The following is a 144,179-nucleotide window of genomic DNA, read 5'->3' on the forward strand; positions in this document are numbered from 1 at the left end:
CTGGTCCATCTCTTGCATACCCAAAATCTGACAGCTTTGCTTTGAAATTCTATACCATAAAAAACAAAACTAGTAAGAAAAATGAACCAAAGACTTTAAAGATCGTCAGTTGTGAAATGAAATGAAGAGTCCGAGTAATTTAATAAACCAAAATACCATACTAAGTCAAAGTTGAAAGAAAGTTGAGAGCTTACAGAATCTAAGAGTATATTTGCAGCCTTGAAATCCCTCAAAATCACAGGCTTATTAGCTTCATGTAGGAATGCAAGGCCTTTAGCAGCCCCGAGCGCGATTTTCATCCTTGTCAACCATGGTAAGGCAACAGAGCACCCTGCATTCATATCAAAATGTTAGAAAAATATACAAATTTTGAATTTAGTGAATTACTGGCTGTCCAAATATTATATACTTACTTCTGAATAATTGGTTGTCCAAATTACCCCTAGCCATATATTCATAAACAAGAACTCTTTGTTCATTTTCACAGCAATATCCAATCAATTTTACCAAATGAGGGTGCCTCAACTGACCAAGAAATATAACTTCAGCCTGAAAATCAATTTTAAAAACTATGTATTAGCCAAATGTTATAAATATAAATGTGACATATATAATATGATTTTTTTCCGGTGGTAAAAATAAATTACCAGCCACTCTCTATGTCCTTGAGAACCTTCCAAATCCAAGACCTTAATAGCAACAGTTTGAGCTTTTAAACCGGGTCTAAGCTTATCATCAATAAACCCTTTATAAACCGCTCCGAAACCGCCTTCTCCAATGAAGTTGCTGGTATAAGAGAAGTTGTTAGAGATAATCCTGAGTTCATCAACTGTGAATACTTGAAGATTTGACCCGATCAACGAGCTCGAAAGATCGTTGATCGAGATCTCCGAATTCGGGTTGCTAATGTCTGAGATGGATAGCCTTTGTGGAGAACTTGGTACTACTCTTTGTGGAATAGTTTTAGTTCTTGTTATGAGTTTAGGTTTTGATTGTGATCTTTTTGGTTTAAAGCAACTAGGTAAAATGGTGTGCCATGTAATAATCTTCTTAGAACTCATTGTGTGTTTTTTTTGGAATTTGTGTTGATTTGATGCTAATTTTGATGTGAGATATATATGATTTTGGGTAATTGGTTTGTTTGTTTGTTTTTAGAGTAGTTATGAAATATGGTTGTTGAAAAAATGCACCTAATTGTGCTAATATTTATAGACAAACAAGTTGTGAAAGGAGAAACTTTGTGCGCCTATAGGTTTGACTTTGGCCTCCTTCCTCTTCCCCCACTCCCTTGAATTTCTTGTTGATCAAGCTGGATTAAGTGTTTAATTAATCAACAAGGAAATTTAAATTATTACTAACAAGCTAGGTTGGTATATAGAATAAGATCGAGTGAAGACTGTCATATAGATATCACTAATATTATTGGGTGAATAGTCTATTTATGTAGGTTTTTTCTCTTTTTTGTTCCGAAGAAAAAAAACTAATTGTAGTTTGTTTTATTAGCTGCCTAACTTGTTACTCCGTATGTAGATAGACTTCTTATACAATAAAATATTAAAGTTAACTCTTTTCCTACATATAAAAAAACTATTTTCCATCTAATATCGATATGTAAAGGTCATTAAATAAAGTATTTTCATTTTTAAAATTTGTATGGTACATGATGGAGCAACAAGGATACTTTCTCAAAGCTAAGGTGATGATGTAAATGTGATGGTGTGTGAGAACTCTTGCTAACTAGGTGTGTGAAACGCAAGAATTCTCACCACCAATTCAAAACGAGGTTTTCTTTATTTAATTGTATGCATGGCAGATTAATTAATTGAACCTACTTACTAAAAATTAAACCATTTTTCAAAAATTAATACAACACGTTCATAACATTTCAGTCATATGATACTCAAATCCACTTAATAATATCTAGCTTTGCAATTGCCAGCTATTGAGCTTCAATGCTTCATTCATCTACATACTCCGTACATATATTATATTAGTCACTAACATTAATATATTCTTGTTTACATGTAGAAGTAATTGTGCTTAAATTTGCAAATGACCTAGTCTCATTCAATTCAATTTTATTGATTAATATATTTTGTTTTCTCCTTATTTTAGGGAATTTGAGAAAAATACTCCAACAAATAAGACAAATATAGTATTTATACGCGTATGTTAATGTTAAAGCCAAACAAGCTTGAGGAATAATAATGTCTAAAACAAACTAAAATAAAGCCAGTAAATATAATAGAAGTTTCTAATGATAAGTAATGGCCCATACAATTATAGCTAAAAAAATATAGTTGACTTTGACTGGCTACTTATCCAGAAATATTGAGTCTAAAAATTGTTGCTAAAATAAAAAAAAAGTAGTCAAGTGCAATATGAAATCCCGTGTAAAAATAGTGCTTACTTTCGTTACCATGTGGCATTTGGATATACACGCTAGTTGCTTAAGAAAAAGTTCTTCTGCCTGTAGTTTTGTCGTTAAATTATTGCTCAAAAATTTAAAGTATGTAATCCAATTAAACTTTCCAAAATTATGGTGAAACCAATGTTCTAACTAATGAAAAATTGGTATTAACACTTTCCACTTGCAAATTATTATATCTGAAATTCCTACATGGCAAAATCACAAGAGAGATAGAGTACAATATTGATATCCTCGGAAATGTATATATTACTCTCTTTGTCTCAAATTGCATGAAAATTTTATGGTAGTCGTCCTTAAATTAACAATCATAGAATTAATTTTTTATTGGTTGTATATATATTTTTTAAATGTCAAAATTAATACCTTTTTTTTTTCTTCTTATTTATATATATATATATATATATATATATATATATATATATATATATACACATTCTTCCATAAAATGGTTTAATTATTTGTATATGTCATTATAAATGTAGATAGTATTGACCAACTATTGATTTGATCAAGGAATATAACTTTGTATCACTATTAATAATAATACTTCGTATGTAGTTCAATCATTTTCTTTCTTCTTCTAGTATTTTTGTCTTTCTGTTGTTATGTTATGGTTTTCCTTTGCCTTTCCAATCAACAACAAATAAATAAATAAATGAGGAAAAATAAGGACGGTTAAGCTAATACTGCATTAGTAGCTCAATAATTTGGACCCAAACATTTTTAATTAATTGCTAATTAGCTACATATCAACTAAATTCATAAGATGAAGCTAAGTATTTGGTTCCTCATCTACTTTGTCCGAGCTCCTACAGACAAAGGAACAAATAGGATGACATCCTATAAGTTAACAAGATGCAGGCCATATGAAATTTTATTATCAAAATAATTGACATATAATCCGCTACTAATTAGATAATTAGATGTGTATTAAACAATAATTTGTGTAATAATTATCTAATAATATAAGAATGTATGTGTATGTAAATATATGACGAATGAAGGAGGCAGTTGTTCACTAGGATTGCTTGAGATTTTAGATACTCTTAATGTGACATTAAACATTATTGTAGCATATGCATTTAGTATAATATAAGGTTTTTTTTTTTTTTTTTTTTTTTTTTTTTTTTTTTTTTTTTTTGGTTTCTTTATATGTTTTTATGTGATCATTATTATAAGTGCTTCGTGAGCATATATTAGTGTAATATCATTATATCAACCGTCTAAACTAAAAATTAGTACAATATGTGTTATATAATTATTTAATTTGGTATGATCTCATCGGTATATATACTCCTATTTTGGTGTATTCAAACTATATACTTGGAATACGACTAATAAGTATTATGTCTTACCTAAATTATCAGTCTAGTCATCTAGCTGTCACACCTGCCAAGTATGAGCATGTTGGTCGATGTATATATATACAAATCATTCTGTAACGTTATACATGTAGTATGTATAAAGACTTAGTCTACTAAATTAAAAATTAACTCTCCTAATAGAGCTACTACAAGTCTAAATTTAACATACAACGATATTTCATCAAGAGGGTACTAAATGTCCTACATTAGTGATTTTATAAGGGTTATGTTTAATAGTGAAACCCATACATACTCAAAGTTAATGTGTAAAAAAAAAAAAAGTTAGTGTTTTAGAGGGCACTAAATATCCTATATTATTATATAACTATATTATGGTCTGTTCACTTCAGCTTAATTTCAGTTCAGTTCAGCTCATAATCTCATTCTCTCATAAAATATTCATTTCAGCTCTATTCAATTCAGTTCAGCTCCAATCGGTTCAGTTCAGTTCAGTTCAGCTTCAATCAGTTCATTTCAGTTCAGCTCCATTCAGTAAATATGAACAGACCCTTAGTGATTCTTATAAAGGTTATATATAATAGTGAAACCCAGACATGCTCAAATGTAATGACCTATTTAGGGTGTTTACGACAATACTATTTAGATCAATAAATAAAACATATAACATACTAATTTTTTTTATTTCCAAATTAACATACATGCTGCGAAAGTTACACTAGTCAACTTTTTATGTTGTCTGCTTTTTTTTATTTTTATTTTTTTTATTTTTTTTTGGTTTATTGGACTCATGAATCATGATGATATTTAATTACTAACTCTCTCTTAGGTTCATATTAAACTACCACAAGAAAGTTTAAATTTAACTTTTGTTGCCTGTCAAAAATAAAAGGAAAATTTGTCAGAAAAAACCTATTATAACCCTCTTTTTGTCAGAAAAAACCTTTTAAAATTTTTTTGGCCAAAAGAAACCTGTTTCTAAATTTTTTTTGTTGATGACAGCCAAAACCTCTAATTAACCTAATTAGCCCCTGATTACCCCTAATTAACTACTTAATCTTATTTAATTATTTATAAATAACAAATAAATTAATAAATTAAAAAAACAAAAAAAAACTTAAACCACCCCCAACCCCATCACCACCTGCCACCCTCCCCCTTCCACCTCCCCTGGTAGGAGCCACCCTCACCCCTACCGGCGAACAGAATCCCTACCCCCCGCACCGGAAAACCCCCGCCCTGCGCCTCCCTCTTCTTTCCTTGAACCACCACCCAACTCCGACACCGACCAAGCCTCCTCTCCTAAGGCTGGCCTACCCAGCCCAACCCCCTCCACTACGTCGACATGAGACCTAGGCCATCCCTCTCCCTTTCACCCACCACGACAACCAGAGACCTAACCCGCCCCTCCCTTTCACCCGCCGCGACCACCCACCCCTTTATAAACCCAAACCTGAAAATTCCACCCCTCATTTCCACAACCATAAACAACCCCCTCCTTTTTCTACACCCATAAACGACCTCCCCTTGTCATTTCAGGGTGTGGAAAATGGAGTGGTGGCCGTTTTTGGGATTAGGGTTTAGTGATGTGAGGGTGGTCGCGATGGTGGTTCATCAAAGGAATAGGAGGGGTAGGGGGGAGGGACTTTAATTTGCCGGCACTGGGGAAGGGGAGGGGTGGGGGGTTCTGGTGGCCGGCGGGGGTGGGGGCAGTTGCTACCAAGGGTGGCAGCTCGTGGTGGGGTTTGGGGGTGGTGAATGTTTTTTTTTTTTTAATTTATCAATTTATTTATGATTTTTAATTAATTAAATAAGATTAAGTAGTTAATTAAGGGTAATCATGGGCTAATTAGGTTAATTAGAGGTTTTGGTTGTCTTCAACAAAAAAATTTAGAAATAGGTTACTTTTGGCCAAAAAATTTTTAAAAGGTTTTTTTTGACAAAAAGAGTGTTATAATAGGTTTTTTCTGACAAATTTTCCAAAATAAAATAAAATAAAATAAAATAAAATGTTTCACATCCAAAAAAAATACAAAAAAGAAAAATTAAAATTGTAATGCCAAGCAGGCCACTGCTTTGCATTGAATTGCAAGTTCGCAACTAATCAAAGATTCCTCGGGAGCAAATCAAGGGACCATAAGCCAATTAATTTCCTATTTGCAAGCAACAATATAGTTTAATATATAGCTCGTACGTACCAAACATAATTAATTAATTAGCTAATACCAATAATTTTTATTAATCGAAGTTTAAGTATGATCTTATACATACATTGCATTTCAGACAATAATATAACATAAGGTAAATTATTCATGTATATGTATGTCCAACAAATATGAACGTGTGTACCCAAAACATTCTTAAACAATCACAACAAAGATTTATTGGTCAGTGGTTCTCCTGAAAAAATCACATTGAATATCTTTAAACGGATTTGTTTTTTGAAAGATAATAATTATTAACCCTTTCTTCGTGTGGATTAATTCAATAATCATGGATTAATAGAATTTCAACTTGTTCATTCCGGCTAGATTACGCAAGCAGAATTGTTTTTAGAAATTTTGTTTACTCATTTCTAAAATTTTCAAATTCTAGCTACCATTAACTTTTTATTGTTGAATGAGAATGTTTATGTATGTGTCATAAACTCATAATTACAATTTGAATGCTATTTTTGGTCTAAGTTAAAAGGTAAAATTTATCTTCTACTATATTGTGTTTGGTAGCCCCTTTCTATTACAATAAAATATTAAGGTGCTGAAAATATTAAATACTCCTTATTATGATGTACTGGTATATTTGTACTTTGTATGAGAATGCCTTTAAACTTAAGGTGTTAAATGGACTTAAATTTTCCATCTAATCTATCTTTACAAAGAAAAGGTTTTGCGTGAGACCGGTCTCACGCGAGTCCAGTCTACACGGCAACAAATATACAACAACAATAACAACACAACGCAACAACCTGCACGGCTGCACCACCATTGTTGGCTTGTTGTTATCACCCACCACCGTCACAAACGACAACCAAACATAGCCAGCACAGCAAACCTAGCCACAGAGCCACTGCACGATTCCTCCTCTCTCGCTTCCATGCCTCCGACGCATCGTCGCCGTCCCACCACTACCAAAATCAATGAAAACCTTCCAAATCTACCGCTGACAGCCAAAACTAACCACGGCAAGCCCGCAAATCAATTTGAAAGATGATGATGATGGAGGAGAGAGAAAGGCATATGGGGGGTTTCGGAAGTGATGCTGCAACAAACTAGGGTTGCTACTGTCATTGATTATTTGAGATAGGAATTGAGGAGTTGTGATTGCCGTTCGATTTGATTTTCACCATGGACGATGGTGATGATGATCGATGTGTTTGGATAAAATGTGAAGCAGAACAATATTTTTACCAGTCAGGTAATGTTTAAGAATTGTATTTTTTATATCAGGTATAAGAATATTTTAGTCAGGTATTAGAGATTTTTTTGTCAGGAATTACAAAATTTTAGTCAGGATAAAAATTTGTCTATTCTTGATAAAAATAGTCTTATTCCTGATAAAAATAGTCCAATTCCTGACTATAATATACTAATTCCTGACTATAATATTTTTATGTTTTTGACCTGATAAAAATTAGTATATTCCTGATGAAAAATACTCTATTCTTGATGAAAACTACTCAATTCCTGATGAAACGTACTCTATTCCTGACTATAATTTAATAATTCCTGATAAATTTGATAATTAATTATTCTATTCCTGATGAAAAGTACTCTATTCCTGATGAAAAGTGTTCTATTCTTGATGAAAAGTACTCTATCCCTGATAAAAATACTCTATTCCCAACTATAATATATCAATTCCTAACTATAATATCTCTACTCTGATAATTGACCGGACTCATGCATGTGAGTCCGTTCTACACAATACTTTTCCCTTAACAAAGGATATCTTTTTATTTTTTCCTAATTAGAAAATAAATTCTCAGTTAAAATCTACCAACATTTTTAGGCTATAAACACAATTCTTAAACCAAAGCCCAAAACACAACAACGGAAACATAAGTTCAAATATTATTTTTGTTTAGGTGCAAGTGTGAGTGGTGTTTGTTTGTCTCACATTGAAAAAGAAACAAAGGGCTTTCAGTTTATAACCCAAGTGGGCTACTCCTTTTACTGCCAATTGGTTTTTAAATAGAATTAACCTCAGTATGGGCTCTAGTTTATAGGTTTCTAACAAACTGATATCCGAGCTAGGCTAGTTGCATCGTATGATAAGGGGCACCATCTGTGTTAGGCCTTATGACATTAAGGCTAAGGACCGTCTGCCTCTAGGTTTCTCTCACAATTAATACGATAGTTCTAGGAAGGAGGGAGCAACAACCTTGCTCACATAAAATGTGAAAAAAAAAAAATCATGAATAACCACTTTTGGTAATAGTATCAAAATTTTGAAAGGAAGTCCAAGACTAAGTAACCATAAAAAGCCTTTTGTTGATTTTCCATAGTCCTAAAAGGTGTATAGACTTGCTTTTTAAGAAGAAAAGAAAGTGTTTATAGATTATTGTTAGCTAATAAACAAGTATTGCATATGTATATAGACGATAGCAATATAATCAATGGTGGTCCGTCCAAATTGCGTACTTGAACCGCAGTAGAATTTATGTGTATAATTCATTGTTATATTAAAGTAGATCACAAAAATGGAAATTAGAAAAATATTACACACAAATTTTGCAGCTTTTTCTATATCTACCAACTACACCCAATAAGATTTTACAAGAGAAAATAAGAAAGATGATTTTCAATTTTTCATATGACCAAGACTTGGTAGTTGATGATGGATTAGTATGATGGTAGACTGGTTGTGTGTTTCATGTATTGTGTTCTCAATATTCCTAAATATTTACTAGTAAAATAATAATTTTGATTTATAAATTTAAAAAGGTTGTATGCTTTTAATATAAGAATACAATAACCCCACCATTAACAATCATTTATATAATAAAACTAAAATAAAAGTATGTTGCAATTTTATGGATGATTTTCTTTTTCAAAGACTCAAAGTGGAATGGTATTATGGTCATGGACCCAGGTCATATTATAGATAGTCTCATAAACATTCACATCTATGTATGTATGAACTCCATATCCATTATTACTCTTAACTTTTTCTTTTTGTGGCTTGACTTGAATGTGATTGAATAAAACTTAGTATGAACTATGAATTGACCAAAGCAAAGTATGAACAAATCTTATGTGATTATTATTATTGATATCACTAGTAAATGCAAATAGATAAAGATATTCTATTGAAGGTGCTCTAATATAGTATTAAGTAAATTAAGTTAGATAATTTGTATTATTAATCAAAATCAACAATAATTATAATGGTGGGTGTAACACCAATATAAACAACTCATGCATCAATGATTGCTATGGAGGGGTTTGATAACCCAATAAATGATTCTAAATAACTACACTTCAATACAACCCCAATATGTCTAGCTAGTTGGTGATAAGAACTATCTAATGTATAACTCGACAACCATCACACCAGGTTTCCTAAATAGTTATATAATTGTACCAATCAAACTCATTTTTCGGGATTTTATAGACCATTAGGTATGCATGTTATTGTTTCAAACCAACTTTTAAGTCTTTTAAAGGACAACCCTACACCCAATTCAATTTTAGAAATTTTTTAGAATTGCTACGATATCATGGATTAAGCCCTCCTAATTTTGAACAATTTAAAAAAAAATTCGGCCTGTAATTAAATGAGACTGAGATTAATATCTATGAATCCATTTGGGGGATTGTAACCATTTATTTTGCCTCTTTTTTGTTAAATTAACTAATTTATGTAAGAATTTTCCTTGAAAATGACTCAACACGAGCGTTTATGTGATCAACTTATGGTCATATATGTCTTTAATAATATTATTATTAGGGCTTGTTGTCATTGACTGAACTCAGCTGAACTGAGCTGAACTGAACTAAACTGAACTGAAATGAATATTTTATAAGAAAATGAAATTAGGAGCTGAAGTGAACTGAATTGAGCTAAACTGAACTGAACTGAATTTCAACGTATCAAAAGGGGCCCTAAGTATAATGTATGTTTAAAGAAAAATAACTATTAGATTAGACTCTTTTACATGATACAAAATTAAAATCTAGACTATTATTCAACAATAGAAGAAGTAATTTTGGTAGTTTAATAATGTTAAATGGTAATCATGATCTTTATTTAATTGATAGGGTAGTAAGGGTACGTATGTAATTTTAGTATAGGGTCCTTTCAAAAACGAAAAGGTGATCAATCGAGACAAATTTAATTAAAAATATGTGGCTCATATAAAACTAAATGCAGAAAATAGTTTTCTTCCTCTTAGCTAATTACTCTTGACTAGATATTGAGCGAGGATATCTAATTGAGGTTTGTATGACAATCGAAGGCCAAGATTTTCCACATTGACCTCCAAAAAATTATTAGGGCAAATCCCACATAAGTTGGACTAGTATGCCCAAAATGACTCATGACTCGTGTGAGCCATGTATTTTATGATCTTTCTTCTTGGTTTCTTAAAGTAGTAATTTTTGATTTGGATGGGTGAGAAAAGACACCAAATTAACCAAATAAACGTATGTAAATAATGACTTTTACCCTTGAAAGCTGTCAATTTAATGCTTTTTTTTTTTTGTTCTCCTTTAGTCCTTTACTTTATCTTTTTGTTGTTGGATTTTGATTTTTTATTTTTTATCCTAACTTGTGAAACTTCAAGTCATAAAAAATTGTTATAATTGTTTTAGAGTATTCCCACATATTTTTAACATGCACATTAGGAAAGTTACGGTCTGTTCGAATTATAGAGTAATAAAGTTTTATGTAAAGCATATGTACGCTAATTTTATTATAAGATGGTCAATTTGAGGATAGTTTTAACTAATTTTATTGTAACTTTATTAACCCCCTTAAAAGTTAACTTTTAATTTGTCGTTAGTTTAAATTTTATTTTAATTGAATTTCATATAGATTCATGATTACATACTACAAAGAATAATTTGATTAATCTAATACATTTTAAGTTTTATGCATGTACAATAAAATTTATTATTAGAAAGATTATAACTTTTATAGTATAAAAAAATTACTTTAAATACTTTTAAGATAACTTTAAACGGTCTTACAAAAAATTAAAGTACACCATTTTATTTTATTTTTGAGAAAAAGTGATTATAGAGAGGTGAAACATGATGTTAGAATTCAAACTAAATAATCCTTTATTTCATACTATATGAGATAAATTAGATACTTGATAATACCAATTTCTAGGTTGTGATTTATATAGGTGAGTGAGAAGATTGATCTTTCACATTTTTATTAGGCAAAATTGGCTAGAATAATACAAATTATTGTTTGGCTGTGCGCAACAGCACAAACTTTAAGAGTAACAATAAACAGCGCGAACTTTAGGGATTTGGTGCGGTTAATGACATAAATGATTTCCGGTGCCTGAGATTCCACCATATATTCTGGCTACTTCTTTTAAAAAATAAAATCAAACCCCCCCTTCCTTTCACGTATTCATTATAATATTTGTAATTGAGATTTATTCAAAGTTAGTCCCACCAAACACAAGATTTATCCATAAATCAATCAACATTAATCCATAAATCCCTAATAATTCTTTCTTGTTTGTATCCTATGATTCATATTCTAGATCAAGCAAATAAAGAAAACTTACTAAGTGTAGAAAACAATAATGGATGAGTGGCTTTGTCTACAACCTTCAACTTAGTCTTTATTAAGGAATATAGTAACTTACCATGACCTATATATTTCCAAATTTGAGTAGAATTAATTATCAAGTTTAGGGACTATATAGAAGTCACTTACTCACTTGAAGAGTGGAAGGAGTGGGGGTGAATTTTATTTTATTTTTTAAAAAAATAAATAAATAAATAAAACTGCTTATGATAGAATACTTTGTATCACACTATAATGATGAGTTTAATTGTGAAATCAAATTTTACTACGGGCCTTATAGTAGTGAGGAATTTCTTATCCTTACATTCAAGTCCAAAAAAACCTTGCCAATAAATTTAAAACAGGTTTTTAGTGTGAGGTTTCAACCTAGTAAGATTATTAAATCTACTTACCACATGAAAATTATGTTTCACTTTCTATATATCATTCCCGACAAAGTAAGAAGGCAATTTCCAAGCATAATTGCAAAGATGATGATAATTGAATTGAGTATTGACATAAATCAACTTCGACTCACTTTGGTACCACATGAAAATTATGTTTCACTTCAATTTATCAAAATAGTAAAGACGACCCACTCTACAACATACTTACATACCAAGTGTAAGTGTGAATTTAATCATACTCGTAGTTTTTCCAAGCACACCGCGCAAGTCTACCTTGGTCCCACACATTAGATTTTTTTTTTTAATTATTTATTATTATTTTATTAATGACATTCTACTTTCTTTAAATGAAAATGATGTTTACGCTTTCCAATTTGGTCTTCATATAAAGATCTTTTCAATAGTGTTGCCTACTACATACATACTTCGTATAATTGAACTATTCTTAGCTTTCTTTTTCCTATCAATTTAAGAGACGATCTTAATAAGGCTCGAAGTCAAGGATAAGTGAGCCTCTTGAAAGGGCGATTGTGATGTCTTGTTTGATTGGAAGGATATTAATTAGTTTGGAAGTAGTAAAAGCATAGATTTTTGTTAAGGAAAATCTAAATATGATGAGTTAAGAAAAATTAATTCCTCCGGGTTTTTTAAATGCATTACTTTGACTTTTGCACTTTTCACATGTCATGTTTAACTTAATTTTTTTGCTATTATAAAATAAATAAATAAATGTTATTATATAATTCAATACATCATAGATTCGTTACAATGTCTACTTTTATAATAAGTATAATTTTATTACAATTTTTACAATTGAAGAATTAAAGATATTAATTGTTAAAGTTACGTCATGACAAATGTGCAGATCAAACTGATGCATATAAAAAAAAAACCAACGGGAGAAGACGACGCGAGTAGTTATTTGACAAAAAAAAAAAAAAAAAAAAAAGAAAAAGAAAGAACAACTAACATACAAATTTCGTACGCTACACCATCACTTAGGGCCCGTTCTCTTACGTTGAAATTCAGTTCAATTCAGTTCAACTCAGTTCAGCTCAGTTCAGTTCAGTTCAGTTCAGTTCAATTCAGCTCCTAATTTCCTTCTCTTATAAAATATTCATTTAAGTTCAGTTCAGTTCAGTTCAGCTGACTTCAGTCGATGAGAACATGCCCTTAATACTCACATGCCTATTAGTTTTATGATAAAACTGCAGACTTCAATAATGATTTCATACATCCATCATGTATGTGCGTCAAAATATAATCTTCCTACATACTGGTTGAGTACCAGAAAGGTTTATTAATCAAAGCAAATATGTTAGAGTCCTACGACATACGATATCTTTTTAGATTTTTAAATTCTTATTATTTGTTTAAATTATCACCATGAACCCTGCCCAAAACTTCGAAAGCTAAACAAATACTCTAACAAACCACTTATACAGCGGTAATATATATAGTTAATAAAGTAGAAGTTTTCATTATTATTAAGTAGTTATAACAAATAGGTAATTGTAATCTTGATTGAGTGATAGGTCTAGCAACATTAGAAATTTTTTGAGAATTAGTATTATTTAGTTATTTTAATACTAGTAATTAAATTAAAACTATACATTAGCCAAACTTTAAGAAATAAAATCAAAATTCTTATGTATATATATGTCAATTCCTTGTCACCCCTCTCTCCATCATAGAAATAAACTCTTGATTTTTATATTTAATTACTTTGTATTTCAAATTTATAATGTAGTAAAAATGAGGTCTTCATTTTTATTTATTTTTCCCAGTTCCTAGTCACCTCTCTCTTCATTTTTATTTATATTAAGCATTTTTCATCTGATAAAAATATATATTTTGGCACTATCTATACGATAGTACTTACTTTGTAACTACTCAAACCACAACATTTTTTTTTCCGAGCAAACCACTACATATTATCTAATCTCTTTGCCTTAAATTAAATTAATGATCTTTATAGGACTCCTTATTGATCATAATTTCAAGACAAATAGGTAGAGCCCACTTTTAGCAATTGAATGTATGAAATGTGCATTATTTTTCCCCAGGAAGTCTATATATTTAGCAATTGTTTTGTACGCATATTTGCGTATGTATATATGGTGACACACTAATAGATAATTATATCATTTATCTCTATATGTTGATTAAAGTCAAAAGAAATATATCAGTTTAAGAGAGGAAATATAAAATTATTAATTCTAAAAAAAAGAACGTTCCATTAATTATAATGATAATACAAAATAATTAGTATGAAATTAACGTGGGGTTACAAAATTCCACTTCTCACCAACTTAGCGTAGATTTTGTGAACTTACTGAGCCATGCAAATCCGACAGCCGCTATTACTGTCCAATGTTGTCTTCCCTCTCTTAAAGGAGCCGAGTACACTTTCACGGCGTCTCCACTCTCCCTTGACTTTTTCCTCCTAGCTAAAAGTCAATGATATTGGTGTATATTACTATTCTCGATCTCTGCTCTACTTACTATTTTAAAATGTCCAGAAATTAAAAAAAGGTTACGGTGTATATATTTCTTATTACTATGAGGTCGCAATAGTTTTAGTTGCATGTAATAAATTAAGTTTACTAACACCAAGTAACATAGTGTCACAGAATGAGTAACAAAGTCGTTTAATGAATCTTCATGTTAAATTTTGTCGATGCATGTACCCAATTGCTTCGTATGGCTATGACTTGTATATATTGTTGATATTTCCACACACATTTCAACAAAATTGTTGAAACCCATTGTACTCCACTTATGAGTGTCCCACATTGGAGAAAGAGGAGAGATGGTTTCACTTTATAAGGTAGAGGAGTACCTCCTACTATTGCCAATTGGTTTTAGTATGGAAGCTCCAAAACCTTGTTTGTGGACCAAACTCTCCTCCTCCTTGTTTGGGTTGCCCAGGCCCATTTCATATTGTTTTTGAAATTTAACAAAAATGGCCTTTAAAATCAACATCAAAAGTTCTGGAAGCTGTTATATAAGCATATGGTGCATTGGTTGAAGGGTTAGTAGCGTTACAGTTTAACTACTAGTAAGAAAACATAATTGAGGCAATTTGTTCTATAATTATACATGTCCAAAAAAAATATTTAAAAAAAAAAAAAAAAAAAAATCAGCACAAAAACGACAAGGAGAAGAAAAAGAGGAGAAATTTCCATGCAATGTAATGTTCAAAATTTTATTTCAATGTAAGACAACGATGTTATACCTTCTCCAATTCGATCCCTTAAGAGGAACCCTACCTCCATCTCTATCACCATTTTTGCTTAACACATCCGCAATTCCCTTAAGAGATTCCTCTATTGCAGCTAAATCATGATTCATTAATTAGTTACGAAGTATGATAATTATTAATCACGTAAATCAATTTAGAATGCATATCATGAAAAAATAAGCTTTATCAATATTATTATACTCCGTAATTCATAAGTAGATTTTATTATATCGTTCATAAGATCGTTATTGACCGAGATAATAATTATCATACTTCGTATTTTATAATGTTTTAGAAATGATACCCCAATATTCCGTATTAAAAATCACAGGACTACATTAGTATGTCTACATCATAAGCTATATTAACATCAAAAAAAGTCTATCTCTGTAATTAATACAAGTAGTTCAAAACAGACTAATGTATAAGATGTTTTGTACTAATGTGCTATTAGTGGGCTGCATAACTTTCAATAGTGGGCCATATGTTATAGGGCCTTAGCAGATTTGCCGAGTTGTTTGAATTTTAGTTATAGCAAAACACTGATTGAGTCCAACTTTTTGGCCCACTTCTATTCATTCATTGATGTGAAGTTGAAGGTATCGATTATTCTTGCTTATAATCTTCAAACCTTAACTTCATCTTCAAGACCTTCAATGTGTTCTCCATCTAATCAATCTAACATGACACCTTTCCATTTTCTTCCTCCGTTGTAAGTACTTCTCACAATTCAACACTGTTGTTCGAATAGTAAAGAGACATGTAAAATGGTTCATTTTCATTGCGAATTTTAAGTAGCACATTAAGATTTTTTTTGTCGGCTTGCAAAACTAACATGATCAATCATTTTAGGCTCGTTTGGTTGCATGTAAGAATTGCAAATTCCTTGAAAATTTAATTTCCCATGTGATTGAATTTTTTAGGAAATTCAAAAACATGTTTGGTTAACCAAAGAAAGTAGAATTTAATTACCTAGGTCTCCTTAGGTAATTAAATTCCTTTATTTTGTGAAAAGTGAAAATTCATGAGAATTTCTACTTCCTATGGATTTGCCAACCAAACATCTCAAAAGAAATCCACTTTTTAACTTCTCATGTTTTCATTTGTCAACCAAAAGAAACAACCTCCAAACTCTTAGTGAATGCCGTCGAAGATCGACACATCTTGTACTATTTTCACAAATCAGGTGTCATCCCCCTCAATCTTAGAGAATGCTATCGAAGATTGCTACATCACGAGCCATATCATCTTCTCAAATTAAATGAAAACCTCCACAAACTTATTAGCCATTAGCTTATAACATCTATACATGTTAATCTCAAACTTAAGTTATCTAAATTTATAAGCATAAACTTCTCAAATATGAAATTAATATTTAAAACTCATATAATACCAATTTGTTAGGTCTGAAACTTATTTTATCTGAACTTACTTCGTAATAATTTAATATGTGATTTGAAAAATGCAATCTACCCTATAAACTACGTATAAACTTGGTACAAACTTCTATCACGCAGTCCAATACACACATGTGTAATGCGGATCATGAATCAACTCTACTCAATGAACAACTTGAATTTAATACTCCATATCACTAGCAACAAAATAAGAGATTCGAACACTGTATTCAGCAAAGTTAACTGCTGATGATTGATGACTATGTAACGCGGCTTTGAATATATAATACCAAGTATATACTAGTATAAGCAATTTATCCTTTTTATTTTTTTCATGTGACATGAAATATGGGTGAAATTTCAAAAAGCAAACTTTTCAACTTTAAGAGGATGAAATTCTGGGCAAATTTTGTTTGTTTTAACAATCCTGAAATAAAACAAAAAGAAAAGAAAAAAAAAAAAAAAAAAAAAAAAAAAGCACTGAGTTTCAGCAAAGTGACATGTGGCCCACTTAAAAAGTATCACTGTTAAAACCCACTAATGTTTATGTGGGCCCAAGCCCAGCCAAAAGCTCTAATGGGCGTAGACTATTGGGGCTCACCATTTTTAGAATATTATTATTCTCCGTCTCTTTATGTTCTAGAAACATAAGATGATACTTTATTTTATTTTTTAATACGAAGTAGAAGATACTTTACTTGTTATTATAAGCTCAATCAAACCAAACAATTATATCAAATTTTGTATGATTAAAAAATTGACAATATAATCTAAGATTAATAAATTTTTAATATGTGCATGTAAAGTTGATTACACTAATAAATTTTGTTTGTTAGATGATTATTAATATATGACTAGAGTACACGTAAAATATAAGTTCTATGGAGTAGATGTTGACTTTATGAGAAATTCTACTTTTGATGAGATACTCAGTATTAAGAACTTTTGCTCTTGTATGTTCCACCTAACTAAATTTAATATTGGTGAAGAAGTTAAGAAGTGAAATTATAAAAAAAAAAAATCAGAATGATTTACACTCTTGAATTATTTTTTCTTATGCAAGTATTTTAATTCAAGAAAACTAAAGATATGTCATATCATCTTCATTACATAGAATAATTTATAATAAAAATTATTAAATTTATAATCTTTCCTAAATAGTCATATCTCTTTATTTACATAATAGTTTGAAAATTGAAATATGATTTCACTTATAATAATAAAAATAACTCATGCATGACATAGAACAACAAAATAGTTTATTAAAAAAATTTAGAATCACAAGTTTAATAAACCTAGCATAAACAACACTTGCCTTTCAATTTTTTGGTCGGTAGGTCTTCCCTACTTTAAGTAACCCTTTTAAAAAAAGGGTACTCTTCCAAAACCACAAACCCATTTTTCCACTTATCTTTTCCATTCACATCAATTATACTATTTTGCTTAATCTTCAAGCTCCTCCCATAAATTGGAGGAGATTCAATCAATAAACCAAAAAAAAAAAAAAAAACACCCAAAACACAAAACCAAAAAATAACAAAAATATGGCACTTAAAATGGCCATATGTTGTTTTACCAATACTCTTGACACAAATGATGAACTTGTTCATCCTAAACAAACACCTTCACCTTCTCCTCATAGAGTCTCCCATTTAGGTATAACCAATAAACTTAACATTAGCTCGGAAATCTCGATCAACGAGCTTTCGAACTCGATCCCGGGATCAAACCTACATGTTTTTAGCCATGATGAGCTTAGGTTGATCACTAACAACTTTTCATCGAGTAACTTCCTTGGTGAAGGTGGATTCGGCGCGGTGTATAAAGGTTTCATACATGATAGTCTTAGGCCTGGCTTAGAGGCTCAAGCTGTTGCTGTTAAGGTCTTGGATTTGGAAGGTACACAAGGTCATAAAGAGTGGTTGGTAAGTTTTTCATACAAGTTTGTAACAATAATATGAAAACTTTATATTATATGATCAAGAAAAATAAACAAACATTTATAATAGCATACTAAATGATTTATGCACATTTTTTTTTTCCTAGGCTGAAGTGATATATCTTGGACAATTAAGGGACCCTAATTTGGTGAAGCTAATTGGGTATTCTTGTGAAAATGACCAAAGACTCCTTGTGTATGAATACATGGCTAGGGGTAATTTGGACAAGCAACTTTTTAGTAGTAAGTATATCCCTCTTTTTTTCAATTTAGATTAATAATTGAGGAATAATTTAGATTGTTTGTTTTTTATATTCTATCTTTATTGCTTATGTTCCAATTTTGGACCTACCTAATTAAGCTAATTAATTTATTTCGGCTTGTTGTTATTTTGATGATGTGAATGTAGGACGTTCAATTCCGTTGCCATGGTTGACAAGAATCAAAATTGCATTAGACACTGCTAAAGGCTTAGCTTTTCTTCATGAACTTAATACACCCGTCATTTTCAGGGATTTCAAGGCCGCAAACATACTCTTAGATGCAGTAAGATTATATCAATTCATTTACGACTTCTGTCAAACTTTAATTGTCACGTTACTAGTTCAAATTATATCAACTATCACGTAATGCCTAAAAGTTGTACATTTCCCGATTATAGTTACTAAAGGATTGATCTTGTTTGTGTAGGATTATACAGCTAAACTTTCAGATTTTGGGTTTGCTAGAGATGGACCAGATGAAGATAAGACTCACGTTTCTACCAAAAATATAGTGGGCACTAAAGGCTATGCCGCCCCAGAGTACATTATGACAGGTAATTTATTAAAGTATTCTTTCATCACAATGATTCTTGTTTCCCTTAGTGTTACACTGTTACATTGCGCACTTGTTCACTTTACCTTATTTCCTTACCTTATTTTTAAATGAATAAAATTGATTTCTATTGATAATCGCGAATTATATGCTATTTTCACTAGTAATATCTAATTTTGGTTAAAACTAAATTTTAGGCATTGGCCAAATTTTAAGGCATCTATGTTTTGAAGCAAGTTACATGAAGTAACACATTTATTGATTGCTTGAATAAATTACAGGTCATTTGACAACTATGAGCGATGTTTACAGTTACGGGGTAGTCCTATTAGAGTTGCTAACCGGAAGAAGATGCATGGACAAGAAGCGCCCGAAAAAAGAGCAAAGTTTGGTAGAATGGGGAAGGCCACTACTAAAAGATCCTCGAAAAATCGAAGGCATAATGGACCCAAGACTAGACGGGCAATACTCGATCGAGGGGTCTAAAATCGCGGCAATGTTGGCATACCAATGCCTAAACAAGCATCCCAAAACAAGGCCTAAAATGAGTGTAGTGATCAAGGTGTTGGAACCACTTTTGGAACTCAATGACATGCCATTTGAGGGACCATTTGTGCATGTTGTACCAAAAGAAGGTCAGGAAATAACCAATAGTAATAAAGAGCAATCATTATTGTGTGATGCTAAAAAAGAGGATAACATTAATAATAATAATGTTAATAGTGAAATAAATGAAGTGGTTAAAGTTGAAATAGTGGAAGAAAAGGAGGTTGAAAGAGAAGAAAATCGTGAAGAAAAACAAAAGAATGGACATCAAAGAAGAACACAAAGATCTAGGGCAGTCAAATCTGATTCATCTCTTTGTGAAGTTCTATAGGAGTTTTTAATTTGTTCTAATTATGTTTGAATTACAGCAAGTGTACAAAATAAATTTTTTTGTTTGTTAATTATAAAGTTTTATCAATTGTAAGTTTACTCAAATCTTTAGAGTATTCATTAAATAAGGACAGATAATGGAGTAATCAATAAGTTCTTTTACTACTTGTGTAACTAATTGATCTAAATATCCAACAATGCAATTTGTTGACTCTTTTCTATCAAGAAATTTTATAAGGCTCATATAGTCTGTTTTGAAAGCAAACATGTTAACGTATCTATATCAATGATTATGTACATGAGATGATAAAGAAATATTTATCACCGTCACTTTCCCACAATTGATTACAATATTATTCTCTAGTGCACCGTTATTGACTAGTGAGTCTACAAACCCGCAATAACCTTTGATATATTTTAAATACATGTTAGTATATATTTGTAAATTAATAATTGTGGAGCTGGTTTTCTAAGAATCTCATACTTCAAGGGCAAAGCAGATTTTTGATGCATAAGTAATTGCATTTTAAGACTCCAATTTCACAATTATTTCTAGTTCTTTAATCGATCCAACTCTTCATTGATGATGTCTCTAACACAAATAGTTTTAAATCTACATCGCTTGAGAGGGTAAAAATATAAGAAAAATACCACAAATGAGGCCTAAGATATATGATCCTTAGACCACAATGATATGAAATTAAAAGGGGAGCAGTGTCACCACTCCACTAGCTCAACCTCAAATAGCCCTTCTTCATGCCTAAGATGAAAGTGTACGTGCACAAGCAGAATGATATAAAGCTTAAGGTAGCCCTAGCTCGACGACCCTAGTCAACGTCTAACTACACTTATTTGAACTTATTAATTGTATTTAAAAGGATTTTTCTTGAAACTTTTTTCTTTAGCGTGAAATTGAAAACAAAGTTGTGTTACATTTAGTAAACCAGTCAATCCGAACGACGTACTATGAAATAATTAATGGTCATTAGCTTAGTCAACCTAATTGTGACTTTGTAATTGTTTAGAAACCAAATATATATGTCAATTCTTACTTGAGTTTTCAATAATCTAAAGCTTTCTAAGCTATAGAACTTTCAAAGTTGTGCACCAAAAATTAATTAAACTTAACTAAGAAGTAAGAAGCGACAAATTTGTGCTTGCTTACCTACCAATAGAAGGTTTTAGTGTATTAGTTAGTCAATTTACATCTTCAATTTGTCAATTAGAGTGGTTTACAGCAAGAATCAATATCTACAAGCATTAATTAATTGGATAAATATCATTCCTAATTCATAATATAAGTAAAGACTAGAAATAATTATGAGCAATTTCAATTTTATGTCATCACTTCTAACTTTAAAAACCCTTAAATGGAAGTAGATACTCCGTATACACCTAAAGTTAAGTAAATGATTAGTTTTCCTACCAAAGTAAACACATCTTTTTATGTTACCTTCTAATGGAACTTTCTTTAAGCTCTCCCATTATAAACTTTTCATTACAAAATAAAGTTAAAATATTATGTTATAAAGGTGTGAAGTTTGGGTGTTTCATAATATAGCCAATCCCATGAAATGCATTTAAGATTAGAAATTGCCAATAATGTTGTTTAAGTATTCATAAGAAAGTAGCTTTGAGAGCCCACGCTTCAGTTTGCTTTTTCCACTACTAAAGTACTAGAGTTAACAATAGGTGCACAAAACTTTTTGGGATATGTATTTTAATTTAGTTGGATAACTTATTGAGAGATACCAATAATTTGTAGCAATCCAATATCGTATACACTATTAAATAATGATAATGATTGTGGTTAAGTTGTAGGTTATGGTTAGTGCTGATACTCTATACCCTTTAGGCCTTTATCTATCAAGATTATGCTTATATATTTGATTTGAATAAACCGAAAGTGAGACGATTACCATATATGTTAATTGAGGTTCAACAATCTACAAATTAAATCAGATGGTAATAAGAGGAGGTATTCATAAACCTTATAAACTAATTATGTTTCTACTTTTATTATGGCGACAGTTATTCTAATCTACATTAACACGAGTAACTCATAAAAAGGATATATTCCTCCATTCCTCCTAAGGCCCTTTTTTTTTAAACTTAATGGAATGGTATATTCGAGAATTGAGATAAAAGGTGGTCCATGAGTATTGGACAGCACAATGAAAGAAACATAGAAAGACATGTACTGATGTACTAATGTACATGCATGAGTCACATGAGTAATAGAGGCTAGTAGTAGTCAAGGTTGTAGGAGTCGTGGCCTTACCTTGCACATCCAACACCAAAAAAGAAAGGCAAACATGTTATGGGAAAGTGGGAGGGTAAGGGTCCTACGCCAAACGTCCTTGCTAAGGGATAAAAGATATAAAAATCCCCAAAAAGTCTAATTTCATCGATGCTACTAAGTGCAAAATCTAACAATTAGGTCATTGCATGTGTTCAAAACATATAATTGTGCTACCATGCCAAAATTGATTTGATGCTAGCTTGATTATTGTATGCGTTGTCCTCAATTGGCCAGTTTCATTTATTGAATAAAACTACACCCTTTCGTTTCTAAGGCTTTATCAAACACCAGTCTTCACATATATCCAACAGTTGACATTCAAATATAATACTCTCTCTGTTTCTTTTTTATTATTGTTCTATAGAGCAAAGCTCACTTTATTGAAAGTAAGGTAAACACACTGCACACAGATTGATTGTTTGCAACTGGAGGCCCTGGTATAGTTGTATAGTACGAGTCTATCTCAAATGAATCACCTCAAAGAGTAATATAAGGTGAGAAAACAGAAACTAAAGAAGTATTTAGATAGGCAAAGTATATATCAACAGTTCAACAATATATCACTTTCATCGACGTATCTTTTTTTTTTGGTTCTTGTACGTATAGAGTTACTTAAGACATATTATGTAACCAAAATTTGATCACAAATTTTTTGTATCATCTCCATTCTAAATCTTTGACCGATGAAACTAATCGTTTTGTCAGCTTCCAGCCGTCCACTTGTACTTTGTGCATAACAATAGACAATGGTGTTCTTTCACTATTTAAATGTACAAGATACCAGTATACCACCGCTTAAGACACTAGATTTTTTATCTTTACAAACTCAAATTTTAATATTTTCACACCTAAACCACATACAAGTCGTTTATATACTAAACATTCGGAGATTTAGGATCTGGGCACACTACTCTAAGCTACTTAACACCCTTCTTATTGAAACTAATAATTATGGTGTCATTTTTACACATAATTAATGTTAATGTTTGCTTAGTCAAATGATCCTACTACAGCTAATAGAGTGGGGGTGATAGCTTGGTAGGTGGCTTCAACAAAACTACTTAGCATTCATTTCAGCAACAAAGAATGCAATCTGAGAAGACAAGATGTTGACTATGTAGTGTGTCTAACTACTCCTTCATTTGAAACCGTCTAGTAACTTAATTACTTGATTAGTGACATCCTGGTTCCTAGTACCTAGTAGTAAATAAATAATTACTCTGTGTTCAAGAAGATCGAGGAGTGTAATAAAGACAAAAAAAGGGCATGTGTTATAAAGAATAGAGATAAAGAGAATCATTAGATAACTATTGTATTGTTGTAATTGATTTTACAACTTTCCAAAGAGATATATATATATAGTAAAGTATCTTGTGATTAGAGCTGTCAAAAGTTGACCAGACTTGAAATACCGATTCAAACCCGATTATTTAATCGACCTATCTAAACCCAAAAAAATGATGACCTAAACCCGACGTGAAACCCACCCTAGACCCGAGTTGACCCGATTATGTGAGACCCAAACATGAACATGAACAGACCTAGATATGACCAGACCCGAATGTAACCCATAAATTATTGACCTGAACCGAACCCGACTTGAATCGAAATTGACCCAAACCCGTTTTAACCCGTCAAAACCCGAATTCAACCTCACTTGTTACTAACCTAACCTAACCTAACCTGAATTCAACCCGACCCGAATTTAACCCAACCTGTTACAAACTCGACCCGAAATCAACCCGACTTGTTATTGATCTGACCCAAATTCAACCCGACATGTTATGACCTGACCCGAATTTTACCAGACCTATTACTAACCCGACCTAAAAATTCAACCCGATCTACTGTTACTAACCCGACTTGAAATCAACACGACTTGTTATTGACCCGACCTAAATTCAACCTAAATTGTTTCTAACCCGAGTTCAAATCACCTTAAATGCAATTTAGACCACCTTATTATTGTTGATCGAAGCATTTTATCTAGGGAGACCAAGTCGGTCCACGCCAGCAAAAGAAAGGAGCATCATCCTCAAATTTAAGAGTTAAATATAGTATATATTTGTTGTATGGTCAAAGAAGATAATTATCTTCCTAAATTATAGACTATAATTCCCTAGTATATTGCCATATATATTATAGTCAAAGGAAATAATTAGCTTCATAAAAATGATAAATTATCTATTTATAGTTAGTTAAACTCGAATATGACCTGACTTGGAAATGACCCGACTTGATTGTAACCTGCAAATTATTGACTTAAACATAACCTGACTTGAATTCGAGAATGACCGACTTGGAAATGACCTGACCTAATTATAACCCGTAAATTATTGACTTGAACCGAACCCGAATCAAACCCGAGAATTACCCTAACCCGTTTTAACCCGTGAAAACCCAAATTAAACCCGACCTATTATTCACCCGACCCGAATGTAACCCGAACTAAACCCGACCAAAACCCAATTAGAAAGTACGACCCGACGTGACCCGACAACTTAAGCATGACCAACCACCAAACTCGACCCGCATATGTTATGGAATTAATCCGAATTGACCCGACCCGAATTGACCCAACCCACTATTACTGACCCAAACCCGATTCGTTTATCCGAATAGACAGCTCTACCCGAAACATCCAAAATTTCTTAAAAAGCGTGGATATCAGCCTTCAATTTTAGATTTTTTCGACTTTTTTTTCGCCCGTTAATAAAAGTTGCTGAAATGTTTACCATGGTCCCTAACATCCTCTGGGAGTCCAATTGGTTGGGTAGAATCATCCAATTTGCCTTTAAACGGCCAATTTACCATTTTACAACTTACAACGATTTCATTAACTCAAGCCTACCACGAACATTTATGACAAAGTATAATGATCATATATGATTTCAAACGGCATTATACGACCCCGAGATATATCTCCAAAAATCTAATGGATTTTTGACACCGGGACACGAAACCTCCAAAATTTCTCAAAAAGCGTGAATATAAGCCTTCAATTTTGGAATTTTTTGACTTTTTTTCGCTTGTAAATAAAAATTGTCGATATGTTTACCATGTTCCCTTATACCCTCCGGGAATCCAATTAGGTGGGTGGAACCATGCAATTTGCCTTTAAATGGCGAATTTACCGGTTACACATTGCACCGATTTCATTAACTGAAGCCTACCACGATCATTTATGACAACATAAAATGATCATTTATGGTTTAAAACAGTATTATATGACCCAGAGATGTATCCCCTAAAATCTCAATCCTTTTCAACACCGGCCCCGAAACCTCAAAAATTTCTCGAACAACGTGAATATTAGCCTTCAATTTTGGAATTTTTTGACTTTTTTTCGCCCAGAAATAAAAATTGCCGAAATTTCTAGCATGGTCCCTAATACCTTCGGGAGTCCAATTGGGTGGGTGGAACCATCCAATTTGCCTTTAAACGACCAATTTACCGGTTTACAACTTGCACCAATTTCATTAATTCAAGCCTACCACGAACATTATGACAACAAATAATGATCATATATGGTTCCAAACGGCATTATATGACCCTGAGATGTATCCCATAAAATTTCAAGACTTTACGACACCGGGCCCCGAAACCTCCAAAATTTCTCAAAAAACATGGATAATTAGCCTTCAATTTTGGAAATTTTTGACTTCTTTTTGGCTCGAAAATAAAAATTGCCGAAATGTTTACCATGGTCCCTTATACCCTCCGGTAGCCCAATTGGGTGGATGAAACCATCCAATTTGCCTTTAAACGGCCAATTTACCTGTTTACAACTTGCACCGATTTCATTAACTAAAGCCTACCACAAACATATATGACAACAAATAATGATCATATATGGTTCCAAACGACATTATATAACCGCAAGATGTATTCTCTAGAATCTCAAGGCTTTTCGATACAGGGCCAAGAAACCTTCAAAATTTCTCAAAAAGCGTGGATATTAGCCTTTATTTTTGAAATTTTTACACTTTTTTCGCCCGGAAATAATAATTGCCGAAATTTTTACCATGGTCCCTAATACCCTTCGGGTGTCCAATTGGGTGGGTGGAACCATCCAATTTGCCTTTAAACGGCCAATTTACCGGTTTTCAACTTGCATCGATTTCATTAACTCAAGCTTACCACGAACATTTATGACAACAAATAATGATCATTTATGGTTCCAAACGACATTATATGACCCCGAGATTTATCCCCTAGAATTTCAAGACTTTTCGACACCAGGCCCTGAAACCTTCAAAATTTCTCAAAAAGCGTGGATATTAGTCTTTATTTTTTGAATTTTTACACTTTTTTCGCCCGAAAATAATAATTGTCGAAATTTTTACCGTGGTCCCTAATACCCTTCGGAAGTCCATTTGGGTGGGTGGAACTATCCAATTTGCCTTTAAATGGCCTATTACAGGTTATAACTTGCACCGATTTCATTAATTCAAGCATACCACGAACATTTATGACAACAAATAATGATCAAATATGGTTCCAATTCAGCATTATATGACCTTGAGATGTAACCCCTACAATTTCAAGACTTTTCGACATCAGGCCCAGAATCCTCAAAAATTTCTCAAAAAGCGTAGATATTTTCCTTCAATTTTGAAATTTTTTACTTTTTTTCGCCTTGAAATAAAAATTGCCGAAATGTTTACCATGATCCCTAAAACTATCCGGGAGTCCCATTAGGTGGGTGGAACATCCAATTTTCCTTTAAATGACCAATTTACCGGTTTTCAACTTGTACCATTTTCATTAACTTAAGTCTACCACGAATATATATGACAACAAATAATGATCATATATAGTTCCAAACGGCATTATATGACCATGATATGTATCCCCTAGAATTTCAAGACTTTTCGACACCAGGCCCCGTAACCTCCCAAATTTCTCAAAAAACATGGATATTAGCCTTCAATTTTGGAATTTTATAGACTTTTTTCGCCCAAAAATAAAAATTGCCGAAATATTTACCATGGTCCCTAATATCCTCCTGGAGTCGAATTGGGTTGGTGGAACCATCCAATTTGCCTTTAAACGGCCAATTTATCAGTTTACAATTTGCACGGTTTTTATTAACTCAAGCATGCTACTAACATTTATGACAACATATAATGATCATGTATGGTTCCAAAAGGCATTATATGACTCCGAGATATATTCCCTCAAATATCAAGACTTTTCTAACTAGGCCCCGAAACCTACAAAATCTATCAAAAAACGTGGATATTAGCCTTCAATTTTAGAATTTTTTGACTTTTTTTCGCCCAGAAATAAAAATTGCCGAAATGTTTAGCACGGTTTGTAATATCTTTCGGGAGTCCAATTGGGTGGGAGGAACCATCCAATTTGCCTTTAAACGACCAATTTACCGGTTTACAACTTGCACCAATTTCATTAATTCAAGCCTACCAAGAATATTTATGACAACAAACAATGATCATATATGGTTCTAAACGGTATTATATGACCCCGAGATGTATCCCATAGAATTTCAAGACTTTTCAACACCAGGCCCCGAAACCTCAAAAATTTCTCAAAAAGCGTAGATATAGCCTTCAATTTTGGAAAATTTTGACTTTTTTTTGGCTCGAAAATAAAAATTTCCAAAATGTTTACCATGGTCCCTAATACCCTCCGATAGTCCAATAAGGTGGGTGGAACCATCCAATTTGCCTTTAAACTGCAAATTTATCGGTTTACAACTTGCACCGATTTCATTAACTCAAGCCTACCATGAACATATATGACAACAAATAATGATCATATATGGTTCCAAACGGCATTATATGACCCCGAGATGTAACCCCAAGAATTTCAAGACTTTTCGCCACCGGGCCCGAAACCTCCAAAAATTCTCAAAAAGCGTGAATATTAAGCCTTCAATTTTGGAATGTTTTTAACTTTTTTTCGTTCGAAAATAAAAATTGCCGAAAGGTTTACCATGGTCCAAAATACACTCCGGAAGTCCAATTGGGTTGGTGGAACCATCCAATTTGCATTTAACGGCCAATTTACCGGTTTACAACTTGCATAGTTTTTATTAACTCAAGCATGCTACGAGCCTACGAACATTTATGACAACATATAATGATCATGTATGATTCCAAACGGCATTATATGACCCCGAGATGTATTCCCTCAAATATCAAGACTTTTCTAATTGGGCCCCGAAACCTCCAAAATCTTTCAAAAAACGTGGATATTAGCCTTCAATTTTGGAATTTTTCGACTTTTTTTCGCCCGGAAATAAAAATTGCCGAAATGTTTTGCATGGTCCCTAATACCTTTCAGGAGTCCAATAGGGTGGGTGGAACCATCCAAGTTTCCTTTAAACGACCAATTTACCGGTTTACAACTTGCACCAATTTTATTAATTCAAGCCTACCACGAACATTTATGACAACAAATAATGATCATATATGGTTCCAAATGGCATTATATGACCTCGAGATGTATCTCATAGAATTTCAAGACTTTTCGACACCGGTCCCGAAACCTCCAAAATTTCTCAAAAAACGTGGATATTAGCCTTCAATTTTGGAATTTTTTAACTTTTTTCGCCCGGAAAGAAAAATTGCCGAAATGTTTACCATGATCCCTAATACCCTCCGGAAGTCCAATTAGGTGTGTGGAACCATCCAATTTGCTTTTAAATGTCCAATTTACCGGTTTACAACTTGCATCGATTTACCGTTTTACAACGGCCAATTTAATTAACTTGCACCGAGCCCGACTTGAACCGAAATTGACCAAAACCAGTTTTAACCCGTCAAAACCCGTATTTAACCCGATTTTTTACTAACCTAACCTGAATTCAACCCGACCCGTTCCTAACTCGACCCGAATTTAACCCTCTCTGTTACAAACCCGACCCGAAATCAACTCGACTTGTTATAGACCTGATCCAAATTCAACCCGATTTGTTATAGACCTGACCCGACCCAACCCAAATTTTACCAGACCTTACCTGATCTAAAAATTCAACCTGATCTGTTACTAACCTGACTTGAAATTAACACGACTTGTTATTGGCCCAACCTATAAATTCAACCCAAATTGTTCCTGACCCGATTTCAAATCACCTTAAATTCAATTTAGACCCCCTTGTTATTGTTGATCAAAGAATTTTGTCTAGGGAGACCAAGTCGGTCCAGGCCAGCAAAAGAAGGAGCATCATCCTCAAATTTAAGAGTTAAATATAGTATACGAAGTATATATTTGTTGTATGGTCAAAGGAGTTAGTTATCTTCCTAAATTATAGACTATAGTTCCGTATTACATTGTCATATATATTATAGTCAAAGGAAATAATTAGCTTGATAAAAATGATAATTATCTATTTATAATTAGTTGAACCCGAATATGACTTGACTTGGAAATGACCCGACTTGATTGTAACCTGCAAATTATTGACTTGAACATAACTCGACTTGAATCTGAGAATGACCCGATTTGGAAATTACCCAACCTAATTATAACCCGCAAATTATTGACTTGAACCGAACCCTACTTGAACCAGAGAATGACCCAACTTGAAAATGACTCGACCTGATTATAATCAGCAAATTATTGACTTGAACCGTACCCGACTCAAACTCGAGAATAAACTAACCTGATTCTAACCCGCAAATTATTGACTTGAACCGAACCTGACTCGAACACGAGAATTACCCTAACCCGTTTAAACCTGAATTAAACTCAACCTATTGTTCACCCGACCCCAATGTAATCCGACCTGTTATTAAACCGACCTAAACCCGACCCAAACCCGATAAGAAGTATGACCCGACGTGACCCGACTCAAGCATTACCCAACCCTAACCCGACCAGCATATGTTATGGAATTAATCCGAATTGACCCGATCTGAGTTGACCCAACCCATTCTTATCCGACCCAAACCCGATCCATTTATCCGAATTGACAACTCTACTTGTGATTTAAAAAAGAACGGAGGAAATAATTTAGCATCAGCGTGTACATAATGCACGTCAGATAATGTTAAGCAACGTTAGATGTGGTAGGGAAGCAAAATTCACCTAATTTCCTTAAATCTCAGTTTAGAATGACTTGGTAGTCTTGGTCATCGTGGACTATGTCTAATTTTAACCAAACCCTTCATCAAATGCACTTGAACACGAAGATGGTGACAAAAACAAGTATGATAGATGATAGATGATAGATGATAGATGGATATACTTAGAAAAGATATAAGCCGACCACAACTACAACCACAAAATTGAAAGCTTTGATGACATAGTTGAAAAGACATTCTGTTGAAATGCGTAAAAGTGTAACACATACTTTTCTCCATTATTCTTTGAGATTAGTACATGCATAATGCAAATCTTCTATTTTGATCCATAGATTTCTAATGAAGAAAAATTGCATCCTTAGACCATAGAACCTGTAGGGGCGATTTTGAAAGCAATGTTTTAACAAATAATGTGAGTATGATCCACATGTGTATCAAGGTAGTGCGATGGCCGAGGTAGAGGAGAGACTTAGACAGTGACAAATCTATCTTGCTATAAAAATAAGGGTAATGATATATCATATATGTAACCCTAATGGCTATATAAGCATTAAAGACACTATTGGAAATTGTATAAAATTAAAAATTCATGACAAAAACATGCGTAAATCAGTGTAATTAGTGTTATATTTTTATGATTTTTGAACTTTTTACGATTTTAAAGTGTAAATTTAATGCTTATATTTAGCCCTAAGGGCTTTGTATAGCATTTTCCTAATAAAAACAAGGAAAATTTGACAATTACCACCTTCTGTTATGTCCATTTTAGCAATTACCACCTTCTATTTTTTATTTTGAAAATTACCACCTTCTATTTTCAAAAACATCAAAAGTTACCACCTTCTTGCCTCCCAACTACCACATGACGTCATTTTAGGCTCATTCTTTCTCTTTCCTCCCTATTTCCCTCACATTTCTCATTCCTAACTCGATTCTCATCCCCCCCTTTCACTTTTTTTTCCCCCAAACAATCAAAAACACTTCAATTCACTCCTCCAAATCAAAATTGATGAACAATTATTGGTGGTTTGGGGGAAAAAAAAGTGAAAGGGGAGATGAGAATCCAAATAGGAATGAGAAATGTGAGGAAAATAGGGAGGGAAGGGAAAGAATGAGCCCAAAATGACGTCACGTGGTAGTTGGGGGGCAAGAAGGTGGTAACTTTTCATGTTTTTGAAAATAGAAGGTGGTAATTTTCAAAATAAAAAATAGAAGGTGGTAATTGCTAAAATGGACATAACAGAAGGTGGTAATTGTCAAAATTTCCTAAAAATAATCATAAGAACACTTTTTATATTTCTATCATATATAGAAGCCATAAAGGTCATGACCTCATTTATAACACTTGTTTTTTTTTTTTTTTTTTGAAACAACCTCATTTATAACACTTAAGTTGTCGGAAAAAAAAAAAAAAAAAAAAAGGGTTACAAACTCAATTCTTAAAAAGGAAATTAGCACAAGAAACACCGTATCTATTACTATCTCCGTTGTATATTATTTGCAACAATAAGCCATTTTCAATCACTTTATGTCAAATTGTTTTAAATAATATAAAACAGAAGTAATATATTAACACCTCTTAAAAGTTAAAACTCACGAATTCTATTCTTCAAAAGTTATTGCGTAAAATTCTATAATAATAATAATTATTATTACTCGTATATGAACATATCACAATTATAAAATTAGACATAATCGTATCATCACTCCACAAGGGAGCAGTGGAAACACTAGTCGAAGGAGGATGACATTTATTTTGTCCTCGCCACTACTTTATAAGAGAATATAACGATCTCCCAGAAAGAGAAAAATGAGGTACAATATAAACCTAAGAAAAATTGAATCAATTAAGGCAGCTGCAAGAAGGTCAACACGCATTGATAAATGGCAAATACCCTCAACATTCTATGCTTTATGAATGTATTCGTTGAATCTCTAGTCTCTACACAACAAACAACACATTTTCTAAAGACAATGGGACAAATAAACAGGAAAGCTCAATGAAGCGATAAAGGAAGCACGGAACACTCTTACCAGATTGAAAATAATGAACTGGTAGAAAAACGCGATGAAAAACAGAGTGAAGAAGAGAATGCCAATGATGTTTCGTCTTTGGCAAGATGGCCACCTATTATACATGCAATACAGCATGCTAGGTACAAGAACCTAGCGCCTCGTTCAATCCATTATAGAACCTAGGCACAAAGAGAGGGTTACCCATACTTGGACTGAAGCTTATAGGCAACTAAGGCAAGGGGCATAACATGCAAGGCTAATTGGCTAGCAGTGTGAAATAAGAAGTCATATATCAAAATCCTCACTTTTTTTCATACGTCTATCCATCGTGCAAAGGTTAAAATGTCACTTGGTTCGGTTCATTAAATGTCTTCCAACATTTATGCATTAGGAATTCTCTTTATATGCGTAGTGTAACTAAGGTCCATGCAATAAGAATGGAAATGAAGATAGAGATGAAAGATAGAGCAAGGTTAAACATAAGATTAATTCAACTATACTACATTACTATTAATAGTCTAATGTAATGAACAAAATTTTTTTATGGGATCACATATCCCACAAATACAAAGAATGCCTTCTATAACGCTATTTTGCACTTTAAAGTCTCATCAGATGAATACAGATCCTACTAGCCCAGAAGAACTAAAGCTGAAATATATTGCTTGCCCTTTTTTAAAAAAAATTATTACTTTTCTATTCCTTTTTCTTTCAATGCCCAAATGGCACAACATATTGTAGACATATAAACAAAACACCCAACCTAGCTAATCAAATATTCGAGTTCTTGCTAACTCACACTGATGGATATATGATAGGTTGATTCAGCTTGGGATGAAACTTCAGAAGCGTAAGTAGAATAAAATGCCACTTTCACATACAATGAGCTTCACGCTTTCCATATTAAAACAACAAAACTGCTTCCCGGAATTTACACCTGTTCAAGAGAAATATCTAAACTAAGTCACATAATCTAATTTTTTAAGACCTGTTACTTATACATTACAAGACTGATAATTGGCTGTTTGCTTGACAAAAATGAATGTCAACTTACCTCATGATCCAGTGAACAAATACCATAAATATATACAATCACAAAAACCTGCAACATGAAAAAAAGATCAAGAGGTGTAAAAGGATACGGAGTATTTGTCAAACTATAAATCAGACAAAAATGACCAAACATAACCAGATTCGGAAAACAACTTACCTGTACGGACAAAAGAAGGAGCTATAATTGGGATAAAATGAGATAAGAAACTTCAATAGTCATATCATCCTTCGAAAATGCTATCTGAAAACAAGACTTCCATTCTGATGCTGTCTTAAGTTCTCTATGAGGGACTGGTAGAATGATTTAAGAGCTTTGGATTCGTTGCTCTGTGAATTAAAGTCACCAACACAGGCATAACACATTAAAGTAATTGCCAACTCATGGAAACCAAAATGCAAAATAATGTTGTCTAGGACAACCATTAGAAACAAAGCCTACTTGACTAAGTAGAACTTCCAATTCAAATATCATCAAAGTTCATAAGCCTATGCAATATACAAAAGCTGTAAGGTTTGGAAACGTAATAGTAGCAGAGTTTTTATCCGAACCTGCAATTTCTGAAAATACTGCTCAGCCATTTCTTGGGAGCAGTGTTTAGCTTGTAAACCCTTGGAAAACTCAGAAAGAAAGTTATCACCAAACTTCTCATATATGACCTTCTGGGCTGTTATGATTTCGCCCAACAATGCATGCTGGCAAATAAAAAAAAGGAAAGTACTGTTACAAAACAGGAATAAAGATCCTAGGTAAAAATACAATCAGTTGAGGAACAATGGAAAGCTTTCTTTTGGTCATTTACAAAACATATCAATCTTTACAAACCTATGGAAATACTTAATTAATTACATTAATAAATCATGAATGGAGATAGCATTGACACTTAAAAGCCTCTTGTAATAAAGCACACACACGTAAATGTACAACTGGAAGATTTGAGAATAAATTTGCAGCATTAAAAGTCCTCAGGCTTCACAGAACAATGGGCCAGCTTTTCAATGCTCCTCTAAACTTGAGCGAGTTGTTATTCAACACTAAAGAAATGGCATAAAGTTAATGACATATTATTGTCCTTCCCACAAATGTTGGATCTCATAGAAAAGTACAAGCAAAGTACAGCTTTCTCCATCTTCAATAAAAGCTGGTATCAAGACTTTCCATTCTCTCCTTGCTAGACGGAAACTTTTTTTAAGGATGCAAAAAGAGACACAAAGGACAATTGGGCAATGGTGTCGACAGGGAATTGATCCCATGGGTATCATTCCTGAGACTTCAAGGAATTAAAATAATTGGCATCCATTACCTGATGGAAACTTCAGCGAACCTCCAAACAGTTATGGTTAATTCCAAGTATACAGTGAGTGAGAACTTTAACAAGGGAGAATAGAAGCCTATGCGACAATTTTAATAACTGAAACGGTAAATATAAGTAATATACCACATGAAAACCTCTGGAGTACATGCTTATAATTGTCCCAATCCTATTCATGTGATCATATCAGGTTAAGTCAAGGAATCCCTAGAAACAGAGATGAACACTAGCAAGATTCTCTAGAGTTGATACTTAAAATCCTATTCATATGACCATATCTGAATTCAAAATTTAACAGGATCCCCTCGAAACAGAGATGACCGCTGGAATGGTATAACCTACACAGCCCTGAAACAGCCAACCCAAATCTCTGTTATCAAGATGATTGATTAGCATTGAATTTTCAGCAAATCATACTCTCCAGAAGCATCCATATGGATAAAGCTGCCACCTTACTAGCTGAATCGTGAATTATCTGATACCATAATATCATAGTTTGTTTGGAAACGAAATAAGGAAGGAAAGGGGGGCACGGAATGAGAGGGAAGGAGAAGCATTTGAGGGAAATGGGAAGAGAGGAAGGGGCCATTTACCATTGGATAAAAATAGGTTTTGGCAAGGAAAAGGATTATAAGGAATACATTTTTCTTCCTTGATGAGCAAGTTCTTTCCACTTATTCCAAAATCGGATAGATTTGGAAGGGAACTTATAAGGTCCATGTTTAGTTTAGGCATATGTCCTTTCAATAACAAAATGCCTACAAGGATATGGAAGAAATAGCACAAATGCTGGATTTCTATTTGCATACCTTGGATATTTGCTACTAGGGTTCATCAAGCTTCAGAACTATTGCCAATTCTGTAAGTTGAGTGAACCAATTTTGAACAAATACATGTCACTGCAAGTATGGGTGTAGTGATGGACTGGTGGGGATATCTAAAGACAGACTACAGAACTTAAAAAATGGTGATTCTGGCAAGAAGCGTTTAGGTGACTGGTTTACAATGCTCAGTATCTCATCAGCCTTTTCAGCTGTTGTATCTATTGCACTGGCATTTACTAAAATATCTTTGCTTAAAAATTTCAAATCCTTATGTTTCCCTTTCCCAATAATACTCAATCAACAGAAGGAATGGACCCCATTTTCCCTCCCCTCTCCTTCCCTCCATATCATTCAGGTAAAAAAGTGAGGCAATTGATAATATAGCACATACCTCAAACAAGCCTGTCACCCTCCCATCACCAATTAAAGGAATTTGATTAAAAAAACAACAATGTAGCAACGCACCGCTCTCTCCCCAAAGAAAAAAAAAAACTGCCCAATCACCTCATGTTTGGCATTGCCTAACAGGCTACAAGAGATTACTATTATGATAATAAAATGTCTGGCTAAACCACCCACTTCAGTATTTCAGCAGACACTGTCTAAAATAGGGTCATAGCTCATGAGAAACAACTGAATAGCAGGAAACCAGTGTTATACAATGATACTTAGATATATATATAAATAAAAAAAAACCCTGCAAAATCGCAAAAAATATTGCAGCACAAGGAAATCAACAGAATACCAAGATACCCAGTACTTCACAGACACTGATAGAAAAGGAAAATTTGAAAAGAACGGTCTCAACTTTTGTCATTCCGATATAAACAGTCCCACTTTTCTATTATCTCTAAACCGGTCAAACTATTATACCAATTTTATATAAATGGTCCATGAGTAAGAGTAACCTACTATAGCAGGTAAATAATTGTCACGTGATTTCCACATGATAATTTAGTGACTCCGTTTTTATTTTATTAATTTCATTACCTTTTCATTTCTTACTTTTGACTTTTGTATTAATTTGCTCTTTCCCAACCACCAACACCGTAAAATTACAATCTTCTCTCTATCTTCCCTTGTTGTGACACTTACACCATTAAAGGATTCCTATGTGCTTACTGTAAAAGCAAACAACCAAATATAAAGCAATTATCTTCTTGGTGGGTAGGTATATGTTGCGCATCAAAGAAGCGGCAAAAGGGTATTGATTTCCTCGGTAACAAGGGTAAGTTGTAAATCTTGAAATTATTTTGCTAGAATCAAATTGATGTCGGTATATGAAGCCTCCCAACAAAGGAGTTAACATAATTAAAGTGCATATTGAATGGTTAATTAATTAATCGTATGAGCATGTGATATTTGTGTCAATTTTATAATTATTATAATTTAGGTTTGTGAATTTAGTTGAATTGTATGACTATATAATTGAGTAATTCATCTAATTTGAAATAGGTATACATATGCAATTGGGTTGTGGTTATTAATGGATGAACTAGTGTCACTCAGATTTTGGCATGGGGGGTTTATAAAAAGAATGCAATTGGGTTGTTAAAATATGTTGGTGGAGAAGAGAGAACGTTTCCCGTTGATCCTGATGAATTGTGTTGGTGGTAACTTGTAGAATTGGTTCAGAAATGTGGGTATAAAAAAATTGATGTATTTTTTTTTATTTAGTACCAAATATGAGTTTTGAAGATGGGTTGAGGTGGGTTTATGCTGACAAAGAGGTGTTAGATATGGGGGAATTAGCAATTAAGTACAAGGAAATTGACTTGAACGTGCAACTTGGAGTGGATGAGCCAGAGATGATACCTATCCTCCCTTCTTCAAATGCATCAGGTGTTAATAACACAACTAAAAAAAACCCCAAAGAACCTTACATAAAAAATTCTGAAAAATTGACTCCGACTAGAAAAAAGTGCTCCCACCTAGTGACCCACACATGGATAAAAAATCCACCCCAACTGGTAATCTTAGATAACCCTAACCTTAACGATTTCCCCACTGCCTCCCAATCAAAATCTTGTAAAACCAAGAACACTTCAATCCTTTTCTCCCAACCAAAATCTATCCAACTCAATAACACCAGTATTGTTAACTCACCAGCAGAAGCAACTTCACAAATAACCCCCTTACACAAGAAAATCAAGATGAGGAATATTATAGGTGGTATGACCCTAGACCAGATAGTCCTATACCTCTTAATGAGCTAGTCAGTGAATCTGATGAGGAACAAATTTCTGACCCATTGTATGAGCCTTGTGATGATGGTTATGGAGTTGCAGAATCTGATGAGGAAGTGGAGAAGGAGCTAGACACATTAGATGTGCAAATAGAAGAAGAGTTAGAGGAAAGATCCGAGGAAGAAATAATTGTAGATGAAGCTGAAAGTAGTGATGATGAATTAAAGGTGGCTAGAGATAGGGTTAGGAGTTGTAATAGTGAGTTGTTTGAGTTAGCTCAAACATTGCAAAGAGAAGCAGCTGCTGGTAGGCTTGGTGTAATTGAAAAAGATGGTTCAGTTGCAGCGGAGGATTAGGATTTTTTATTGCTGCGGATGGAACAACAACAATAAATGTGAGTAGTTCTTTCATATTTAATTATTGCTCACGTTAATTTATTTGTATAAGTATATAATATTTATAATTATTTTTGGCAGAATTCTGGATAAAGAGATCGACAAAGAGATGATCAGGGAGAGCTCACACAATCCTCATTATATTAAACTGGCTATGTACCCTGCAAACAGTCAAGCTTCAACATCATGTGATTAATTATGGAGTTGATGTCATGACAAATGATATATTTAGTACTCAATTTTTTTCTTTTTTAATGGTAATCTTTTTGGCATGCTCTTTTGAACGATGTCAAGTAATATAATTTTGTTTCGGATAGATGTATTTTACTTTGATGGTTTTCAACATTATATGGCATATTCAATTGGAAACACAAAATGTCTGATCATTTGATTAGGTGAAAAAATCAGTAATCAGGGTAATACATATCCAAATATTTACCCTCACATTCTGTTGCAATCTATAATCATAATTCATCACAATCTAATTAATACGTACAACTATGTAATCAATCCTCCCACTAACAACGTACCTAAAGACTATCAATATAACAATAGCAAACATAATATATGACACAACTAAAGTAGTATGTAATACAACTGTGAGAAAACAAAGTCAACATAGAAATTAAAAGGTATGAAATTAATAAAATAAAAATGAAGTCATTAAAAATCATGTGGAAATCACGTGACAATTATTTACCTGCTATAGCAGCTTACCCTTACTCATGGACCATTCATATAAAATTTATACTACCTCCGTTACAAGTTATGTGCAACGATTTAACATAAATCAGAGAGGGGAAATGTCTAATCGTTGCACATAACTTGTAACGGAGGTAGTATAATAGTTTGACCCGTTTATTGATAATAGAAAAGTGGGAGTTGGGGCTGTTCATAGCGGATTAACAAAAGTTGGGACTGTTCTTTTCAATTTTTCCTTTAAAAAAAGGGTCATAACTCATGAGAAACCAACTGAATAACAGAAAACAGAGTTATATCACATAGATATTAAAAATAAGGAAGACTGCAAATCGCAAAAAATGTTGCAGCACAAGGAAATCAACAAAATACCAAGATACCTAAAATTAAACAAAGTGTGAACAAATTCAAGCATTGCATACCGCATGCACAAGGATTCCAAAAAAACACAATGACAGTGGAAAATACAACAAAGCATCCAGACACAAAAGCTGAGATCATCGAGCTCAGAACAAAATGGGTAGAAATTGTCTAGTAAAATGCTAAATTTACTACAATGAGTTAATGACAATAAAGTTGGAGGGAAGTAGCCAAACAAAGCAAATAACCCACTAAGCGTCGTCATAATATGAGAATGAACCGTTGATAGAACAAAAAAAAAAAAGAAATATGAAGCAATCAGATATTTGGTAAGAAATAGTGTGCATAACAAAAGCAGTAAATAGACCATAGTATATCAACTCACAGAATTTGCATCTCGAAACTCAAAAGACTTATCCAACACGCTGTTGAGGCAGCATTCTACTGCAAAGGTTTCCACTATAAAATTCTGAAAGCCATGTACCTGAAAGACAGCAGCTTAATAAAGATCTTTAATAAGATAGCATTACAAGGGGAAATTTAAAAACAAACCTTCTCGTCTCCATATGAACCAGTGCACCAGTCTTTGATTAATTGGATAAATATCTGCACACATGCCTAATTGGCAGAAGCTTGGTTTAGATCATACTAACTTACCACACAGCCAGTCAAGTGCAATCAGTAAGAAAAACCAGTTGAACTAGAGTGGAGAGAAGAACACACCTTTCTCACAGTAATATCCTTATGTTTACAAGAGGAATGCAATAGCAGCGGCATTATTAAATTTAAATACTCTCTGGCATTAGGAGAGATGAAAACTGAAGACAATTCATGTGTGGCTATGACATTGAAAAATGTGAATAATGTTCTCTGAAGTTCCTGCTTTTCACGAACATCCTGCAATAAAAGGAAGTAAATTATACAAGGATATAAATTTAGTCTTCAAAGCATTCTTTATTGGGTTGTAGAGCAAAAATTATTAACACAATATTGCATGCATTCATAGCAGTAAGCAACTTGATATGGTAACAATCATTCTGTATACAAAATTACAAACCCAGTTTGCCATCCTCAGCCATTATAGTAATTTAAGAATCACTTTTTACCGTGACTATGGGGTGAGATTTAAAAGGACCACATCATTGTGAACATACCTCTGTAATGCTACCTGGTCCACAAGGAATTTCATCCAACGGAATAACAGAAAATACCCTCGCAACAATAGTTGGAAATACTTCATCCACAATGTCAAGAACCTTGGTGTTGAATTTGCATATAAGTTGATTCAGTAACACAATTACTCCAACCAGCTCCTTTGGCTGCAACAAAAACGTAGTAAAGTTAGTCAAATAATCAAAGGAAACTTAATGGCTGCTATACAAATACATAAAATGTCATACAAATACACAATGGATCTTTCAGTCCTTTATTCTTTTTGCTACCTTACTCAAAGCAGTGCACAGTAAACTAATACAACCAAAAAAACAATATTTTTTATTTTATTTTTTAAAAGGTAACATTGAAAGGCAGAGAGAATGCCCTTCCGCTTTCCACCGCAAGAGCCATCTCCAACTCTTGAAGGAAGCCAGACAAGCAATTTAGACATAAATTATGAAATTGCTGCACGACCAAATACTTCTAACTGGTTAATGTGCGAGTGGCAAAAAAACCTTTTGTTTCATCATCATCCCCATCTCAACAAAGTGGCCGACATCCTTATTCAACTATGAATTCTTGCATTAATGTTTGATGCATCGATTATTTTCTTCTAGTAGCCTTAGTTAGAAAAGGTATTGTAATCATATAATTAAGTGCACTACAGAAAATGCAAATTAAAATCATTCTCTATATCGAAATTAAGACACCGGGAAAATCAGGATTGAAAAATAAAAGGGTAAGAATGCAAAGAACAGAGAAGCGTCAAGCATGTTCATTAGCAAACGATAACCTGATCATACTCAATCCAGAAAAAACAGTACTATTCTAGAGCAATCCATATCATTATACAAACCTCAAGCTTGAAGAATGGGAGCCATCTCAGTACAGCTTAAGGAAGCAAAAGAGAGTATTAATTCACACGTTTACCTCAATCTCTGCAAGCAGCTGCTCCAATGCCTTTGGCAAGTAAGGAAATACAGACACGCCCAAAGTTTCAACCATGCGATGGATAAATGATGTTACCTAAGAAAAAAAAAAGGCAAGATTTAGCAAAGAACAAATAAATAACACCTTGACAGAATAATATGACATATACTACATACCTTACTGCGCAAGGACTCCACTTTTGGATAGACAACAAGGATTTGGAGTAGTATATCTAATGTCTGTACCACAATAAAAATAAAAATAAAGTTACATAACTGGACAAAGCGAACACTCAAAGGGAAAGTATTTTTAAAACCAAAGCATTTGTCTTGGAGAAAACGGGTGTCAACAGCATAAAGCATGATCCAGGCATTTAAGGAAAAGACAGGGAAGTAGGGAACATAGACTACAATGGTTAAAAGAAGAGGCATTAAAATTTCTTTTAGAGACATCACAGCCAGTCAATATCACAGAGATTCGATTACAGATCAAGGAGCCAAGAGTCAGATACAAAGATGTGTTGAGAAATTTCAAAATCCTTTACCATGGACTGAACAGACAGTTACCAGTGGAGGTTTATTAAAGAAGAATTAAGTAAACAAAAATATGTCAATATCAAGTGTGGCTGTTACTTTTTAGCACTCTCTGAATTCTAACTTCACATACTCCAACACATAAATCTATATTCATATCATAGTGTAAAACATGCAAAAAACTGAAAAAGAAAATTAGCAAACAGTAATGAAAAATATTAAACCTGTTTGAACATATAACCAATGTCTGGACGGCTGGCAATTACAAGACGTTCATTAAAACCCTGCATGCAAAAATTAAGATGAAATCAGATCAATAACACTAAATACAGGGGAGTCTAGAGTGCCAAATCAATTCGACACTTAAGCTCAAAGATTAGATATAATTACACATATTACATCTATGTACAAGACAAAAACACAGTTACAAGCCTACAACTAGCAAAGACTAGGCTTTTCGAGCATACTATTTCCTGCCGAAATTCACTAGCTTTAGCTCTAGAAAATTTAGACTAAAACAAGCACATTCACAGCACTAAGTACTTAATTGATGATCTTCTCTAATACGAAGCCAGTTCAAAATCTGTAATCAGTATCACAACATATGCATGTAGCAATGTAGCATGCATCAAAGGGGCAAACCTTGCTGAGTGCATTTATAGCCACAACGATTTGCTGAATGATTAAAATATTTGTTGCAGAATCTTCTGGATTTTCTATTAATGTCTTCACCTGCACACGTAATATTTCCAAAACAAACGTCAAATAGTATTTATAAAATATAGCACTTAATCAATGCATCAAAAAAGTACATAAACAGCAAAAATGATATATTTAGACATCATGACCACAAACTCTTAACCTGCTGACATAAGGGTGTGAGTAATGAATTGAGGTAATGAGTTTGCTTCTCATGGGGCACTGAGTCCATCCCAATCAGAATGCCAATTGCCTATGAAACATACAGAAAGCAATATAGTCTTCAATTCAGGAGCAAAAAGAAAAAAGATGTAGTGGATGTACAATCACAACAACATTGCATATACAGCATAGATAGCATTAACAACCTCAAATATGTGACTTCCATCTTCAGCTTCAATCATCACCTTATCTGAGAAACTTATGCTTGTAAATCGAACAACGACATCATGCAATTTCTGTGGGTAAATTCAGAGAGAAAATTAGGCAAACAAAGGAAAAATAACAGATCCTATCCACATGATAAACTCATTTCATTAGAAAGCAAAGTCACCTGTAAAATTGTCTCAATAAAAGGAGCTAGCTTTGATTTCAGCAATTTCACAATCCTCATGAAGAGATAGCTTGCTCTCCGGCTCACAATAATATTGGGGTGACGTATACCTCTTTCATCAAGAAAAGCTTCCAGGGCCTCGGGTATAGATTTTTCTTTCTCCTGAACATACTTCATGTACCTCGTAATAGTCTCCAAGTAAGTAAGAGCAACCAACCTATTAGAATGGCATGGGAACCTTGTTGATAAAAGCGTGAGCACTACTCCTAAAAGCCCGCTCCCTGGTTTCACTGCCTCATCACTCAGAGACTCCCCAAGCGCATACAGAAGCGAAAGTGCAGCTTCTACCTCCTCGACATTTCTCTCAGAAGTAGGATCAACAGCTTTACCAAGTGAATTTTGGATAAATGAATAAGTAACTTCAGGAGCTACACGCCCCACACTACGGAGCAGAACCAGTAAATCCTTCCTATATTCAAGCATCCTGTCCTCTTCTTCCATCCCGATTTTATCCAACACATCAAGGTGATGACAGTAAATGGGATCATAGCAAATCTGTGCTCTAATCACTTCTAAAATCTGACTCACATGAACCAGCTGCTTTTCAGTTAGTGGAGACAGATTCTTCATTGTAGCTACATAACCAGAAAGAAACTGCACTGTATTGAATGTTGCATCCACCTCAGACCTTCGCATTACATAAAATACAGACGGCAATACCTCTTCCAAAAGCTCAGACGAAACTCTCTTTCCTTCCTCAGAGTTCAATCTCTTTGCACATTCCAAAACCTCAGCTGCATAACCAGTAAGCAAAGTGGCAATGCTAGACAACAACTCAACATCAGTCTCCTCATTTATCAAACCAAATACACGATTAATCTGCAAACTCTTTAACAGATTAAGCTTCGCTTGTGAATCCATCCGTTTCATCACCACAGCCAACACACAACCCGCGGCAGCACTCCTAAGTTGCTCAGGAAACCCGTCAACCAAGATTAACTCAAACAACAACGGAATAAACATTTGATTAGCAATCAAACCTATATCAATCCATGAAATATACCTCCTCATCGAATCCAATACACTAGCACAAAGCTCAGAATCCGAATTCTTATACGTCATAATAATTTGATACCAAACTCTCACAATCTGAGGAACACATTGTTCCCTCATTTTATCCTTAACTCGGCCCGCAACCGCCACTTCATCGGCATTACGGGGATAGTCCAAACTAATCAATTCATCATCTAATGCAATCAACAATCTACAGAACATATCAATAACTACTGTCCCTATAGGCAAACGATTAATAAAATCCTCAAAAACAGTAGGCCAAATTAAAGGGTACTCATAATAAATCAAATTAACCAAAACTTGTGCAAGTTTATTCTTAATAAAAGCAGGACTATCTAAAACCTTAACTAAATTCTTACTATTATCATCAAAACCGTCATAAGTAGCCATTGCGAACACCAATTTACGGATAAATTCCTTCTCTTCGACACTCATCGACGACGAGTAACGAACTCGAACGGCATCGTGCAAGCATTGCAAGCACCAGAACTGAACTTGCGCAAATTTACTGGTAAACAAATGTTGAGCACAAATGCAAGAAATTGTCTGGGTTTCCTTAATTCGTTGACAATACTCAATTGCTTGAGACTTTAACACAGAATCAATAGTCCCAGATTCATCAAAAGTAATCAAAATCGCTTTTTCTAGGTCATCCATTTCTGGATTAATCAACAAATTCATCACAAAAACCCTACAAAAAATAATCAATCTTAAACCCTAAGTTCCGAGTTTTATCATGAATTCAAACTGTATTTAATAAAACATTAACAAAATTTCAACTTTTTAGTGTGAAATTGAGGGGTGAGAAAGGGATCTGGTGAAGTACGAAACTAACCTGATTAGGGTTTATAAATGTTGGGAAATTTGAGGAAATTAAATGGGTTTGTTGGGGGTAATTTTGAGAGAAAGAGGAGAGAGAAAGATGTGTTCTTGTTGGGTATTTATTAGCGTTCCATTGGTGAGAGTGAAGGTAGAGGAGGTTTGAAGGAGAAGAGAATATTGGGTTTTTAAGTGTGTTTTTAATTACGAAAATAGCGTGATTGTGGTGCAAATTGATAATTTTTGTGAATTTATATAGGGTTCTTGCTGTTATACTTGGCCGATGGATATCGTCTTTGAGCTGGGTTTTGCGATTTATGAGGTGTCATGTTATTCATGTAACCTAGGTGTGTTTTATTTTTTAAAGTGCTATCTATACTTCTATTATAACCTAATTATATTTTATTTTAAATACAAACGATCCATTATTCTTAATTTATATAGTATAATCCTTAAAAGAATAGCTGATGATTTTTTTTGTTGGTAGTCTATAAGTAGCAGACTTTGTTAGACATAGACAATTATGGCATAATTTTCTAAGATTATTCCACTTAAAGGAATTTATTTATGTTTTTATGACTTAATTTCTTAGGATCATTAATAGCAAAATAATTAATACGGCTATCTCAATAATTAATGGGTATCTCTTTCATAAACTCTTTAGGGAAGAAAATTGTGAAGTAATTAAATTTCTTATAATAGTAAAGCATAATGTATATAATACCCAATACATTGAATGTAAGGTTGAGCAAAATTGGCTACTATAAGGTTCTGTTCTAAATTTGTCTAAATTCATGTAATTGAAATTTATATAAAACATTAATCATATCATAACTTATTTTCAACATATTAAATTATCAATACCTATTGAGAAATTTGTGTCGTTGTATGTGTGCTAAAACTTATCTTTGTGATAGCAAAACTGATTTTATTAGGCATAACTATAAGTCAATATACCAATTGGTTGTTGGTGACTTGGTGTAGTGGTGATTGGGACTACACTTAGTAGGGAGGACTCGTGTTCGATCCCCCGCAACAACAATCGGGAGGGGACTGAAACCTAACCACCCATAACTGATCCCCGAATCCGGATTAGCCCAAAGGGTGAACCGGGTGAAACACCAAAAAAAATATATCAATGGGCCATATAATAAACTCTTTGTGAATTTACAAGGCAGTTTAGAGAAAGCCCAGTGTTAACATTTTACAAGGCCTACTAGTTGAATGTTACCAATAAACAACTCTCAGGCCCATATGTTGATTGATTGGGCCTTATGAAGTCTGAATAATAAACACCCATACCAAATCCAGTCCAATATCATAAACTCATTATGCGATTTTGCAAGTTGGACTGATATTTTAGCGAAACATCATCATCATGCCAGAGCATGCTATCATGTTGGGAAAAAGTTTAGGCATAGATGTAGAAATCAGTACTTGTGGAGTACGTCGATGCAATGTTTAATGCAAATCAATACAAATTACGAAATATGAATTAAGGAAAATGATAAATGTAGCTCTTTAAATGATTTTATTTATTTATTTTTTTTTTGGACAAGCTCTTTAAATGAAAAATTAGTGCTCTTACGGATAAAAAAATATTAATTTACACGTGATTTCTCATAAATTGTTGACTTTATTCTATATTATTAGAAAGTTGATCTAATCCTAATATGCTATCAACCCATCATTACCATTGCATGCAGCCATGCAAAGTTCAACTTTTGACAAATGTTGATTTTTGTATAATATGAAAATTTATACAATTAATCGACTATGATTCCCAAAATATGGTAAATAAGATTGTATTAGAAGTCTTAAATTGGATGTGCTGGTGTGCTAATATGGAGTAGTCTACAGGAAAATATTATTATTTGTAGAGAACAATTCATATTCGTACTAGCTTAATTGGGGTACGGTCTTGGGGAGCTTGTACATGTTATTTGCGAGTTTTTATTGCGACTAGTTCTTCATGAGTTACAAATTTGTATTCAAGTATGTTTGATTTCTTTGGACGACAATTGGACATACCTGCCTGAGTGCCTCATTTCATCGTCAACTCTACATATGAGCAAATTGTCAACATAGGTGTACACAAATATTTTAGTTTTAACAAAAAAGTTCATAACAATTTATATAGTAAGTTTATATTTTACTCTTGATTAGTGAATCTTTGTATTATATATATAAGAGCTGTGAAATTATTCAGATAAAGTATATGAGGATTGTCTTCACATTCATGATAAATCCGAGTGTATATAAACTTACATCGCAAAATCCCCATTACACTTTAAGCAAATTCTCCACGTGTCCATTTAGACAATAACCTTTGCTCAATAAGACAATAACCATACAAATTTGTCAAAGGTATGCGTAGAAGTTAGATTGAATAAAAAAATATAAAAAAGAAGAAAACGGAATCGTCAAATAGAAGTGAGAAACATAAACTCTTGAAGCAAAATCAATTGTATTGTTGTGACAATAGTTTTGGCATTTAGTTTTTGGTATTAGCAATTAGGCAAATAGCATCAACAACTTATGAAGACATGTTAAAAACGTTAAAAGAGGAACAGAAGAGAGTGAGGCAGTGGCAATTGTAGCAAAGGCGTGTGCGGACTGCTTACTAATTGTCCAACTCATTACATGCACGCGGCTTCCTTGTTGCTTGCACGCTATTAATGTTACTAGTACGGACTTCTTACTCTGCTACGCCACGCAATTTGCTTGCGCTTTTCTTTTCATTCCCTTGTTTTTAGAGGTCCCTTTTACATACCTACACCACCTTGATTATTTTAAGCTTTTGTTTATCGTGGCTTGTTGGCACGTGGTTTAGATCGCTAATGATCAACTTTAGAGGTTGTGGGTTTAAGTCTTGATACACATTTAAATTGAACATTTATTAAATTAGGGAGGGTGACACGTGATGAGATGAAAGTTATTTGTTTGGGTTTTAATAATAGTACGAGTATTGATAGATAGGTGGACTAATAAATGTGTGTTTTTGTCCAAGTATTACTGTCATTAGTACAATATATTCGGATATTTATCGATTACTTCATAGTAATTAATCATTATTTTTTATAAAATAAAAAATATTAAGTAATCACAACTGTAATAGTTAAATACATATATAAATGTAAAGAAGTTCATTAAATTATCAACAACACCTTGGATCAATTTGATTTGGACGAGCTAATTAAGTAGACGAATCCTTTAAGGGAGATTGAAAGGGTCTGGCATACTCACTCCCCCAAAGAGCACTAAAGTGTCATCCCAAAATTGTACGGAGTAACATAAAAACCTCATCAATTAACACAATAATTATTAGATTTAATAAAATGGTTGATTAATGACAATGAAATCATACCAATTACATGTTGTATTAATATCTTTGTCTAACAATAGTAGTTTTCAATAACCAAAAAAAAAAAAAAAAAAAAAAATTAGTAGCTGGCTTTTGACTATTATTAATAATATAAACCATTTAAAAATATAAATCAAAAGATAGATATTTACTCCCGTCACAAAATCATACATTAATGTCGCGCATATATTTGATTTGATACATGATTAGAAAGAGAAAAATGTAAAAGTCCACCCTCAAAGACTAGAATGGTTCTAACTCTTGCAATGCTACCAACCTTAAATAAAAGATCCAAGTGTTTAAAGAATAGTACTCCCTGTTTTTGGTTAAGCAAGTTGCAATTGATTTGACTGAAAACCATTCTAATTAGAATAAATAGACCAAAATAAAGGAGGAATATGCATGCACCCTCACAAATCACAATCTAATATAAACGACAACAGTCGACATACATGGACTCTATCAACTATTTTGAACGATCATATATATCCCGTCTTACGTGGCACACTACTGTTGATTAATCTGATTTATTGAGTGGGGTTGTGAATTTGATCACTGTCCCACCTTCAATTTATGAGCAATTACTGAGCATTTTTAGTTTTTATTTTATTTTATTTTATTTTGGTTACTGTTGGCGGCCTAGTTGATTACGTGTGTTGTTGGTAGTAGACTAGTAGGAGTACGTGGCATCGAGAGGGTTTCCACTGACAGTGACACGTGCAGATCACGTGTTTCTTTTACTAGGATTTATTTCAATTTTTATTTTTTTTTGGTGGAGAAAAAAAGAAAGAGATTTCATTTGGAGGGGTAGCTTAAAGTAGGAAGCCGTAATTAGGGGAGGGGGGATTAGTGACAAAGTGTCCTTATTCATTCTTCCAATTCTAGAGGAACTACATAGACATATACTTGTAGAGTTGTAGTAGTATAAAAAAATTGACAACAAATAACTATGGAGTAACTAACTTCGTACAAGGCTTTGGTATGCTATTGTAAATTTGTAATGAACACTAGCAACTATTTTGTTACTAATAAGGTCTCGTTATTATCTTCGCTTTATTCAAAATCATATTTAGTAAAAATAATTTCATTTTAACGAGAGTAAGTTGAGTTTACTATACTTATTTAATTTAAGTAATAATAATTTAAATTCAACAAAAATTAGCAAGTGAAAATAACATGGCATTAATTACCTGCTATTTATATATGTTCCATGACTACCATCTTCATATTTATGTCAAGCGGTCAAACTAATATATAATTTTAACTTTACGTCAAGTTAGTAGTTTGAGAATAATAAGAGTTAGGGCATGTTCTGTTCATATTATTTTCAGTTCAGTTTGATTTTTATTTCCTTCTCTCATAAAATATTTAGTTCAGCTTAGTTCGGTCAATCAGAACATGCCCTTATATACAAAGTATATTATATAATACGGAATACTCCATACATATATGACATAACGCTCACACACCTCTTTTAACAAAATTTACATATAACTAATTAGCTAAACAAAGTGTAATATACAATGGTAATTAGTAGAACATTCATAAATATGATTTGACCAATTGCTCATTCCTCATTGGCTAGCCAATAAATTTAAGCTTGATAATTAATAAAGAAACCAAAGAAAATCACATACTCTGGTAAAAGCGACACTTAAACTAGCTAGTAGCCACGCATTAGCCAGCACGGCAGCAATTAGCATGAAAATCCTGGATTTTTCTAAAATAACTCAGCTAAATTGAAAACAATCCCAATAGTAGTGGTATTTTGGTTGGATACTTTATCTTTGAAGGGATTCTACTTTGTTTCCCTAGCAATTAGGAGAATCTTCTTTTGTCACAAGTCATGAACTTAGACAAATATGGTTGGTCCCATGCATATGCATATGCCCTTGCAACTTGTTTGCCACCAATTTGGCAATTGGAGTATGGACTACCATGCATCTTCCATATAAAAGACTACCAAGTACAAGTACTATCTTGCTTTGATTTCAACATGTTTAGTTATACGTCAAGATATGTACCCGCTTTTGTATACACCTGCCGTGCAATTTTTAAAATCTCGTATATTCGTATTTGTAGAAGTATACATTAATTAATAGCATTATACGATGTAAGATGTACATGAGGTTTCGGTGTTGGAGTATTGACATCGCTTTCACTTCCTATCCATTAGGTTTAAGGATCAAATTTTTTAGGCTTCGTTTGAGGGATTTCCCTTATCTCCCCCCCCCCCCCCCTCCCTTAAATGAACCCCCTTCTTTTTACCAACAAAAAAATAAAATAAAAAAATGATGTAGATTTTACAGCTTAGTCAATACACGCAAGTGTATTTAATTATTATGTACGAAGTATGTGATATTAGATATTACGACACTTATTGTATTTCGATTATACAAGACTCTCACTTCACGTCAATTTCAAACTCAGATACTTCTTAGTTGTGTTAAAAGGATGGAGTTTCTATCATTGTATTGGTGACTAAACATGTTAAAAACATATACTCCTTATTTAATAACTTACTCAAAAGTTGTTGATTCTTTTTAATACAAGAAAATTTAAGGGTTTATTTGGTTCACCTTATTTTTGCTTATCTGATTAGATCTGGTCTAGTCTAATCTGATCAGAATGTCATATTTGACCAAACTTTGACCTTAGATATACGATAAACTATACGGAAAAAAATACATCAAGTGAGGTATTGATAGTAGATTCTTAATAAATAATAATGTGTATTGTATTAATATGTGATTTTCATAATTTTCCATCACGAAATTAAAGATATTTAGCTATAAAAAACTGCACATAAAACGATTATTTGATATGAACTTATTTTTTATAATATGATCTAATTTGAACTTATTTTTTCTGAAATATGTAAAAATAAGGTGAACTAAACAAGGCCTAAGTCAACGATTGCCTTAAACATCAAGAACTAGCTAGAATTTCTTATGCATTATAATAGCTAGTGAAATAATAATGAATGATTAGTGTTCACTAGAGTACTGAAACGAATCAACGATGTGATTTTAACTTTAATTTTTTTTTGTAATGGTTTGGTAAATCTATTAATATCAATTTTTACAGCATTATAATTATGGTTAGCATGTCTATAAAAATATTGTTTTTTTAGGTCAATAAAACGATTGTTTATCATCCTTCAAAAAAAAAAAAAAAAAAAAAAAAAAAGATTGTTTATAATTCGCATGAGTTTTTTATTTGAAGATAAATATTAAAGATCAATTTGCCTATTAAAGATCAAATAAATGTTGAATTATAGACGATATAAAAAAATACTCCGTACTTATTATTATTGTTGTTTTATTTGGAGTAGCACTTATTATGAAAGGTTTTATGACAAAAATTTTTAATCAAGTCACAAACATACTTTTTCTTGTAATATCTCATTTTCTTAATTATTTATTGGGTAATGCTATACAAGCATTTAATATACTTCCTTTTTTAGTATTAAGTTGGGAATTTATCGACAATTTACGAGTAAATCGGTGTAATAAATGTTTATTAATTGTCAATTCTTTCCATTTTTAGCTTCTTATATGCAGCCCTTAGGGTTGCATATATCTTTTTCCTTTATTTATTTAAGAAAAAAAAACTTGCAACTATTTAATTTAAGAATATCTTATAAATTATTTGCAATACATTTTAGCCTAAAACATACTCCGTAATACACATTGTCAAACATGAGCAACATTCATAGGCCTTGTTCACTTCACCTTATTTTTGTTGAAGTAAAATTATTTTAACTGAACTAAAATTATTTTTGATGAACAAAAATTATTTTTACTGATGAACTGAAATTAATTTTACTAAAGTGAAATTTTTCTTACTTAATGTATTTTATATTTCTTCTTTAAGTTTATTGATTTTTACTAAACTGAAATTAATTTTATTGTACTGAAATTATTTTTACCGAATATTATTTTTTTTTAAGGTGAAGTGAACAGGGCCATAGTAAAAAAAAAATGTATTGACAAATTTAGAGTGTATTATATTCACCTGATTTTCACTTATCTAAACTTAACCGAACTTATTTGAGCTTAACTAAACTTATTTTAGTTGTAATTTGAATTTGGATAACTCTTATCATAACTTGTACTGAATTTCTGAACCGAACATAATTTATCTAAACTTATTAGACCGGAAATAAATAAAAATAAAGTGAACAAACATTACCCTTAATCTATCAAAAATACAAAATTTTATAAAAAAAATTAGAGAGAAGTTAAAAAAAAAGTTTCATCTAAATTCCATAACTAATACTTCATCAGTTTTTTTATTGACACCATTTGACTTTTATACTATTCATACAACACTTTTTGACTCGCTTTTGTGGTTTATAAATAAGACAAAACATATTCATGTGAGATCTTGTTTGAATCGTTTCAATGTATATTTTATTAATATTCACTTTTTATAATTTTACAATGTTGATAATTAGAGATATTAATTGTTAAAAACAAAGGAAGTAACTAATATTCCCTTCGTTCTTTTATTAAAAGTAGGCAACCACTGACATCATCCTATCCTAAAATTAGACACATGTCATGTTATTATTAAAAATTTCCTCTCCAAAACTATATATGATGTCATCATAATATAATTTTCGTTTGTTTTCAGCTATATTATTACTAGCATTAATTTTCGAAAACATTATATTCTTTATTTTTTCTTTCCCATGTACCCCTTTGATCATTCAATATTTCTATGATCTTTAAATTTGTTTTTATTCTTTTTAATATTTGATTTATTATTTGTTCCAGAATATTTTTAATTTTAATTTTGGTATTAAAAAAAAATTCTGGTTCGCACGAGACTAATTTAGTACAACTAATAAAATAATAATTGTTCCGCTTAACTTATCCACTACCTCCTCCATTTTTTTTTTGCTGCCAACCTCCTTCATTATTATAGTGAGTAAACTTATCCTTATCCACTCTAATATAAAACTAATGTAAAAAATCAAATGTCTGAAGAGATGGACATCTATTTTATCTATTAATTTGCCTAATTGGACACTAATCAATTCTTTAATCTAATCATTACAAATACAATATTACTTTTTTTTTTTTTTTTAAATAATACATTTATTTATAATTACACAAAAACAATATTTTAATCAATTCAACCGTGAATTACGGTATTATCCAAGGGCAATTTGGTCTTTACACTGTCTCCGTCCTCCTGGCTATCAACCAAAATAAAAGAGGATGAAGATTAAACAAGCAAGCAAAGTATCTGAATATCGTAGAAACCATTATAATTCATTTAAATTTTTATTTAAATAATTTAATAATATAAAAATAATTTTTAAAAAGTTAATTGAAATAAAACCCCCCCTCATTTAAAGCAAATCTTCTTCTCCACACATACGCCATTTCTTCTCTCTAATTTTCTCTCTCCTAAAATTCTAGGTTTAGGGTTTGTCCTCCGTTTCCCCCAATTTACATCGACTTTTCTTCAATTTTCAACTTCAAATTCAATCGCCGCTTAAAAAATTAGATTTATACTGAAATTTCGATTCGAAAAACTGTAAATTTCTATTTTAGTTGTTATAATTTGACTTTTTGATTGTTCTTCATCTTCATTTGTTTTTACCCTAATTCCAAAAGATTAGTCATCTTAGATCTACCTAATTTCAATCTTTTCATTGTATATATTGAGCTCGAAAATCTGAAAATTAGTAGAAGAATCTTTGAATTTCAGCTCAAAATTCGGTTTCAATTGAGTTTTTTGAGCTCCATTAATGGCGGTTTCAACGATTGCGCTGTATGCGAGTCCACCGAGTAGCGTGTGTTCTACACCGCATCCATGTTCAATCAATTCTCATTCATCTTCTTATGATTTCGATCTCAGCGGTAGATCTCCTTCAACGAGCTCGCAATCATCATCTTCAAGCTCTCAACGGCCGATAATCGGCGGTTTATCATGTCTTCTGAAACACTCTCCTACTTCAGTAAATGAGGATTTCCAGAAGGTAGGATTGGATGATCATCATCTTCATCATCAATACAACAATTTGAGTAGCTCATTTCGGTATTCGAATTGCTCGTCGTTGAGTTCTTCGTTGAAGAGAGATCTTCAGAGTCCTGTTTCGGTGTTTCAGGGTCCTGTTTCGGTTTCCAGTAGCTGTAATAGTGTTGCTTCGGGATCGTTTTCGGGTTCGGGTTCTTTTCGGGTTAATAATACAACGAATGGGTTGTTAAATGGGTTCGTGAGGAATTCGTTGGGGTCATGTTTGGATCGTGAAGTGGAGGAGCTTACGTTTAATATGGAAGATCATTTTGTGTTTGGTGGTAGTGTTGAGGAATTGTTAGCAAGTGCTCAAATCAGGAATAAAATTTTCTATGAAGATTTTGTGATCAAGGCGTTTTATGAGGCTGAAAAGGCTCACAGAGGGCAGGTAATTCACCCCCTTTTTTTTGATGTTCTCCGTATAATTTTGTTACATTTTGTATTATTTCTCTGTTTAAATTCAATGAGAAAAACTAATGTTAATCTGCAGTCGATTTTTTTGATGCTTTTATATGAATTTGTATGATTGTTATATTTGATATTTGAGGATGAACTGATGAAGAAACTTTTTTGAGTAGTGTGAAAGATGGTAAAAAGTTTCTATTTTTAGTTATATATATGGAATGCATAGTCATTTTTTTTAAAAACTAACTATCTAGTATTGGATCATATGAATTCTATATGATTGTTCAAGTTTTTCTTTTTCTGTAAGTTTATCATGATTATAGCTAATTAGAAAGTAATGTTGGTCATATTTGTTAATGAAATTTATGTTTTGGCTTTTGTTTGTGTAGGTGAGAGCAAGTGGACATCCATATTTGCATCACTGCTTGGAAACTGCAGTGCTTTTGGCAAACATCGGGGCGAATTCAACTGTTGTTGCTGCTGGTTTATTGCATGACACAATTGATGATTCTTTTGTTACTTATGACTATATTTTAAGCATCTTCGGATCTGGGGTGGCTGATTTGGTTCATGGGGTAAGACTTCCGAGATTCAATTTTAATACTGTGCTTTATCAGCTGTGAATCTGTGATGATTCTGTTTGTTTCTAAATTGCGTATTTATACTTGCTGTATCCATTTTTGTGAACTGTGAATTACTTGCCTCAGTTGCCTTTTTTTCCCCCTTTCTCTCTGTTGGTAAGAGTGCTCTTGAGTGACATTCGTTGTATTCATATCTTCTGTGTTTAGAAAGTGTGTTTAACGTTGCTGTATACAATGATCTCCATGGGTAGCTTAGGTGATGTATGCCTAAACATCTGAACTTTGTTAAATCCTATAATTGAGAAGGATGTATTTGTTTTTTTCATGCATGGTGTACAGTTGCAGGACAGTTGTGTTTTATTTTAAGCAATAAGGGGGATTCTTTGACATTTTTATCTGCACTCAGTGCACATGCCATTTGAATATGTTAAATGTGACCAACTAGGCTGTAGGCATAGGGATTTTCTACAATTCGTTCTATTGATGGCTTATAAATTGTGGATGCCATTGTTTCAGGTGTCAAAACTAAGCCATTTGAGCAAGCTTGCACGTGAAAATAATACAGCAAATAAAACCATTGAAGCAGATCGGTTGCATACAATGTTTCTTGCTATGGCTGATGCTAGGGCAGTCTTGATTAAATTGGCAGATAGATTGCATAATATGATGACACTTGATGCATTGCCATCCCACAAGCAGCAGAGGTTTGCTAAGGAGACATTGGAGATATTTGCACCACTGGCTAACAGACTCGGTATCTCTACTTGGAAAGAACAAATAGAAGACTTGTGCTTCAAGCATCTATATCCAAATCAATATAATGAATTGTCCTCTAAGCGTATGAAGTCATTTGATCAAGCAATGATCGAATCAGAGATCGGGAAACTTGAAGAAGCTCTCAAGGGTGAAGATATATCTTACCATGACTTGTCTGGTCGTCACAAAAGCTTATACAGTATTCATCGCAAAATGTCGAAGTATGCTCTCTGATCCTCTTATGTTGTTTGATAGAATTTTCTCTGTGCTAGTCTTCCAGATCTTTTACTTATTCTGGAATGATGGCCATGTGTCCTTTATATATGCTCTATTTGGCTAACTGTATATATAATGATGTGTAGGAAGAAGCTGACAATGGACCAGATTCATGATATTCACGGGCTGCGTTTGATTGTTGAGAACGAGGAAGACTGTTTTAGAGCTCTTAAAGTTGTTCATCAGTTGTGGTCTGAAGTACCTGGAAAGTTCAAGGACTATATTCATTGTCCAAAATGCAATGGGTAAGCACCATAAGCTATTTGTTATTTTGTTAAATGTATGAGTATGACAAGGTAAACATTACGGAGTATTTTTGCTGATTTATTTCTTAATTTATATTCTTTGTTGTCTGTAGATACAAATCCCTTCATACAGTTGTGGTCGGTGAAGGAATGGTTCCACTTGAAGTTCAAATACGTACTAGGGAAATGCATCTACAAGCAGAGTATGGATTTGCTGCGCACTGGAGGTATAAGGAGGGTGAATCTCAACACTCCTCATTTGTGCTTCAAATGGTGGAGTGGGCCAGATGGGTCGTCAATTGGCAGTGTGAGACAATGAACAAGGACAAACCATCAATCGACTATGCTGATTCCCTCAAGCCACCCTGTAAATTCCCAACTCATGCTGAAGGGTGCCCATATTCCTACAATGCTCAGTCTAATGAAGATGGACCTGTATTTGTTATCTTGATAGAGAATGAAAAGGTTTGTCTTTTGATATTCCACCTTCTATCTTTTCTAGTTTGGACAACAATGTCGTATGCTTCCCATGTTTGTGATTAATTTAGTATGTGGTGTTGTGGTCTGAAAATTCGAAGGAGACTGTAAGGGGTAGTCATATGGTTTGGAAATTCTAAGCTTTATTGGCACAATCAAAACTCTTTGTCCTCCCTCTACATTGCATCAAGCCTGTAGCCGAATATAGCTTTCCATATTATGTGTCATCTTAGTAGTTACTATAGTATGTGGTCTGAACCATTTGAAGGAAGACTTAATTTGGTTAAAAAGGGTATTCTAAGCTGATATCGGTTCACTCAAAACTCCCCTGTCCTCTCTCTGCATTACATGGGGCCTATGGGCAAAATATAGCTTTTCCATGTTACTTCTGTGTGTGTTTCCGATTTGTTTGGGATACTCGAATCCCAGTCGAAGTTGAACCTAAATAGAGAGTTGGTATTTTTGATAACCGACCTGGATACTTGGTTGTATTGAATGATGGTATGCGTGTGTGTGTGTTTTTTTATTATTTATTTATTTATTTTTTATTTTTATTTGTGGGAGTAAAATATCAGTTGTATGCAGAGACGGGAAGCTGGTTATAGAGTGATGCTAACTTAGTGTGTTTAGAATGGCATAGCTGTATAGGATGTGTATAATTGAAACTGTTATTCGGATTAAGCTCCCTTTACTGCATTGCAGTAACTGCTTGATGTATCGTTATTTTTCTGTTAGTTCTCAGTTCTGTGCATTTATGAGTTTGGCATGTTTCTTCATTTCAGATGTCTGTTCGCGAATTCCCCCCAAACTCCACCATGATGGATCTATTAGAAAAGACAGGCCATGGTAGCCCCCGTTTGACTTATGGTTTCCCCATGAAGGAAGAGTTGAGGCCTCGGCTGAACCATCATCCTGTTAGTGATCCGACGTGCAAGCTGAAGATGGGAGATGTGATTGAGCTAACTCCAGCGATTCCTGACAAGTCTCTGGTTGAGTACAGGGAAGAGATTCAGCGCATGTACAATCGAGGTCTATCGGTATCAAAACCTGCCTCTGCTGTCACAAGTGCCAGTGTGGTTGGCTGGAGTAGTTGACGACGAATGCTGATGTATCTTTAGTTGTAGACTTGTAGGACTACGGTTGAATAACACAATCTGTTCATGTAAATATATCATCTGTACAGAAAAAAATTTATGTTCTTTAATTTGTATTGTGGGTATATAAAATTGTGGCTAACTGAATCTGATTAATTGAAGAAATGAAAAGACTGAAAAAAGAAATTATATTCCCACACATTGCATGGCATTGTCTTTATTATTCATTTCCTCTATATGATTCGGTTTATTGTTACGGTTTGTTTGGTGACTTAGATAACACAGTGACCCTTTTCCAGGCTTGAATACTACATCACAGGGTATGCTAGTCAGCTGCTGAGAGGAAATTGCTATCTGATTATATGGTACGTCTAACTAATGACCGAGATCGTGAGTATATACTATAAATAGAAGTGTATAAACATGGGTATTAATACCGCCCATACCGGGCGTAGTATTGACCTTATTGTAACGAATCAGAAGTTCTTATTGGCAAAACTCTTGAAATCGTTATGTTGGCTAGTAGTTACTGAAACCCCCATATGCATGTCAGCTGCGGAGAGTTGTTCACTAATTCCATGATCGATAAAATTTTGTTTTTCGAGTTAAACTGTGTATTAGCTACAAATCATAATTCTCTTTCAGATAATCTGATAACTGAAATATAATTTGCTTCTGAATTCTGATAAGAACAACAATGAGCATGATCAAATTTCCATAATTCTGCAAAAGAAAACTGTATATTACTGAACCTTTATATATTTAGACTTACATTATGAAGTCACTAAAATAGACAGAGTTATTGATCTGAAACAGAAAACACAAGAGTAGCAGGCATTCAGGCAGCTAGCCACAGTACAGTAGTGTTTCCTCTCATTTCCAAAGAAAATGTTGAACAGAGTCTTGCCATGACAATACAAGCATCAGCATGACTAGGACCCCAGCAAGCCCCCACGACGAACCCCCAACCCTAAACACAGACGAAGGATCTGATGACAGGATTGTTCTTCGCAATCCTGTCACTGACGAGGATGATGGTGATGAGGTAGTTTTTATCGCGATTATAAGTCCTGCTAATACCATAGGCAGAACAAAGCCAGAGTTCCATCTTATGTCATATCGTGTATCGTTGCTCTTTGTATTGTACAATGGGGATAGCACCACAGCTGAAACTAATGCTAATGCCATAGCTATCGGTCTTTGGGATGAAATTTGGCTTGTATACGCGTAGGTGCTAGTCGTACAAGCCATATTTGGTGGTTCTTAACGCGTAAGAAACACCAAAAGATGAAAAGATGAATGATGAAAGAGTGGAGGAGATTAAGAATGGTGAAGAGGGGCTTATATAGAGGATGAGAGGGGGTATTAGACGAAGGAATATGGCTGTAAAGTATGGAGTTTTGGGTGGAAAAAAGACATAAAGTAGCCGTCCATAAAGTTGGAAAAGGAGGGAAAGGTAACGAACATATTGATTGACATTGGGATGTGAGAAGGATTTGAATTAGAGAAGTTTTGGAGGTAAGGTATATACTTCACTTTAGTAGATTCTAGAATTCTTGCTTTCACATACAAGTAAACTCTTATATAGTGCAATAAGCCACGGCAAGAGTTATTAGTGAATCGTGTTAATACATAGAGTTGAAATACCCACGATGAGATTCTTGTACGGATCGTTTGGATTACATCTTATATATAGTAGATTTGCTCATACAACATCATCTAACCATGACAAATTATTATAATATTTGTAAACATAAACTACGTATATAATTTAAAGTTACCAAATATATATCCATCTTTAATTATTCTTAAGTTACATGTTAAGCTTTTTCAAGCCACAAAACTGGAATTTAGAAAATAACTATAGAGGGGGTTGCTGAACGCCTAAACCTAATAAGTTCAATTATTTATGACCAATAAACTAAAACTTAAATTAGGAGCATATACAAGATGAGACTAATGGAAGCTTTATATTGCTATGCGCCTATGCTAATTAATTTTTATAGAGTACATAAATCAAATTTGGACTTTAACTGTAGTGTCAACTCTAGCTTTTGACGTATACTCTATCAAAATATCACAATAAGAATGAGGAAACATGACATAAAATTAAAACTTGTGGAGCGTAATTATCGCTATGGTGATTCATAGGTATGGACAACGTACATGATAATCTCAATAAATTAATTAATTGTTATGTAGTCCTCCTATATTAGATACCATCAACCTTAAAATTTTCAGAACAACCTTCATTTCGAATTTAAAATATACATAGATCTATCTTTTTTATCCATATCACTGTTTCTTTTCCCCAGCTTTCTTCATATTAAAAACTAATATAGTGATAATATGGTTCCAAAACTTCCAATGTAACAATAGTAGTTTAATACTACGCGTAATTTGCCAAAAGCAATTAACAGACTAAACAGAATACAACACTCACAAAGTCACATGCATGTACTACATAAAAGTTATCACTTTTTGGACGTTAAAGCTACAAAACTACACATTCAACCGTCATGTTTATGCCTTTAATTTAATGTTTGTGACTTTAGTTTACACTTTACAGTATAAAAGAAGACACTTGCTTACACAATACACCTCATTTTTAATCTAAATTATTCCCAACATAAGCTTAAACCTCGCTTAAGAAGTTACAAACTCTCACCTTAGGCTTATTTCATGGGATCAACTGATCATACTCCTTCATCATCATATAATTAGTATTATATTTTTATAATGTAAGGTTTTTTCATTATATATATATATATATATATATATATATATATATATATATATATATATATATATATATATATATATATATGTAACAAACAAATTAGACTATATTAGAATCATTGAATCAAGAAGAGATACTAAAAGTTTGGAGAGTAATAAAATGGGTTATGCTAAGGATTTTGGTCGATATCTCATCAACTTGTTCATAGTTTTACAAAATATTATCTACAATGTAATAAAGCTTAATAAACCGCCTATATTTTATCCCATAGGCCTTTTTTTACTCTCTAAGTACTACTATTATTGTGGCCTCTCTCCATGCATGGTTGATTTAGATGATCAAACTACTATGCATTTTTGGATCTCGAATTATAGACGTCATGATCGTCCTAACTTAGTCCTCGTCCATGGTTGTGGTGGTGAAGCGCGGTGGCAGTTTTGCCTTCAGGTTTGTATGTTAAACTATGTGCTTAATTTCTTGCTAATTATTCTTGATTTCAATCCTAAAAAACCCTCATATTCACTTTAAAGGATAAATTTTGTGACTTGGACAAATTTATTAGATGAATGTACAAGTTATTATATTTTTTCTAATAACAACAATTTGCTATTTGATTACCTAGAATTTAAACTTGTGTTACCTTATTATAAACACAAAATTGAGCTTGTTTGTCTCGAACTTTATAAGTAATGTAGTAAAATCTTTCCAAATCATGTTTGAGCAGATAAGAGAACTATCCAAATTATTCAACATATACATACCAGATTTGCTATTCTATGGAAAGTCATACACCACAAACACAGACCGAACGCCTCGTTTCCAAGCCAAGTGTGTGATGGAAGGGCTAAAGAAAGGGTTTGGTGTAGAGAAGTGCACAGTTTACTCAATTAGTTATGGAGGTTGGGTGGGCTACTTCATGGCTGAGATGTACCCTGACATTATAGAGAAGAACGTGATCGTTAGCTCCGGCGTAGGAACGACCGATGATGAGAAGGTTGCGCAGCTAAGTAGGGTTGGGAAACAACCAGAGGAAGTGATTAAAACGGTTGTACCAAAGGACCCTGATGCTATTAGATTGTTGGTTGAAAAATCTATATACAAATATGATCTTACACTTTTAGTTCCTGATTTTATACTTTGGGAGTTCATCAAGGTCAGTTATATTTTACTAATCATATACTTCATCTTTTATTGCACCATTTGCTTTTTACCGTCTTCAATGCATTAATTTAATTGTAAAAAGTTATTACTTATATACATATTGAGACATTTTTAACAAGAATTACTCGACAATATTTTCTTTTATATAATAGCAAGAATTTATGGGTCAAAAATTTTCAAGTTTGACTATTTAAAGAGAAATGGTGCAACCATTATTTTTAGTCATGCTGAAAATGATATAGTATTATAAATCATGTAGTTATTAAATTTGTTGCATTTTAGGTAACAGAGCATAAGAACAGGGAGGAAAAGGAAGAGCTTCTTAGAAGTTTGATATCTGGAGAAGTAGACTCCACGGTTTCTGCTTTGCCACAGGTAAATTAATTGAAAACAAGAAATGACATTCTATATTTTGCTCGAACTCTTCTTTTTACCTTAAGTTTTCGTGTTAGAATTTGTCACATCAACATAAATTTTTTGAAACAACGGAATTTGGTGCATCATATGTTTGTCGAGTACCCTTTGAGTAATCGTATGTGTTTGGTAATATTATATTGTAGGAAACACTTCTTGTATGGGGCGACCAAGACTACTTTTTTCCCAAAGACATAGCTCATCAGCTACAAAGGTCAATCACTAAACTAGTAAACCCCTTAGTTATGTAGTAATTCAAGAATTTTATAGAAGACTAACTAGTTTATGATTGTGATTATATAGGCTAATAGTAATTTATGAATGTAAAATTTGCAGGAAATTGGGGCCTAAAGCAACGTTAACGATCATTAAGGAAACCGGGCATGGAGTAAACATGGACTCACCAAATGAATTGAATGACTTGATCAAAACATTTGTATTTGGTCAATTACATAAATAGTAGAATGAGCTGCTGATTAGTGAATTGATTTGGCAATTTCTACTCAAATTGTATTTATCTACTCAACTATTTATGCTTTTGAAATGATTAATTTTTAATTAGCCATTTCTTCAATGAGATGAACAGTTGACTTAATTACTCAATATGATATTGGCCCTGTTTGGTAGTAAGCTTATTGGGGGTATATTAGCTTATTTGACTAACTTTAGCTGGTTGACTAGTCAAACAAGCTAATACAATTGTTTGGTAGTAAGCTTATTGAAAGAGCTTATTTTACTAAATAATCTCTTTTTGAAAAAGCTCATTTTAGGAGCTTTTTCAATTAGCTTATTCATTAATTATTGTGAAATGACACTTATAACCTCATTTAATTTAAAATCCTATCTAAACTACCTACCCCACAATTAGCTTATTGGTCATTTCACATACTCAATCACCTTTAAGCTATCAGCTATTTACCAAACACTTTTATATAATCAGTTAATACAATAAGTTAGTCAAATCACTTAATAAAATCAGCTAGTCAAAATCAGCTTACTCAATCATCTTCAGCTTTCAGCTTTTTTCCAAACAGGTTATTGAGTTGTCTAATAACTTTTGTAATTTTTTCTATACAAACATCTTTCTCATAAAAATGTTCCCTAATTGCTACGTAGTACTCAATTAAGTATATATACACGTATTATTCACCCCTACTAACGCACATAATTCATCACAATTTTGTAAAGGAAATCGACGTAAAAACTTAAAAAGTTATGCAATTTTATTATATTTTCATTTTATAGTACTACATAACAAAAGAGGTGCACATAGAAATTGGAGACTATAGTTTTGGAGATTCGTGGTTGGAAGTTAGCAAAATCATCGTTTTATTATTACGAAATACTGAAATATAAAGATTTGCTTGATCAATTCAAAGAAAAAGAAATTTTTTATTTTATTTTATTGGCTATTGGGCTTTAAAAACTAAGCCTTAGCATTTAAAACTTGGACCAAGCAAATCATATTTATTGGACCAAGTTAATAATTTGTACTACAATAAATAGTCATGTTTTCATTTCTCCTACTTTGATCCAAACTTAGCCCATATTCATCCAATTATCCACTTAATAAAATTACGAAACTGCCCAAACCTCCGACCGGTACATATTTATCTCCGACGACTTCACTTTCTCTCTCATCACAAATCAACCAACAATGTCGGCGGGAGACCAAGCAGCGGCGGCGATTGCGGCGCAGCTACTACTTGCCGGCGACGGCGCGTGTCTAGGTTTAGCTCTAGGTTACGTGGCAGTTCGAAGTCTCACCAAGTTCGCCGCCACGTCATCGGCGTTCCGGAAAATACGGGAAGCGCCTTCCGTACAAGTGTCGGATCTACGGTACTTGATTAAGGATGATTCAGATGAAGGAGAGAGAAATTCCGAGGTTTTGGTGGTTGTACGAGGTTTGGTTGCGTCGAAATCGGCGGTTAATGGAAGTTGGAAGAGTTTTTGGCCTGATGTTCTTGTTTCTCATGAATCTGGTGATCGTGGTGTTGTTCTTCAGCGATCTCAGAAGGTATAATTCATCATTTTCTGAAAGTTTTTGTGAATTTTAAAATTGTTGATGGTTTTAGTCGAAGAATTTGTGGGAAGTTTTCGAAGTTAGTATGATTTGCGTTGGAAATTAAATTTTGTGAAATTGTTGATTTTATATGATTTGATGATTGGCAGAATGAGAACTATAAGTATGATTGGTTTATTTTGGGTGTTTTTTCTAGGATGAACTGTTATTATGAATTAGAGATTATATGTATATATTGTTTTATCACTTGAAATGGGATGTTTGATTACTTGTTAGTTTTAATTATGGATTTGATGTTATTGTTTGGTTTAAATTTAAATTGCAATCGACTATTTTAGGGAATGTAGTGGAGTACTGACCTTGTTTGGATTGTTAGTATTCTTAGAAATGACTGATAATGGTATTATTTTAGTCGACCTGTGTGCTAAGTGTGACAAGTATGTTGGATGTAGGATAGTCATTTTGAAGTATCATAAAATGAAAAGTTGGATTAGGAAGTTAGATTGGAGGATGAGTTTGGTAATCATGAGTGTACAGAGAAGAGGAAGGATGAGTTTGGGAATTATGAGTGCACAGAGAAGAGGATTGAGATCATAATGCATTCAGAAAATTGATGCCAAGGTCTTATAGATTTTGCTGTGATGGGGTGGTTGCGAGGCAAGACAAGAGCGAGTTTAGAGGAGTAAATAGAAACTAGTTACCATAACAATTTCAATATCGCTACTTTGTATGTATGCTACTCCATTCAGATCCTTGTTTAGCCGTAGGATTTTATCTAATAAAGAATTTATGGAGGTTAGGTCCATAATACTCTGAGCTTTCTGCTGATGCTTGTCTTGCTCCCATTGCATTGTAGTTAATCTTCAGTCATCAGCAGATGTTTCAGTCAGTCACTAACAGTCTATGACCTAGGACGGTAGGACCTACTGCTGGGGGATATTGTTAAGGGTTGTTAGTAGTGTTGGCCCCTGTTCATGATAGTTCTGTAGTAATAGAGACTAGAGGTAAGCAGGGATAATACTGTTTCTTGTTGCTGCAATTTTGATACGTTGTCTGGTGCAGATTTAAATTGAAAAGATGGCAATGAAGTTGACAATTAAGTGTATGTAGTTCCCTTATTAACTTACTAACCTTAGGTATAATGTACTATCTTGTTCATTGCACTGCTTTAAAGGTGGTCACTGATCAGTATTAATTAGTGCTATTGGTGCTTGTAATGATTTGAGTTTGTGTTATGGAGCTTTAGAGAGCCAACTGGATCATGAAATTGACGAAGAGGTGGTATCTTTTTGTCATCATAGTATGCTTTTGCTATTCTTGGATGTGATCGTGGCCGTTTCGTAGGGTTGTTTTATGGAGAAGGTGTGCATTAAGTACTGAATAGTTTAGTTAGGCTACAGTTTGATGGCATTGCGCATGTAGCAATTACTGTCGTGCCTTAGCATTGGTGAGGAAGTAGCTTGTTGTGTCTTGTCATTGGTGAGGCAGACACTTGCATGGGCATATAGGCATATGTGTGGGCAGTAGATTGGTGCAATAGGTGGGTGAACTATATGATTCCAGTGAAGAATTACTTTGGCCTTGCATGAAGTACCAGATTCAAGCTTGAAGCCCACAGTTGCCCTAACTATGTATCATGTACTTGTGGTATTTAAGAAGCCTCAAGTTTTACTTTCTCTTTTCTTTTCTCTATGTAATTGACAGTATATTTCCTTGCTCTAGTAGCTAGTTATATCCAACTAGGACTCCCCCCCCCCCCCCCCCCCCCCTGGTATTTACTGCCATATTGCCCATATATAAGGCCCATAGCATGCTACATTATACAGTTTATGCAATTTTGGCATCTTATCTCAAAAAATAAGATCTAATATCTCTGCAAACCTGTGCTTTAAGTTTGTTTATTATTTGATCCTTTTGATTGTTTTTTTTTTTATTCCATCCAATTTTATCAATAACTTTTACCGGTTTTGTTATCTCTGTTTGAGATTAGTTAAAATCCTAGCTTGTTTTCATTGTCAGTTTGTATGTATCTCTTCATTCCTCTTTGAGTTATATGGAAATTTATGGAGGATTTTTTAGCTGTTAAGTTACAATTGTACAAACATTTTTGACATACTAATGTGGTGTTATGTGCTAAAAAAACCTGTGCCATAAGAAGTGAATTTTACTGTTCTACTGAAATATTGAAGATTGATACGGAGTGAATGTTCTTCTTTACTTCTTTTGAGGTAGGCATAAATAGGTGTTTTTTCTTTTTCGAAAGAAATGAAGATCTTTCATTTTTTTTTTTAGTTTAGTTTTTTTTGCAAATGTTGCGATGCTGATGCTGAATTAATATAAATCACACATGTTATCCTTTATGTGCTTTCCACTGTAGGAGTTTAATGTAATTATTCCAGATCTGCTACAATTTTTGTTATATGCTTAAAGCTACTGTAAACTCAACAATTTCCCACTAGCTGTGGTTTTATGAAGATTCTTTTTATTTGTCCCATTGGATAAGAAAAAAAAAGGGGGGGGGGGGGGTCATGTTTGGGTCTCTTTATTAAAGCTTGAGAGGAATTGGGTTTTATAGAGTTATGGGCAAGTTGCATCTTGATACTTCCAGTCAGCTATTTGGCATCAGTGACTTGTATGTTTGACGATGCAGCTATATTTATATCTTCACATCGTGCAAATTTAATAAAATTATCTCTTATGTCTATGAGTCTATCATTTTATCATATGATTGAAAAGAGAGGAAATTTGTTTGTGAGATTTCTCTTGAATCTAGTGTAGTATAATTTCCCTTTTTCGTGTTGAATCTAATTTGGTCATTACTGTGATGTGAAGTGTATATACAACGAATGGAGAGGATTTTTTGGATGGTATCCTGATTTACGCGCTGTCTTGGCCAAAGCCTGGAGAGAACCGGGAACAACATCCACAAGAACGGTAATTTTCAGTTGGCCCTGTGATTCCTATATAGGGTAACTTTTTCTCTGCTTTCTTTCTCATGTGGATATGTTTAGATCGGAAATCTCAGTCTTGGCCAAAACAGGAATTTTGCTTCATGATTAGTGCTGTTTTTGTTTTGCAATAGTGTTTGTATTGGTACGAAGAGTGGAAGAGTGGGATCATGGAGAGGTTAAACGAGGTAGAGGGAGACCAAAAATGACTTGGTTGGAACTTGGAAGGAGTTAGGAAGGATATGAAGCATATGGATTTGCATGAGAATGAGGTATTTGATCGTAAAGGATGGAGGAAGATTTTTGTGGATGACTATTTGGAATGATCCTTTTGGTATATCTAGCCAACCCCACTTATGAAATTGAGGCTTTGATTGATTGTATAGGTTTGTATTAAGTATTAAGTATGCAGCCGGATGAACAACTCATCTATTAGTTAACTATGGTGAATTTTTGGTAAAGCCTTACCATGACAAAAACTGCGAAACGCAGTAAATCGAATTATCGAAATGCAAATTTTAGGATATTTAGTGACCTTTTTCGGGAATGTAGCAAGCATATTTTCAGCCATCTTCATGCATTTTATGTTCTGATTTTATCTAAAAGGTCAAATTTGAACCATACCTAGGATCTAAGAATTCCGGGTTAGCTTTTTCTGGTGCATTTCTTTTGCTCTATATGTAGATGCATAGATTAACAAAATTTCTAATAAAGTGAATGGATGTAAGAAAAATGTTGATATAGTAGCAAGATGGAGTAAAATGGTAAGCAGGTGTTAGAAAAAGGTAGATAAAGTTAGAGGGAGTGGCATTATGGGTAGTCTAATATTTATAAGCTGTAAAACAGAGACTAATTGACAGTGTAAAAAGTGAGACAGTGTCCAATAGTGTGGGCGGCTCGGCGCTAATGAAGATGCAATAATGTTTTTAGATATAACTGTGCAGCAACCTGAAATATGTAAGCATAACATTGTGCAGCTAATTCAAATGAAGAATTGTTTTCCTATCTTATCTTTTTAAGAATGTTACATCTTTATATACTGAAGAATATGACTATTGAGTTCATCCTAATGACTACGTTAAAATGAAGTTTGTCATTGGTTTTTTTTTTTTTTTTTTCCAGATCCCTTTTGTTCTTGTTGATGGCCGTCAACAGTCACACTCTGATTATGTTGTGGTTGACTTGGATGATTCAAATCATCCACTGCCTTTAACTACAGTCTACCATCATATGGAACCAATTCAGGCTTCTCCATATACCTTTCTCCAGGCACTTTTTGGGCATGAATACCCTGTAAGTTGTTAACTTTGCTGTTCACTTGATTATACTTTTCATTTCCCCTTTTCTTTCTCCCAATCTTCAACTTCTATCAACCCCCCACCCCCTGGCCCTCCTATTTTTAAAATTAATAAACTGGCCCTCTTTCTCTTGCTAATGAAAAATGATATTGGGTTGAAGGTTGGCGTGCTTGATGAGGAGAAAATTCTTCCTCTTGGAAAGGAAGTCACTGCGGTTGGAGTTTGTTCCTCGAAAAGTGGGGCTCTTGAGATAAAATCATGCAGAGATCTTCCTTGCTTTCTGTAAGGCCAACAGCTCTATTGCTGTATGTAGTTTTGTATCGATCATTCCATATACTTGGACCTTGTGGGCAGGGTTTTAATAATTCTCATCTGCTTTAGACTATGGTATATGAAATGAAAAAATGAACGTGCTTTTAAATTTACAGATTATTAGTTAGTTTCAGGAATGTTGTATACTTGTGTGCTGCTAACTGGATATTATCTGGACTACAGGACTAAGTTATATTTTTGAAGTGTTTTTATGTTTTGAACTGTTTTACATGACTTGTTGGATTTAGTTTATTTATTTGATTAAATTATGCTTTATCTTTCTGCAGGTCTGAACTGACTAAGGATCAAATATTAGTACAACTCTCTTTCAGGACGAAGATCTTACTATGGAGTGGTATTGTTATTGGTTCAGTCTCGATTGGCGTACTTGGTTATGCGATTGTTAGGTATTGTTACTGTTGTTCATTTCTTTAACCTATGTGGTTGCTTCTTTTATGTAAATAGCATAGATTGAAATTGATTTTGACGCTAACAAGATCATGAGGTTGTGTCTTTCAAGATTTATGTGCCTATGGCCATTGATGCCATAATTTTTAATCTAGTGCTATTATTATGAGTTGATGAATTGTAACATTGGTTGAAAGCATTCTATTTTATATAGCTGACCGCCTGACTCAAACATACAGATTTGTTTAGAGTAGGCAAAGGCATTTGACTAAATTTTTAATCAGAAACTCTTTTAAACTTTTTATTTTAAAATCCTGTAAGTGATTCAACTTTTCCATTTGAGATTGATTTATCACTGTAGATTTTTGGCCTAATTTCGGTTGCTTGCCCGCTGATCATCTGCAGGAACTGGAATAAGTGGAAGCAATGGCGGGAGCAAAGGAGGGCGCAGCAGCAAAACCATTCTGGAGTTGCTCCTGAAAGTGGCAGCAGCAGTCCCGAATCTGAAGTTGAAGATGAAGAAGTTGGAGATGTTCCTGACGGGCAGTTGTGCGTAATCTGCCTAATGAGGAGACGGAGGTCTGCATTTGTACCGTGTGGACATCTGGTTTGTTGCCAGAGATGTGCGTTTTCAGTTGAACGAGATTTAGCTCCAAAATGTCCTGTTTGTCGGCAGGTTATTCGTGGTTCTGTCAGGATATATGACACTTGAGGTACCCAACGAATGTCTATATTTAGAAGTACCGGAGAGGAAGCTTTTGTGAATATGTCTCATAGACGTCAAACGTCATAGTCACTAAAAAACTTCGATTTTTAAAGAAGGCAATATAGGAAGATTGTTCTAGCAAATGTCTGAACCCTTTGCTTCCTGATATTTATACGTTCACTCCACCGTTATATGTCTATTATGTTTCAATATCCTGACGCAGGAGTCGATTTTGCCATGTACATAATTTTCTACTCTCCTATTTCTGATCTTAAATTAATCTAATATAGTGATATTACTCCTTTCTCTTTTGTCTTCCTTAACATTTATGAATATTTTAATTTTTGAATGTTGGGCAGTCCAACAAAATTCAAAACTGCTGAGACTTGTTTTTTAAATGAACTCTGTCACATAGTTTGATTTACTTACAGAATATGCAGAAACAATTGACCTTGGCACTGCGGGAGAATCATGTTACCCAGCAGGTCAGGAGCTGCTATGCCAATCCCAACACCAACCCCCTTTCACGATCCCTGCGTCTGTGTACACCTTCAGAATTCCCTTGCTGCTGGTGGCTGTGATGCAGTAAATGACACTGCAGCAAGCCAGACACTGCTGCTTGGGGCTCATTGTTATTTGTTACAGCTTGCATAAGATCTTGTATTCTCCAAACCATCTTGGATGGCTCTCTTTAGAATTTACCACCATTTCAGGTTCGGCTCATCAATGTCATTTTCTTTTTTTCTCTTGAAGAGGATTACACAGGGTGGACAATTTTGCCTATTTAGTAAATATTTGCTCATTTTGGAAAAGAAAAAAAAAAAAGAAAAAGAATAAACTACCTTTGCTGCACCTTAGCATTTGTTATAAACACTCGGGTGTACCGTACACCCATAAGTATTTTGTTCTCATTTTGATGATTGTTTTTCATATAATCTCAAATGGAGAGCAAAAACTAACATTAGATGTATGATACACCCGGGAGTATATAACTATCACTCGCTCACCTTTTACATTAAGGGTTATGTTTATAAACAAATTTATTTAAAAAAAAAAAAATTAAAAAATCTACAAGATATATTTAACTATATCCCATGAAAATTATACCCTAGGAAAATAATAGTACGAGTAGTAATTAAAATTTAAAAAGATAAATAAAAGAAAACAATATACAAATTACAACGTATATCTTATCATTTATCAACTATACAGCTATATTTCCTATATTTTCTCAATTTCTTGACTAGAAAGTCATCATAATTTCACTTCTCCCTTCCTCCAAAACCCTCAATATCTCATATTCAGTGTCTTCCAAACAAAACAAAAAAACACAAAACAAGAACAATGTCAGTGATATTATCAACCATTTCCTCGGCTGCCCTAGCCTATTTTGCATCATTAGAAAAGGCTAAGACTCAGCAAGCCTATGACACAGTCGAAACCCTTCGTGATATACCGGAATATTATGTGTCCGGCTTACAAACACTCATAGGCAGTCTTCCTCACCATGATATCAAAAAAATTGTCTTCCTTCGCGGTGTTGTTTTGCCGAATTCCTTACTTAATAATGTAACTAATAGAGGTGAAGACCAGGGCTCATCACCGTCTCATGCATCTGATACGGTCCAAGGTGTACCGGAACCGGAGACATCGGTGAATATTCTTGAGTCCTCTAAGACCCATCAGCAAGCTGTTGTGGTTGAGAGAAGTATCATTGTGAGTATGACCTTCCTAGTTTCTTTCTTAGATAAAATAATATGTCATTATAATTTTATTAGGGTTTTATGTTAGGGTTGTGATTATATTTCTAAATTATGTCATGAATTTTAATTATATTTGCTTAATAGATTGTTGGAATGAAGTTGTTAAAGTTTAATGATAATTATATTTATATGATTATATCATTTTTTTATGATTATATGAGTGTATATTTTGACAAAATAATATTCATGTGAATTGTTGGTTAGCCTCAAACTTCATTCTATGTTATGTTGTTAGTAAGTTGTTTTGATCCTAATTGAAAATTAAACAATATTGACCATAATTTTTGCACAAGTTCTTCAAATTTGACTGATTTGATTTGATTTTTTATTTTTTATTTTAATTGAAGCACGGATATAATGAAAAATCTAATTTTTTGGGCATCATCGACAAGAAACAAGAGGGAAAGAAAGTTGTCTCCAAGGAACGCAGACAGGTAATTGCCATTCTCATGATCTTCATTTGTATACTCTACAATGCATTCAAGCTAGCTCAATTCTATTTTCGTCTTGACAATAATAGTCCTTTGAAAGGGAACCTAGCCCTAGTTTGTGAGGATATATATCAAAACATTAGCAAAAAGTCGAACATAAGATTGTAACTTATTTTGTTTGTATCCATATAATGTGGTACTTTCTCCGTCCCTTATTTACATGTCTATGAAATGCTCAATCTTTTCGTCCCACAGGTTCCCTTCGTCATTGCAGAGAGCACAAATCACAATATATCAATTTTAAGCGGCAAATACGTTGTGATCAACTTCGAGGATACCGATGTTCAAATTCCTCTACAAAAAGTCTCTTCTGATAAGAGAGAAATTTTTAATCACAGTGACAATAATGTAAGTACTTGTACAAATGTTACATAATTATTTTTCATCGTCAAATTTATATATATATATATATATATATATATATATATATATATATATTCATAATCCTATAATATATACTTTCTCCGGTGTTTAGTTGACACACTTCATGTGAGACATTTGAATCACTCAAATGTAACTTTATTATACACTTTTTATAATTTTACATACAATGACAAACGTGATAAAAGAAAGGTGTCAACTATAAAAGCAGAGGTATTATCTTGATTATTATTCGACGGTAATATACACGTATGCATATACTAAATTGTCACGTGTTACAGGGCTTTAAACTACAAGTTGATGAGATTACTGAAGAAAAAATCCTTCCAGTGGGTGTTGTTATTAGCGCTATTGGCATCTTTAGCTTGGAAAATGGGGTTCCAAATATTAAACCTTATAAAGAACTTCCATATTTTCTGTAAGCAAATTTTCAGCTCTTTTTTACGTTTTTTCTATGATATTAATAAGAAATATGTAATGAAACTAAAACGGGTTAATTTCGATCTTGTACTGTAGTACATCCAAGAGCAAAAAGGAGTTGGTTGCGGAATTATCTGCTCAGTTAGAGAACGCAAAGGACTGGTCGGAAACACTCTCGAATTGGTCAGTTGGTTTAGCTGGTTTCGCCGCTGGTGCTCTTTTACTACGCATTGCCTTAAGGTATTATTCACTTCTCTATTGACTCTACATACAAATTGTATACAATCCTTAGAACTTATAGGATTCATGCATGTATGGTGTATTAGCATGTTCGGCAAATTTAGTTGTTGAAATAATGATTATTTCTGATCTAGCTACTACCTAGATTAGTATGTACAATTCGAATTAGTAATTTAGTACTAGGGTTGACGTGGTTGAGTCTATCTATTACATAATGTTAATCTCATATTTAGTTGATTATTGCTATGGACGTACAAATTGTGGTAATATGATTGTTGTTATTTTTTGTTTGTTCAACTTTGTGTTATATAGGGCATCAAAGTGAACAGAGGATTTTGCATGCTTGACAGCAACCACGCACATACGAAGTAAGGACTATATTATATGAAGGGACATCTTTAGTTAGTAACTTAGTACCACACTATTATTCCTTAATTTCTAATCTTATTTAGCGTACTTTGTCAAGTGTCATTATGAGAGATTAGACTATTAATTCTCTTTTTCTTCTTTATAAGATCAATAAAAGTATGAATAGCAGAGATAGAGTACTTGTAAGATTTTATCTTTATGCATGGTTAATCCTTTTTTAATTTATTTATGTGATTATGTCCACACTATTTGCTTCATCAATCACCACTACTTAATTAAAATGTATTGATCTAACTCATCACTTCTCACCTCTCTCGACTTTTTAATTATGAGAGATTGTGACTACAGTGTTATAATTTCGTGTTTTTTCACATTTTTTTAGTCTTCACCTATAATAACCAATATTTTTTGGACAAAACATGCCCGACGAATGGTCACCTTGAGACTTTAGTAGATGGTAAGTCTTGGTCTAAAGTGGAATCAAACAACTTGATACATAACAAGACAATTTTGTAGGGATTATGTGCATATAGTACATAACAAGACAATAAATAAAGGATTTATCGTTGCATTTCAACGAATATATGAGTACTAATAAAACTAACTCAACTAACTCAATGGCTAGTTCCTACCAAACTACTAGCTTGGTGTAATTGAAATGTCATACTTTGTCAATTTGTCATATTCTCTCAATCATGATTCAACCAATATAGCCGTGCAATTTGAGTACTTAGCTAGAATAGCCGTGCATTACTATTATTGTACATGATGTTTTGTGGCAATACATACTTGACCACTTATCACATGGGAATACATGCTAATTTACCTAAGCAAAGCAACAAGGGAAGGGCCGTTCATTATCGGGTGTGGAGATGTTAAGTACTATCTTTAATTATTATGTGTAACTTTGGAATATTTTATATCTCACAAATAATACCTTAAAGTTACACATAATAATTAACGGAGGTAGTAATACACTTCTTCTTACCATTAAAAAATAGTATATTAACTCGAAAATATTTAAACTAGAAGTGTAGAAGTATCAAAGAATTGAACCACATGCAAGTTTGGGAACATTTAAATGTTTAATACCTTTTCGGCTTTTCCTGTGTTTCAAAAACATCTTGCTAATATAAGAAATTCTAATATATACTTCCACAATGTAACGCAAATATCACCTTATAGTCTTTTTCTATGCTTCTATGTGGGTAATTCACACAGCTTTTAGGGTCTCCATCCATGGAAACACTTCATCGGTTATATCTTATTAGTTGACACACTTAATTTAGATATGCATTTAAATGAGGCGTGTCAAAAGTAATTAAGTTACAAATCAATTTAAAGTCATTAGTAAGGATAAATAATTATACATTAAGCAATTAAACTTACTCAAAAGAAAAACACGTTAATTAAAAATAGCTTTTTTAAAAAAAGAATACATTTCAACTAAAAAAATAAAGAAAGTTTAAATGATTAGAAAAAGGTGTAAGAATGAAACTCCTATGTAAATGAGGGTAAGAAAAGAAAAGATTTACGAAGTTTAAACCCGTTCATTATTTTATTCTCTTTTCTTAACTTAATAAAATCACAATTCCTTGACATACATGTAGGTGTCCTCCTAGAGATTGCTCAAAATGAATTACATCTTTAATAATCAATACATACATTAAATTATTGTTTTTATGGTACTTTTAGTCTAACTATTACATGCATCTTGAATTAAAATTCTTTTATGACAATAATTAAATCAAACCTAAATACAGATGAACCAAAACATAATTCATTTTACAGATATTCACAATTACTCTGAATCACATATCCAAAAATGTGAATAATATCGAACTTACTTTCCCAATGCAAAAGTGTATTGAAATGTATATTAAGCCATCTACCGACATAAACATGCGGTGACAAAACATACATGGTACTATGCTAGTATCGTGTCATATTGTACATTTCATTATTATTATGTTGTGTACAAATTTTTTTTTGGTATACTTTAACTTTGCATTTCATTTCAACCTCTTAATTTTTGGCAATGCTTTGATTAGATGTGATTTTATATTACTAGCTCAATCATATTCATTGGTAAACAGCATCTATTTTTTTTATTTTTGAATGTTGTTTTTTCTAGTTTTAAATTAGTCATGGCAGAGCATCGAATCTAAAGAGATTGCAGAAGGAAATGCAAAGTTAGATAAGATGCGAAAGTATCCTTTGTTTTGCTATATCAAAGTGGTAACCAAGTAGTACTACCAAGGACTAATTATAGCTCCTTTGGTAAAGTCTTGCTTGAGTCGGTGATAAAAGTCCTGGTAGAGTATAAAATCAATCCTGAGACATAAATTACTACGTAATAAAGTTTTAATTAAGCTAATTCTTTTACATGGTATCAGAACTAAACTAGTATGAGTGTATAACAATATGACTAGCATGTTATGGGTTTAAAATCTCATCCACCTCTTTCTTTCATCTAAAGTGAAATTATTAGCAGAGAATATGAGAAAATTCATGCTGCATCTAAAAATCAAAACCATAGTGAACAAAAATATAAGACGGTTTATAGACCAAATCCGACGATTTGATCTGAAAATCTCATCCACCTCTTTCTTTCATCTAAAGTGGAATTATTAACGTGAGGAAATTCATGCTGCATCTACAAATCAAAACCACAGTTAACAAAAATAGACCAAATTCGACGATCTGATCTGAACTGAAATGATGAATTTGCCACCTGGGCCGGCGTAGCCTTTACATCTCACAACCGGGGGTGGACACGTAGCGACAATGACAATGGGGGTGAGTCAGTGTGGTATATGGTCTCTCTTCCAAGTGTAAGAGTGGTATAATGAGATTGGGAAGAAGTAAGCAGGAAAGAAAATGTACCAATAATGAATAATCTCTGGTGTTATTTTTTCCTGAAACAAACATATCATTATCAGAAAGGGCACCCTTTTCTAAGTAGTCCCATGCAATTCTACAGTCCTGCTTTTGTTCTTTTTCTTCTTCTTAACTCCGTGAAAGTGATTTCTCTCACACCAACTATTGTCCTCCTTTCTCCATCCATTCATACATTCTGCATGTGTTTATTATTGTATGTAACCTAACATTTTTATTTGTGTCTTAAACATTCTATGTTCCAAATTAATAGTTAAATATATTTAATGTTCGGGAAAAAAGTATGTTATATACTTGTATGCCGTATGTCATTACTTATATTAAGGGTTTGTTCTGATTTATTGAACTGAACTAAAGTAAATTGAGTTAAACAAAATTGTTTATGAGATCAGGAAATTAGAAACCGAACTGAAATTAAGCAGAAGATCAGAGAAAATGTCTTAAGTGATTGATGATGGTAGAATGGACGACGTGGTTCACTATTGTTGTATGGAGTAGCTGACCTCTATTATGGAAACTAAGTACTTTGTATCAACCTAGCTAGATAACTTACTAGGTCCATCATCTATGTTACAAGTGGTAACATGCATAATTGATTATTTGATATGGTAGGTTAAGTTAGTGGCTGTAATGTATTAAAACCAGTGAATCTATATGATTCTAGTTTATAGTATATGTCAATAATATGATTCAATTCTACGTATTATATGATTTAATTCAAAGTATGTGTCGTAATTTTATCATAAAATCATCTTCAATAATCTAGATCTATAAACTTGTAAAATATGTATTATATAAGTGTTATTAATCTTATTATAGATTGTTTTAATTGGTATGTTGCCTCCTTTCATTTGCACAATAATGTAAACGTTGTACTTTCTGTACATTTGTGAAAAGCAATTTTAGAAGACAAGATAGGGGAGGAGAGGATAAGTATTGGAACATTAAAAATAAAAAGAGAAAAAAAAAATTAATGGTGATAATAATAAAAAGTGATGGGAATAAATTGTTGAGGTACCAGAGGCTTCTAGGTCTAGCTAGTCAGGGTAACGTTTTTCATATGTGCTGTATCATGTAAATTGTAAGGTATATTTTCATAGATAAAGGGACAATAATGAGTCGTAGTGACCTCGTCTTGAAGTTGAAATATCCAAAATGCCTTTTGTATATGCTTATCCGTCTCTAAATTTGGTTCCTTAATCCCTCGATAATAAGAGTAAGGGACGGAACACATCACCCCCTCACACGCAGGCAAGAACCGCGACATCTCTTAGCTTGAATTTATTTTTTTAATCAAGTTTTTTTTTCTTAGAAGTTAAGCGTAAATTAAATTTAACACTTTGAACCCCCCCCCCCCCCAAAACATTTAAATATTTATTTCCTCTTTAAAATAATTTTATAATTTTACCCTCCGGCCCCTAAGTTAGAATTTGTTATATACAGTCGGGTGTACCGTACACTCAATAATTAATCAAGGTTGATTTTTGCTCTTCATCTGATGAAAAATGAAAAACAATTATCAAAATGAGAACAAATACTCATGGATATACGATAGACTCGGGTGTAATAACAACTTCTCCCCCTAAACCTAATAATGGTACATGAAAAAAAAAAAATCAAAAAAAATAAGAACAGACTGCAGACTGCAGACATACATCTTATATTTCTGAGGTCTAGTAATACACAGCCAGCCAGCACCTATATTAAACTAGTAACATCAAATGTTATTATTACATACAATCTTCATAACAGTTCATCATTCACACAAAAATAATTTCTGAAAAAATAAAAGCCCAAATAATAATACTATTCTGCAAAAATTCCACTGATAAAAAAGAAGTTTCAGAATTCATTCAGTCCCACTATTTATATGCTTCTCTCAAAAATAATCTTGAAACAAAACTAGTGTATAAAATTCCCTCTCCTTTAGAAAAAAGAAAAGATGATGATATCTGGAAGAAATAACCATAAATCTCCTTTCCCTTTCACAGCAAGTCAATGGCAAGAATTAGAGCAGCAACTTCTTACTTTCAAATATATTATGTCAGGAATTCCTGTCCCACCTGAACTCTTCTCTACTGTTATCAGAAACCCATTTACTTCCTCTTCTTCTGGACTCTTCTCTAATCAACAATCTATTCCATGTAAGCTACTTACCCTTTTATTCTCTGCATCTAATCTTGTTGTTGCCTTTTTTTTTTTACGATAACAGGTCTTGTATACAACAGGTGCATATATTTATAGTACTATATATTTCATTTCATAATATTTCGTAGAAGATAGTTTTATAATTTGGCGACTTTTATGTTATTTGAGATGACTAAGTCTGATAGATATATGTGTAGATATATTTGATTTATGGTTTGTTGGATATGTATGTGTTTATTATAGATGTGGTTAGACACTATTTATTGGTTTAATTGCTGTTGGGGCTAAAAATAGGAAGTATCACTTCACTTTAAAATCATTGTCATCAACCCTAATTAGGCTAAACATATTCTAGATTATGTTTTTAATGTTTTGGTTTATATGTCTATGATTGTGGTGGGCTCAATGTTGTTGTTCAATTGTGAAGGGTTATGGAGACAATGAAGGGTCATGCCTTGGCCTAGGCCAACATTGTAATGATTATGGCCAATATATATTAAAGTACTACCTCCATTACACATTATTTGCAACGATTTGACATAAAGTAGAGAGGGAAAATGTCTAATCGTTGCAAATAATATGTAACAGAGGTAGTATATACAATTGGGTTCAATATTAGAGATCTATATTAATATCTAGTCAAACCTTATCTTCAACCATTCATTGAATTCTTATGAAATTATTGCTAAGGGTGGATGGATAGGAGATAGGATAAAGTGCATCTATCAGTGTGTGCATCACATACAGTACATCTCTTACGTCGGTTACCTATGGAGATTTTACATAACTGATGGCATTATCCGCTAACCCATTTGTTGAAATCTTTGTGTCATGTAGTTGGATGGGGTTGTTTTCAAATGGGATATGGAAGAAAAATAGACCCAGAGCCAGGAAGGTGTAGAAGAACAGATGGTAAAAAATGGAGGTGTTCAAAAGAAGCATGCTCAGATTCTAAGTATTGTGAGAAGCACATGCATAGAGGAAAGAACAAAACTAAGAAACAAAATCAACAAGTTTTTTCCAATACAACACCAAAATCATCAACAAATGACTCCACTTTTTCAACATCATCACCCAAAATTAATCTAAAAACTTGCATCCCAAATTCCCCTGCAATTTCTTGCTCAATTTCACCATCTAATAATGATATTGCTACAACTTATCCTTATATTATGGGTCAAAAAACTCAAGCTCACTCTTATCAACCCACCACTTTTTACCCTTTTATGTCTCCTCAATCTGATTCTACTAATTTTACTCAGTCAACTCAAAATTTTACTGCCCCTCACTGGCTATTGGACTCTGAGTCATATGATCAGCCTAAGAAAGAAATGAGGTTTGACTCTTACTTCTCTACATTATTGTACATTTGCTCAAGTAGATAGGCCGTTTTCGAGTTTCTATGTTTGTTTTTATATGTTACTTCCTCCGTTCTTTATTACTTGACCCGTTTTGACTTTTACACTATTTACCACCTCTCCTTTGACCTTCTTTTGTGAATAATATGTAAGAAAAAATATATTCATGTATGATCTTTTTAGATTGGTCTCAATAAGTACTATCATAATATATAACTTTTATAATTTTTACTTATGAAGAATTTAAGTTATTGATCGTTAAAGTTTTGCATTGGCAAGCGTGATGAAAGAAACAGATCAGGTAAAAAATAATAGAGGGAGTAAAAGATTATTCCGGAAAAAAAAAAAGTTCAGATAAGATATAATAAAACTATTTAATTTGGATAGGTCGGGATTTTAGGTGGAAAGAGCTCACCAGAATGATGGATAATCTTAACCAAATCCTTTCATTTAGATGGTGTTAGGGTGGCAAATTTATCTTGAGAGAGGCCACTAGGGCTAGCTAAAATATTCAATTTTTTTATGATTATTTTCTCATGTGTGGTTATTAGTCACCTAGTAAAGATGATCTTTGTTAGATTAAAAGTGAGTATTAGTGAATAATAATTTTATACTACTTTAAATAGTAGAACATATTGCTTGAAATTTAATTTTTGGATGCAATATCAACTTTTGTAACACACACCTATACAAAAACGCGACTACTTTTTATATTTGCAACATGTTTTGATTATTTTGTGATTGTAAATATCGATTTTCTTATACTACAGGTACTTGTAGATGAAAGAAGCAATTAGGGAAACAAATGGAGTCCATATCAAGATCTATTGTGCGAAGACATCTAATGGGAGTAAGAAATCAAAGATTTGGACTTGATAAGACGACGATGGACCCATAACTCATAAGCTATTCCACAGACGATTGTTCGTGACTAACTAACTAGATATCGTGATTAATAATGAAAATCCTCATTTGATAAAGGAGGAAAAAAAAATAGAACGAGTGATCATCTTTAGTTAATACGAAGGTAATAACCTTATAAGCATGCATCACATGTAAAACATGTTTTGATCTTGTGGCACTCAACTTTCTTGTATGTAGATGTTTTTGAACGAGCAACCACTTTTAATGTTCCATATGTTTGTCAATAATCCTTATACAATGGTCTCGTGTGTGCCTTCATACAATTTCAATACTTATGGAGTACACAGGTTTAATTTGGTGTACATTATTGGGCACTTGTAGTGATTTGAAATCGCGATAATTTTGTACAGGTTTGATCATGTTCAAAATCTCTATTAGAATATCACTGCTTAGGCTTGTAAGCTGTAACATATCTATGCATAAACAATAAATGATATTTTTCCAATTTTTAACTACAATCCTTCATACTCTTAATTCTAAATTATACTCCTAGAGTCCTGGTACTTGCATCATGTTATAATGGGTACATTTTAGCACTTTTAATGCAATTGTATAAGTTTGGTTCGACATGTTGCAAAAACTTTAGATTTGGCCCATTTAGTTAGGCAGAGCATCATGCATAAACTTTAGATTCGACCCATTGAGTTGGACATAAGCATCATGGCCCCAAAATTACTGGACTTGTACCAAAGAATTTTAGGCCAATGTACTCTTAATAAGGAATGCATGCATCTTGTTTGTATCCAGTTATTGTGCAAATTCAATACCACGTAGTAGTATTACATAGAATTTGTTTTACTTTTAGGTTACAAAAACTAGGAGAGCATTGCTTTTCCCAAAAAAAAAAAAAAAAAAAAAAAAAAAACTAGGATAGCATTAGATATCACCGGAAAACCAATAAGTAGATCATTAGCCTAATAAAGTGTTAGACATTTGCATGTGTTATTTGAAAAGTTTATAATTCTGTATACACCCTCAATATATATGGAACTATACATACACAAAAAAAATCATGCTAGCTTTATATTTTAAACCGTTAACTAGACAAATACGTAGTTCTTAATAGCACCTTAAAAGCCCTATACTTTTTTCATGTTAAAATATAGTAAGTAATATTTTTAAGCTCCAAAATAGCAATCATATAATTACATACAAATTTAAGTATTATGATCCAAAATATGGTTGATCATGTATGTTTTTTTTTTTTATGCAAATGGGGGCATAGCCCAAAAGACACAACAACTAAGAAATAAAACGAGGAGTAGTAACTCCTAAGACATCCTCCCTAAGAAGTTCCTTTATTTCGATTGGAGGATTCTCGAAATAAAGGGGACTTCCTTCAAGATTGATGCCTAGATTAGCTAGTTTATCAGCTACCTTATTACCCTCACGAAAACAATGAAAAATACGAAAATTACAATTAAAGGTTTTGATCATGTTGCGACAATTGTTGATCATGTGTAGTCCTTCGCCACCATGAGTCTGATCATCTTGAATAGCCTCAACACAAGCTTTGTTGTCCATTTGTACCACAAGCTTAGTTATTCCTAAGTTAACTGCCAACTTCAAACCAATTTCAATGGCCATTAACTCAGCCCTGTAAGCGTTGCATATACCAAAACTAGCTGCAAATCCCTTGATGAATCTGCCGCAACAATCTCTTAATACTCCACCTCCCCCAGCAAGTCCTGGTGAGCCACGAGCAGCCCCATCAGTATTGAGTGCCACCCAGCCAACTGGTGGAGCAGACCAGCTTACAAGCACTTGTCTTTTTAAAGCATTGCGTTTGAAAATAGAATTCACATCATCACCCATCATCACTCTCCAAGTCTCCTCTGCCTTCTTTCTAATAAACACCCCTTTATTGATTGGGATGTCATTGACTCTTGCAAAAACCTCACAGTTGCGCCACTTCCAATTCCACCATAGTGCAAGCGCAAAGCACACAGGCCACTTCTCAGAGTAAATCAGTCCTTCAGCCTTAAGATTCTTGCTCATCCAATCCTGCAGGTTACCAGTGTAAAAGGAAGGGTAGAAGGCTGCACCACCAATTGATTTCCAGACATCCTTCACAGCAGGACAGTCACGAAGCATGTGTAGCAGGGTCTCATCCTCACCAGAGGTGCATCTTTTGCATCTAGGATCTTCGGTTAAGTGTCTCTTAGCTCTATTTGCATTGCAGAGCACTCTGTCATGCAAAATTAGCCATAAAAACACCCTGATTCTTTGTTGCACTTGAGCAGACCAAGCAAGATCCCATTTTGGATCTGTTGAAGTATGGCTATCATCTTTTATTAATCTCAAGGCCTTCTTGACAGAGAAAGCGCCAGAATTTGATCCTAGCCAGAAGCGAGTATCATCAGCATCATTATCTTCAATCACTCGGTGTGCAGCAATTTGCTTGAGGACATCCGGGGGTAAAATATTAGCAAATACATCCCAATTCCACCCCTCACCCATAGACCACATCTCTTCTACTATTGCTCCATCAATACTGTCTGGAATAGGAGCAATAATCAAGTCACGGAGAGGCCTTGAGGTAGCCCAACAATGATCCCAAAAAAGTGTTTTGCGTCCATTACCAATAGCTACAGCAGAGCCTTTAGTAATCCACTTCGCATTATCTGTAATACCCCTCCAAACATTCGACATATTTGTGGTAGGAGCAAACATGTCAATGTCACAGCGACCTTTGCAATATTTGTACCTTAACACCCTTGACCAAAGTGAGTTTGGTTCCGATAAGACTCTCCACCCAAGCTTGGTCAAGAAAGCCGAATTAATTTGCCTAGCTGATCGAATACCAATTCCACCTTTGTCTCGAGGCAATTGCAATGTTTCCCATGAGAGGAGATGAATTCGGTTTTTCTCTTCACTTCCTCCCCATATGAATATCCTCGCTTTTTTGTCAATTTCATCGCAAGTGAGTCTAGGAATTTTGGCTGACTGCATAGAGTAGTTTCCTATGGTTGTGAGAGTCGACTTGGCAAGAGTAATCCGCCCCGCAAGGGACAAATATTTTGTTTTCCAACCAGATAGCCTTCGGTCTATTTTTTCACATAGGTGTGCATATGTTTCTTTAGTCACCCGACTAGTCAATGTCGGCATCCCAAGATACATACCCAGATCTTCTGTTGATTCCATCCCAAGTGCTTCATTAATCTGTAGTTGAGAATCGGGATCAACATTTTTAGAATAATAAACACGAGACTTTGGTAGTGAGACCCGTTGCCCAGACGCCTCACAGAACCTATCCAAACAATCCCTTACCACCTCAGCTTGCTGCACTGATGCTTCTGCAAAAAGTATCAGGTCGTCTGCAAATAAAAGGTTGGATAACATGGGACCTCCACGGCTGGCATAAATAGGTGACCAACGATTAGCAACAATCGCTTCCTCAATAACTTGATTAAGCCTCTCCATGCATAAAACGAAGAGGTATGGAGATAAAGGGTCGCCTTGACGAATACCTCGAGACGGGTTGAATGCTTCTGTTTTTTCTCCATTCCAAAGAACACGCAACGAAGAGGAAGTTACACATTCCATAATGACTTCCACCATCCGAATTGGGAGGTTCATCTCTTGTAGAGTGTCTCGAATAAAATCCCATTTAAGGCGGTCATAAGCCTTTTCGAAATCAATCTTAATTGTCATGTATCCCTTCCCACTTTGCTTTCTCTTCATGGTGTGGATTACCTCCTGTACAATAACAATATTGTCGGTTATTTGTCTCCCCGGAACGAAGCTTGATTGAGCACTTGAGATGATCTTCGGAAGCAGGGGTTTCAAGCGGTTGACAATAGCTTTGGTGATGATTTTGTATGTGACATTGCAAAGTCCAATGGGACGGAATTGAGAAGGCAACTCCGAGCAGTCAATTTTCGGGATCAAAACAATGAATGTTTCATTCAAAGAGTCAGGGATACCTTTACCTTCCAAAACAGAAAGTGCCATAGCATAAACATTGGGAGCAACAATTTCCCAATTTTTTTGATAGAAGAGTGCTTGAAACCCGTCCGGCCCCGGAGCTTTAAGAGCACCCATGTTCTTGATCACAAAGTCGATGTCCCTAGCAGTATAGGCACGATTCAGAGAGTTCCAATCTTCGGTGGATATTGCAGCACATACCCCCGTTGGGATGTTATATCTAGTTGTCCCCCCATCATCTTTAAAGAGAGAAGAGAAGTAACTCACAACTAGATTTTTAACAGCCTCCTTATCATGTTCCCAATTCCCAGCATCATTTTTTATTGCAACTATTTTATTTTTCCACCTACGAATTATAGTACTTAGGTGAAAAAAAGTAGTGTTGCGATCACCATTTTCAATCCAGTCCACCCTTTCCTTTTGATACCACAAAAGCTCTTCTTGGTGAAGAACTTCATCGAGGTCCCTCCGAAGCTTTGCTTCTAATTTAATCAAACCTGACTGCTTATTATTTGAGAGGGAGGATTGAATCCCCTGTATTCTAGCCATCAAGGATCGTTTTTCTCGAAATATATTGTGGAAAACCTCTTTATTCCACTCTTGCAAATTTTTAGAGAAAGAAGAAAGGAGAGGGATAAGAGGAGCGTCTGGATTCCATTGGTTACTAAGGAAATCTGAAAATTTTTCATGAGATAACCACGCTGCTTGAAATCTGAAGGGTTTATCCAATGAAACCAACGGAGCAAAACCGTTTGAAGATATAAGCAGAGGGCAGTGATCAGACTGAAGGGCAGGGAGATGTTTTACCCTAGCCTGCTCGAAATTCATACTCCATTCAGAGTTGCACAACGCTCTATCCAATCTCGCACTCTGTCTGGTTTCAGGGGAATTTCCACGGGCCCATGTATGGGCCGATCCAGAGAACTCCACCTCAATTAATTGAGTATCATTGACCCATTGATTGAACCGAGTACTACGACGTGTAGTTTCATTGCAGCTAGCACTACGCTCCCACCCAAACCTAGTCTCGTTGAAGTCCCCCGCAATCAACCAAGGCTTGTTGTTGCGTTGGGCAAAGTCAGAGAGGTTTGTCCACAGATCCTGTCTATTTGCCGGATTAGGACTTGCATACACTGTTGACAGGAACCAAGGTTCTTCACCATTTCTAGTAATGGTCATGGTAATGTATTGATAGGATTTTTCAATGGGGTCAACGCTCACCAGCTCTGGCTTCCAGTACACCCAGATTCCACCACTAAAACCATGAGCATCTACTCTCGTATGACCATAATAACCAAGCATTGTAGCAATTTTCTGAGCATGATCTCCACCCATATGGGTTTCAATTAATGCAAAGACACAAGGTTTATTTATCCGAATCACTTCTCTAAGCACAGCTAGAAAATCCCTACTACCAGCACCTTGCACATTCCACACCATACACGTTATGGGAATGGAATTGGGGAGTTGAATGTTTGCACTATTCATAATACCATTGGATAAGGGAAAATTGGCCTTAAAAGACTCATCAATCAGTCTAAAAGCATGCTTAATTCTCAGTGGTAACCTCATAGTCACCACTAATTCCAGCGTCCCCGGCATCGGAGGTATCCATGAGTGTATCTCCACCTCCATCTTGTGAGTCAGGGGGTCGGCCTCCCCTAGGTACGGTTCCTCCATAGCTGTGGTTGCACAAATTGTCTTCTCCGGGGGAATTCGAAGGTGAATTGGTGCAGGGAGTAGAAGAGACATGGGTGAGGGCAGGGTTGATTTGGCTTGATGAGGGCTGTGTGTTTGCAATAAGGAGTGTAGCTTCTGGGTTTGCTTCGGTGTTAGCTTGGAGAATATTATTATTATTTTCTTTGCCTAAGGAAACAGTAAGAAAAGATGATGATGGACTTTTAGGAATATTCTGTGAAGATACATTGGAAATATCTTTTAGGATAGAATTTTGAGGGGATTGATTTTGTTTCCTAATTTCTTGCACTTTTTTCGAACTTCCTAAAAATTGTCCCTTATTTTTCGGCTGAGTTGTAGCCTTGCCAGCATGGAAGATAATATTTTTAGCAGGATTTTTGGGAATTTGAGAGTCTAATCCCAAGTCAACAGTGTCCACACCAACCTCAGATAAAATCAAAATTTCTGCATCCAAATCAACAGGAATATTCTGATTTGATTGCATCTTTTCATGATTACCTTCCTCATTCAGGATAGAAAATCTGGACCCCCCTAGAATAGTGCCTTGATTGTTGACTTCCTTGACTTGAGCTGACTTTGAATTCTGAAAATTCACTGCTTTTCCGGCCACCTGCGCTAGCTTCTCAGCACGTGGTGGTCTTCTTCTTGGTGGCGGTTTCTTGACCTGCATCCAAGATCCATAGTCATGAGCTTCCACTGTCGAGGGCACCTTAACAACCTCAGCAGAGTGATGCACACTGCTCTGCTCCATGACCTGATCAAAATTATCATGATGTTTCGAGGTGCAAGCTTCACTATTATGACCAATCTTGCCACACTCGAAGCAAATCATACGAAGACCTTCATATTGAACTCTCCAGATATGCCCTTTCAACCAAAACTTGGACAGTAAAGGTTTAGAAAGATCTAGTTCAACACTAAGTCTTGTGAATTGGCCTCGTTGAGCCATAGCAGTGTTATTATCAACACACACCACTTTACCAATCTTGCTTCCTATCTTGTGTAGGAACTCTTTGTCAAAGTATTCAACAGCCAAATGAGGAATCCTTACCCAGGCAGTTAAGAACCTCATTGGTTTATCATCTGGGATGAAATTAGGGATCCATTTACGAATGGTAAGATAATTGTCATCAAGCATCCATGGACCCTGGGTAAGAACATGATTGTAATCACCCATGTTGGTAAAACGAGCAATAAAGTAGTCATGTCCTATATCAGTTAGAACAAGACCACCAGTTAACTCCCATTTTTTCTTCAATCTCTTCATTAGTGACATATAGCCAATTTTGCTGTCAAACATCTTAATGATTAGGGTGTGTTTCCAAGGTTGATCATGTATGTAATTACACTAACAGATTAAATATCTCAAACTTGATACTAATAATATAATAAATTTTAAATTGCTAAATAATTTGCACTATGCATAATTTAAGTATTTGCTTTTCGGTTGACTTTAAAATTTTATACTTTTTTTTTCTTTTATCAACCATACTAGGTTAAGTCCCGTGCCATGCACGGTTATAATTAAACTTTACAATAAAAATTATAAAGAATGGTTTTTATTTATTTTTTATTTTTATTTTTGAGGGGAATAAAGAATGGTTGTTAATTTAACAATTTATCCATAAAAAAAATATTTGTGACAAAATAACTTGAATTTTAATTTATACCAAATGCGTAAAGGTTATTGTTTTGAATTTTATAAAAAATAATTTATTAATAGAAATTTAGAAACTATTGGGTTTTATATAAGAAAACGAAAATACAAGCTTAGGTTAGTACCCGTATATGTCTTCAAAAAAAAAGGAAAAAAATAAAAGGTTAGTACCCGTATACGAACTCATATACCTTCGTCCTTATATTTTTGTTGACACACTTTGACCGGCATTAAATGAAAATTTAGTTGATTTATATTACTTTAGAATAATTAGTATTCCATAATCAACTTTTTTAAAATGTATTTATAGTGAGTAGTAGCGGTTTTTATTTTAATTTTAATAATCACATTGCATAACGATTAATGTCAAATGATTAATCTTGGAGCTTGGAGGAAAAAATTGGTACTCCTTAATATTTAATACCTTATTTTTAATCTATGTTTGTATACTTGTAACTAAAAGATTAATAGTATATATAGAATATATGTTAAAAAAAATATTAATTGAGTATGATTGGATTAGATATGTTGTCAAAATAGAAATAAGTATTATTGTAGCTTATAAAATGGAAGTCATTAAAATTTGGAAAAAAAAAAAAAAAAAAGTGCAAAAGGAGGGAAATTATTAATGACATCGTGACAAATGTCATCTTAGGTTTGCTTTTAGTATAGGTTAATTGATTGATTGTGTCTTACAAGGACCAGTGGACCACTATAAAATAATCAAATTACCTAGAAAAATTATACTTGTAATTATTTTTACATATGATATACAGAGTTTTTTTTTTTTTTTTTTTTTTTTTTTTTTTTTTTTTTTTTTTTTTTTTTTTTAATAAACAAATAACATTTTAAGAAAACTGTCATATAAAATATATCGTATACACAAATTCTTATATATGGTTGGGCGCTGACCACACCATATGTCAAGCTATTATGGAGGTTACCTTGTTAGTGTTATATGAGTTACTTCGCCAGTGTTATAGGAATTATTTGGTTGATATTATAGGGTTACTTTGTCAGTGTTATAGGGATTATTCGATTAGTATTATTGGAATTATTCAGTCATCGTTATTGAAATTACTTTATTCTTCGGATTCTCAAAGGATCCCGGTGGGGTACTAGACCCCCCGGGTATTCCCCCCGAACCAGATGGATAGAATTGCGCATATGCTTGCGACAACTCGTCCATGCGATTCGCTACGCCCCTCGGTTAGCTCGTTAAAAATCCCCTTTCTAGCTACCAGAGGATTTTTCAGCTTTTCTCCTATGTTCTAATAAGCGGTAAGAGAGAATCACTCTCTCCCAAGGAGGTTAGACAACGACTCTATGCTAGCAGAGCGTGAAGCGCACAGCATAAACACAAACAGAGAAAATCGGGTATCGGGGGTAAGAAGGTGTCCACGGACATAAGCTACTGACTCAGCTCCAACAATTGCTTCCATTGATAATGCCGAATGCGCAATTACGGAATAAAAGCAAAAAGTTATCCCTCTCTCGACGAAGCTCGGGAACCCTGGGACTGAAGATCCCTTTATTTCCTCCATGGTCCCTTATGTTGTTGAAAGGCATTCTTCACGTCAAGTTGAAATAAGGGCAACTTTTTGTTTGATTGCAGCCAAGGCAAGAATGCCACGAATGGTGGTCATTTTAGCAACCCGGGGCAAATGTTTCTTCTATCTCGAAAGGGGTTCGACTCAATATTCTTGAAGGAATCCTTTAGCTACTAATCTAGCTTTGTATCTTTCTACTGAGCTATCTGTTTTATGCTTGATCTTGTAAATTCACTTGTAGCCAATGGCTTGTTTCCCTGCAGGCAATGAGACTCAGTTTTTTTCTTTTTTTCTTGCATAGTCTTTCTTCAGCAAGAATGATTGGAAGCTTCAGCAAAGAATTCAGGTTCATAAAAAGATTGAACTGACATGAGGCCCGAGGGGGTTTTGGGGGGAAACGTTCCTTTCCTGCCTCCTTCGATAAGGAAGGTTTCTTTAAATTCAAGGTTTTGTTAAACAGTTTCTTTGAATTCCTTGATCTTGTAGAGACCCTCTATGTAGTTGTCTATCTAGGGGGCGACGAATAGGTTAGCTCTATCTCTTTCTTTCAGAACCTGTGCTCGAGAAGGTCCCCCAGTTCCTCGGAAGCACCTCGATCTTACATGAGACTCGGGCTATTTCCCACTCTTCGCTCATCCATTCTGCCCGCTCGTCCAGACGCGGCGCCCTTTCTCATTATCATCTACCGCCCTTTCTTTCCTCCCGGCTATTCACGCATGAAGATCGTCGTATGTATGCTCGACTTCGGTTGCCGGTTCTATAGGTAAGAGTCCATTATGGCAGGATCAGTCACCTGGGCAAACCAACCGCCCATCTATCCTCCTGAGGAGAAGTTTGGTTTCAAACCCCGGGCCCTGTTCATCATATCATGAAAGAGCGCAGTCATGGCTCGCTGGTACGTCGCCCCGGCATTCTTTAGACCAAACGGCATCACCCGGGACAAAGGGCCGCGATCCCGCGAGGGTGAGCTAACCCCAAAAACCCGTCCTCAGTTCGGATTGCAGGCTGCAACTCGCCTGCATGAAGCCGGAATCCCCTTCTCTCCTCCACCCCCTTGAACAGGCTTTCCGCGGTACCAGTCCAGTCGTCCGCCTATCTTTATGATCTCCTTTCCTTCTATTCATCATTTGGCTTTGACCAAAAAAGGGTTCCAAATTAGGTTTATGGTGTTGGCTAAAAAAAAGGGGGGAGGATATCTTTAGGTTTTTGTGAAATGGGTGCTCTTGTCATCTTATTTATATTTATGAATAGAAAACCCGAATTCCTCTATTTGATGTCGATTCATCCACACTTCCATTCTTTGTAGAGGAAGGCTAACTGCTTGCTGGCTGGGAGCCCACGAATCAAATTGATCATCGAAACTAGTCAAAATCCTAATCTTACTTGATTTTCTAAATCAACTTAATGATTCCTTGTAAACATCCCCCCGAGGGGGTTTTGGGGGGAAACTCGGGTGGGTCGAATCCAATAAGTAAAGGTCATGATCGAGTTAAGCTTGCGTTACAAGTAGTAACATGATATAGCTAGTCGCACGTAAAATACACGCGATTTTAATCGTATAATAATTAATATTATTATTGCTCTATCCACCAAACATTTTTAGAATTGGAAACCTTTTTTGTAGAATAAAAAATTGTGACAAAAGTTGTCCTTTTCTAAGACTTATGGAGAACACACGAATTATGACAAGCACACTTTATATAATGGTGGATTGCGTGGTGTTGAAATTACACGTTGGATTTCAAGCATTATGCATGATCAAGGCGTGTGTTTGGCGTATGCTTTTATACATTCTACTAGTGGGAGGTTGCCCAATTTCACGTGGAACTATGCTATCACAAATTTTAGTATTTCCTTTTATTATTTGGAAATTTATTTCCTCACCAAAAAATCAAACTTCCCCAAAATTAAACAATAAATTTTTTTGATGAACTTCTACACAATTCCTACAATTTAATCCCCTTCAATTTGATTTTTGGAGGAGCAAGAAAAGATAAACCCCACCAATTGTTTGCTTGTTCTTTGTTGAAAGTGAATTCAAGGTAAATTTGAAATTTAATTAGTTGGGTTTGAAAATTTGTTGGGTATTTGAATTGGGTTTTGATTTTTAATGTTCATAAATTGGATTTTTTTTTAAAGTTTTATTCTGGTGATTTGATTTTTATTTACATGGTGCTATTGTTTAATTTGTGGGTAATTGAGTGATTTTATGTTTGAATTGAATGATTGGAAAGCAATTAATTTGCAAGTTTCTGGTGATATAATTTGATGTTTATGTGTTCAATTTTCTTGGATTTGTCTAGTTTTTATATTTGTAGTTCGGATTAATTGAGCTGTGTTGATTGAGCCATTTCTTCATTGAAGTTGGAAGATTATGCTAAATTATACTGCTTGATTATTTGGTTGTGTGTTCACATTTTTGGTAATTGCTGCTTCAAGCTTTTAGTACATGGTATAGAATTGAAGCCAGATATTGATAAAGATTGCATTTTGATCAAGTTGAATCTTTATTGACTAAATTTGAAATTTGGGTTGAAATTGGTTTTGTTTCTCAGGGTAGAAAACTTTCAGCAGACCCTAAGTAATTGGTGACTAGAAACAAATGGGTTCGGAAGTTATCGATGATCCCGTTCTTAATGAGGAAAGCGATGCTCCGGAAGATGTAGTGGATGAGTAAGTAATCTGATTGAGCTTATTATAGTATGGTAGAAAACATTTTGCAGTATTATATAGTTATTGATTAGTCTTTCATAGTCATATTATACATATACTCCGTAGTTTTCACCATTTCTTTTAAATTTTGGGCGAAAAAGAGAATCGTACTTGTCTTTGTATTAGTCATATTTTACATACTACCTCCTTTACGGGTTATGTGCAACGATTTGACATAAAGCAGAGAGGGAAAATGCACATAACATGTAACGGAGGTAGTAGTAGTTTTCATAACATGGGATTTTTTTGAATTATGTAGCGGTTCATTTCATGAAAGGGTTTGTCTTGTGGGGGACTAAATGCCCAGCTCATTCTAGATATCATTGTCACTTACTAATTAAAATTGAGATTGTGTAGTCTTGTTCTGTTCAAGTGCAAATGGTGCGTGAATAATGCTATGTTTTTAGAGAGCAGGAAAGGTAGACAATGTAATCAGGAAGATAAAAAGGATGGTGGAGCATATATACAATATGTAACAATTACAATGGAAAACTTAATAGAGAGAAGAGTTATTATCATGAGAATGAGACTTCAATATTCTTTCCAAGTTTGATTGGATTATGAATTACCTTAATTAAAACCAGAACAGAAGGCTTGATTATGCTCGAGTTTGCATGGTTTATGAACAAGCTCCTACCTTTTATCCATTTCAATGTATTTGAGTTATATGGGAATTTCATTTGTGATATGCATGTTTTTACTTAAAGCGGTTGTTTTATTTGCAGTCCTCACTCCAACAAAAGAAAGCGGGGTAAATTACCAAAAAAAATTATGAAGGCAGAGAGAGAAAGATTGAAGCGTGAACAACTAAATGTGCTTTTTGATAAACTGGCTGGTGTTCTTGGTAATTTCATTTTCTGGCTTTGTTGGACTCATCAACATAGATATTAGTCTTGTTATACTTTAGGTCAAAGACTCATTCTTAAAAATCCATGCAGATTTAAACCAAGAGAACAACGGGAAAGCCTGTGTACTGAATGAGACAATTAAGCTCATGAAATATATGGTTTCTCATATTCAAAGCCTCAGAAAGGAGAATGCAACTCTGCTGTCAGAGTCTCAATATGTAAGCTCTTCAACTTTCTACCCATTTTGTTTCATATTTGCTATAGGGTTGAAGATCGTGATATTAGGCATGCTATTTTAGCAATGATTCTGGCCTTCATCTTTGATGCTTGAAATGGATTTGTATAGGATGCATCCACTTTTTTATATCTGGTTTAACTTTTTTTCAAAATGTGATGTAATTGCAAACAAGAAAGCCAATGACCTCGCTTATATGCTCATCCTAACATCTGCTTGTCCTGGGATAAACAGTAATTTTTATGTAAAAGGAGACAATTGTTTGAACTTTGAAGGGATTGCAGAAACTAAAAATGTTTGAGTGCTGATACTTCTGCTATGGCTCTATGCCTTTCCTGTTGGTATAATTAGATTGATTGCCTTAACTTGGGAATAAGGGATAACTTATAGGAAATCATTATTGAACCAAAATTGCAAAGCTACATTCTCCGAACAATTGATAGTACTTGATGTGGCTGTTGTACTGTTTATGCATATCATCTGTCTCCTTTGTGTTGTTAATACTAATTTTCGTAAGGCAAAAAAAAAAAAAAAAACACTATCTGGATGTTTGCTACGACTCAGCAACTATATCTGAATGACTACTCTGGCTTTGCATCGTTCCTTCTTTCCATAAGCAGTATTTTCTGACGTTTTTCTTGTCTGGCTAGATGACAGCAGAGAAGAATGAGCTTAAAGAAGAGAATTCTGCACTTGAAGTGCAGATAAGGAAAATGCAAAATGAAGTGGAAGAGAAGCTAGGCCAATCTAAGCCTGACCTAAACGCAAGCCCCCCTCTTGAATGTTGGCATGGAGAAACAGCTTCACACTTCATGGAAGGCCAGTTACCACCATTGGCGACCACTGATCCATCTTCACAACAGCCAATTCTTGGCCCACTCTATGTCATTCCAATCAATCCTGACCTGCAAACTTTTCAAAAGGCTGATGCAGCTTCTAATTTACCTAGAACTGTGAGCAAACCTCATGCTAGATATCCCACACCAGCTGACTCATGGCCATTGCAGCTGTTGTCGAAGCCAGTGGAGACGATAATAGGACAGACAACATCATAGATTGCACTTGGTGTATGTAGTAGAATTAGCAGACAGACAACTTGATGGACTCGACTTCAATTCCCTCACTGATTAGAGTATATAGCTACGTAAGGAATGCAAGTAATCCATGTATTAGCTTATGTCACTATATTCAGTCTCATATTTGTAAATCAATGGAGTTTCTAGCATTTATAGCAATATTAAGTCTTGATGTACATGTTTACTAGCTTCTTTCATAGGTCATGCTTCTCAATTGCTTTTTCATTAATCAAAACAAGATTCTCCAAAAGTCAATGAATCATTAGATTTATAACCTCCTGCATACACTTGACAGTTTGCGTTGTGTGGTGCCGGGCCCACCAGGAGCACGAAACAGCCCAGCACAAGCAGTAGACGATGCTTTCTGTGTGTTATGCTGTGGGTTGCATGTTTGGGTTGGGAAATTGGAACCTAGAAGCACTGGACCCAAGACATAAATTTGGGCAAAAAATGCCTCATGGCCGGCACAAGGGGCACAAAGCCGTGTTACCATTTTACAATTTTGCTTAAAGACTAGATTTTTTTGCTGTTGAGGCCGAAACTTTCAAAATTTCTCAAAAAGCGTAGTCTTCAATTTTGAAATTTTTTGACTTTTTTCACCCGGAAATAAAAAGTGACGAAACGTTTACCATGATCCCTAATACTCTCCGGGAGTCCAATTGGCTGGGCTAGAACAATCCAATTTGCCTTTAAACGACCAATTTACCGGTTTATAATTTGCACTGATTTCATTAACTCAAGACTACCACTAACATTTATGACAACATATAATGATCATATATGGTTCCAAACGACATTATCTAACCCCGAGATGTATCCCCTATAATCTAAAGGCTTTTCGACACCAAGCCCCAAAACCTCCAAAATTTCTCAAAAAACATGGATATTAGCCTTCAATTTAAGAATTTTTTTAATTTTTTTCGCCCGGATAAAAAAATTGCCGAAATGTTTACCATGGTCCCTAATACCCAGCGGGAGTCCAATTGGGTGGGTGGAACCATCCTATTTGCCTTTAAACGGCCAATTTAGCGGTTTAAAACCTGCACCGATTTCATCAACTCAAGCCTACCACGAACATTTATAACAACATATAATCATCATTTATGGTTCCAAACGACATTATATGACCCCCAAGATGTATCCCTTAAAACCGTATTTCTTTTCGACACCGGCCTCGAAACCTTCGAAATTACTCAAAAAGCATGGATTTTCAATTTTGGAATTTTTTTACTTTTTTCACAAGGAAATAAAAATTGTTGAAATTTTTACCATGGTCCATAATACCCCCCATGAGTCCAGTTGGGTGGGTGGAACCATCCAATTTTCCTTTAAACGACAAATTTACCAGTTTAAAACTTGCACCGATTTTATTAACTCAAGCTTACCACAAACATTTATGATAACAAATAATGATCATATATGGGCCCAAATGACATTATATAACAACGAGATGTATTCCCTAGAATTTAAAAACTTGTAAACACCGGGCCCCAAAACCTCCAAAATTTCTTAGAAAGCGTGGATATTAGCCTTTAATTTTGGAATTTTTTGGCTTTTTTTGCCTGGAAATAAAAATTGCCGAAATGTTTACCATGATCCCTAATATCCTCCGGAAGTCCAATTGGGTGGGTGGAACCATCCAATTAGCCTTTAAACGGCCAATTTACCGGTTTTCAACTTGCACCGATTTCATTAACTCAAGCTTACCACGAACATTTATGACAACAAATAACGATCATATATGGTTCCAAATGGCATTATATATTTATATGACCCCGAGATTTATCCCCTATAATTTCAAGACTTTTCGACACCGGGCCCTGAAACCTTCAAAATTTCTCAAAAAACGTGAATATTAGGGTTCGTTTGGCATCGTTGTGGTTTTCTGTTTTTTGGTTTTTAAAAGTATATGATTTATGTCACATAATGAATAAAAAATTATTTAAACTTATTAAAATGAATATAATTTTGAAAACTGACAACAGAAAAGTGGAAACACCTTTTTCTTGTTTCCTGTTTTTGGTTTTTAGTTTTAAAAAAAATAGAAAACTAAAAACAAAAAATGATGCCAAACAAGCCCTTAGTCTTCAATTTTGGAATTTTTAACTTTTTTTCGCCCTGAAATAAAAATTGCCGAAATGTTTATCATGGCCCCTAATACCCTTCGGGAGTCAGATTGGGTGGGTAGAAATATCCTATTTGCCTTTAAACGGCCAATTTCACAGTTTACAACTTCATCGATTTTATTAACTCAAGCCTACCACGAAGATTTATGACAACATATAATGATCATATATGTATCTAAACGACATTATATAACCACGAGATGTATCTCCTAAAATATCAAGGCATTTCAACACCAGAATCTTCTAAACTTCTCAAAAAGCGTGGATACTAGCCTTCAATTTTTGAATTTTTTGACTTTTTTTTGCCCATAAATAAAAATTGGCAAAATGTTTATCATGATCCCTAAAACGAGTCCAATTGGTTGGGTGGAATCATCCAACTTGCCATTAAACGTCCAATTTACCAGTTTACAACTTGCACCGACTTCATTAACTCAAGCCTAAAACGAACATTTATGACAACATATAATGATCATATATGGTTTCAAACGGCATTATATGACCCCGAGATGTATTACCAAAAATCTAAAAGATTTGCGACACCAGGCCTCAAAACCTCCAAAATTTCTTAGAAACCGTGGATATTAGCCTTTAATTTTGGAATTTTTTGACTTTTTTTCTCCTGAAAATAAAAATTGCCGAAATGTTTACCATGGTCCCTAATACCCTCCGGAAGTCCAATTGGGTGGGTGGAACCATCCAATTTGCCTTTAAACGACCAATTTACCGGTTTTCAACTTGCACCGATTTCATTAACTCAAGCCTACCTCGAACATTTATGACAACAAATAATGATCATATATGGTTCCAAACGGCATTATATGACCCCGAGAGGTATCCCCTAGAATTTCAACACTTTTCGACACCGGGCCCTGAAACCTTCAAAATTTCTCAAAAAGCGTGAATATCATTCTTTAATTTTGGAATTTTTTGACTTTTTTCGCTCGAAAAAAAAAATTGCAGAAATGTTTACCGTGGTCCCTAATACCCTCCGGGTATCCAATTGGGTGGGTGGAACCATTCAATTTGCCTTTAAAAGGTCAATTTTGCCGATTTACAATTTGCACGGGTTTCATTAACTCAAGCATATTACGAACATTTATGACAACAAATAATGATAATATATGGTTCCAAACGGCAATATATGACCCCGAGATGTATACCATACCCTAAAATTTCAAGTCTTTTTGACACCGGGCCCTTAAACCTTCAAAATTTCTTCAAAAGCGTGAATATTAGTCTTCAATTTTGGAATTTTATGACTTTTTTTCGCCCGGAAATAAAAATTGCCGAAATGTTTACCATGATCACTAATACCCTTCGGGATTCATATTTGGTGGGTAGAAATATCCTATTTGCCTTTAAACGGCCAATTTAACGGTTTTCAACTTGCACCGATTCCATTAATTCAAGCCTACCACGAACAATTATTACACTAAATAATGATCATATATGTTTACCATAGAATTTCAAGACTTTTCGACACCGGGACTGAAACCTCAAAAATTTCTCAGAAAGCATGGATATTAGTCTTTAATTTTGGAATTTTTTGACTTTTTTTCTCATGGAAATAAAAATTGCCGAAATGTTTACCATGATCCCTAATACCCTCTGCGAGTCAAATTGAGTGGGCGAAACCATCCAATTTTCCTTTAAACGACCAATTTACCGGTTTTCAACTTGCACCGATTTCATTAACTCAAGCTTACCACGAGCATTTATGACAACAAATAATGATCATATATGGTTCCAAACGGCATTATTATATGACCCCGAGATGTTTCCCCTAAAATTTAAAGACTTTTCGACGCCGGGCCCTGAAACCTTCAAAATTTCTCAAAAAGCGTGAATATTAGTCTTCAATTTTAGATTTTTTTGACTTTTTTCGCCCGAAAATAAAAATTGACGAAATGTTTACCATGGTACCTAATACCCTCTATGAGTCCAATTGGGTGGGTGGAACCATCCAATTTGCCTTTAAACGACCAATTTACCGATTTACAACTTGAATCGATTTCATTAATTCAAGCTTACCACGAACATTTATGACAACAAATAATGATCATATATGGTACTAAACGGCATTATATGACCTTGAGATGTATCTTATATAATTTCAAGACTTTTCGACACCGGGCCCCAAAACCTATAAAATTTCTCAGAAAGCGTGGATATTAGCCTTTAATTTTGGAATTTTTGACTTTTTTGGGCCGAAAATAAAAATTGCCGAAATGTTTACCATATTCCCTAATACCCTCCGGATGTCCAATTGGGTGGGTGGAACCATCCAATTTGCCTTTAAACGGCCAATTTACTAGTTTTCATCTTGCACTGATTTCATTAACTCAAGGTTTCCACGAACATGTATGACAACAAATAAAAATCATATATGGTTCCAAACGACATTATATGACCCCGAGATGTATCCCCTATAATTTCAAGACATTTCAACACCGGGCCCTGAAACCTTCAAAATTTCTCAAAAAGCGTGAATAATAAGTCTTCAATTTTGAAATTTTTTGTCTTTTTTTCTCCCGAAAAAAAAATTTGTCAAAATGTTTACCATGGTCTCTAATACCCTCCGAAAGTCTAATTGGGTTGGTGGAACCCTTCTATTTGCCTTTAAAAGGCCAATTTACCGATTTACAATTTTCACGGATTTCATTCACTCAAGCATATTACGAACATTTATGACAACATATATGGTTCCAAACGTCATTATATGACCCTGAGATATACCCCTAAAATATCAAGACTTTTCTACACTAGGCTCCGAAACCTCCAAAAACGTGGATATTAGCCTTCAATTTTGAAATTTTTTGACTTTTTTTTGCCCGGAAATAAAAATTGCCATAATGTTTACCATGGCCCCTAATATCCTTCGGGAGTCAAATTGGGTGGGTGGAACCATCCAATTTGCCTTTAAACGACTAATTTACTAATTTACAACTTGCACCGATTTTATCAATTCAAGCCTATCACGAACATTTATGACAACAAATAATGATAATATATGGTTCCAAATGGCATTATATGTCCCTGAGATGTATCCCATAGAATTTCAAAACTTTTCGACACTGGGCCTTGAAACCTCCAAAATTTCTTTGAAAGCGTGGATATTATCCTTTAATTTGGATTTTTTTTACTTTTTTTTGCCCGAAAATAAAAATTGCCGAAATGTCTACCATTGTCCCTTATAGTCTTCGGGATTCCAATTGGGTGTTTGGAACCATCCAATTTTCTTTTAAACGGCCAATTTAGCGGTTTACAACTTGCACCAATTTTCCGGTTTACAACGACCAATTTAATTAACTTGCACCGAACCCGACTAGAACCGAAATTGACCCAAACCCGTTTTAACCCGACTTGTTACTAACCTGACCTGAATTCAACCCAACCCGTTCCTAACTCTACCTGAATTTAACCCAACTTGTTACAAACCCGACCCGAAATCAACTCGACTTGTTATTGACCTGACCCAAATTCAACCCGAATTGTTATAGACCCGACTCGACCCAAATTCTACCAGACCTTTTACTTAGCAGACCCAAAAATTCAGCCCGATCTGTTACTAACCCGACTCGAAATTAACACGACTCGTTATTGACCCAACCTAAATTCAACCCAAATTGTTCCTGACCCGATTTCAAATAACCTTAAATGCAATTTAGACCACCTTATTATTGTTGATCAAAGCATTTTGTTTAGGGAGACCAAGTCGGTCCAGGCCAGCAAAAAAAAAGTAGCATCATTCTCAAATTTAAGAGTTAAACATAGTATATATTTGTTGTATGGTCAAAAGAGTTAATTATCTTTCTAAATTATAGACTATAGTTCTCTATATCAGAGCTTTTTTGGTGCAGCAGGCCACACGGTGTGGCCTGCTGCCAAGTCAGTAAAAATAACGGATTCTGACGCGCGTATAACGGGTTACTGTTTACGCGCATAACGGGGTTACTGGTTTTGTCAGGGTTACTTGTATTTTTCAGGGGTTTCTTGTATTTTTTTCAAGAGTTACTTGTAATTTTTTTTTTCAAGGGTTACTTGTAATTTTTTTTTTCAGGAGTTACTTGTATTTTTTTTTTCAGGAGCTACTTGTATTTTTTTTTTTTAGGGGTTACTTGTATTTTTTTTTCAGAAGTTACTTGTATTTTTTTTTTCAAGGGTTACTTGTATTTTTTTTTTTCAGGAGTTACTTTTTTTTTTTTTTTTTTTTTTTTTTTTTTTTTTTTTTTTTTCAGGAGTTACTTTTTTTTTTTTCAGGGGTTACTTGTATTTTTTTTTCAGGAGTTACATGTATTTTTTTTTCAAGGGTTAATTGTATGGATTAGTTATTCAAGGGTTACTTGTATTTTCAGGGGTTACTTGTATTTTTTTTTTTCAGGAGTTACTTAAAGGGTACCTTTTTTTTATTTTTTATTTTTAGGGGTTACTTTTATGGGTTAATTCAAGGGTTACTTGTATGAGTTACTTATTCAAGGGTTACTTATATGAGTTACTTCAAAGGTTACTTGTATGAATTACTTATTCAATGATTACTTGTTACTTATTCAAGAGTTGCTTGTAGGTTGGTTTCAAAAAAAAAAAAAGGGTTGCTTGTAGGCCCCATACAAAACCAGTAACACCCTACAAGTAACCCCCGACCAAAACAGTAACACCCTACAAGTAACCCCCGACCAAAACAAGTAACACCCTACAAGTAACCCCTGACCAAACCAGTAACACCCTACAAGTAACCCTTGACCAAAACCAGTAACACCCTACAAGTAACCCCTGACCAAACCAGTAACACACTAACACCCTACATGTAACCCCTGACCAAACCAGTAACACCGTACAAGTAACCCCTGACCAAACTAGTAACACCCTACAATTTTTGACGTAGAATGTTCGATTTGAGATTCCACGAAGAAAAGGAGCTCAAATTTCTTTGGCTCTCATCGATTTCACTACTTCAAATGTTGTTCATGATCTTAAGGATAATCAATCACAATTTTTAAGAACAATTTGACACCCAATTTCTACAATTTCGGGCTTTAATTGTAGCAATTTAGCAAAGAGGAGAGAGAAAATGGGTAGAGTAGAGATATGATTGTTGGTGATGTATGGTTTGGCTTGAAGAAGAAGCTAAGAAAAGAGGAGAGAGAAAATGGGTGGAGTAGAGATATGGTTGTTGGTGATGTGTGATTTGACTTGGAGAAGAAGCTAAGAAAAAAAAAAAAGAGAAGTGTTGTGGTATTTTTAAAAAAAAATAAAAAATAAAAATTGTGGCTGGCCACACCGTGTGGCCAGCCACATACAAAAATTTGTGTCTCTATATATTTTCATATATATTATAGCAGGGATGCAAAGTCATGGGTCAAACGCATGAATTAGACGGTTCAACCCACTAAAGGGCTCTTGAGACGTCCGGGAAGCACCTTAATGCCTAAGTCTTTTAGGCCCAAAAATGTACTTTGATTGTTAAATTCGAACGTTATACTCCGTAGTACTCAAAATCAAACCATTTTTTGAATTTCGGGACCAAACTCAACTAATGGTGGGAGATGCTTATATAATGTTATTTAGAACAATACATAGCAATTGATTAGCCACTAATAGATCACATATTTAACGATTCAACCTTGTTACCTTTAGGTTACAAGGTGAATTCCTCACCAACTATACCAAGCCTTGGTTGGAAGTTATATTTTTAGATTGGATAGCACATAATTGGTCTATTGAGGATTATTGTGTCATAATTGACATAATTTGGTCCATTTACGCTATTCTTTTTATTTTCTTTAGCTAACTTTCAATGGTTTTTTCACGAGCTCGTCTTTATGGTTCATTGTTAATCCAAATGGCAATGAAAAATTCTACATAAATTGATTAATTAAAATATCATTCTTGACCTTTAATATTCTTTTGATATGTCTTCTTTTCCTAAAATAAAGTATATTTAGTTAGTATTTTTTACAAAAGAAATACCAAGCTGTTTTCATTCAAAAATGTTGTCAACTCTTTTGCTACGAAATATAGTCGGAGTTCCCTTCTCATAAACTTTGCAAGTATAGTAGGGTTATCCCAGCTCGATTGGCATTATTTGATGAATGCTCGTAGACTCGTAGTGATCTTAAAATAATGAGATTTATTAAAGGCTTGAGCAAATATTACTAAAGAATACGTATTTAACTCTACCCTTAGGTATTTCCCTACAAACCCCCCCCCCCCTCAAAAAAAAAAAGGTATTTCCCTACAAGATAAGGGGGTCAATATGTTTTGTGTATCTTTTTATACTGCCTCCGTAAATTGTTACAACTTTATGAGATATTAAAATTTTAAAGTTACAAATAACAATTACAGTTTGTTTGGATAAAGAAAAGGGATGGAAAAGAAGGGGAGGGAGGAGAAGAGGAGGGGAGGGAAAGGAAGGGGAGGAAAGAATGGTGAGTTTTCCTTCCAAATCTCTCCATTGTTGGAGGGATCAATTTTCTACAATTTAATCATTCCATTTCTCTCCCCTTCAATTCCCTCCCTTCCTCATTTGCTATCCAAATGAAAGATACCCCATCTCTCCATTTCTCTTCCCTTCCTTTCCCTCCATTTCTTTTAATCCAAACACACCGTTAATGAAAGTAGTAATTTAGGTGGGGGAGGGGGGCAGGGGGATCCTTAGCCTTGGGCAGAAGAGATCAAATTTGTTACTTCAAAGTACATATGAATATGGAAAACTTAATATTGAATACCATTCATCTCAAAATTATTTTTTAACAAAACTAGTGAGTATTCTAATAAAAATCATCCCAAATTTGTTAATTTTTCAGACCAAAATTAATCCAACTTGCTGAAAGAAATGAAATTTATTACTTGAAAGTACATGTAACACTTAAATGCCCAGGTTACTAATTTGGAGGGCAACAACCATCTATCTTGACTTGAGTCCTTGACCCTTTGCTTTAAAGTACTGAATATAACGCGTAATTCGGTCCATAATAAATGATGTTATCTTTTAACAACATTATCTTTTGCAAATCCTAAGAATGGTTCCACAAATTGAAGACGTCAAACCAGTCAGTTGGATATTTAGATGATTAGGTTAAGGGATCTTTGCGTCTCTAACTGTCTATTCACAAATCAGGCTAGTCTAAGTTGCAAATTTAAGAAAGTAGTGAGCTAACATGCCAAAAATTAATCCAAGAGTCGAAAGCAAGAAACCGAACCCAGTAACCCCATCATCCAATCTCGTTAAACCGGAGTGTATACTCGTGAAACCGGATGATGAATACGGGAAGAAAAAATTGACATCGGCAATATGCAAAAAAAAAATCAGATTGCATATCTGTTTTTGCACACCACTACACCCTAAACCTGGCAAAACTAACCCATATCTACGACTTGAACTCTACCCAAAGTCATTTGTTTCTCCCTAACATACCCGACTAATAGTCAATGTTTCTAATAATGATTATTTTATTTAAATAAGCATATTGAACCGATTTGAACCCGAAATCTACCAAAAACGAGTCTTAAGGCCTGTTCTAATAAACTGAACTGAGCTGAACTGATGAAATGAATATTTTATAAGAAAAGGAAATTAGAAGCTGAGCTGAACTGAGCTGAAAATAAACGTATAAGAACAAGCCCTTACTCAAGAAAGACTTGACCTGAATTGGTCCACTCCGAACCCGATCTGAATGACCCAATTGCCACCTCCAGACTCACCTTTACCTGTTGAAAACCTGAAAGGATGGTCTTGCATATGGTGTGTGATTAAAACAAAAAGGCAGAAGGATGATCCATCTAAAAGGCAAACCCAAAAAGTCTATTTAATAGCAACCACTCCACATGCCACAAAACAACGACAAGTTTTTTATTTTATTTTTCACTTTGTTCCAAGGAGACACAAAAGTCACAGTAACAATTACTCAATTCACAATCTTAATACAGTAAGCCTTAATTACTAAGCAAATTAAGGACAGATCAGCCAAAGTTTCCACATGAAGATGTTCCACAATTGAGCATCACCCTTCAACTAGTATTCCTCAAATTTCAGACAATACTATCACAAGTTGATCTGTCTTACTCCAAAGTTTCAACTTCCCTAGTCACATATCAAACATACATCCAAAACATTACATGAACATCAACTGCACCCCGTCATATGAAACAGAAAGCTTGGCACGGTTTGGCTCTTCTTGTGAAAGCAAAGAACATAAGTTTTATCAAAGATAAAGAATGGTTATTATTCGTTTCCTTCACGAACAAAATTTCCTTGATGCTTACATAGCAACTTCCTCTAAGAACAGATACCCAAACAATGGATTCTAAAATGGGCAACATTAATCTGAGCTACAAGACAGTTCAAGTCCCACGAGGCCACAACATCAGCTATAAGATTGTCACAGACCATATTGTAGAAACTAGCACTCAGTATGCTGTTTTGAGATGCTAATTGTACACTACTTGATTACAGACTCGTACGAAAGAAGATGACAAATTAGATCCATATCACCACAAAAAGAAAGCAACAGCAGCCAAAAAATGATAACCGTGACACTAATATCAAACAAAATCAGGCTCGCCAACATAAAGAAAGCAGAGCCTTTGTTCTAACATCAATTGCAAATAGACAGAACAGTTGAAAATGCTTTTGCTACTGCTTAAACCAAGTAGTAAGGCTAGTAAGCTTATATTCTTTCGAGCACCAATGAATTCTGAAACTCTTGCTTAACAATGAAGAGAGCGTGAAAGAAGTGAGTGGTGAATTGTGATATTCATTCAACTTAAATGTGAAAAAACTATCAACAATGGAAAAAAGCGCTGAAAATTGCTCAACAATCCACACATTCCATCCATCATTGTGAATTTGCAACAAATAAGACAATTCAAGTTATAATCAATGTATGATCAACATATAGTTAACACAACGACAACAAACGGAACCATTTGAATAGGATAATTGCCATAACTCCTCTTACTTACAGTCATTAGTACAATGTTAGCCGTCTAGATCAAAGTCAGTAAACTTTATAGAACCAATACATGAATACAGAATAGAAAAATCTCCATATTCCCAAGTATGAATTGTAAAGTCAATGTATTGCAAACAAGATATATGAATCTCAACACAACTTTTGACAAGGAAAGAAAAAAGAAAAACAATCAAAGATTTACCCCCATTTACAGAAAAGTAGATTATCAAGGAGAACCCCAAATCACTAATCCTCAATTGCTCAAATTCCAATTCCAATCCCTCAACTAGAATCCTCCATTCCGACATCGAATCATCCGAAAACTGATTAATCCTATCACTCATCTTCACCACATTCTCCAGCTATACCCACCAACTTAATCAAATCCAATCCAATCCAAACTGAATCGACGATAAATCGCCTCCTTTTATGCCTCAACCGTGAAAAAAGAATCACTATAACTCCTAAACAATTTAGTACTGTAATGAATAACAAGTGAATACATGAAGAAGAAAAAAGGTAAAGTAAAAAAAAAAAACTATTTGATCATCATAAGGCAAACATATTAGTCACGCATCTTATAAAGCTGTCTCCTTTTAAAAGCTAGGAAACTCACCACTCCAATTTGCAAGATCACAGCAATTCCAGCAAACAATAACCCAACTTTCTTACCAATATTCAAATTAGACTTGTGTTTATGGCTTCTCATAGCGTTTGCTTCCGAATTCGAATTCGACATACGATGCGGGTGAGGGTGTAGCGATGGCGGAGGCGGCAATGGTGGTGGAGGCGGAGGAGGAGGCACTAGAGGAGGCGGCGGAGACGAAGGAGGTGGGGAAATTGGAGGAGGAGGCGGAGGAGGCATTCGAGGCGATGGCGGAGGCGGAGGAGGCATTCGAGGCGATGGCGGAGGCGAAGGCAATGGTGGTGGTGGAGGAGAGAGCATGAATGGTGGCGGTGTTTGTGGTGGTGGTGGTTGTCGATCATTGATTGTATCTTGCACAGCCTGTGATTGTTGAGATTGTTGTTGGGATGATTGTTGAGTTTGTTGTTGGGATTCAACAACAATGATGAAGAAAGTTAATAAAAGCCCCAATTTCAGCAGCTTCATTAATGGCGGTCTTGGCTCCATTGCAAGATCTTTTAAGAATAAATTCTCAAAATTTCATAGATTTCCTACATACCCACCATTTTCAATCATATGGGTTATCCCCAAATCAAACAAATTTGTGAAATAGGCAACTCGAATCACGTTGATCTTAATCTCCTCTCAAATCCCACAAAATCAACCAAATTTTGGAAAATCGATGAAGTGGGTAGCTCTAATTTGCATCCAATTTGATAATCCCTTATTTCTAGCTCGATAATCGGGAAAAATAAGCAAACCCAGAAAATCAAAAGAGGAATTTAGGGTTAGGACATGAATATAATTTCTGGTTTCAGGAATTTGCCACTCATCAATTTATTCTTGTTTCTAATGTGAAAGATAAGAGCTTTCCATTGAAGATTTGAGGAAGAAGAGTTGTCAATCTGAAATTCTTCCGAAACAGCAACAACGAAGAAGAAGGGGGTAAAAAATAATAATAATAATAATAATAAAATTAAAAAAAAAAATGGGTTTTGGGGAATGGATTTGATCTGCTTCCACAGACAGAGTATTACACGCTGTCTTTTAGAGAGAGAAACAGAAAGAGAGAGACTGCAACTACAAGGAAATTGAACGACTTCTTTTTTTTCTGCTTTTCTTTTTTTTTTTTTTTCATGTTAAAAAACAAAACAAAACAAAATAAAAAAAAAAATCCTAAAGCATTATTTATTATGAGTACTAAGAAAGATGATTAATTATTGTGTTATGGTATGTTGTAAAAGGAAATACAGCAAATACTCCCAAAACCTAAAGGTCTACACAAGCTTAACTAGTGGCAAATTGTTTTTCTGCACCACCTAAAAAATATTACATAGTGTTAGAGTGTTATATGATTTACAAATGGAGGATTATGATACAAAAATTACAGAGTATTATTTGTTCATGTTCAATTAGATACGAGTATAAGTTAATTTTTAACTTTCAAATAAATTTTGACTAAAGTGGGTTATTTTGAATGTAGATGAATCAACAATACATTACTCAAATTTTCTATTAAGGTCTAATTTCATTCAAATTGTGTCATTTCATAATTGATATACATCCATTGATGCACACATTGGTAATAAGTCAATAGTATAACATAAATGCCTACAAGTAAGTGATGTATACTTCCTTACAAGTTTATAATGCTCAAAATATCCACTTTCTCAATGGCAAGCCATTAAAATAGGGCATGTTCTCATTGATTGAACTCAGGTGAATTGAACTGAACTGAACTGAAATGAATATTTTATAAGAGAAGGAAATTAGGAGCTGAACTGAAATGAAGAAAACTGAATTTCAACGTATGAGAACAAACCCTTATTCTTAGTTTTTTTTTTATTTTTTTAACACAATCTTTTTTTTTTTTTTTTTTTTTTTTTTTTTTTTTTAACGTATAGCTATTTACATAATCAAATGAATATAATTTTTTTTTTATATATATACGTAGTAATATGAATTCCTATTATTTATATTTACAGGATTCGTTGAGGCCTTAAGGGCATTTCTAAATTGCTAAAGCCTAAATGCCTATTTTATTTTATTTTTCACACACACTTAAACAAAAAAAAAAAAACTGGGTACTTGTAAGATACACTAATTTGGCAAAGAAAGCCCATCAGATAAATGATACGGAGTAGCTTAAGTTTAAGGGTAGCCCAAATGTCATAAATGTGGTCCAGATTTTTCATTAACCTTGCTTTTAAGCTTTGTTGGGAAAGGGCCCAACCTTTGTTATAACTTTTTTTTTTCCCCTTGTACCCCCCCCCCCCCCCCCCCACACCCCACCCTCCCCCTTTTTTTTTTCAGCGTGATAGTCTTTTTTTTCCTCTTTTTTTTTTTTTTTTTTTTTTTTTTTTTTTTTTTTTTTTTTTTGACATAGACAGTTAGGGTCCATCTTTCACCATAAACATTTTTTTTAAGAATTGAGATAAACTTAAAATTTTGATCTATCCCTCCATAAAAAAAAAAAAAATAAATAAATTGATTTAGGGGAATGTTTACCCTAGAAATAATATGTAAATCATTCTCCCTAAAAACAACAAACACAGTAGGGGATCTTCAATACGAAGTATAATTATTGAACAATTTATTAGCCAAATTGTTATAATTAAATTGATCAATTGTTTGGTTTGAGGTTGTAAAAGGTTTTGCATGTTTTACCCCATCAAATTATTAACAGGATTATCACTTGTATAAATAAAGTGTTAACTAAAAAGGTCTTATAAGAGTTATAGCGAGTTACGGATCTTGAAGTAGGAGTAGGACCGATGTAAGTAGGTTAAAAATTAAACTTTATATAAGTAGCTTAAAAATAATAATATATTTAAGTAATTAACACTAGATAACTAGATTAAGTATAAGAAAGCAACAAACAAGTACCTCAAGTAGAAAAAATGGTCCATTTGACCATTTTACAAAGTGGCAATAGATGGTTGTATTTAATTTTCCCAAGTTTTCTAAAGGCATGTTCACTTCAGCTTAATTATTGTTTAGTTTAGTTTAGCTCAACTCCAATCAGTTCAGTTCAGCTCAATTCAATTCAGTTCAATTCAGCTCCTAATTTCCTTCTCTCATAAAATATTCATTTAAGCTATATTCAGCTCAAATTAGTTCGGTTCAGTTCAGCTCAGTTTAGTTGTGTGAACAAGCCCTAAGTAGCCTATTGAAATTTTATTATACTACATCCGGTTTTATTTAGATGACACATTTATTTTATTATGCTTGTCAAGACACTATTTAAACTATTAATATCTCTAGTTTTCGACATTATAAAATTATAAAAAGTGTGTATTACGGAGTATTAAAATACAAATTGATATTCAAACAAAATTTCACTTGACTATGTTTTATTAAAATATAAATTAAAGTGTAATTTGTGAATAGTTTAAAAGTGAAATTGTATTTTTTAAAAAAAAGGTAAAAGTTCAAAATTAGCAAAATGGCATTGGGGGAAATGAACCAATAGAAGTGAGAGTACAAGGACAAAGATATTGGTGAAGAAGGTTTGTTACACAAGTTTAAAGATAAGCATAAATAAATTAAAGTTCCAATTGCAGGCAGAAGGAAAAATGAAGGGAGCAGCGTTATTTAAGTGTTCTCTAGCTCTATTCTCTGCCTTGTTTATTTCTGCAAAAGAGGTACAGCTCTTTCTTTCTCCAGTATTGTTCTATCAAATCAATCTGTTGTATTTTAGCTCACTAGCCACCAGAATTAGCTTGATTTTCGAGCCACTATGTGCCAAGCTCAATTAACCCCTGTACTACTTCTGACTTCTGGCTACACTAACCTCCCACACTAAAAACACACACCTTGGACTGTCCATGCATTATATTGTTAGTTTGTTACTCATGCTAGAGCATCCACATAAGAATTAAGAGGCATATCGCGTAACAGAATGGATGGTAATGTTGATCGTATAATGAGTGATAGTATAATTATCTGAGAGAATTACACTTATTAACATGGATTATGACCGAATTATAGTCATTGACATGAAACTGTATGTATAACATACATTTAGGGCTTGTTCTCATAGGCTGAATTCGGCCGAGTTGAGCTGAATTGAACTCAATATTTTATAAGAGAAGGAAATTAGGAGGTGAACTGAAATGAAAATAAACGTATGAGAACAGACTCTTAGTATTTTGAGTTTGTTACTAAAATAGAGTACACTATATGAAATAAATTTGGTCATTAATGAGTATTTCAGTGACATAATTAAGATAAGTTAATATCATTGAAGCTTTAAACGGCGAAGTTTGTGACAAATTGATTATACTAAAAACAAGTTTATGTTAATGATTGTAATTCAGCTTAAATTCATGTTAATGAATGTGATTTTGCTTAAATATTATCCTTTGTACTAACTATTTTTTCTTGTCTTATAGAAATATTACTCCTTCAAAAAAGACAAATGAATGTGACTATCAACTGTGAATTCTGATTCCAAGCCTCAGTATTTGATATCTTTATTTGTCATCTTTGTCTTATTATGTGGATGAGACCATCAATAGATTTTCCTCAGTTGGTCAGATAACACATTGTTTTCAATTCTTTTTTTCCAATTTTGTTTGTAATTGAAAACAATGTAATAAGTCAACAAATGGTTATTGTTACCCTTATTGTAGCTTGTAGCATGCTAAAATATTTCAATTTATAATATTATGTTACCTAAAGTAGGATAATAAACTATCAATGATCTGGTTATATTAGTGTGGCTATAAAACATCTTTTTAAAAAGCAATTAACATATACTGTTCATATTGTTTCAAATAATGAAGCGTTAATTTTATATTGTATAAAAGTCTTGGCAAAACAAAATTTATATATATATATATATATATATATATATATATATATATATATATATATATATATAATACGTACGAGTTTACAAATTACAACCATCCGATTCATGTAAGTCAATGTCAAGACTACCAAAGTACCAATTGTTGTAACAAAATACAAAATCTAACAAGCATTAAGCCGATCTAGTTGAATTAGCCCTACAATTCAACACTATCAATTTCCTACACAGTAATTGACAACTTCTGTAGCTAACTTAATTCCTTCAAAAACTATTATGGAGTACTACCTTGATTACCTTCCTATGTTAATATATGATCATCTAGCAAAATGTGACATTACTGTAAAACCTTGTTACATGCATATTCATTCATTCATTCCACAAAGCAAAGATTGGAATTTGAGGAACAACACCCAAATTATGTTTACTAAGCCGATCACCACCATCATCATTACTAATCGCGACTTCTTCATATTTCTGACCTTGTGGTGATAAGTACATTGGAGATGAGTGGCTCTCATTGATATTACTCGAAGGTAAAACCAATGACATTGTGTTATCAGGGCAATCTTGAGATCGAGTCTGATCATCACCTTGAGGGTTCCACATGCTACTAGGCAAGTCATTTGAGGCATTCTCATTGCCATTTGTTATAGCAAGTGGTTGAGAACTAGCATTGTAGTCCTCTAGGCTAATCGCCGGAGGTGGAGATGATGAGTCCTTATTTGGTGATGGTCGCTTAGCTTGATCAGCTCCAAGGAGAGTTGAGCTCGAGCATATTCTCTTGACATCGTACCTGCTTATGTCGAAATTGGTTACTGCACTTGTGCCTCTAAACTTGATAGCTGCTATGTCATACGCTTGTGCTGCCTCCTCTTGTGTGCCTAACATATGCACATGAAAATATTAATGAAACAAGTACACCGTGATCACGAAGATGCACTAGGAACGTGCATCAAGATATTTGTTAATAGAAACACGTTTGTATCTTAACAAAGTAAAATGTGAAAGGTCTAAGATATCAGCAATTAGTTAAATTAAGGTATCAAAAATGGAATTAAACCTCGTCTACAATATTTTTACACGTGGTTGTCTCTATAGTGAATATCAAGAAAAGTTTGCAAGAGCAAGAAGTAAATTTTCAATAAGTTATAAAGAAAAACATTAGAAAAATAAAAGGAGTAGAAAAAATTACTGAAAGTGCCAAGGTATAAGTCCTTGTTGCCTGCTACCCTTCCAATTCGAGCCTGCCACCTTCCATGCTGATGATGTCTGAAAGCAACGAGCAAAAAATAAACTTAGCAAATAACAGCAAATTTGAGATACATTTATTTATTTTTATTTACCAAAAATGTAAGTCCAATGCAATAGTCACATGCAAATAATATCCAATGTAGTATTATTCATTTTTCCCAATTATTGAATTTTATGATTGAAAATAAAAGCTGCCAACTTTGCACTATTATTAACTATAATTATTGACTTTTACTTTTATTGTTGAAGCCTTTTAATTGTCCTCCTCTGTCACACATACATACCTTGTTACTCCTCGGTACATTGATGCTCCTCTTGAAAATCCACTGCTTTGCCTGTGTCAAACACTCAAACACGTCATGAACCATTTTTAAGCACTCGATCTCTTTGACCAAGACTAATAGTCGTGTACGTTGATGGTGTAATTTAAACTAGCTCGGTAAACATGACGCTACATTGAGTACATAACGTACCTTCTTAGGTGGGCAACAAATTCTTGTCTATTCATGTTCTTCATATCTTCAAGTTCTTTCTCATAATCAGTTAGCTAGTTAGGGAGTAAAGATCAAAAGTTAAAAGTCAACGAAGTCTAATTAAAGTGAAATCAGTACATTTGCTTGATTAAGTAGTGTTTGACTTAAACAACGAACTTACAGGGAAATTTATATGAGTAGTTGGGCCCCAGTATTTCAGTGCTGCTAAATCATAAGCTCTAGCTGCCTTTTCTTCTTTGTCATAACCACCTAATGTAAACAAACATTACCTCCATATCAATATAGTGTTAGATTGAGTAGTCATAGTTTAACATCATTGAACGATGTGTAATTTTGTCATATAGGGAGATGAACCATTAATAACTCGTCTTAATATGACTATGATTCTAATAGTATTAGTACGAGTAATAATGGTGTATAAATACATGAGTACGAGTAACACTTCATATACTCTACCGTCTACATGAGGACTACTCTTATCTAATAGAATTCACTTCCTGTACAATCAATACGGACTACTCGTAGTAGATTTTATCAACACTTACATCTTTACGTTTCTTTGGAATTAGTTTTTACGAGTACAAAAGTAGTCTAAATCACAACGAACATGACAATTAAATCCGAACAAAAGAGTACTAATGTCATGGAGCACAAGAATTTAAACCAAGCTGCTTACACAAGAAGTTAACAGAGCAAAGAGTAATAGATGTGATGCAAAGTATCAAATCCAAGTCTCTGATGCCATGATGTGATTCTTATAGACTTTTACAATAACCCCTTTCAACAGTATAATTATTTAAGATCAACTATAATTATAAATATCAAAATTGATTTTAAACCATTGGTTTATAACCAACTTTTCATTATTTCAATGCATGCAATTTGAATATAAGCAGAATAAAAAAGAAAAAAGTACACAATATTCGCTAATAAATGAAAATTAAGCTTTTAGTACTACTAATTTCAGAAGAAAGTAAGTCAAAATAAAGTTAAGGAAGTTTCACATACCAAGGTAAACTGCAATATTGAATAATTCCAAATTCCAGAAAGTGAGAAATGAGTGGAGAAAAAAAAAAAAAATCAGTTAGTTTCACGTGAAATTACAGAAGAAACGTATAAAACCCTTCACCAATCAATAAAATTTTCAATTAAATTGTGTTTTTTTTGGAGAAAATAAAATAAAATTGAACTCTTACCTTGCCTTCCTTTCCTAGTTTGTCCTTCTTTTCTACAGCTATTATCCCATAAATGTGCCTCATATCTTCCTGTCCACCTATGCCTGGCCAATATTTTCGTGTTAAAAAATGAGCGCAACCAAAAAGATAAAAATAGTGACATTAATTTTTGAGACGGAGAATGGAAAATAAAAACATACTTGGTAACTCCACGATATTGAGATGTTCTATGACCGAATGTGTCAAGTGATTTTCTAGGGACGAGTTCTCTACCACCATTAACCAACTTAGCTTGCCCTCGTTTCTTGACATCGGTCACCTCTTCGAGTCCTACCATTGGGCTAACGGAGAGTGAAAGCGGTTGGGGTTGAACACCATTCTCGATGCCACTAAAATGAGTGGTTGTAGTGTGTTCGACCGTTGGCGGGGTTTGCCTTAGCCAGGATTTGAATTGAGAGATGGCAGCTCCGTCAAAGGGGGATGATGAGTAGTGGCATTGAAGAGGTTGCGCGCCACTGAGAAGTTCACCTCTATTTTCATCACACCCGCCGCCTCGAGGGGCGGGAGGATAAGGACATGCTTGAATTGAGAGCAAATTATTATTTGAGGAGAATTGGTCTTGGGGAAGTGCATTTACGTTGATTACCATTTTGTTTTCTTGGTCTTGAGAAGTTGAGTAACAACATCCCATAAAATCTTCTAGCTTTGGTTGCTCATCATTTTCATACTTCCACTCTAATTTTTCAAAAATATAAAATCATTAATAAATTAATTAATCTCCATGATTTTTTTTTTTAAATTTACTTTTTTTATTGTACCAAAAATAATGCATTTATATGGGCATGCAAGTATGCAACATATAGAACAATTATACTAGACTATACTATAAATTTTAGGTAGGGCAATTTTAAAAAGGTTAACTTGGGTAATTATTTAAAGATGATAATGGACAAAGAACATAAATTTTGTGTACAAGATTTAAATATAGACAATAAAATTTGTGTACAAAATTTAAATAGACATGTGTCTTATCGGGAAAAAAGTGTTACTTAAAATAAAAATGTTGCAATTAAAAAAGAACGAACCTTGAAGTTGAGGGTGGGAGGTAGTAAAAGGAAGGTCGTGAAGACCATCATTAAGGGCGGTAGCAAAGAGGGAGCCATCGGAGCGAAGAGGCATAAAGGAGGTGACGTTGTTGTTACGGTGTGGCGGCGAAGACGGTGTCGAGTTCCTTTGATCAACCTCTTGCAGTTGGTGGTGTGAGTTATGAGAACCATTATCATCAACTATATGGTGATGAAGGTGAGGGTGTGGAGTGAGAGAAAATCCTAACCAATTGCTCATTTTTTGTTGTTGTTGTTTATGTTTGTGTAGGTAGTAAAATGTGCAAGTGTATATATTAGTTGAAAGAAGCTCAAAGTTCTAAGAAATAGGGGAAACCGACCCACAACTCACTCTGTCATCAAGACTAATAAATCTAATGTTAGACAATATGAAAGACAAATTAAATTCAAACTTGGTCCTTACTTCTTACACTACCTTTTAATTTATCTGACGTTTTTTTCTTATAACTTTTTCATACTAACCTTCTTTGGGAATAAGCTCATTTGTGAATTGGATTATATTAGTCGAGTATTATTAATTTTTTATATCTTTAGTACGAGTACATTCATATGATTTATAAGATTTATCATTATTTAAAATTCGAGTATAGTATAGATTTATAGAGTTTGTCCACTACACCCGGGTGTGTTGTACACCAAGTTATTTGCTCATTAATTTTTGCTCATTTAATAAATGAGCAAATAAAATAGCTAGGGTATACGGTACACCCGGGTGTATATAATAAATAAATTCTAATAAACCTATTCTCGAGCCCTCAAAACTTAGTTGCGAAATATGGTGTACTGTTCAATACAGTACAAGTAAAGAGATAAAAAGTATTAACGGATTTTTCAGAGTATCACTTTACGAATAATAACTAAATAATTGTTTTCTTATTCACGTAAATTAATTGCATTAGTAATTAATTGTTAGCTTATTGTATTAGTTGGTTTACACAAAATTGTTTGATAAAAGTACTTGTACTCGCTAATTATTATAGACTTCTTATACTGAGAAAAGGGTCCTTAACACAAAGTGGATGTCCAATTTGTTAACCAATAAGAAAATCATACAACAAAATGGAGTAATAACAAAATTAAAAAAAAATCTTGGGTATCGTTCCTTGAATGAAATATCCCTCTCCCTTCCCCCCTTTCAGTCGTTGCAGGGGTAGCCTTAATACAGACAGCAACAAATAACAAAGATCAGAGCGACTTGGAAGATTTTATCCACTGTGTTTGCATCTATTTTAGCTTATTGTCACCTCAAATCTAGACCATCCAAATCTAAACCATATCAAATAAATCAACGGTTGATAATTGCAAATATATGGTGGTAAAGTATACCTGATTCATGATCAAGCAGGAAACACTTCTTTTGTATAAACCGTTGAATTTAAATTATCATTTTTAATAATGTAGAGTATAAGATATTATTGAGGAGGAAGTCAAATAAATATGCATAATTTGATGGTCCAATATTCACACTACTTTATCATAAACTAAGATATGATAAAATTAATAAATGGGAAGAAGCCAAAAAGGGAAGGGAAAACGTAGGTTACTACTACGACTACTAGTCCTTGGAAGTTAGAAGAGAGGAAAAGAAGGCACCAATGGAGAGTTACAATTTGGTGTTGGATGGTGTGGGGGATCAGCTTAACCCACACCCACACATGGGTTTGGGAGGTGAGTTGTGCCTCCTCTAGTCATTGGACTCTGTCTTACTAATATAGAATCAACTACTCGGACTTTATTCGGCATGGGAGGACTGTTCTCGACCTTACCCAAAGTATCTAGTTTTAATCGAGAATAACCCAATCTTAACGGCCTAATTGTCACTTCCATAAAAAGTACGAGTATATAAATTAGTAAAACATATCATGGGTTATTAACGTATAAGGCAATAGAAGATAGAACTAAAGAGACCTAACTAACAAGACTGGCTCGTGCTCGATTGTTTGAATTGAATTATCTGGATTAGGGATCTGATTTTAAATGAAATCCAAACAGATTGAACTTGATATGAAAGTTGGTTTCAAAAAAAAAAAAAAAAAAACTTGATATGAAAGTTTAGATAAACAATAGCAAAGCTATTACTGATTAAGTGAGTTCAATCCTCAATTCTAAATAGTTCCTAAATGTTCACTCGTTTAAAAACTTAAATATAAACAGCCTTATTAATATGTGGTAATTGGTGTTTTTCACCTCATTTATCATGGACTCAAAGCTATAGCATTTCTCTAAGACTCGTCGAAAATAGCCGAATGGTTCAGTTAATTTGGTATAGGCCTACCCGAATCCAATAATCCAAGCCAGAACTGTAAAGGACATGAGTCGTCTTATCTGAGGCTTAGAAGTGGGTGGTTGGTTCAATTTCACAAAACTTATTAGCATAAACATTGCCTAAATTGTTGGCCAGAGTCAGAGACAACATCAAGTTACCAAGGATGTCATTTTAAACAACTGTTTTACACCATTTTAATTTAATTGCATTCACTTGCAAAGTTGCAATTATAGTGCAGTTAAATTAGATTCTGCTAGAGCCAGATTATTAGTTGAATCCAAGTAATTGAAAAGAATACACCTTTACTGGAGAGTTTTAAATAAGGAAAGAAGGAAAATGAGCACTTAGTAGTAAATACTGAAGTTTTTACAAATCAAACTAATCGGCTTTTTTTTTACAGACATTTAGTTTCAAAGAAAGAAAGACGAAGGAAAACGAACAAGATGCAGGACTGAAGTTTTTACAAAACTAATTCTTTGGCTTTTTACAAACATTAACAAAAATCATGTCAACTTTACAAGTGAAATCAAGAAAAAATAACGTGTATTGCTGCATTATGACACACTAAAGGTAGACAGAGAGAACCAGCATGCTTCAGAAAGACACAAATCAAAATCTATCAGTTAAACCATCACCTTGAGATTTTCCCCATATAGCAGCGAAGAACTTCATTAAGCAAGCTGAATGTACATTTCTGATCAATTCAAGAAAATCATGATAAATATACAGGTAACTTTGAACTGAATTATCTTTCATGGCTCATTTCTAGAAAAAAAAATACTGGAGAATCTAAACTTACTGGTAATATGATATAGCCATAACAACAATCAGACATCACCACCAGAGTCAGCCCCAAGCCATGGAACAAGCATAATTGACAACCAGCTTACCATCAATTCCGAAGTTCTGCAATGATATCAAGAGTTAGCTGTTTATAAGTTGCTTCAATAAAGCAAATTCTTAATCATCTTAATCACCCCCCCCCCCCCCTCCTCTTCAGGTGGTGAAGGGGAAAGAGTCGGGTTCAGGCAGTGGTAGCTAGCCAGAAGATTGGCATAGTGATACAGAAAAAAGGCCATATTACAGAGGTCCTAATACCATCAAACTAAGCAGTATTTGGATGATTAAATATGTAGTATTATTCAGCTAATTATCAGTCACCCGAAACTATCTCAAACACCACAAACCCCTTTTGGTCTCACCCGATCAATTTCTAAGATGTGCAAGCAACTGTTCGATATAGTTGCTAAGTAAAACTAAAGATGCCTGAATTACCTTACCGTGACATAAGATTTCACAAATAGGTTGGGGGAATTAGAAATTTGTTCCACAGGTGGTCTCTCTACACTGTCAAGGAGCTTCAAAAGAAGTTCACATGTGATATAAACTCTGTATGCAATCAACAAGCTGATCAGGCAACATAGACTCCCGGACACCATAAACATAAGAATTCCATGGAACAAAATTCCATCAAACTTCTAAGAGCACTAAGCTAACCCTCAGAATTCAGGCATTCAGCTCATGTGTGCTTTCCATACAGAACACTAAGGACACACACACACCAAAGGCATTCAATATTGAGGCCTGAGTCCATGCACTAATTGACCGGTTAGGTCAGGTCAACTCCACAGGTTACTGCCATTGCCCACTATACAAGAGCTCATTTCTACATAATCAGACATAAGTGCATGATAAAAAATATTATGTAGAAGCTAATGAGATCAAACAAACTTCCTGTATTACAATCCTAAGACACACTGAAACAATTGCACCCATAAAGTATTCCAACGGAGAGGATTACAAAATTGTAAACACTAAATAAGGTTGGTGATCTTGGGATTTTGGGAACAAGACCTAATTATCGAAATAGACTCAGCTTCACATTATTTCAAATCAATATCTATACTACTAGTTATATAATTTATTTATTTTTAAAAAGAAAAAGAAAAAGAAAAAGAAGAAAAAAGTGTTCCTAGCAATGTCTATGTGTCACATGGCACTCTCCTCATATGCAAATGTTTCAATTTCAAATAATCCCCTCAATTTAAAAATGATTGTTGCTAAGTATCGAACATGCAACTTGTAAAAGGAAAAACGAGAGCTTAACCATCAATACACTACAACATCATTGTTAAATATTTCAAATCAAACGATAATAAAGTTTGAAAGATTTAAGCAAATAGTAAAACATCTTACATTTTTTTATGGTAATGACAAGAGTATTACAAACATCTTCTACTCTAATTTCTTGTAGAAATTATATAACCTAAAGCTAAATTTTCTTTTCCAAACTGTAGTAATAGTGAAATCTAATGCAAATATGTTTATCAAACCTTCAATGCACAGGAAGCCATAGAGCAATAAATATCCAACAATCTCTAATCCTATCAAGATCTTAAACTGACTTTCTCCCATCAAGCAAAACACAACTTACATTGTAGAGATCTATCACTGATTCATCTGGATTTGGAGAAAAGGCACTGTTGATGTAAACAAACTGTACACAGACATCCAAAAGGAAAAGGAAAAAAGATTAATTATTTATTTCAGGCATGGAAAAAAAAAAGCATAAAAGCCACCTACCAAGGTATCTTTGTGAAGTTGACGACGTAAAAAATCAATAACACTAGCAAATTTATCGGTGCCAGAAACCTGAAAGAAGTAAACAATGTTTAGGAAAAAGAACAGAGAACAGAGAGTTCTCAAGTGAAGAACAAATATAATAAACTGTTTCTCATTCTTTATTGCAAAAAAATAATCAACAACCAAGCAAATAAACCACACAAAAAATTGTAAAAGATGATTTCTTAGAACAAATAATCCCAGAAAAAAAAAAAAAAAAAAAAAAAAAACATCTTTATTATTCAGCGGGCGCAACAATTATTTCCCATTAGTGCAACACTTGTCTACATTTCAGATACAATATCGGATTAACAAGTTATTTCCACATAAATAGATACAGGGAATGAAGGATATGTCATACAAAGGTAAACATGGAGAGAAACAGAGAAGTCATCCAAAGCTGCTATGACAGAAAGTGACAACATTTATACATGTATGATATTGCTATGACAGAAAGTGACAACAATTATAAAAACCATGAAAGAGAGCATTGGCAATTTAAAATTTTCATATTTGGTTACAACTGCAAACATGTAATCTTGTCAATAATACTTTGTCTGTCAGCTTTTCACATACAGCATACAAAAGAAAAAGAACAGGTAGAGAAATTATGTAACTGGTCTGTTATATTCTATACATTCAATCAAATTACACATAGCATCAGTCACACTAAAGAACTTAAAATTCGACCATCACTAGAGCTGATGAATAATACCAAGCAATCTTCTGAACTAATAAGTTAGATGATAATAGCCTGCATTCACACAAAGTTAAATTAAAAGTGTCTAGTGTTGCGCCTTTCCCAATCTAAGCAATCTGATTATGTTAGATTGTTATTAGCATTGTCTCACTTAAAAGTTGTGGTAACAGAAAAGGCCCCTTATGATAGCCCAGAATATTTGATTTTCTGCTACACAGAAACTGCTACGGTGCTACCGGCCCACCACAGCCATAAACTGACACCAATTGCAACTTCTTCCCCCTTTAACTTAAATACAACCTCACCAGACTACCATATTTGATAGAAAAGTGATATCTTGTGGTAATCTATTAATAAAAGTCCACTTTCATCTCTCAGTCTAATTGTACCATTTAAGGGTTTCAGGGATCCCAATACATGCTATATCGCTCAATTGTTGTCTTTGAAGAGTGTCAATGACAATTTATTACATAGAAAGTCTCCACAATTTATAATGATCACTAAGCCACAACAAAGACTTAGTGTGGTGATTCCTTGAGTACACTTTGCCAGTGAAACTTTTGTTGTGTTGTTATGCCCAGGACTAAAGCCATTGTTGCGGTTATACTCTAGCATACTCATACCCTAGTCATTATGGAATCCAGAATGACACCCCCCCCCCCCCCCCCTCCTCTTCTTATGGTTTGCAGTCTCTGTTTATAAACAGAAATATACGGCATATATAATCACCAAATCATATACAAGTAAACATTAATCCGCAATTTCTTAACCCTTGTAGAGGTAAATGAATATCAAAGTCTCTCAAAGACAGGTTAACAAATTTCTACTTGATCTATAACTTAACATAATCTTCCTTCATCCTCGACTAGACACGCTACATTGCTCTTCTCCTACATATTGATACTTCACACACAATGCTATCTTTGCTCTTTGGCTCTTCACCCTTACATAAGACTCCTTTTGCCATTGTATTCCCATATATTCCACTTTCCATAAAATCTTGATCGAATCTATATCCTAAACGAAATCAGTTATGCCAAAAGATTTTTTAATTATGCCGTTCTTTGCCCTTATAATCATGATTGAGAAGCCCTAACCCATCCCAATCAGCTCATTTTCAACGAAAACATGATCAGAACAACGAATTAGGTAAAACGCTTTGAAGCACCTAATCCCTCTTCCTACCATTAATAGACCTGCCCTTAGTCCTAAGAAATAACATAAGATCATAATTCATAACCACACTCGGCAAAATCTTGATCATCCCAATTTTATAAATTCATAATCATAATACAATAAACTTTATTAATTGTCACACTTCCATTCATCAAAACTTGAGGATTAAAGAAAAATAGAATACCCTTTTCATCAATTCACAAATTTCGCAAATTCTAGGTATTCAGATGAATTAAAACAAAAAATTAACAAAAACCCAGAAGAAAAAAGGGAAGACCTTGAATTTTTGTTGCTTGAGAATGGGAGCATCACCAGTAGCCCTCAAGTGAATAACAACTGCAATATACAAAAACACCCAATAAAAATTAGAAACAGCAAATTAATCAAAATAATAAGGGAAAGAATATCAAAATAATTGAGGGAAATGGTGACCCTTTCGAACAGCACTGGGGGATTCGGAAGCCATGGGAAAGAAGCTTCGATCAATAAATCTACAGTATATCTATTCTATACCCCTTTAAGTGCCGAGCAAATGAATAGTGTGCTGACGAAATTGCCCTCCCTATTTATTTTTTTTTACTAATTTTTTTTGCTAAAAGGAATGAAATGCTCTTGATAGTCTTGAACCAGGGTCTTACCAGGTGAGTTACAATGAAATGCTCTTGTTTACCAGGATTTTTTTTTTCATCATTTGTTTGATTTAGGCTTTAATTAGGTTGGTTTTTGCAATTTGTAAGCGATAAGGGATTTTACTTATTGTTTGTGATTTAGTTGTTTTTTGTAGTGAATAACACTGATGTGAAATAATGTTTTTCTAAAAGTTCTGGAATATGAGATTATCAACTAAAGGATGGTAAATAAAGCATATGACATCGAGAAGCATATTATGTTGTGGTATGAAGTTATGGTCTTTTTCTTTATTTTCTCAATTTACCCTTAATCTCTCAATTCATTTGTAGTAGCTTAATATTTTTATAAAATACCCAAATTTAATTTACCTTTAGTCTGGAATTTCTGATAGATGGGTAAAAATTATAAAATTTCCAATTAGCAAGTGTTGTTTATTGAATACTCGGTTGTTTGTTGGTAATTTACCCTAAAATGTTTACTGTGTATGATCTAACAAGTCAATTTGGGGGGTTTACTTAATTTAGAGTGTTATACTGATTGTGAGTTTGTTAATGAACTAGATATTAGTTGATGTTCTATCTTATACAATTGATCCTTTATTCTTTTGTATCAATGTGGAACTGAGGCTTTGAGCTTTGTCATGACTAACGCGAAGCAAAGATTAATCTAAATTGAGTGAATTAAGGAATTTAGGTGATTGAGGATTAGTTGTTTGTAATATTTTTAATAATAGGGGAAAAAAAGGTTTCGGAATTACTGCTGATTTTTTACTTTCTATTGAATAGGTGATTGACGATTAATCTAAACGCTTCTTTGTTGTAACTTCTTTTTCTTCGAATTTTTTGTTTACTTTTAAATTATTTTTGGATTCAGAATTTGTATTGTAAGTGGGTTGCCTCTCCTACTTCATGGATGCAGCCCAAACCCCTTTTTCAATCTTCTCAAAATTTAACACATTTTGAGCTGCCAAATGATGATATTTGAACATTGCACATGGGCTTTGAGTTCATTTCTTAAAATGGCATGAAATTTGTTAGAATCTGATGGCAATAGTTTATTCAATAATTGACAATAATTAGCATAAGGCCATTATGTGGTTTACTTTCGACTATATCCTTTCATTTGTCCTGTGTATTTTGGCTTGGTTATCTAGTTATCTTAATGACTAAATGTCTTTTTCCCTCTGTTCTGTATTGATCATTTTGTAACTAACCTATGAAATCCTAACACACTGATTAGAATTAGCTTGTCTTTTGCTTTGGGATGGAGTCTTATTTAGGATTGTAAGAGGGTTGCTTTCCTTCATAGATGTAGGCATGTAGCCTTATCTACTAAGATTTTCTTAGAATTTAACACATTTTTAGCTGCCAAATGATTTCTGAACATTGCGCAAGGGCTTTGAGTACAATTTTTAAAATGGACATGGAAATTTGCTGGGATTATCTCTGACTACGTCCCTTAGCTTGTAGCTTGTCTTATGCAGTGTGGCTTGCTTATCTGAATGAAATAATGCCTTTTTATCCTATATTCTTCTTAACAATCTGAATTTTAAGATGGTTTTTACTAAAGCGGGTGATCTTTGGTTCAGTACTTAATTTTTATTTTGCCAATATATTGAATGAAGCATATTCTAAAGATTGTTTTTACTAAAGTGGGTGATCTTTGGTTCAGTACTTAATTTTTATTTTGCCAATATATTGAATGAAGCATATTCTAAAGATTTTGTCTATACTGTTGGTCATTGCTGCAATTCTGGGATAATTATTCTAAACTGACAAACAACCCCTTCGTCTACTAAGTATGATGCGCTTTCCAAGTTGCCCCCCAAGAAGCAGTGTTGCTACGACAGGTATCTTTAAACCCATATTTCATTTTTTTTTTCTCGATTCCGGCCTAATAGTGAGCAAGGTTTTTCGTTCCTTATTTTATTTATTTAAGCACAAGATATGCACCTTAAAAGGATGTGGGATGGGTATAGGCTAGAGGCAACTCTTATATGAGAATTTCAAGGCATAGTCTTTCTTTTCTATTTCTGATTTGGAGTTCTATTATAAGTTCTATTATAAAAGAAACTGATTTTTTTTTTTTTTTTTTTTTTTTTTTTGTTTTGTTGAATATACAGCTGCAATTTATATGTTACGTAAGATAATTAATTAATTTGCTGACGGGTATGGCAAAATTTGCTATTTTTCGTTATTTTGATGTTTTGCAGAAATGATGGATTATTTGTCGGAGGAAGTTGAATCTATGTATTTTGAATTCTCTCCTTATATTGGTGATACAAAAGATTTACTTATTGCATATTATTTGACCACTCAATGTCTCAATGTTTGTTTTGATTTTGAAACTATGATTTTTTTTTTTTATTGTGTGTTAATTTAATTTGTTGAGGGCACATTATCACCTCTAATTAAGGAAAACTATGTTGTCTAATATGGTTAACAAACATGTTATGGTTCAACTTAAGGACCTCGAGCGTTTGTTTCATGTTACCAAGTGCCGAGAAGGTGGTACCACCATCGGCCATCTTCCTCATCGTTCACTTCATCATTCAATACTAATACTAGACCATTTTACATTGGTCTATAATTCTTTTCCTTTTGTTCAAAAGCTTATGATAAATGTCAATTGTCAAGTGAATGCAAGCTTTTCTTTTCTTTCTTTTTTCTTCTCTTTATTGATGAGAAACATTATATGGAAAATCCAAGTAACATAAGCCTATCATAACTATCTTTTTAAATCGCATTTTTTTTTTTTTGAGAAAATCTTTTTAAATCACATCATCGTTCTTTAACAAAACCCCAAAAATCTTTTTAAATCACATCATCGTTCTTTAACAAAACCCCAAAAGATGCTAATATCTTTTTAAAACCTTATGCAACTAAATTTTATATTCGTTTTCCAAAAATTTAAATAACAAGACATTTAAAGAATTTTTTCAAGCGCTGTTGTAAAAAAAAAAAAAAAAAAAAAAACCAAAAATATTTTACTTTTTACATCAAAAAAATTATTTTGCTTTTTTTTTTCCCAATTAAAACCATTATTCTTTAATAAGGAAAAATAGAAACTAATAACCGCATCCTATATTTTCGACGTGTCACCTTCTAACTGGTCAAACTCCGTATTTTTTTAAAAAAATTAATAATGTATTTTAAATTATTTTTTTTAATTTTAACAAAAAAAAAAAAAAAAATCACCTTCCCCGACCTGCTTGAACTAGTCCCTCGCCATGCCCACCCCCTTCCCCGCCAGTCGGATACATCCCCACGCGTCTCCACGCCGGCCTGACCATCCCCATCCCTTTCCTCATCGGCCTTACCAACCCCACCCCTTTCCCTGCCGGCCTGAAATAAACTCACCCCCCTTTTCAATTGAAGCGTACTTCGAAAGGCTTGAATCAATCTCACCTCCTTGCTTTTCCTTTTCCTTGTCCAATTATTTCTCCATTAGTGACGTGTGACAAAGAGTAGCAATTTTTTTTCCTCGCAAAGTTAAACTACAAAATATTCAAAAATTATCAAGGTTTAAATTATTATAATTAATTTTTTTTTTTTATTGAATCACATCATCTTGTTTAAGAAAACCCAATTTTTTTGAAAAATCAATTTGTTTTTTTTTTTTTTTTTTATAAAACCCGTTTATAAAAAAATCATTTTATATATCCTAAAAGTCAAATATAAAATTTTAAAAGAAATTTACAAGCACAATAGGAGTAATTTTTTGAGGAAACAACAATACTAAATTGCTAATAACATTGAGAATTTTTTCTTAAAAAAAAAAACATTGAAAATTTGATATTCAAATAGTAATAATATGATAAGCGTCTCTTAAAAAAAAAAAAAATTAATCTCATTTTCTCTCACTTCACTTCCCCATACTTTCCGGTCTTCCACTCTTTCTCTCTCCTCTTTCCGGGTCATCGCCGATAACTCTCCGGCGAATTCTCTTCGCTTCAATCGTCGGAAAACTCGAAGGCGACGTTAGCTTCAGTTGATTCTTTCTCTCTCCTCTTTCCGGTCGCGTATCTCCGATAATTCTCCGGCGAACTCTCTTCACTGCTGCATTTCATTTCGATCGTCGGAAAACTCGCCGTAAGTTTCTGTTCTTTCTTTCTCTCTTTCTTCCTCTATTTGTCCGTCTAATTTTTGTGTGTTATTTCTATGTGAGTTGAATGATTCTTTCTTTTATTTGTGATGTTTGCTCGATTTTGTGTGTAATTTTGTTCATATAAATGCTGTTTGAAGGATGAATATGAGGGATTATAGGGTTGTGTTTAAGGAAGGGCTGTTTGAAGGATGAATATGAGGGATTATGTGCGTTTTGTAGGAGTATCGTTGATATGATTAACATGGAAAATTCTGAAGGCTTTATGTAGTATTTTGTATGCTAGGGTTTGAGATTCTTTCTCTTTTCTTGTTTATTTTTATTTAACGTCTTTTAATTCTTTTTGAAATGATGGTTGTATGGTTATTTGTTCGATTTGTGTGTAATTTTGTTCATATAAATGCTGTTTGAAGGATGAGTACGAGGGACTATAGGCTGTTCGATTTGTGTGTAATTTTGCATGGGTACAAAATAACTCTGACTTTTGACGTCGCTTAGTCAGAAAAATTTCAGTGGGTAGAGTTTCATTCACCATTGTTAATCAAGTAGCAGTAGAGTTGAAGAACAATAGAACAATAGAGTGCAAGTAGTAGGAGCGTGATATTGAATTAGAAGAAAGTTAATTGGGAAATATCCCAAATTAGAAGTTGTACAGTAGTGCGCACACCACTAATGAAGATTGACGAAGCAACCAAAAAATAAATTAGAAGAAATTGAATTGGGGATTATCCCAAATTCGAACCAATAAAAAAAAAAAAAAAATTGGTAAATTGATGGTAGAAATTGATTGTAGGGATTAGAATGTAGGATGTAGAAATTATTTTAGAGATTAGAATGATTTTGGCTCCGATACCATGACCTCCGATTTAATTTCAATGAATAACAGGTATTCAACATGGGAATCTACTCCGATTGCATCAATATATATATATTAAAACTCAAAGGCATTTGAACCCATGACCTCATCTTCATTAAAGTTAAACTCTAACCATTACTCCAACAACAAATCTTATGATAATAAAGTTGTATTAAAAAGAGTTATTCATGTTCATAAATACAAAAATTTTAATAGCCAACTTATATGTGTATATTTTGGACAACAATATAATTATAAAATTAATTTCATTTTTTTCCATTACTCAACCTTTAGTATAAGTTATACACTTATATTTAAGTATTAAAATGTGTAACCCAAATTTAAATAAAGGTTTTTTTTTAATTAAGAAATTTGTTACTAGAAGAAATTTTAATGATACGATATAATATTTAGTTACTTCATATTAATTAATAATTAACAAATGGTCGATATTGTTTTTATAAAACCACCAATGTATGTAGGTGGCTGGCATGGGCGGTTGCCGGATTGGCTAGGTGGTTGGGCTTGGGCTGGTGGGTTTTGTTCTTAATTTTTTTAAAAAAATTTTTTTTAATTTTTTTAGCCAATTGATTCGTGACACGTGTCACTTTAATTAAAAAAAATAAATAAATAACCCATTCAACCGGTAACCGGTATTTGGGATTGAAGAAAAAGAAGACCCCCCAAAGTTCGGATTATTCCAGAATAAATGAAAGTTGGGATTATTTTTTCTAATTTTTCCTTTTTAATATAGTATTTTTATATGCATACAATGACCCGGGGCAGCGCACGGGCCAAAAAACTAGTTATAAATGTTAAATCTCTTCCTAAAGAATACTTCTGTTCTGTGTGTCAACTTCTTGTCTACCCTAGTGAAGCTTTGCAGGCGCCATGCACTCACCTTTACTGCAAACCTTGTCTGACTTCTGTTAACAACACACATGCTTGCCCCTATCATAAATGCATGGTGACTGAAGCCAATTGCAAGGTGTGATGCCTTCACTATTTTAATTACAGTTGGTTTTCAACTGGTTATATAATTATATGGAGGATATGAAGAGTTCTTATAGTGGATTTGTTTCTTTTTTTGTTACAGCCACTGCTAGAGTCAGACAAGGCTTTGGCTGATACCATTGGAAATATACAAGTCATTTGCCTCTACAATAGGGTTGGATGTACATGGCAAGGTCCCTTGTCTGATAGCATATTTCATTGCTCTAATTGTTCACTTGGGGAGTCACCACGGTAATTGTTCACTTGGGGAGTCACCACGTCTATGCAACAGATGTGGTGTTCTGATTGTACGCCGCCTGATGCAAGAGCATCTACAAAGCTGTCAGGATGGCACATCCACAGGAGCTGTAGCAGATCAAACTCAGATTGCAGCTCAGGCATCACAAGCTTCTGCTTCGCTTGTTTATGATCAAGATAACCAAACAACTAGTTCAGCTGGGCGACCACAAGCTGCCATGGCAACTGTCGAACAGTGGTATCAGCAACACCAACAGTACCAGCAGCAAGGAGCAACGCTTAGGATTAAGAATTTGAGTTATAAAGCAATATTCCGGGGATTGAATGCTATGCTTAAAACCGCCATGGACAGGACTGATTTCCCAGTGGAGTTCACACTTGAAAATATAGGTACGATGCTGTATCATCATCAGTATCACGTGTCAGTCAAAGCAGAGAAGCTACGGAGGAGTTACAAAAAAATTGCAGCATTGAAGATAATGAACAGGTATAGTATACGGCATGCCCACCGCTGGTTGAGGTTGTTAACAGAAAAACAAGCACGCGATGCCAAAATACTGCAGAAAACTAAATTGCTTGTATCTCGTATCTGGCTCTTCGCTGATCGACATTTGGCTGTAGCTGCAAAGAAGTTGAATAAAGATGATGAACTGGGAGTGAGAAATCTTGGTGATTATTTTGTTGGGAGGCGTTTGATCAAAAAAATTAAGTGGAAGGGGAATATGAGATTGTTTTTAGCTAGAAAAGATGTAGGTGTGGTTCGTGATATACTTGATGAAGCAATGTTTGATGATTTGTTCTCGAGAATCAATTTGGTTGGTCTTGAGGCAGAGAGTGGTGCTGGTGCAGAGAGTGATGCTGGTGCAGAGAGTTTAGACGATTCACCTAAATCTAAATTCGTGTGGGAACCCCTTTCAGACGAGGAACAGTACTTCGTATATGTTACTCCGTATATGCTCTTAAAATCAACGCTTCATTATTTGGAATGGAGTGAATAGAATATGTAAATTGATAAGCCATTGTTTGTATTCCCTACTCTTCTCAATTACTAGGGTGGCCTAAGTGCAGGACCTATATCATGGTTCATATTTTTGAAGTTAGAGCAAAGTCAATGCATTGCACACAAACTAAAAACTACTATAATGGTTGGGGGATCGAACTAACCTTCACATAGTAATCTGGTGGTGAAAAAGTATTCAAGTAAGTTTTACTAAAACCAAAGCGCCATGTAGAAATACAATAGTAGCTCATCCAGAACCAGAAATAATAATGATCCAGACCCAGATAGGGGTGGCAATTCGGGTTAGTGGGTCAGGTTCGGGTCAATAGTGTCATTTAAAAAAAAAAAAAAAAAAAGTTAGTTAAAATTTATTTAAATAAAAAGTACATTATACTACTCAAATCTACTAGTAGCTTAGTGGTTGGAACATTAACTTGTCTACCTAAGGTCAAGGATTCTAATTCCTTTCCCAACGTTTATATTTTTTCCTTTTTTTTTTAAACTTAATGTCCTTATTTTTTTACTGGGACATCAAATCAGAAATAGAGCATAAAAGTGCATTGAATCAAAGTTGCAATAGAAGGAACTTTAAAAATTATAAGTATACATAAACATAATACATAAGACATAATACATTACACTTTTTTGACATAATTTTGAGTATACATAAGTAACTTTGCATTGAATTGGCTAGTTTCGAATCAGGGATATAATTATAAGAATGCATAACACATTAGTACATTACAAGTTTGTGACATTAACAATTTTGTTTATTAAAAAAAGGCAAAAACCATCATCACAAACCAACCAAGAACCCAAATTAAGAATGTGAACATATATACCTAGATGCCTTTAGTCTAGTCTAGAACAAAAAAGAAGTGAAGGACAGAAAGCATCATTAAACAGGTTGAAAAAGGGTTGATGAGAAACGCTCAAATGCCCTATCAAAGTATTGTAGCAGTAATCTAAGAACAAAAATAAATAAAAAACACCAAGGATTTACAGCCTCATTGCTCTATCCGTAGAGTTCAAGCTTAGGCAAAACTAGAACTACTCCATTGAAGAATCTGGAAGAAAACTTCAGTGTTTTAGAGAGAGAAACTCTCTTAGGTAACTTGAATGAAAAGAAAGAGAATGAATGAATCTCTAACAGAAGGCTTTAAGAGCCTATTTATTTCAGCAATAATACTTTAACTAATTAAAAGTTGTTATAACAAAAACGATTTGTAAAAACAAACTTGTAAGCTGACGTGGCCTATGAATCATCTTCACTATTCTCAACATGCCCACAGTGGCCCTTGGTATACAGAAGCACCAATCACCATTACGGGCTTACCTAATCCATTAATTACGTGTTACAATTATAAAACGTCATATCAATTAATATGAGTATTTTTTTTTTTTTAGTGTAGTGGTGATTGGGATTACACTTGGTAGGGATGACTCGTGTTCGATCCCCCGCAATAATAATCGGGAGGGGATTGGAACCTAACCGCCCAGAACTGATCCTCGAATCCGGATTAGCCTAAAGGGTGAACCGGGTAGAACACCAAAAAAAAACATACACTTTTACAATTTAAGAAAAAGGTGTTTTCCACTTTTTTGTTGTCATTTTTTAAAATTATCATGATTTTAATAAGTTTGACTAGTTTTTGATTCATTATATAACATATATCATATGATTTTAAAAAACAAAAAACTAAAAAACAGAAAACCACAGCAATGTCAAACGAGCCTTAAAAGTGATGTTAAACAAGTCTTGAATTGGCGGTTTTAATGTACACGTGTCACCACGTAACTGGTCAAGAATTAAAAAATAATAATAATAATAATAAGTTGGATGACCGGTTGAAATTGTTGTGTGCGATGAAGTATAAAGTTAGAATTATAAGAATAAAAATTTGCAAATTGCAGCCATTTAAACTTTGTATTTTGCATATTGCAGCCATTTTAAAGTAAATATTGCAAATTGCAACTCAAAAGTTGTTATAAATTGTAAATTGCAATCCAATTCAATTTTTTCATCGGTTTGCGTGTCGAAAAATGTTCGGTTAAAGTTTTAGCGACCATTTTAGTCCTTAAGGTTCCAAATTGAGCTCGGAATTGACAAAAAATTAACGTAAGTGCCTCGTTTTTACAGCAAAAAATAGTTACACACAAATCGATATATTTTTGTTACGCAAAATGAGGCACTTAGGTTATTTTTTGCTAATTTCGAGCTTAATTCAGACCCTTAAGAGCTAAAATGGCCCCTAAAACCTTAACCGAATATTTTTTGACACGCAAACCGATGAAAAAGTTAAATTGGGTTGCAATTTACAATTTATAAGAACTTTTGCAATCTTTTTTTAAATGGCTACAATTTACAAATTACAAACTTTAAATGGCTGCAATTAGCAAATTAACAAAAGTTTGAATTATTCGGCAATTTTTGTAATAGTAGTATTTATATTTCAGAACACTTAATGTAATTATATTTTCCATCACAAATATCACAATTCAAAATCCCTTGACGAGTCTCTCTTAGGGTTGGCAAACGGAACGGGTCGGGTTTGTGTTCGAGTCAGCTGATTTCGGGTTAGCTACCCCCCAACCCGAACCTGATCTATTTAACTTTTTGGGTTGAAAATCCAAACCTGAACCTAGGGGTGTACAAAAACTGGCCCGGACCTGAAAACCGACCTGAACCGGACCTGTTGGGACCAGACCTGATCCGAACCTGTAGATTCAGGTCCGGTCCCGGTCCTTGAAATTCAAGGATTCCGGGTTTCAGGTCTGGTCCGGGTAAAACCCGGAAATTTCAGGTCCGGACCTGAAACCGGTAAAACTACTTTTTTTTATTTAATAAGTTTAAATAGGTCCATAAACAGGTCCAATCAGGTCCAAACAGGTCGAAACAGGTCTAAACAGGTTAGCACTTTCGTATTATTTAAAAAAAAATCAAAAAAAATAGTCAGGTCTATTCAGGTCCAAACCCGGACCGGACCGGACCTGATTTTTCAGGTCTGGACCGGAACCGAACCTGTTAATTCAAGTCCGGTCTCCGATCCTTAAAAATCAAGGATTCAGGTCCCGGTCCATTCAGGTCCGGTCCGGTTTTGGACCGGTGTACAGGGTTTGTGTTCGAGTCAGCTGATTTCGGGTCAGCTACCCCCTAACCTGATCTATTTAACTTTTTGGGTTGAAAATCCAAACCTGAACGGCTGAACCTGATATTTTCGGGTTCGAGTCTACCCCAAATTGACCTTATTTGACCTGATTTTTTTATTTGGGTTAAAATCAGGTTTTATTTGGGTTAAAATCAAGTTTCTTTGACCTGAAATTGACCGAACCCGAACCAAAATTAAACAACATAGTCTAATAAAGTAACAATCCTAATTAACGATTACAAACCAATAAAAAGTATAATTAACTAATTACAAACCAAGTTTCAAAAGATACAAGGTTTTTATAACACAAATTATAGCTCTCAAACAATAATAGAAGATGCAATAAGGTTTTCATTAGGATTAAGATCGGGCGATGTTGTGCTCGTCATCCTTGGTCACCACCTCAAGCTTCAAAATTGATCACACAACATTTCCAATTGAACATGGGTGGCCATTACTTGCTGCCAAACCTATAAAGCAAAACAACACTAATATAATTAAAACATGCATATGATCTAAATCAGACTAGATCTAACTAGTAAGATCTAAATTAAAACATGCATGCTCATGAAAAACAGAAATAAACAACAAATATTAGCAAGAATCACCAGAACATAAACAACATTTAACAACAAAAATTACCATTAACATTCGAAGATTAGCAAAAACAACCGCAAAATAACATAAACAACAACATTTAACATCAGAAATTAGTAATAATATTTGAAAATTAGCATGTAAAAAGCGAAAATAAACGAAAGCAATTAAAAATAAAATTAACAACAGATGAATTCGAAAATAAATAAAAATAGCATGTAAAAAAACGGAAAAAAAAAAAAAGAAAATAAATTAAGAAGCAAGATACCTTGATTGATAAAGGAGAGGATCAGAGGAACTGAGGAACGCGTCTCATGGAGGAGTGAAGGAGTCCCTCTGTGAAGGAGGTGATGAAGTACTCGAATTCAACAATGGTGAAGTACTCGGATTCAACAGTGGCACCATGCACACCCCAGGTGTACTATCCTATTTACCATGATTATTCAAATAAACAAATTCCATCATTTCTTTCTAAAATTTTGTTTTGAGGGAAATCAAATTTTATTATTTAGTTTACATGACACCATCAACATACTTTTTTAATAACATATTTTTTAGGAAAAATGAAAAAGAAAAATCCAACCTTTTAACTTTTTCCTTATAAAAATCCAACCTTTTGATTATTCCTCAAAAATCCAACCTTTATACCCTTCATTCTCCAACAGATCCATTTGACCTTTAACCTGTTTAACAGGTTAAATTTTTTTTTTTAAAAATTTATTTTATCACTTTCCTTTATCACTCCTCCTCTTTCTCTCTCCTCTCTCCTAAAAATGGAAAACACCACCTACTACGCCGGCGCCACCAATTTCGCCACCACACAACAACCTACCTTGCAGCCCCTGCTCGCCTCCCCACCTAGCCACCTCTATTGTACTTCCGGCAAGCATCCACAAAAAAAAACCCACGAGTTTTGCCCAGAAAATTTAAAGACCACGAAACAAATTGAACCCATCTCTCTGTTTTTGAACCCACGATTTCCGGCGAGAACTAATTTGTGCTCAATTTGGAAGTGGGTTTTGTGGGTTCGTAGGAGGTGGTGGTTTTTGTGGGATTTCGTGGGTGTGTAGGTGGTGGTTTTTATGGGTTTTGTGGGTTCGTGGTAGGTGGTGGTTTCTGTGGGATTTCGTGGGTTCGTGGGTTTGGTGGTTGTTTGGTTATTGTGGCTGGCGAAGTGGTGATTACGGGTGGCGAATGGGAGCTGCAAATGACGGTTGAGGTTGGTGGTAATGGTGGACATTTGGTGTTGTGGGCTGTGAGTGGCTTGTGCGGGTGTGTATGGGTGGGTTGTGATTGTGGGTGGCGAGGGGAATGAGGTTGCTGGGTTTCGGTGGCTGGTGGACAGTGGGGTGTGGGGTTGTAGGGTTTTCCGGTGGGCGGTGGAGATCAAATAGGGTGGTCAGGGAACGAGGAAGGGTGGGGTTTGGTTTTTCTGAATTTTTTGTTTTTTTTTTAAATATAGTTATTTTTGTTTTTTAATAATTAAAAAACTAATTGACCAATTAATGGCCGACACGTAGCATATGACTTACAAAAATCGGTCATCAACAAGTAATGGATCTATTGGAGAAGGAGGGGTATAAAGGTTGGATTTTTGAGGAATAATAAAAAGGTTGGATATTTGTAAGGAAAAAGTTGAAAGGTTGGATTTTTCTTTTCCATTTTTCCTATTTTTTATCAACAATTTTTAAAACCACTAATATTTTTTAGGATTTTTTGACTTTTACCACAAAAAAAAAAAAAAAAAATTGTTTTTTACCACCAAAACTTCTAATACATTTATTTTACCACCAACAAAAATTCTAAAAATTGTTTTTTACCACCTACCGTCAAGAAAACTGCTAAATTTAACGGTTTAAAAAAAAATTCTTCAATTTTCGTGCGCAAAGCATGTTCTTTAGAGGTTTAGGGGGGCATTTTGGTCCTTTGAACCAATTTGAGGTCAGAATTGACAAAAATGATCGAAAATGCCTCGTTTTGCGTATTTTACGCTAATCGAGGTATTTTTTAGTAGGAAAAACAATCAACCAAATGACGTTCCACCTTCGCGAACTCGCAATGGTTCTAATTATAATGGTGTTCAATTAGTGGAACTCCCAAGGTTAAGAACCACCGTTGATGACGGTGAGCAGTTGATGGAGTGAAAACATACCGACGCGATGAGGTGCTGAGCCGGGCGTGAAGTGAGGAGAGAGAAAGTTAGGGTTGAATACTTGAATGGTTGTCTTAGTTGAGGAGATCTGAGAAAATTAAGATTTAATTGCTTGAGAATTTGAGATGAGCCGGTGGGTTGCAAAGATCAAAGGAGGAGAAGAGGATGAAAGAGAAGATTGAGAGAAAGGAAAGGAGAAAGAGGATGAAAGAGAAGCAGAGATTTGAGAAGAGAGAGGGGTGGTGAGGATGAAAGAGATTTGAGAGGAGAGAGGGACGGGCGTGGGATTAAGGGTTTTGATTTAGGGTTTTGTTGGTTTGGGTATTTGGGCTTCTGGGGGTATTTGGGCTTTTGGGGTATTTAGGGTTTGCTGGTTTGGGTGGTTTTTTCGGATTTCGGATCGGATATCCGGTCCGATATCCGAATTTTTTCGGATATTCGAAATTTTTCCGATATCCGAAATTCGAAATTTCGATATCCGAAATTTTTGGGTCGGATATCTGATCCGAAAATGTTTTCGGATCGGTTATCCTAAATTTTCGGATCGGATGCGGATCGGATTATCGGATTTTCAGATAGTTTTGCTCAGCCCTAGTGAGCGGCACATTATTAGGGTTTTTTAAGAATGGGGAGCGGTTCAATGTTCAAACCGCTTCCAATTACAATATTTGGTAGCGGTTCACCCATAATCGCTCCCCATTTGAATGTTTCAGTTTTTTTTTTTTTTGGGTTTTTGGAAGCGAAATTCAATAGCCGCTTCCCATTTGGGGCAGCCCAATTGCTTTTTTCTACTAGTGGAAGCAAAGGTGAAGCAGAAGTAATTTACTCAATACTTAGCGGTCTCCCCTCGCCGGACCAGGTGATTTTACGTCCAAACATCTGGAAGTTTGAGCAACCGAATATAAATGATTTGTCTAAGAAGTTGATGATGATACATCCCAAGGATGAGTTGATCAAGCTGTATTAGGCCCCTTTTCTAGATTTTACTCTTAGGTCCATACTTTATATAAATATCAAATTTGCTTGCTAGATCATTAGTTTGGTCGGATTCCTCTTTTCTTAGGGTTATAGGTAATAGCGATCAGCAAGTTTTGTGTGTGGCCAGCTAACACACAAGTAATCCCTAACTAACCTAGTAACCCCTGGCCGAGTAACCCCTAACTGACTAAGTAACCCTTGACCAAGTAACCCCTTCAACCTAGTAACCCCTAACCAAGTAACCCCCGATCGACCTATTATGATATTATCAAAAATTTATACTAAAAGAACATTTTGTGTTGTTCAAATAGAATGATCTCTTTTGTTATTAAGATTATTTAAGATTTGTGTCTTATTAAATACTAATAATAATAATAATAATATAAAAAGGATTAGAAGACAATAGGATAGTTGGTTAGAGTTGTGTTTTGTGTTCATTTTGGATTTGGATTGCAAAAGATGAAATTTGTTAAGAGGTAAGAATGCTTTAATTTACATGTGTGTTACAATTGATTTGAACTGTAGGAATGTATTAGTTTCATGCATGCCAACACAACTACACAAGTCACAACTCTATCACTTTCATTAATGGACTGATGACCAATTATACAGTATTACAGTATATTATATAGTTCTCAGAGCTACCAGAAATTATCAGCATATAATAACAATAATGTCAAAAATCAAAAATAATAATAATATTTCAATCTTGAAAAATTATTATTATTATGATATTATCAAAAATTTATACTATACATCTCTATACAGAGTACTCTATTCTTTTTTTGTACTTATGATTTAGGTATCTTGGGTCTCTTGTGAATGACGCTGACAGGATTATCCTATTCCCTTTTACAGCCCTAAATATGTAGTGTGTATCTTGGGTCTCCTGTGAATGACGCTGACAGGATTATCCTATTCCATTTTACAGCCCTAAATATGTAGTGTGTGGAGTATATTGTTTCTTTGTAATTCTGGTACATATTTCTTGTGCCTCCAGAAAATCTGTAAAATATATACCGGGGAGTGTAGCATTACTATGAAACTTATCTAAATGTTGCAATTGAACAAAATCAAATCTATGCAAAGGAATTTTATCATTATCTGCAACGCCCTTGACAGTTGTATTTTGAAAAAATTGTATCATTATCTTGTTATCGCTCACAACACGATATTCATTCTTGTTAGGTACAAGAGAAAAATATCGAATTGTGTAAACTTTGCCTTCAACCAGTTTAGAACGAAATTGTTGGACAAATTTTCCTTTGATTGAAGCATGGACATATTCACCCTACATATGTAAAAAATATTGTAAGTTAAAATAATATGGTAAGTTACACAATAAATTTTCAAAAAAGAATTATATATTATTATTAAAAATAAAATTAAAGGCATACCTCTTCGTCAGTTAAAACCATGTCCAAACTAATCAAATTATTATGTTTCCGAAAGTTCAATATATCAAAAAGCCTTGATACACGTACTTTAATTTTCCAATCATTTTTGGAAGAATTAAGTTCTCAAATCAACGAAGTAGACCTAAGAAAACAATGCAATGAAATGTAGTGTGTAGAGTATATTGTTTCTTTGTAATTCTGGTACATATTTCTTGTGCCTCCAGAAAATCTGTAAAATATATAACGGGGAGTGTAGCATTACTACGAAACTTATCTAAATGTTGCAATTGAACAAATTCAAATATATGCAAAGGAATTTTATTATTATTTGCAACGCCCTTGACAGTTGTATTTTGGAAAAATTGTATCATTATCTTGTTATCGCTCACAACACGATTTTCATTCTTGTTAGGTACAAGAGAAAAATATCGAATTGTGTAAACTTTGCCTTCAACCAGTTTAGAACGAAATTGTTGGACAAATTTTCCTTTGATTGAAGCATGGGCATATTCACCCTACATATGCAAAAAATATTGTAAGTTAAAATAATATGGTAAGTTACACAATAAATTTTCAAAAAAGAATTATATATTATTATTAAAAATAAAATTAAAGGCATACCTCTTCGTCAATTAAAATCATGTCCAAACTAATCAAATTATTATGTTTCCGAAAGTTCAATATATCAAAAAGCCTTGATACACGTACTTTAATTTTCCAATCATTTTTGGAAGAATTAAGTTCTCGAATCAACGAAGTAGACCTAGGAAAACAATGCAATGAAAAAAAATACGGAGTAGTTAAAAATAATATTATTTGTGAATACACCCATCTTGCACTGTATTGGTAATAAGAATGGTTTGAGAACACATTTTTACAATTATTTTAACTTCTTACTTCTCAATCAAATAACATAGTTGACCCCAAAAGAAAAACACATAGAATGATAGGAATAAGGAAAGCACGCCTCTCTTTTTAAACTTCACTTTACAATGCATCTCTATTTTAATCTAGAAGTAATTGAAAAGGCAGCGGTACAACATTAATCAAACATTAGGTTGTGATCTATAGACTTAATTTACCATCAATTAGCATATAGGCAAGCTGAAAAACATTGATAAATAGCAAAATAGTAAATCTTGGATGACAATAACAATGATGATAAAAACAGAAGACTTGAAAAAGTGTAGTGATGCCTTTTTCATCCCACGACCTTACTTCCCCATGCAACCTCATCATATTCATTGTTAATTCATAAAAAAATTTGAGTTTAAGGAATTAGAGAACATTTTCTTAAACCACAATATAAAGTCGTTAATTGCTTTGTATGAAGTATTGTGTGATTCATTGGTGGTTCGTGGATTAAATTAATGCCTATTTATAATAATAACAAATCATAAGCTAATTAAAACAATTCATATCTTTTTCCTAACTTAAATTTTATCATTATTAAAAAAATTTAATCATTATTATCTTTTTCCTAATTAATTATAGAGACGCACAAAATGAGAAGTCCATAAACAATTTAACGAAAAAATTGTATGTTGATGCACATTAATTTATCGACTTTGATGATGCAAATATGTGTCAATGTGTGTGTTATGCTTGATAATTTAAGTTTATTTTTTTAAAAATTATGATAAACATTAATATGCACGTAGGATCAATTTGATGAATTGGATTGTTATTTTTCATCTTGACTTTTTTAATTTTAATATTTTAATATTTTTTAAACCTATTTAATTATGATAAACATTAATATGCACGTAGGATCTATTTGATGAATTGGATTATTATTTTTCATCTTGACTTTTATAATTTTAATATTTTAATATTTTTTTAACCTATTTAATTATGATAAACATTAATATGCACGTAGGATCAATTTGATGAATTGGATTGTTATTTTTCATCTTGACTTTTTTAATTTTAATATTTTAATATTTTTTAAACCTATATGGCACACATTAAATACCAATCCTACATCGCACATTTATGTGGCGCTCTATAATTTTTTTAAAATAACAAAATCCTATGAGGCTCTATGAAAACGCGGGGAAAAACTCCCCTTTATACTAGTTTTGAGCCCGTGCGATGGCCGGATTGTTTATTGAATTTAAAAATTAATTTTTTTAATATATGTGCTTTTGTGACTATTTAAACTATGTAGTAGAAATGTAATGACTAATAATGATATTGGTGAAAATGTTCGATTAAATACATAAAAAAAATTATGTAAGCATGAAATATTAGAAAATTCTAATAATAACAAAAAATAAATTAAATTAAAAAATTGTTCTACGCCCGTCAATCTCGAACACAAACTTAAACTTTGAGCTAGGGTTGAACATTTTTTGACTTGTAACCTAGAGTGACCCGATCCGAAATGACTCATGACCCAACCCAATTAACATGTCGATCTATAGTAGGATGTGTTTTATTCACTTGATTTTTATTTATCTAAACTTAATATACCTTATTAAAATTTATTTTATTTTTAATTTGTACTTGGCTAAACCTTATCATAATTTATTTTTCCTAAACTGAATTTATCTTAACTTAACTACTTTCCTTCGCTCCAAAAAAGTAAATTTAGATGATACTTATTGACGGTTAATCTAAGATTCTTTTGAATAAAATAACAATTTTATTAGTATATATAAATATTGGTATTTTATCAAAAATAAGATTCTAAAATCTAAAGTAACAATTTTATCCCAAAATTTTATCTAAATTTGATTGAAAATAAAACTTTAAACTAACTTTTTTATCTTACAAAGTCTGTTTAAATCTATCCAACGTGGCGCGACACTTGGCGAAAATTTTGAATGCCAAGTGTCGCTTGTTGGATATTTATGTTGTAAATATTTTAATTAGTATTAATGAAGAATTATGAAGAATAGTGTTGTATGACAAATTGTATGTTTGGATAATTGTAACTCTTCATTGGTAATTGTTAATATGGATAATTGCATTATTTCATTATTTACTATTCATTAATTATGATGGATAATTGTATCTTTTCATTACTTGCGTCTTTTCATCCATGTTTCTTTGTCTATAAATAGTTGTTGGTTGTTCTCATTTATTAATACAGAATATAAGTTTTATTTACTCTCTCAAGATATACATGCATATAGTTGCGGTTACTCTAATCTAGTTTGTTCGCTGGTTTCTTATAATTACAATACCATTTTATAAGAAACGAAACCCGTTCTATCCTGGGAGACAATTGCTTAATAACCTTGGGTATCGTAGAGGGAGCAAAATTGTCTTAAGGACACAACGCAATTTGTTGGGCTCGGGTTATAAAAATTATATTTTGAATCAAGTATAAAGGTATGTGTAATGTTCATTTAATCTGTTTTATACACTAGATATATATTATTTGATTTTTTGATACTAGTTTTGTGTAGTAACTTTAACAATCTTAAGACAATTTTCTTTTTTTTTTTTTTTTTTTTTTTTTTTTTTTTTTTTTTTGTTCTTTTGCATTTCGTATTAAAGTGCCATGAGAGTTTAGAAGTAAAGTTCTAAACTTTGTTCCGATTATTATTCATGCAACTTGTTTGGGATTTGCATGTATTAAATTATTAAGAAGTAAAGTTTTTATGTTTATTTAATTTTTTCTTTTATTGTTTTATTATTGTCGGTCGTTGATGTTGCGTAAAATACTACAATCTAAATTCTTGGTTAGGTGGAGTTTATTTATATATTTTTTAATTAATTAACTCTTATCTAGTGTGGTGCATGTGATTATTTATTTAATCATATTTTCTATTTTTGTGATAGAAATGGCTACAAACACCAATTTGGTTACTCCTTTGCCTAGTGTCAACCATGGGGAAAAGCCAGAAAAGTTCAATGGAACTGATTTTAAGAGATGGCAACAAAAAATGTTGTTTTATTTGACTACATTGAACTTGGCGAGGTTCCTCACAGAGGAAGCCCCTAAGTTGAAGGAAGGAGAGGCCGACAAAGATAAGGTCGCCGCCATAGATGCTTGGAAGCATTCCGACTTTTTGTGTCGGAATTATGTACTTAATGGTCTTGACAACACACTTTATAATGTGTATAGTCCGATTAAAACGGCAAAAGAATTGTGGGAAAGTCTAGACCATAAGTACAAGATAGAAGATGCCGGTTCAAAGAAATTCATTGTCGGAAAATTTTTGGAGTTCAAGATGGTGGATAGTAAGACTGTAATGAGTCAAGTCCAAGAACTCCAATTAATTATCCATGAAATACATGTTGAAAATATGACTTTGAGTGAGTCTTTCCAAGTGGCTGCTTGTATAGAAAAATTGCCACCGTCTTGGAAAGATTTTAAGAATTATCTTAAACATAAGAGAAAGGACATGTCACTTGAAGATCTTATTGTTCGGTTAAGAATCGAAGAGGATAATCGAAAAGCCGGTGGCAACACTATCATGTCTTCCAAGGCCAATGTGGTTGAAGGTTCTTCAAAAACCAAGAAAAGAAAGCGTACTAATGATGACTCCAACCAAAGCCACAAAAAGAAGTTTAAGGGTAAATGTTATGGGTGTGGTAAACTTGGTCACAAGGCCAAAGATTGCAGGAATCCCAATAAGAAAAAGAAGAATGCTCAAGCTAGTTTTGTGGAGGTTGATAAGATCTCTGAAGAACTTGATGATGTACATCTTTCAGCAGTGATATCGGAGTGCAACATGGTAGGGAATCCAAAAGAATGGTGGATTGATACAGGTGCAACCCGTCATGTTTGTGCAAACAAGTCAATGTTCTCATCCTATACCCCTGCATCGGAAGGAGAAAAATTGTACATGGGAAATTCTTCAACTTCTATAGTTGAAGGAGTTGGAAAAATAGCACTAAAGATGACTTCTGGCAAGACGGTGACGCTAAATAATGTGCTCCATGTGCCTGACCTTCGCAAGAATTTAGTGTCTGGATCATTACTTAGTAGGAATGGTTTTAAATTGGTCTTTGTATCTGATAAGTTTGTACTTTCTAAGAATGATATGTATGTAGGCAAAGGCTATCTTAGTGATGGCTTATTTAAATTAAATGTAATGACTATTGTAACTAAAGATGACAATGTTAATAAGACTGCTACTTCTGTTTATTTGCTTGAGTCTTCTTATTTATGGCACTCAAGATTAGGCCATGTTAATTATAATTCCTTACGGAAATTAATTAGCATGGAAATATTACCATATTTTGATTGTTCAAAAAGGAAATGTCAAGTGTGTGTTGAATCTAAATTTACTAGACAACCGTTTCATTCAATTGATGGAAGGAATACCGAACCTTTAGATTTAATACATACTGATTTATGTGACATGAAATCACTGCCATCTAGGGGAGGTAAAAATTATTTTGTAACCTTCATAGATGATTGCAGTATATATTGTTATGTCTATCTTTTGAGTAGTAAAGATGAGGCTATCGGTGCCTTCAAAAACTACAAAAATGAAGTTGAAAATCAATTGGGTAAGAAGATTAAAATAATCAGAAGTGATAGGGGTGGTGAGTATGAATTTCCTTTTGAGGAAATTTGTTCAGAATTTGGTATTATACACCAAACCACTGCTCCTTATGCACCGCAGTCTAATGGAGTAGCGGAAAGAAAAAATAGGACATTAAAAGAAATGATGAGTGCTATGTCCAATAGTTCTGGT

General features: G+C 33.7%; 11 protein-coding genes across 12 annotated transcripts in view; 7 read left to right on the forward strand and 4 right to left on the reverse strand.

Annotated features, from left to right (window-relative positions):
• The window catches only part of LOC145618693 (EPD1-interacting receptor-like cytoplasmic serine/threonine-protein kinase), a 2,176-nt gene extending 1,015 nt beyond the window's left edge, over positions 1-1,161 (reverse strand). Inside the window, exons 1-4 of the mRNA XM_081673473.1 lie at positions 648-1,161; positions 414-549; positions 195-331; positions 1-49 (exon numbers count right to left, since the gene is read on the reverse strand). The exon at positions 1-49 is cut by the window's left edge and continues 78 nt beyond it. Coding sequence (XP_081529599.1) covers positions 1-49; positions 195-331; positions 414-549; positions 648-1,061 — 736 coding nt within the window. The 5' untranslated portion in view covers positions 1,062-1,161. The remainder of the gene's footprint in view (positions 50-194; positions 332-413; positions 550-647) is intronic.
• Positions 1,162-17,900: 16,739 nt separating this feature from the next.
• LOC145624395 (EPD1-interacting receptor-like cytoplasmic serine/threonine-protein kinase) lies at positions 17,901-20,392 on the forward strand. Its single transcript, XM_081677423.1, has 5 exons — positions 17,901-18,475; positions 18,597-18,732; positions 18,899-19,035; positions 19,180-19,306; positions 19,587-20,392. Exons 1-5 carry the CDS (start codon positions 18,095-18,097, stop codon positions 20,180-20,182), a joined length of 1,377 nt encoding a protein of 458 aa, XP_081533549.1. The 5' UTR covers positions 17,901-18,094; the 3' UTR covers positions 20,183-20,392.
• Positions 20,393-33,030: 12,638 nt separating this feature from the next.
• Positions 33,031-45,350, reverse strand: LOC145624396 (exportin-T-like). 2 transcript variants are annotated; one of them, XM_081677425.1, is made up of 16 exons: positions 45,157-45,350; positions 43,248-45,012; positions 43,063-43,152; positions 42,858-42,947; positions 42,638-42,727; positions 42,220-42,279; positions 41,639-41,701; positions 41,463-41,558; positions 40,532-40,696; positions 40,101-40,274; positions 39,930-39,995; positions 39,763-39,861; positions 34,153-34,296; positions 33,761-33,930; positions 33,605-33,652; positions 33,031-33,487 (listed from the first exon to the last, which is right to left on the reverse strand). In XM_081677425.1, exons 2-14 carry the CDS (start codon positions 45,000-45,002, stop codon positions 33,841-33,843), a joined length of 2,982 nt encoding a protein of 993 aa, XP_081533551.1. In that variant the 5' UTR covers positions 45,003-45,012; positions 45,157-45,350; the 3' UTR covers positions 33,031-33,487; positions 33,605-33,652; positions 33,761-33,840. The 2 variants fall into 2 exon arrangements, with proteins under 2 accessions (XP_081533551.1, XP_081533550.1); XM_081677424.1 differs by having other exon boundaries at positions 43,248-45,350.
• An 8,473-nt stretch (positions 45,351-53,823) lies between these two features.
• Positions 53,824-58,609, forward strand: LOC145624397 (putative GTP diphosphokinase RSH2, chloroplastic). Its single transcript, XM_081677426.1, has 6 exons — positions 53,824-54,925; positions 55,332-55,517; positions 56,040-56,500; positions 56,642-56,800; positions 56,914-57,265; positions 58,060-58,609. Exons 1-6 carry the CDS (start codon positions 54,269-54,271, stop codon positions 58,369-58,371), a joined length of 2,127 nt encoding a protein of 708 aa, XP_081533552.1. The 5' UTR covers positions 53,824-54,268; the 3' UTR covers positions 58,372-58,609.
• A 2,661-nt stretch (positions 58,610-61,270) lies between these two features.
• On the forward strand, positions 61,271-63,146 carry LOC145618702 (uncharacterized). Its single transcript, XM_081673485.1, has 5 exons — positions 61,271-61,558; positions 61,836-62,264; positions 62,555-62,647; positions 62,833-62,900; positions 63,023-63,146. Exons 1-5 carry the CDS (start codon positions 61,271-61,273, stop codon positions 63,144-63,146), a joined length of 1,002 nt encoding a protein of 333 aa, XP_081529611.1.
• Positions 63,147-64,214: 1,068 nt separating this feature from the next.
• On the forward strand, positions 64,215-70,687 carry LOC145618714 (E3 ubiquitin-protein ligase SPL2-like). The gene is made up of 6 exons (XM_081673487.1): positions 64,215-64,703; positions 67,542-67,643; positions 68,780-68,950; positions 69,116-69,237; positions 69,555-69,674; positions 70,081-70,687. The coding sequence occupies exons 1-6, from the start codon at positions 64,344-64,346 to the stop codon at positions 70,385-70,387; spliced, it is 1,182 nt and encodes a 393-aa protein (XP_081529613.1). The 5' UTR covers positions 64,215-64,343; the 3' UTR covers positions 70,388-70,687.
• Positions 70,688-71,712: 1,025 nt separating this feature from the next.
• Positions 71,713-74,084, forward strand: LOC145618731 (E3 ubiquitin-protein ligase SPL2-like). Its single transcript, XM_081673488.1, has 6 exons — positions 71,713-72,097; positions 72,492-72,578; positions 72,831-72,983; positions 73,298-73,434; positions 73,533-73,676; positions 73,989-74,084. Exons 1-6 carry the CDS (start codon positions 71,726-71,728, stop codon positions 73,999-74,001), a joined length of 906 nt encoding a protein of 301 aa, XP_081529614.1. The 5' UTR covers positions 71,713-71,725; the 3' UTR covers positions 74,002-74,084.
• Positions 74,085-78,707: 4,623 nt separating this feature from the next.
• LOC145618747 (growth-regulating factor 1-like) lies at positions 78,708-81,831 on the forward strand. The gene is made up of 3 exons (XM_081673489.1): positions 78,708-79,087; positions 79,929-80,427; positions 81,220-81,831. Exons 1-3 carry the CDS (start codon positions 78,886-78,888, stop codon positions 81,227-81,229), a joined length of 711 nt encoding a protein of 236 aa, XP_081529615.1. The 5' UTR covers positions 78,708-78,885; the 3' UTR covers positions 81,230-81,831.
• Positions 81,832-92,025: 10,194 nt separating this feature from the next.
• On the forward strand, positions 92,026-95,235 carry LOC145618763 (transcription factor bHLH47-like). Its single transcript, XM_081673490.1, has 5 exons — positions 92,026-92,247; positions 92,761-92,878; positions 93,643-93,761; positions 93,856-93,983; positions 94,651-95,235. The coding sequence occupies exons 2-5, from the start codon at positions 92,808-92,810 to the stop codon at positions 95,053-95,055; spliced, it is 723 nt and encodes a 240-aa protein (XP_081529616.1). The 5' UTR covers positions 92,026-92,247; positions 92,761-92,807; the 3' UTR covers positions 95,056-95,235.
• Positions 95,236-111,677: 16,442 nt separating this feature from the next.
• LOC145618779 (AP2-like ethylene-responsive transcription factor ANT) lies at positions 111,678-115,910 on the reverse strand. The gene is made up of 8 exons (XM_081673492.1): positions 115,603-115,910; positions 114,718-115,252; positions 114,539-114,621; positions 113,503-113,591; positions 113,322-113,395; positions 113,133-113,183; positions 112,790-112,866; positions 111,678-112,478 (listed from the first exon to the last, which is right to left on the reverse strand). Exons 1-8 carry the CDS (start codon positions 115,859-115,861, stop codon positions 111,964-111,966), a joined length of 1,683 nt encoding a protein of 560 aa, XP_081529618.1. The 5' UTR covers positions 115,862-115,910; the 3' UTR covers positions 111,678-111,963.
• Positions 115,911-118,326: 2,416 nt separating this feature from the next.
• Positions 118,327-122,953, reverse strand: LOC145618795 (ubiquitin-like protein ATG12B). The gene is made up of 6 exons (XM_081673493.1): positions 122,838-122,953; positions 122,683-122,741; positions 120,491-120,559; positions 120,342-120,404; positions 118,707-118,813; positions 118,327-118,601 (listed from the first exon to the last, which is right to left on the reverse strand). The coding sequence occupies exons 1-5, from the start codon at positions 122,869-122,871 to the stop codon at positions 118,754-118,756; spliced, it is 285 nt and encodes a 94-aa protein (XP_081529619.1). The 5' UTR covers positions 122,872-122,953; the 3' UTR covers positions 118,327-118,601; positions 118,707-118,753.
• Positions 122,954-144,179: the final 21,226 nt, after the last annotated feature.

Source organism: Chenopodium album, chromosome 3, assembly GCF_948465745.1.
Source record: "Chenopodium album chromosome 3, dcCheAlbu1.1, whole genome shotgun sequence".
Classification (NCBI taxonomy): domain Eukaryota; kingdom Viridiplantae; phylum Streptophyta; class Magnoliopsida; order Caryophyllales; family Amaranthaceae; genus Chenopodium; species Chenopodium album.

Bases quoted from the DNA above. Each gene is read 5' to 3' on its own strand.
- LOC145618763 (XM_081673490.1), top strand. From the start codon at position 92,808: ATGGGTTCGGAAGTTATCGATGATCCCGTTCTTAATGAGGAAAGCGAT. The intron at 92,879-93,642 runs GTAAGTAATCTG...TTTTATTTGCAG, and splicing joins CCGGAAGATGTAGTGGATGA to TCCTCACTCCAACAAAAGAA. The intron at 93,762-93,855 runs GTAATTTCATTT...AAATCCATGCAG, and splicing joins TAAACTGGCTGGTGTTCTTG to ATTTAAACCAAGAGAACAAC.
- LOC145618795 (XM_081673493.1), bottom strand. From the start codon at position 122,871: ATGGCTTCCGAATCCCCCAGTGCTGTTCGAAAGG. The intron at 122,742-122,837 runs GTCACCATTTCC...TGTATATTGCAG, and splicing joins CCCCAGTGCTGTTCGAAAGG to TTGTTATTCACTTGAGGGCT. The intron at 120,405-120,490 runs GTAGGTGGCTTT...GTCTGTGTACAG, and splicing joins AACTTCACAAAGATACCTTG to TTTGTTTACATCAACAGTGC.
- LOC145618714 (XM_081673487.1), top strand. From the start codon at position 64,344: ATGTCGGCGGGAGACCAAGCAGCGGCGGCGATTGCGGCGCAGCTACTA. The intron at 67,644-68,779 runs GTAATTTTCAGT...TTTTTTTTCCAG, and splicing joins GAACAACATCCACAAGAACG to ATCCCTTTTGTTCTTGTTGA. The intron at 69,238-69,554 runs GTAAGGCCAACA...ATCTTTCTGCAG, and splicing joins AGAGATCTTCCTTGCTTTCT to GTCTGAACTGACTAAGGATC.
- LOC145618731 (XM_081673488.1), top strand. From the start codon at position 71,726: ATGTCAGTGATATTATCAACCATTTCCTCGGCTGCCCTAGCCTATTTT. The intron at 72,579-72,830 runs GTAATTGCCATT...TTCGTCCCACAG, and splicing joins TCTCCAAGGAACGCAGACAG to GTTCCCTTCGTCATTGCAGA. The intron at 73,435-73,532 runs GTAAGCAAATTT...CTTGTACTGTAG, and splicing joins AAAGAACTTCCATATTTTCT to TACATCCAAGAGCAAAAAGG.
- LOC145624397 (XM_081677426.1), top strand. From the start codon at position 54,269: ATGGCGGTTTCAACGATTGCGCTGTATGCGAGTCCACCGAGTAGCGTG. The intron at 54,926-55,331 runs GTAATTCACCCC...TTGTTTGTGTAG, and splicing joins AAAAGGCTCACAGAGGGCAG to GTGAGAGCAAGTGGACATCC. The intron at 56,501-56,641 runs GTATGCTCTCTG...AATGATGTGTAG, and splicing joins ATTCATCGCAAAATGTCGAA to GAAGAAGCTGACAATGGACC.
- LOC145618747 (XM_081673489.1), top strand. From the start codon at position 78,886: ATGATGATATCTGGAAGAAATAACCATAAATCTCCTTTCCCTTTCACA. The intron at 79,088-79,928 runs GTAAGCTACTTA...TGTGTCATGTAG, and splicing joins TAATCAACAATCTATTCCAT to TTGGATGGGGTTGTTTTCAA.
- LOC145618702 (XM_081673485.1), top strand. From the start codon at position 61,271: ATGGGTTATGCTAAGGATTTTGGTCGATATCTCATCAACTTGTTCATA. The intron at 61,559-61,835 runs GTTTGTATGTTA...ATGTTTGAGCAG, and splicing joins GGTGGCAGTTTTGCCTTCAG to ATAAGAGAACTATCCAAATT. The intron at 62,265-62,554 runs GTCAGTTATATT...GTTGCATTTTAG, and splicing joins TACTTTGGGAGTTCATCAAG to GTAACAGAGCATAAGAACAG.
- LOC145624396 (XM_081677425.1), bottom strand. From the start codon at position 45,002: ATGAATTTGTTGATTAATCCAGAAATGGATGACCTAGAAAAAGCGATT. The intron at 42,280-42,637 runs GTTTGCCCCTTT...TTTTGCATGCAG, and splicing joins CTATAAATGCACTCAGCAAG to GGTTTTAATGAACGTCTTGT. The intron at 40,697-41,462 runs GTAAACGTGTGA...TTTTTGTTGCAG, and splicing joins AGCTGCTTGCAGAGATTGAG to CCAAAGGAGCTGGTTGGAGT.
- LOC145618779 (XM_081673492.1), bottom strand. From the start codon at position 115,861: ATGAGCAATTGGTTAGGATTTTCTCTCACTCCACACCCTCACCTTCAT. The intron at 113,184-113,321 runs GTACGTTATGTA...TGTTTGACACAG, and splicing joins TTTGTTGCCCACCTAAGAAG to GCAAAGCAGTGGATTTTCAA. The intron at 112,479-112,789 runs GTAATTTTTTCT...TGCATATGTTAG, and splicing joins CTTATACCTTGGCACTTTCA to GCACACAAGAGGAGGCAGCA.
- LOC145624395 (XM_081677423.1), top strand. From the start codon at position 18,095: ATGGCACTTAAAATGGCCATATGTTGTTTTACCAATACTCTTGACACA. The intron at 18,476-18,596 runs GTAAGTTTTTCA...TTTTTTTCCTAG, and splicing joins AAGGTCATAAAGAGTGGTTG to GCTGAAGTGATATATCTTGG. The intron at 19,036-19,179 runs GTAAGATTATAT...TTGTTTGTGTAG, and splicing joins CAAACATACTCTTAGATGCA to GATTATACAGCTAAACTTTC.